The sequence below is a fragment of the Dryas octopetala genome, chromosome 3 (genome assembly GCF_963921425.1).
Source record: "Dryas octopetala chromosome 3, drDryOcto1.1, whole genome shotgun sequence".
NCBI classification, from domain to species: domain Eukaryota; kingdom Viridiplantae; phylum Streptophyta; class Magnoliopsida; order Rosales; family Rosaceae; genus Dryas; species Dryas octopetala.
Genome location: NC_141368.1, coordinates 18,637,846 through 18,776,916, shown reverse-complemented (window position 1 = coordinate 18,776,916; position 139,071 = coordinate 18,637,846). Strand labels below are relative to the sequence as shown.

Below are 139,071 nucleotides of genomic sequence, written 5' to 3'. Positions count from 1 at the left end.
TCACTTCCGAGCCGAGCTCAGATTCTCGGCCCCTCCCCGCCGAGGCTTGGGAGGAAGTGCCGATCTCGGCCGAGACACCGGATCGGCTCGTCCGAGTGGGGACTCAGACCAGCCCCGAGCAGCGCTCCGCCATAATTGACTTCCTCCGTGCCAACGCGGAAGTGTTCGCCTGGTCTTACGATGACATGCCAGGCATATCGTCTGACGTGATCACCCACAGGCTGAACACGGACCCGGGATGCAAACCGGTCCGTCAGAAGAGGAGGTCATACGACCCGGTTCGATACGCCGCCATGGCTGAAGAGGTAACCAAGTTGCAAAACAACGGGTTCATCCGGGAGGTCAACTACCCCGACTGGCTCGCCAACGTGGTCATGGTGAAAAAGAACAATGGGAAGTGGAGGATGTGCGTGGACTTCACCGATCTGAACAGGGCTTGTCCCAAGGATAGTTTTCCCTTGCCCAGAATAGATCAGCTCGTCGATGCAACAGCAGGACATCAGCTCCTCAGTTTCATGGACGCCTACTCTGGATACAACCAGATCCTGATGCACAAGTCCGACCAGGAAGGCACATCTTTCATAACTGATCACGGCATGTACTGCTACAAGGTCATGCCCTTCGGCCTCAAAAACGCCGGAGCCACCTATCAAAGGCTGGTCAACCACATGTTCAGATCTTCCATCGGCAAATCCGTAGAGGTTTACGTGGATGACATGCTGGTCAAGAGCATCAAGGCGGACGATCACGTCAAGGACCTCTCAGACATGTTCGGAGTCCTGAAGGAGTATCAGATGCGGCTGAACCCAGCCAAATGTATCTTTGGGGTTCGGTCAGGAAAGTTCCTGGGCTACCTGGTCAGCCAACGGGGGATTGAAGCCAATCCGGAGAAGATCCAGGCTTTGATCAACATGAAGTCCCCAAGGACACGCAAGGAAATCCAGAGTCTGACTGGAAGAGTTGCCGCCCTGAACCGGTTCATCTCGAAATCTACTGACCGGTGCCTCCCTTTCTTCAAAGCCTTAAGGGGAGCAGGGAAGAGCATAGAATGGACCCCCCAATGCGAGCAGGCCTTTCAAGATCTGAAAAGGCACATGGGGGAACCTCCCATCTTATCCAAACCAGAGGAAGGTGAAGAACTTTTCCTCTACCTTTCTGTTTCAGACTCGGCTCTCAGCTCGGTCCTGGTGAGGGAGGTCGGCGGTGTACAACACCCCGTCTTCTACACGAGCCGAGCCCTCGCCGATGCCGAGACCAGGTATCCAAAATTCGAGAAGATGGCTCTCGCCCTGGTCAGCTCGGCTAGGAAACTGAGACCATACTTCCAGGCTCATTCTATCGTTGTCTTGACGGATCAGCCGCTCAGACAAATCCTAGCAAAACCTGAGACTTCAGGTCGGCTCATCAAGTGGTCAATCGAGCTCGGCGAGTTTGACATCATCTACCGTCCCAGGACGGCCATCAAAGGTCAGGCCATGTCAGACTTCATCTGCGAGTCGACCACCTCGATGGAGGATCCACCGCGCGCCGACGCTATGCCAGCATCAGCCGATCCGAACACAATCTGCGAACGCGACCAGGTTGATCTCATTACCTGGACCCTCTATGTGGACGGATCTTCCAACGCCATGGGAAGCGGGGCCGGGCTTGTTCTGATCTCTCCAGAACAAGTTGTGATGGAGTATGCTCTTCGTTTCAGATTTCAAGCATCCAACAATGAAGCAGAGTATGAGGCACTCATCGCCGGGCTCAGATTGGCAAAAGAGCTCGGCGCGATCAAACTAAACATCTTCAGCGACTCCCAGCTAATCGTCAATCAGATTTTGGGAGAGTATGAGACTCGAGAGCCTAGCATGACTGCTTACCTCGAGAAGACTCGTCTGCTACTTGGAAACTTCCACGAATACAGAATATCCCAAATCCCGAGGGCAGAGAACTGCAGGGCCGACGCCTTGGCGCGCCTGGCTTCGGCCACAGACACCGGATCCGCCAGGCATGTTCCAGTCGAAATCCTGGACAGACCTAGCACCGCCGAAACCGAGGCCACGGTTATGCAAACCGAGGCCGAGCCGAACTGGATGACGCCGATCATCACCTACTTGGTCTCCGGGATCCTCCCCCCAGAGAGGGATAAAGCACGTCTCATCAAAACGAGGTCGGCTCGGTTCAGCATGATCGATGGTCAGCTCTACAAGAGGAGTTTCTCCCTACCTTACTTGCGGTGTGTCACTCCCCAAGAAGGTCAGGATGTGCTGAGAGAAATCCACGAGGGGATATGCGGAAACCACTCGGGAGGAAGAACCCTCGCCTACAAGACGATCAGACAGGGTTACTTCTGGCCAACGCTGAACAAGGACGCAGATCATCTGTCTCGCGCTTGTATCAAGTGCCAGCAATTTGCCGCGGTTCCCCATCAACCTCCCCAATTGCTGACTTCCATATCCAGCCCCTGGCCGTTCGCGCAGTGGGGACTCGATCTGATCGGTCCTATGCCGAAAGCTAAAGGGCAAGTCACCATGGCGGTGGTAGCAGTCGACTACTTCACCAAATGGGCCGAGGCCGAGCCCCTGGCCACAACCACAGCCGAACGGATGGAGACCTTCGTCTGGAAGAACATCATTTGCCGGTTCGGCATGCCGCACACCATCATTGCGGACAATGGCAAGCAGTTCGACTGCAAGAAGTTCAGGAGTTTTTGTTCACGTCTGAACATCAACTTGCGCTTCACCGCGCCATACCATCCGCAGTCGAACGGACAGGTCGAGGCCATCAACAAGATCATCAAGAAAACCCTCAAGACTAAACTAGATAAGGCTAAGGGAAATTGGCCTGAACTCCTGCCAGAGGTACTTTGGTCCTACCGAACTTCCTATCGCAACTCCACGAAGGAAACTCCCTATGCGTTGGCGTTCGGAACTGACGCCGTCGTCCCGGTCGAAATGGGGACTCCTTCATTCCGGACCGGCACGTACAATCCCGAGACCAATGACGCCGGACTTCGGCTCGGCCTGGACATGATCGAGGAGAGACGAACCGACGCCGATCTCTGCCGAGCCGCCTACCAACAAAGGGTAGCCAAATATTACAATCAAAGGGTCAGACCCAGAAGCTTCGGATTGGGCAATCTCGTCATGAAAAAGAATCCCCTTGCTATCAAAGAGAGCTCATTCGATCCGAACTGGACCGGACCATATAGAATCACGGGCATAGTCAAGCCCGGCACTTACAACTTGGCCACTCTGGCTGGGAAGCCTCTCAAGCATAGCTGGAACGCTGAACACTTGAAGACTTATTACCAGTAAAAATGTAGTTAGGATCGGGGACTGTCCGACCTAACACCCATTCCAATCAATGAAAAGATGAACATTTTTTCTACTCATTTTTTTTTTTTCGAAGCAAACACTGGGGACTCTACTCCTATACACTTCTAACAAAGAGGAAAGATCTAAGTGTTTCCTTCGAAAAAATTGTACACCCATGTGCCGAGCCGAAGCGCCATTTCCGGCCCGATGCTCGGCATATTACAGACTCATCAGGTCTATAAACTCATGTGTCGAGCGGGCGCGCCATTTCCGGCCCGATGCTCGGCATGTTACAGACTCATCAGGTCTATAAACTCATGTGTCGAGCGGGCGCGCCATTTCCGGCCCGATGCTCGGCATATTACAGACTCATCAGGTCTATAAACTCATGTGTCGAGCGGGCGCGCCATTTCCGGCCCGATGCTCGGCATATTACAGACTCATCAGGTCTATAAACTCCCGTGCCGAACTAGCGCGCCACTTTCGGCCCAATGCTCGGCATGGTACAGACTTATCAGGTCTATAAAAATCCCTGTCTGAGCCGAAGCGACTTCCTACAGTCCTAACGTTCAACAGGATATTTCTAAAAGAAAAATATACACTCCAACCAAAACTTTCATCGTGCATGCCGAGCCGATCTGAAAGTAGGTTTGAATATTTTTCTCAAAAAACTGCATTCCTAAAATATCTCAATGGGTATGCCGAGCCCATCCTAAAATATTTTTACTTATCCTGGTTATGCTTATCAAGCTGATCCGAAGACAAGTTCTAATTTATCATCACCATTCATTTTCATTTTAATCGGCATGCCGAGCCGATCTCAAAATGTCTTTGTTCTTATTATGTTTTCACTTTTATCATTTTCTTTTCCATGTGTTATTAGTTTTGTCTTTTAGCTTAATTCCCGAAGCCGAACTGACAGCAACTTGTATCATAAAAAGAAATACTGATAAATAAGTAACATAAAACCAAATACAATCTGTTCCAAAATTAGTCAAACCCGAGCCACACCTCGGCTCGGGAAGAAATATAAAAACATAAACATTACAATTAAGCAAAATCAGCTATCATGCAGACCGCTCGGCAGGGCTCTCCTGGACCGGCTCGGTAGACTCCTCAGGCGTCTCCTCGCCAAGCTGCACCACCTCAACCCCGCCGATCTGCATCTCAGCGTTGGGATCGGATTCGGGGGCCGGGGGGATCGGGGTCGGCTCGTAAGCAGGCAGTGGAGGGTCTTCCGGAGTCGGCTCGGCTTCTGCGGGGACTTGGCGATCAAGAGGAGGAAGCTCATCCTGATGACTCCCCTGGGTATCTTCCCCCTCGTCATCGGACTCGCCGAGGAATGAGACATCCCAGTCCGGCCTCTTCGCTTTGATCGCCTCCAAGAGCTCCTGATACCCATCAAAGTGGGCATCAGCCAGTGCCTGGGCGCTTGGAAGCCCAGCTCGACGCCGAGACTCGGCCGCCCTTCGTTCAGCCTCATCAACATCCCGCTGGAGCTGGTCAGCAAGTTGCCCCAGGTCAGCCACCTTTTGCTCTGAAGAGGCAAGCTCCTTACTGAGCCGAGCGACCTCCTCCTCCTTCCCGGCCAGCCTGGACCGCAAACCCTCCGACCGTTCACGCTCGGCATCGACCGTCCGCTCGGCCTCGGCTAGCTTCTCTTTTAGCTCCAGGATTCGTGCCCGAAACCTCTCCAGTTTCGCCTCGGCATCGACGGCGGCTTTGGCAGCTTCGAACTGCCTCATGGCGAGCTGCAAGAAAAAGAGAGGCAAATTCGTTACTAATCCGAACCGAGCGAATGGACAAAGTCCGAAGTAAAAGAGACTTACCAACATGGCCTGGCGGGATGCGATCAGAGCCTGGTGGCTGAAGCCCGGCTCGCCATGATCGGCCCACAGCCCCTCCTGCGCCCTCGCGGTCATCACGCGCTTAAGGCCCGTGACGAACGGCTCGAGGCCGGGGTCTACCTCCACCGCCTTCAGGGGCGCCGAACCGGACGTCCCGACACCAGAACCGCCGGGCTCGGCCCGAGCCCTCTTCTCCACCGGGGCCTCGGCCTGGGAGGCCTTCCTCTTCTCTGCCTGCCGAACCGGTCTCGGCGCAGGAGATCTAGGCTGAGTTGCCGCTGGGGCAGGAGCCTGGACCGGCTCGGTAGGGGGCCGCCCCGCAGCTCTCCTTTGGACACTCTTCGCCGCCTTCCTCCTGAGCCGAGCCTCAAGATCTGCCGAATTCATACCTCTTTCCGCTCTCGGATTCCACCTGGGTACAAACCAGGAGATCCCACTTAACCTGATCTGAGTCGGTCCGAGCAGGAACTTGGTGGACAGGTATTCGGTCGGCGAATCTCTGATCACGGCGATCTGATCCTTCAGCTCGCCTCGGAGTTTATATTTGCCCCAGCTGACTGCAAGGATGAAACCAAAAGAAGTTAGCCACAAAATACACATACAATCACTACAAAATATATATAAATTGCCCTCGGATCAGCCCCAGTCTTCCGTTGCCCACCTGGGATCCTAAAAGCTCTCGGAACCCGAGCCGTGGTGGGTCTGCTCGGATCGGAGAATTCCCAATCCCCGGAGACGAAGAAATATCTCCTCTTCCAGGTCTTCTGAGAGGAGGGGTTGCCCGAGAACAACGGCCCCGAGTAGGCCTGCAGGTTGTAGAAGCCGAGCTCAGTGTTCTTCGACCTCAGCGCGTAAGAGCAGAACAGGACATCCTTGTGTGGCACACACTTGTGCACTTTGTGCCACAAGATGTGCATGGACAGGATGATCCTGTACACGTTCGGGTTCAACTGGTGTGGCGCCGCGCCGATCGTCGCAAGCCAGTCCTGCAGGAAGGTGTGCAGGGGAAGCCGAACCCCATTCTCAAACATCTCCGGGTACATGGTCACCCATCCTATCGGGGGTCGGCTCGGCTTCTCCCCCTCGCTCGGCAACCTCATCAGCACGGAGTCGGGGACTGAGTATCTATTCCTCAAATCCCTGAGATGGTACTCGGTCATCTCATTGGGGATCTGATCGGCCTTCCACGCCAGTTCCTCGTAGAAGTCCGGGTCGATCGGATTCCCCGTCACCCCCTGAGCCGAGGTCGACGCCTCGTGACCCCTATCCCTTCCATCCGAGCCTGAAGTAAGAGTGCTCGGGATAGTGGCGATCGGCTCGACGTCGAGAGGTTCTTCATCACCTCCTTCGGCCGTGCCTTGTTCCCAGTCGGAACTCAATATCTCGGGGTTTTCCTGATCCCCTCGGGCTCGGCGCTCTCCACCCGGATTGCGATTCAATGCCGAGCCGGCCTCGTCCAACTCTTCGGACAACCCGTCCCAACTCGCCTCACCCGCAGGTGGGCTTCGGCTCGGCTCGGCCTCACCCGCAGATGGGCTTCGGCTCACCTCAGCCTCACTATCTCCCTCGAAGGCTTCCCCAGAGCCGAGCCGACCACTTGAATCAGTCTCGGACATTACAAACACCTTCTCACCTTTCTCTCTCTTGCTTTTTGAATCAAAAAGTTCTTTTTCTCAAGAACACCAAGAACACACCCAGAAAAACCCGAAAAACACAAAAACTCAAGAATGGACAGAATCACTTACTGGTTTTTGTCCGGCCAATCCCTCCACCCCTCACACACTCGGAATGGCTTCGTCTATGATTACGCTTGCCCGAAACCGTGACCGAACTGCTGCACTAACGACGGAGGTAGGAGGAAATTCACGGCGGAGGAGGGAAGAGTTTGCAGAGAGAGAGTGGGAGTTTCTGAAAAAGTTGGAAAGTGAGAGGGAAGAGAGAGAAAGGCATGATTTATACCCCCATGCAAACCGATCTCAGCCCTTCATTTCTGGCGCTTCAAATGCCAGATCTTGACACCTGTCAAGCATTCAAAAAATACCCATAATGAGGTGACCCTTACGTTCCCCCATGCAGAAATCAAACGTCCCTTCACCTGTCCCAGAGATTTTCTGACCAATCACAAGTCGTCATGTGCTCGGATCTTCGGGAACATGGGCTTGTAGGGTTCGGCTCGGACCAAGCGAACACGCCATCCTTGGGATTACACTTCAACTTCCAATCCACCACTGCCCGCTCGGATCGGAAGCTGGGGGACTCCTGTTTGTGGGAAAACCCACATCGACCCGAACAGCCAATCACAGCTCGACACGTGGCTGGTCAAACATCCACCTCGGAGTTGATTCTCAGTGGTCAAACTTTGACTTCCACGTCATCACTGATCAGCACTTCCTCTACCAGCTCAGACCGGATCTCCACACCGCCCCTCCTTGTTCGGTCCGAGCCGAACCGATGATCTTCCTTGGGATCGAGTGTCCATCTTCCCACGATCATCCCGGCTCGGCTCGGCTCGGCACACGAGATGGCTTCCTTCCGAGTTCTGGCGTCGACCAGTTAGGGCTCGGAAAGACTCCAATCTATGGACCGGCTCGGCTTGGAGTCCCATGCCCGATCCGACCACATATGGACTTCGTGTCTTCGCATGGGAACATATGTTCGTATCGGCTCGGCTCGGCTCTCCGCCGCCATTCCCAGGAAGATCACGCTGGGACGAACCGCCACACTTAAATGCACCTGACACATTCTTCTGACAGATAGAATATCAGGCCTGCATTCATGAATGTTGGAGCAGTCTACCTGAACCTTCCAACCTTGCATTTAATGGAGCATTCAATGCAGCATTCAATGCTGAGGAAGCAAGCAGCTGAGCATGCAACTAGGTCTAACCAGGTGCGTGGGTCTCTGGCAACCATTCATTCACAGGCAGGTAACTTAATCATTAAGTCTTCCTTTGCCTATATAAGACACCACATATGCACAAAATGAAGCACCTAGCAATCCACCAATATACACGCAAAAACACTTGCATTCCCTTCTACAAAAAAAGCCTACCCAACTTGCTGAGAATAACCCAGAACATTTGCCTTGTTCTTCCCATTCTCCCAAGTTCTTCCTTTGTTCTTCCTCACCCACCATCAAACATCATCACTGATTTCATCATCGGAGTGTGTTTGGCTGGTACCACACCGGTCCATCTCCTTTGATCTTGTTTTGTCTACAGGAAGATCTCAACCAGCATCCACTTCATCATCCAACAAAGCACCTGATCAGCCAGGTCAACTTATCTAAGTTGTTGCATCTACCTTACGAGAATTTGCATCAACAGATCATTTGCCCACGATCATGACCACCTAAAAGAGGAGTCCCAAGTGAGGGAAGTGTTGAGGGTTAATCTCGCATTGGATGAGTTAAGCTTCTAATATGGCAATATATACTCATTTAAGTCTCTCCACCTAATAGTTTAAACTTTTAGGATGTAGAGAAATTGGTGCTTTCAACCCAAAATTAATTGGGAATTGTTAGAGAGACCTAGGACATTATATACTGAAGATAAGGCTTCATATTCCCAAGGTGGTTAGGAAATCTCTCAAGGCCAAAGAGGTTTGGGATATCACGGTGTTTGAGTGAAATGATGAGCTTTATTCCTCAGAGGCCCCTGTTAGGTGGTTGATAATGTTGATGAGTTCATAGCAGCACATACACCAGATAGAACTGCTCTACGTGCCTGATATCAAAGCTCAATGGGAACGCCAACCAGCTCGGTGGTTCACGTTGAACACCGACGGTGCTGCTGGGGAGGAAGGAAGTCTTGGAGGAGTTGGGCAGTTGCAAGAAATGAGAAGGGTATGAGAGGAACTTCCAAACAGTTTAGTGGTTCTTTTGGTCTGGCTGTAAGCAATTGGCTTGAATTCCATGGGGGAGTATTTATGTTGCTCATCTCGTGCCAGTATCGGCCCTGTTTAGCCCCATTGTAATCTCGTTGCACATGCTATTGCTAAATGTGTTCTATCACCATGTTCTGATTTTATCGTCGTGCACACTTGTTATTCGTCGACTCAAAAGTTTCATATGAACACGAGATTCAGTAAGGGGATTCTTCTCTAAACACATGCTCTGCAGAATCCATCATTATTTGACTGAACTTCTGAAAGATGTTGCTAAATCTACATCTAAGAAGCAGTATATGAGTACTAGAGAGTAGGAAAACATATATTCTACCTTGAATATTTAAAACAGGAAATCTGCAGTTCCATTTTGAATAGAAATTCTAGAGAAAATCGACATGAATGGATACATATCAAAACACAGATACAGATTTAACATATTTTCCCAAATAGGGGAAGAATACTAAGATAGGAGCTGGGGCAGACAAATGTAAAAATTTAAAACCACCAACCAACCAAATTCCATTGCATCTGATCGAATGTTCCAAGTTTGAAATGCATAGTTATTCTACAATCATAGCAAAAGCCTCCATGAAATTGTATACCTCATATGGTTCTGTTTAGGCATACATGCATTGCACTGTTTGGAAAATAAAACCAAGTGAAAACCACAAACAAAAAACAACCATGACTCATGCTTAACAGACCACAAGCTGACCGTTCTCTGACCAGGACGCACCTAGGACTCACTTCCCACAGTTAACAAATCATCAACATGAATTAGGTGACAAAAGTTCTCAAGTTCATACAATGGACAGAGCAGTTTCTCAAGGAAGATCGGACATTTGACAGACAGCAGGCATGTTGTTCCACGGACAAGCACCGAGACCCCATCCTTGATTTGATGTAAAAGTTCCAGAAGCCATGTGTTTGTAGTCAGTGGCCAAATCCTCACCGAGAAGTGTGGCAATAGTATCAGTCGTGATGGATTGGTCTTTAAACCCAATACTCTGCTCAATCCAATCTGAAGCAAGTAAAGCATCAGGACGAGTATAATCCCACTGATCAGTGGTTTCTTTTTCTTTATCTGGTGTCCAAGCTTGGTCAACTGGCTCTGGTTTCACATTGCATCCTGGAAGAACAATCAAAAGCAACATAAGTCATAATAAGAGACAGCAAAGGATTTATCCTGCACATTAGAATAGGAGTTGAAACTTAATATTCAGAGGGAAAAAAAAAAAAAAAGGAATTTATTCTCACCATGAGAAATGTGATCATATTACAAACGGAGAAAAGAGAAGTGTTTGCTATCGTTCGTTAATAATTTGAAATGTTTCGAAGAAATTTGAAGGGATGAAAAGTATTTTAAAATGAGTAATACAAAATGGGAGTAATAGAAGATATATACGGGTCTGAACTGCTAACATAAAAATTGTTGCTATATTAAGAATATCCAGAATAATTCAAGAATCTCTTTTCAATGTTTATCATCAACCTCATTTGTCTCCAGGTCACAGATTAAGATACTCACCGGTAAAGGTCTCGGCAGGATGTGGTTCATCCAATGAACTCCCACTGGCACTGATAGGTGTACACTCACTGAACAGGGAAGTAGCAGAGTGACCCAATGGAGAAATCGGATCACCATATTCTTCCCAATCTTTCTGGCAAATGTTCAAAGTGGAACTGTCAGCCACATCCTCAGGAGTAACACTAGATGAATTTGAACTCTTTTCAGATGAATGATTCTTCGCACTATTGAGAGTCTTTGCCTGGTGGAGTAAAGCATCTAGCAAGCCACTGTTATGTGGAGAAGCACAATCTGACTCAAATGCTCCAACTGGCGGGGGAGACTGGATAAAAGCATCAACTGATTCAAGTAAGGGTGGCGGAGGAGAAATGCTCCAGTTGCCTAAATCAGTTTCTGGATATTGGAGTGAAGGGAGCTCCAGCTTCACAGCCCCAGAAGTGGGCTTAGAAGCCGAAGAATTGCCATTTGAAAGGGAATGGCTACCCTGAATTACACCAAAAGACAGTGGACTCTTAATGGTAGGATCAGGATCATGAGGAAAAGACAACCCAAATGATCGAGCAACTTTATCACAAGTATCATTTTGAAATTGGTCAAACTGGGGGAAACTTTTAAAACTACCACCAGAAGTAGGGAATAAAGCTGTTGATTCTCGAAGACGCTTTTGGCGGTGCATTGTTGGTGGCATGAAACCACAGTATGGAGAAGAACCAAGGCCTTTAATCAGCATGCTACTTGCAGCGATATCAGGAAGTTCAGGAACATAAGGTAAGACACAACCGTTTCCTTTTAAACCGTCAAACTCAACATCAGGTATCTCATAACTGTTAGTTTGCAGAGAATCATGATGCACTCTGTCCATACCATTAATTCCACCACTGGACTGACCTTGTTGACTCTCCTGCAATGCTTGCAAACACACCTCGGGAGGATAAAGTGGTAAGCCAGCCCGCTGACGTCGCTTAATTCTGGTATTCCAGTAGTTCTTTATCTCATTATCCGTACGGCCAGGTAACTAAGAAGAGAAAATGAGACTGTTAATCATCCCAAAACAATGGTAGACACTTTGAGAAGAAAAATCAAGATTCTAATCATGCTGACAATAATTCATATTTTATTTTATTTATAAATTTCAGACTAGAGGGAAGGAACGAAAAAAGAAACAATGTACGGAGCCATTATATAAAATCATTAAAAGTTACTAATAGCTTTGGAAGAAATTTTAAGTGAGAGATGTGTGAATATGGTGAATATGCTACAAAATGTATTATGCACAACAGTGAACTTTAGCTTGTCATAATAATTTCCAAAAATATATACACTTCAATAATGTCCATTTTACGAGTTTACACATTGCCATATATTATTGTCAAATTCGTAAAACATGTAGGTGATAGAAAACCAGAACAAACTTTAGCACTTTAAGACACACATGTTTTTACTTTACATATATACGAATACCACATAGACTACCTAAAGGTAGGGAAATGCTTAACATAACCCTGAAAATCTTGTTTGATTTGTCTCATGCTCAAACCCACACAATAAAATCTGAAAGATCCCACAACCAAGTTCTCATTCACTTCTATCTGAGAAGTTGTCAAGAAACAAAAGCTACAGCATTTCTGTAAGGTTTTACCCAAATGAGAAGCTATGTCAATTAAAATCTCTATGACACTAGGGCATTTTAATGTTGGGATCTCTACAGGCTTTAGAACTGAGGGAAATGTAATCTTTCCAAACACTGTGTACTGCTGTTTTTTATGATTTTATTTTTTAGATCTTAAATAGATAAGACGCCAAGGGCCTTATTTGTGCTAGTGGAAGTGCTTCAATCTGCTAGTTTTAATTTCTTTTTTTTTCTAGAAGCTCAGCAGATACAATGACAAGTAATTGAGAAGTTTGGGGAAAAATAAGGGACAACTTGAGAAACTGCCAATATTTGTTTCATGCAAAAAATAAATGCTATTACAGAAAATTGCAAATCACAGTTAAAACTTTGAGAACAAATCCCAAAGAATACTAATGAGCTTCTCCATTATTTCTCTTTTCTTTTTTTCCTTTTTTGCTTTTTGTTTTTGTCTTTGTTTTTTTTTATGAGAAACACAGATTTTATTAGAATAATAATAAAATTACAAGCATAGAATACTTTTTTAATGAAACACAGAATATTTCCCTCTTATACCTAAGAGCCCCCATATTAATGTAGCAAGCTCTTCCTATGTTATATGTCTGAATCTATTATCAAATATGAGGCAGAAGACAAGGAACCAGAGCTTGGTATGAACCAGATCTAGACAAAGATACATGAATTATGTACTTACATGTGCGGCCATGCGTGCCCATTTGTTTCCCATCTTGGCATGGAGTTCAACAATCAAGCGTTCTTCTTCAGGAGTAAATGCCCCTTTCTTCAGGTTCGGTCGTAGGTGATTTGCCCATCGCAGCCGGCAGCTTTTGCCACAACGGAACAGGCCTGAGTGCTTCTGAACGGCATTCCAGTTTCCCTCTCCATGCTTCTTAACATACTCCACCAAAATTGCATCTTCAGCCGATGTCCATGGCCCTTTCTTTAGAGCAACACCACCATTTCCACTTCCCCCGTTACTCTCATCAATGAAGGGTGACTCGATCTGATCTTTGCACAGCACTCCATCTTCACTCTCATTCGTTGTCCGACTCATCTCTCAACTTTCTATGAAATCCCCTACCAAGACCCAAGACCATGCAAAGAGTAGGTTGACAACCTGGAATAAATAGGGAGAGGAAAAGTAAATAAATAATATGAGCAGAACCGTAGCGCTTTTAATCATCCACTTGTTATACATGCACTGCACCTCGGCACACTAATTATATATTTATGGAGCACAAAAAACAACAAACAAATTGCCAGTGCTTCACAAGAAAAATCACTCCATATCATAAATACAAACGACACAAGACTCCAAACGTGCACACGGATAATTGAATCCATCAACAGAGAAAATATTAAGGAAAATTATAAAAGCAATTCCGGAGATGGAACATAGATAAAAGGGTAAAGATGGCAAAAAAGTACTAACTGATACACATAGTCAATATTCAACAACAATTAGTGGCAAACAAATTGCCAGTGCTTCACACAAAAATCACTCCATATGATAAATACAAACGACACAAGACTCCAAACGCGCACAAGGATATTTGAATCCATCAACAGAAAGAAAATATAAAGGAAAATTATAAAAGCAAGCAATTCCGGAGATGGAACATAGATAAAGGGGTAAAGATGGCATAAAAGGACTAACTTATGCACAGTCATTATTCAACAACAATTAGTGGCGAACAAATTGCCAGTGCTTCACACAAAAAATCACTTCATATCATAAATACAAACAACAAAAGCCTCCAAGCGCACACAAGGATAATTAAATCCATAAAGAGAAAGAAAATAATAAGGAAAATTATAAAAGCAGTTCCGGAGATGGAATATGGATAAAGTGGTAAAGATGGCATAAACTTACATACTTATGCACATAGTCATTATTCAACAACAATTATAAGTTATTAGCACTCAGATGCAAATTAATGATATGTTCTAAAATGTAATAAAGTGCAGATCTTCAAAACCCACAAAAGGATAAGCAGTGAGTAATATTCCAATGTCGAATTAAATCGTTTTTACCCCACTCAGAAGCAAATAAACCAAGGAAGAGGGTCATTATAATCTGATACAAAGACAAACCCACATCCAAAATCATAAAATGTGATTAAACTCGTGACCATACAGAATGCACTGCAGGGGTTACATCCAAGTCTATAATGTATATGGCAAGGTAGCCACGACCACGGTTTATTACAACATACACAACAAAGATTGAAACTCTCAGCTGAAGTAATTCAAATTTATAATAATAAATTTGCATACCCGGAGAATTTTAAATAAATGATAAATTAATAAAACCAATGAAGGAGTAGTGAAATACCTGAATCAGAGGAAGATGGAGCGGATGCAAAAATCCAAAGATTGAAGCTGCGAATCAAAAAAAGATAGGCCCTTTTGCGCGCAATAAAAAATTTCCAAAATTGGAAACTGAAATTGAAATCAAAATCGGAAGCTCAAGCGTAGCGACGAAATGAGCTAAGAGCTGAGCAAATAGTAATAATGGAACACCTGAAAACGACAAAACAGAAATTCAAAAAAACTCAGATAAAATAATATATATGGCATTTAAAGCACTCACTTATGCCCAATTGTATAAGAAACCAGCTCAGAAAGTGAAATTCACGCATAACCAAAGCCTAATTTTCGCGAATGGAATCAAATTCAATTTTTCATTTCTGATTTTATAGATCCGGAAAAAGAAACAAAAATAGAAACCCTAGCTCAAGAAAAACGAAAACGGGGATTGGAAATTGGAGAAGAAGAAGAAGAAGAAGAAGAAGAAGAAGAAATCAAAACCATGGAGGGCAAGCACGGTCCTAACCGCAATTTCTGAAATAGGAGGGAGACGATCCGAGCGTAGAGAGAGCAATTTCTGAACTGAGATTGCGATTCAAACACACACACACACACTCAGTGCCACACACACACACACAAATACAGAGAGAGAAATGAAAAAAATTGAAGAAATGAGAATTAGAAGAATTGGGGATTTGAGAAGCGAAATGGCAGCAGCCGAGCGAAGTTAGGCTGAGATAAAGGAGGTGACTGTGGACTCCCTACCACCTCACTCTCTCTCTCTCAAACTCCCTCTCTTTCTTTCTCCTTTTCTTTTCTTTTCTTTTTCTATTTTTTCTTTCTATTCTCAATTATTCATTTTTGTATAATTATTATATTTTTGTTTGGTTGATCGATGGATTGATTAATTGATTAATCCACCATTTCTGCTAAGGGTGAGCAATTTTGAGTTGGGACTCATATCCATTATATGAATCAAGACTACTCTTCCAAATGAGAGCTTAATGTGAACCCTTTTTCTTGGTTTGTATATTTTTCTTTTTTCTTTTCCATTTTTCTTATAACCCTATTTCTTTAACCTTCGTTGATATTAAAAAGAACTTGATAGATGAAGTTTTGAATATTACGTTTTACGTTTTGTAATAAAGTCACACATAATTTAGTTGCTTTTGCTTTGAATTGTGAAAGGGCATGGCTACTTAAATTTTACCAATTAATTTTTTTCTGTAGCTCTTATTATTGTATCAGAAAAATCAATTAACTCACTTTACAAGTGTTTTCATCTAAAGATGTTTTGCAAATAAAAGAAGATAATTTTGAAGCTCCAAAAATAACTTCTTAACACTTCTTTATATACTAACATATAAAAGTGCCGTGAGCCTTAATCTAATTCAATATTTTCTTATAAACATAAAAGAAAAAACATATATAAAAGTGCATGAAGTTGTTTTTGGAGTGTCAACATTATTTCATACAAAAAAAAATTCAGTAAATATTTATGAGGTAGACGTCAAAAATAGGTAGATTTATAATTTTATTACAAAAAGGATATATTTAAAAATAAAAAGCTGCAAAAGAAAAAGTATTATTGTATTCTCCAAGACTCCAACACGCTTTTGACAAAACAAATATCGGCATATTAAATTGAATAATTAATTCAAGTAAAAAAAATAATATTTTGTGAACTTGGACCCACTAGAAATTGCACATGGAAAAGCTGTACTTATGGTTGTAGACTTGTAGGTATTGGGGCGTGTAGACCACGCGGCCTACGTAAAAAAGACTTTGCCTTATACTTGCAGTCGGTCTTGCAGTTGTACATATATTTTGTTCTGTAAATTGTACCGTGCATCTAAGTATGGCGAGATTGTTCTTTCTCTGCCAAAAGGTTTCAACACTAAAAACTATGTGGCACTGATGTAAAAAAATTTGATAGGCACTCCAAAAGTGATGTGCCATTTGAATGTGTCAATCTACATTGCCAATATATAATATATATATTATATATATTTCTTATTGGAGATGCTCTTCTATTATACTTTGGCCGTATTTATGTAGTTTTTAGTAGTGTTTTGTTTTTTTTTTAAATTAGAAGTAAGAATGTTTAAATATTTGTTTTGGTTTGTTTTATTATTATAAATGTTATTCATTTGTTTTCAACATGTTATAAAATAAAAATCTAAATAGAAGGTCACAAATGTTCATAACGACGAGATATGTACATAGTTAGAAAATATTTCATCAATGATACTCGAATAAAAACTTCATGTTGAGGCATGTGATAACTGATAACATTGCCTTTAAAAGTATATGCGCCCATCAAAGATAATCTTGATGTAGCAAGTTATGGCACCCTATCTTCATGATACAACCACTTTGATCCTTGTAAGTGTACACTCGTTATACTCATATTGTTGAACAACTTGAAATTTTTCTTTTAGTATGGAAGAGATTAGGGCACTTAAGAAGGGAGGATGGAAAATTGAGTTTTCTTGTTTGAAGAAAAGATGGGTTTATATAGAAGATTGTCAATTCAAATGTGACATTGGAGGATTAAAAAAATTGAAACGCTAGATTGTAACGTTATAATATACACTCAACTCAACTGGCTCAATATTTCAATTAATAAATATATTTGAATGTTGAATATTGAATATTGAATATATCAATACTCAACATTATAAGTCTCACAAAACTGACTATTGGAATAATAAAGTAGATATGGCTGTAATAAAAAACGGTTACCAAAACAATGTTTTTAACGTTCAATTCAACACATATTTAGAGCATTCAAGAGGAAAAGCAAACAACCAAAATAATTGAAGAAAGCAAAACGACTCATGTTGATATCCATATTGATCAACCAGAACTACATATCGTAGAAAGGGAAACGACAAGGCATGGATGAATTTTGGATCGTTGTTTGCTTAGACTTAGGCTAAGAGAAAGGCCTAAGCAACTAGAAACGCTTCCATTGTGTAACAACCCAGATTTTTCAATCCTATCTTGTGTTAACACGTGTTTTTCAAAAACTTTTTTGTACTTAGAAGCTTAAGGTTTCTTAAAGGAAATAGAGTTTCCTTTGTTTTGTGTAACTAACTTGTACCATTAGTGGTTTAGAGTTGAGCTCTAGTGTCATTGTACACAAATTTGGTGATTATCAAATTGGAATTAATTTTTGGGAATTAAATTAATTGGAGTTGAATTTTCCTTAATTTTTCTGGGAAACAAATTATTGTTTTGGATTAACACCTCATCCTAGTGTGAACTAATTAGAAGTCATACACTACTTGTGTGGTAGGCAAAAGGCACTTGGATTAACACCTTTATTGGCTTCCAATTAAGAGAACAAAGTATGAATCCTTCCAATCAGGCACTCCCATTCTCCAGTAAGTTTATCCATCCACCTCCTCCTAGTGTGGACTAATTAGAGGTCATACACTTGTGTGGCCGACGGAAGGCACTTGGATTAACACATTCATTGGCTTCCAATCTTCTAACAAGGTATGAATCCTCCATGGTTATTTATATTTTATTGTATCATATATCAATTCAAAGCATGATCATATGAATTTTAAGCTTTGCATTTGTATGATCATTTTCTAACGGTGATATCATAGCCTACTTCGGTAAATTGATATATCTACAAATTGTTAATTATAAACCTGAAAGCTGACAAGCCGGCCCACATTATAAACCTGGAAGGTTTCTTTTTTCTTTACTGTCGATTTTGCCCATTTTGCACTTCACGCTCACTTTGTTCTCTCTCTCTCTCTCTCTCTCTCTCTCTCTCTCTCTCTCTCTCTCTCTCTTTGTGAGAAAGTTGCAAAATTGGTATGAATTCTGATATATTCATATTGAAATTTGTACATTAGTTGTATACAAAAAGTAAGTAATTTAGATCCTACAAGTTTGTCTAGACTAACTAAATTACATGGTTAACAAAGGAAGGAAATAAATACAGTTGACTATATATACAATTAATAAGAATCTCCTCAATATATGCTATTTAACTTTACTTTCCTTAACACTCCCCTCAAGTTGGAGTGGATATTGATGACACCCAACTTGATAAGTAAAGTCTGGAACTGTGTAAGACTCAATGCCTTTGTGAAGAGATCAGTTGGCTGAGCATGTGTTGATATGTGAGAAGTCTTGATCAAGCCTTCTTGTATTTTCTCACGAACTAAATGGCAATATATTTCAATGTGTTTAGTTCGTTCATGAAAAACCGGGTTGGAGGCAATGTGAAGTGCTGCTTGATTATCACAAAATAATTAACAGGATATGCATGTCCTATGCGCAAATCATTTAGAATATACCTCAACCAAGTAACTTCACAACATGTTGCAATAAATTTAGTACCTTAGGATTGTGTATATCCATCTAATTTAAGAGCTTAAGAGAGCTTGAGAAACCATTGTCGGCTTGCTTGCTTAAGCCATATAAAGATTTATAAAGTTTGCACATTCTTGTCTCCCCTTTCGTCCGAACCCAAGGGGCAAAGACATGTAGATATCCTCATCAAGATCACTGTGAAGGAAGGCATTGTTGACATCTAATTGATGGAGATGCAAATTTTGAGTAGCTGCCACTGCAAGAAGGAGACGAACAGTCACCAATTTTGTAACCGATGCAAACGTTTCTCAATAGTCAAGCCCTTCAATTTGACTATAGCCTTTTGCCACTAACTGGCTTTGTATCTCTCAATGGTACCATCAGGTTTGAGCTTGATTTTATAAACTCAATTACAATTGATGAGTTTTTTACCGGGAGGCAAAGATTGAAGAGACCAAGTATGATTTGCCTCAAGAGCAACGAGCTCATTTTGCATGGCGAGACGCCATTTAGGATCTGTGTTAGCCTAAGAATATGAATGTGGTTCTAGAGTGAGGAGATGAAAGCATGGTGAAAAAAAAGACAATTTATCATAAGAAAGAAATTTGGACAAAGGATGAGAAGTATCTGTGTGTCTAACCAAAACCGAGGTTGATGAGGAGGGTTGACCACGTGAAGGAAAAGGGCTTGTAACCTGGAAGTTTCGAAAGTGCACAGGAACTTGGGTGACACGTGAGAGTTGCCGTTATAGTGGTGCCACTGTAGGAAAAGTATTAGGTAGTGGTGATACTAGTGGTGAAGGAATAGGTAGCTCATCAGATGATTGTGTATCAGATAGTGGTGGTGTATCAGCCAGGGGTGAAGAGATGATCGCATCATCATGCATAGCGGATGAAGTAGTGAAGTTTGGAATGACTGGATGAGTGTTAGCAATAGAAGTAATGGAATACAGAAATATCTTTTCATAGAAGAGCACATTACGAGAAGTAAAGATTTTGTTTTGAGAAATATCGTACAAGCGATAAGCCTTTTGACCATATGGATAGCCAATAAAGACACGTCAGGTTGCTCGAGCATCAAATTTGGAAGGTTACTTATCATGCGTGGAAGCAAAACATAAGCAACCAAAAACCTTCAAATGGGTATATGTGGGCTGTACGTGGAAAAAAAGTTCATAGGGTGATTTACCTTGTAAAAGTGGTGAAGGCATTCGATTGATGAGGTAGGTGGCAGTGAGAATGGTTTCGCCCCAAAACCGCTTAGGAAGGTTAGCATGGAAAAGCAGAGCTCGTGCAACATTTAAGAGATGCCGGTGTTTTCACTCAGTCACTCCATTTTGTTGGGGAGTGGCGACACAACTTGTTTGATGAACAATGCCTTTAGTGGAATAAAAATTGGAAAGAGTAAACTCAAGACCATTATCACTTCGAACAATTTTAAACTTAAAAGAGAATTGTGTTTCAAAAAGGTTAATAAAGGAAGTAAGAAAACGTTGTGTGTTTGATTTATGATGCATAAGATATACCCAAGTGCATTGAGTATAGTCATCGACAATAGTGAGGAAATATTGGGCTCTAGAAATAGATTTAACATGATAACCACCTCATATGTCCACATGAGTTAATTCAAAAGTTTGAGTACTAGTGATGGAACTTAAAGGAAACTTGGAATGAGTTTGCTTTGCTATGGGACATATTAAACAGTTAACATCGTAATATTCAATGTTTTTGACAGAAGTTGAAAGGAGTTGCAAAACTTTATTAGAGAGATGCCCTAGATGTTAATTGCAAAGATGAAAAGAAGAATCATTGACTGTAGCAGCAGAGTGACAAGCAACTCCCTTTGAGACATCAACGTAATACAAGTCTCCCCGTTCAATGCCCATCTCAATCATCTTCCTCGAGTGTTGGTCTTGAATCACACAAGTATTATAAATGAAAGTGGCTAGGTAATGAGAATTAGAAACAAGCTTACTGATGGAGATGAGATTTAAGTGAAACGAGAGAACACAAAGTACATGAGTTAAGATCAAATGAAAAGAGAATGCAACACTGCCAATGTGTGTAACAATGGCATGAGTTCCATTAGGTAGTTGTACTGTACGATTTTTGACAGGAGAAGATTTAGTTAAAAGGCTGGGAGAACAAACCATGTGATTGGTTGCCCCATTATCAATGATCCAAGTGGTGTTCTTGCCAATGACAGAAAAAAAAAGCGACGTTACTTGATAGATCACTAATGGCAGCAGAGTTACCAACATGATTAGCCATAGAGGTACTCTTATTGGTGTGTAAAAAGCTAAAAAATTGTTGATACTCTACTGGAGTGAGAGCGACTGAACTTGTTTGAGGGGGCTAACATTTCCTTTTGATCAACACACTGTGAATTTGTGTGGTTTGCATTTGAAGAAAAATTGCGGCATTCTTGATGTAGCTTGCGACAGGTGTCAATAGTGTGTCCATTCCATCCACAATATTTACATTTCAGATATGATTGGCATACATCTGCACTATGGCCAATTTTATCACAAACCTCACATTTTATATTTGAGTTTCTTTTACCTGCACCAGACCCTTTGTGTGTCCCTTGATTGGCATACATCTGCACTATGGCCTACATCTGCACTATGGCCAATTTTATCACAAACCTCACATTTTATATTTGAGTTTCTTTTACCTGCACCAGACCCTTTGTGTGTCCCCTGAAGTTGTCTCTTACAGCAAGAGCAGCAGCGTTTGAAATGATGGGCTTCCTATATGCTATTTCTCGGTGCCTCTCATGTTGGAAGATAAGAAAATAAGTACAATTCTCAGTAAGAAAGGGGTCCATTAGGAGAATCTGTCATTGCACAGCAGCATAGGATTCATTGAGGTGTTTTGGCGTCATATTGATTGAATTGTATTATAAACTTGACTATGTTACTGTTTGATAGTAACTATTTTGAACTGTAGGTTTTGAATTGTTTTTGTTTCTTTTATTTTGTGTTCGCACGACTCATGGAATTAAGTTTCATATTGAATTGTATTTAAACTAAATATGTGCTACTGTTTCTTTTTGTCACTGTTTGACAGTGACTATATGAATTTGCATATTAGGGGTTGTAGATTTTGTTATAATTTTGTGCTCTTTAGGTCTTATGGTTTTCGGTAATTGTGTTAGTTTAGGTCTAGTTTGATTCTTAGACATTTTTGACGGGGACTATGTGTTCTTTAATTATACTTATTGTCTGACAGTGACTGTGTAATTATGTTTTTTTTTTTATATATGTTTTCAATTAATTCAAATGACATTCGTTCTCATTTTTGAGTTCGGGAACATGATATTTATCTATTTTCATGGGTTTAAGGTGTAATTTTATGCACAATATAAGTTTGTAGCTTTATGGAAGAAAACCTGAGGCTTACACCTTAAATAATAAAGTAGATATATGCTTTGGATGAATTAGAAGATATGCATCAACTAATATGCATTCAGAATTTTATTTCATCTATATCATAATCATTAAAGTCATACCACACACTTTCAAAACATGTGCATATGTCTTATTATAATTAGAAGAGTTAACAAAAATTACTCTCAAATTTAATGTGTCTCTTATGCTAGCTTATTTCTAATGAAGAAGTAAATACAATGGTGAATTTCATACTAATAAAATATTGAATGATGTATACTCTAGAGAGAAAATATTGATGTCAATGCTTGATTTATAATTGAAAATGTAAGTGAGGCTCTGGTTGTTGCTATTTGTCAGTAACAACTTGTTATTGTTACTGTTTGATACTAACAATCTTTTATTGTGATTTTTATGTTTCTATAGGCTATGAAATCTCACTTATTTTGATTTTTTTTTTTTTAATGTTGAATGGTTGAAGGTGTAAGGCTTGCTATCAATTCTTGACTTAGAATTGGAAATGTAAGCAAGGCTCTAGTTGTTACTGTTTGTCAATAACAACTTGTTTTGCTACTGTTTGACAGTAACAACGTTTTACTATGATTTTTATGTTCTTAGAGTATGAAATCTCACTTATTTTGATTTTTTTCATGTTGAGTAGTTGAATATGTATGGTTTGTTGTCAATTATTCACTTAATTTGAAAATACAAGTGAGGTTCTGGTTGTTACTGTTTGTCAGTAAGAACTTGTCATTCTTACTGTTTGAAAGTAATAACCTTATACTATGATTTTTATGTTCCTGTATGGTATGAAATCTCATTTATTTAGATTTTTTCATACTAAGTAGTTGAATATGTAAGGATTGATGTCAGTTAATACCTATGAATTAAAAAAGTAAATGGTGATGTGGTGGTATCTTTATTTATTTAAGGAGCGTTTAATTTATTTATTTTGTTAGAAAATGCTAAGAGATCCAAATGTAGACAAAGCCCAAAGAAAGAGCCAGTAGAAATATAACATGTTAAAGAGAGGGGTAGAGTTATTGTTCATGATGATACTCGAGCGTCAATGACTATTTTATCTTATCCCCTCTATGGATGCTTTTCTATGCAGGTGATAGAATTGTTGCAACTTTTCTATGTGGAGAGCTTTATTGTAGATGAAGTAAAAGATTTGTGGCCCACAACTTGTGGGTGCCTTCGGCCTTCCTGGAAGTTGAAGGGAAATAGTTGTTGTTATTAGTTATCACTGTTTGATAGTGCAATCTATCCAATATGCAAGAAAAATAATAAGGGAGTTATGCAAAATATAACACAGTGGCAATCTATTAATTTCAATGTTTGTTTAAATTTTCAATTTTTTCGCAATGAGAATAAAACATAATTTTGAAATTTTATGTGATTTCTATGTGAAAACAATGGACAAATAAAGACAAAACAAAGAGCCCAAGAAAGCAGACAAATACAATAGACAAAATACGTTAAATTGGAGTGTGGTGGTGTAACACCCTAGATTTTTCCAATCCTATTGTGTGTTGATTCAAATTTCTTTTGTACTTAGAAGCTTAAGGTTTCTTAAAGGAAATAGAGTTTCCTTTGTCTTTTGAGTAACTAATATTAGAGGTTTAAAGTTAAGCACTAGTACCCTTAAGTGTGATTTGGTGATTATCAAGTTGGAATTAATTTTTAAGAATTAAATTCTTTGTAGTTAAATTTTTTGTAGAGAACAATTTGTTGTTTTTACATTACGAGAAATTATGATTAATTACTACGAGTCGGTAGGAATTTTCAGGGAATTATTTGGAGTCCCGAGCTATTTTTGGTGAATTTACGAAGTTTGGAAAAATTAGAAAAATAGGAAAAAGAAAAGAAAAACAAAAATTGCTGACTGGGTCGACAACATGCCACGTGGCGTGCTGCGACTGGCCCAGCGTCGCTGATGAGGCAACATACAGGTGCAGAGGGTGAGCTCACGGGAGCTTTCGTGCGTGTGTCACACTAAATCCAGCTCGTTTTTTTCGTAGTCGTCCGATATCATTAAAGGAGGATGATCTTGACCATTGATTTGGTGAGGGACTGGTTCCAAGCCAAAGTGGGTCGCACAAGCTGCGTGTCTTCAAATGGGTCAACCCGCAGGTTTTTTGTGAGTGCAAACCGGTTTTTCGATGGGTATTTTTGACCCAGTTCGGATTTTAAGCCTCCTTTGTGCATTTTTAGTGCAATTTTTCACACATTGGAGATTCACAACTTCTTCCAACCCTCTAGTGCCTATAAATAGATATCATTGTCCCTTATTTTCACTTACACCACCAAGTGAAGTTAGAGTTACTCACTTCTTGGTTTTTTGGGAGTCTCTCTAAGTAAAGACATTACCAAAAAGGAATAAACTTCACATAGTTTAAAGTTTTGGGAGTGCAATGAGGAGTCCTGGGAGTGGAGTCTAGCTTTAGAGGTCTACAACCGGGTAAATATTTTATTATTTATTTTTAGGCTTTAATTTTAGGATGCATACTTAGATTAATTAAGTAGAATTTTTTTATTAATTAAGCATTCTTAGCTTTATTTTGGAGACTTAATTGTTTAATTAAAGGTAATTAGCATGCTAGGATTAGCAATTTTCAATTGTAGAGATTAAGTTTGATTAATCTAATTTATTTGAGGATCTTCTTTGAGTTAAAGCAACTAGTCAATTGGTTTGACTTTAAAATAAAACTTGAAACTTGTGAACCCTTAAGTAAACTTTAAAGAGAAGAGTTAAGTCCACTTAAGACTAAGAACTAGCGACATGTGACTAAAGGAAAGGTCATACCGTCTTCCCTTATTGTTAATCGTCCCTATTTTAGAATTTGTTTTCTTTTATCGATTTTGTTTCTATCGGATTACCCAGTTACCAAGTTATTAAGAGATTAAGGTTGTCGTATTGTCGAGTTATGGAGCATTTGCCAAGATAGAACCGTATGCGAACATGAGAGGCTTGTGGAAGAGACTTGAAGATCATTGGATTTCAAGTAGGGGAATTTATCCTACATTCCTGACTATGAGACTTTGTGCGTGTTTGTGTTTTTAAATTATTATAACATGCTTGTGTTTGGTCTGAGAGTTCGGGAAACGTTGTAAAACGTGACCTTGGGTTCAAATCCCTAAACCTTCTAGAAGGATTTGATCTGGATATTGTGTGAAGCCGAGCCAAGCCTATAAGTGGACACGTGTGCTTGTGTAAGATGGGGGTGCACGATTGATCAAGGTGGCAGTGGTATAAATTCTCGATTCCGAGTACTTATTCTTGTTTACCAGGGTACCCTCGTTATGGACGCTATTTCTTTGTTTATAGTTAACCATAATCGTACCTAATATGTATCGACTATCTGAATTATTATTATTATTTATGGTTTTATGCATATTTATCATATAATGCTGTAGCTGAGGTGTTAAAATCGATTTTGTGTAAATGTTTTGGGATTTTGAAAATCAATCTTTCATAAGGAACTGTTTTTAAAGGTTTTCAAACCTAGAAAGGTCCCCTGAGGGAATCTATGATCGTATGAGATGTTTACCCCTTACTTTCTTTGTTTTGCTTTGTTTCTTTTCTATTACTTTTGCAGATTTGCCTCTTGAAGACGATCTTGACTGAGAGGTACGCAGCTTGGATTCTCTTATCGGGTGTCTCAAGGTCTCTATATTTATGTATTTTTGCTATTGCAGCGGTTTTTGCTTACCCATGGGTGTTTCTCCATTGGGAACCTATTTTGAATAATGTTATTTTATTTTAATCATTTTGTAAACTTATGTGGGTTTTACTTAAATTTTGGTAATTCCCTTTTCTGGGTGTTGATTTAACTACTCCACCCTAACAGGTTGGCTATTTTATATTTACATATTTATTTTGATCATATTATTTCCTTAAAAGATCATGTTGTGTAATGAGTACTCTGGTTTTCAATCAAAAGGCTCAACCTTTCCTGAGCGTCTTGGAAAATTAACGTCATTTTGTTGGTATTAATATCTTGAGATACTCAGAGAATGTGCCTCTGTCGTATACCCGGGATTCGGGGTGTGGTGGGTGGCACTACTGTAATAAAAGACACTTCTAAGTCTTTTTTAAGCGTGTCTTACTCCACATTTAAAAAGTGGGTTGCTTTGTAACTTGGTATTTTCGCATGGACCTATTTGTCTAGGTGGGGTGTGATTTGGAGTTAAAAAAAAAAAAAAAACCCCTAAATATTAAGCTTGTGAAGAAAAGAAATATTAAGAATATTCTTTTCTATGCTTTCCATCATTATAAACAACAAAGTTACTTGACTATTTAATTGGCTGCAGATACGTGAAATTAAATTTTACGAGTAACCTAGTTGTTTATTTTACATAAAATGTGTAAGGTCTAAACTCTTTATAGGTCTTTAGTATTATGTGGGGCCCATATATATCGCCTACACCTATAGGAATGATGGGTCAAGTTTAACTAAGTTAATAAGCTTTTAACTATTTTGTGCAGCCCATTTGAACTTAGAGGCTAGTTATGATCAGGACAATATATTGTTACTGCTTGTCAGTAATAATATGTAAGTGAGGCTATGGTTGTTATTGCTTGTCAGTAACAATATGTAAGTGAGGCTATGACTGTTACTGCAGTACCAATATGGAAGTGAGACTATGGTTGTTATTAATAACAATATGTAAGTAGGGCTATGATTTGTATAAGTTGCCTTGTTTCTGGGTTTTTTTGCATAGTGAAAAATTGAAAATAGCTACTGTTTGACAGTGGCAATAAATAATAACTAATAATTGCCACTGTTAGTTTTTTTTTTTTCATAAAGATGTGGGAAAAAAAACTGTAGCACTGGGTTTTTAAAAGTGGGCCGCTACAGTAGTTCACTGTAGCGGGTGGGCTGGATGAATAGTGCATTTTAAAAAATAGATTTTTAAAAAAAACCCAAACTAATTTACCAAGTCAATATCTCAATTATCTATTTATAATTAATATTTTTAAATATAAATATCTAATATATTTTATTATTTGGACTTTACAAAAAATGCATCTAGCTTGGGCCTAAATGAATGTGATCCAATATTAATCACATATAATTAGAAATAAATTCAATTTTGGAGGGTCATTTAGACTAAAACCATATAAGAATTTAGATTTGTACTTAAATTCAATTTTTTAGGCTAAGGTCCAAAAAATGAATTTTTTTTATAATTTTGACTCATATTATCTCTTAAAATTAAGATAATTAATATGCATTAATTTTAAAAAATATAAAAGATAATATCTGTTAGGACATTTTTAATCAAAACATTCAAGATTATCTAGTTTTTATGTTTTATAATTTAAAATAATAAAAGATAATATCCGTTTAAATTATACAAATATAAAAAAAATTCATTAAACCACAAAATAGAAAATAATTAAAAAGTAAGAAAAAAAGTATATATAGGTACATTTCAATTGTACCAATACCTGGGTTGGTATATATATATATATATATACATATTCGATCAGGTGCGCACTAACGAACATGCGCACATGATCCGAACGCTCGGTTCCCGTCGCCGATCGCTCAGCCATGCTGCTTCCTTCTTTGAGTTTTGAGGGTAAATCCTCATCTTTTCACCTCATCCCCTCCTAAGATATAGAATAGGTTTGGTGGAGGCGTTATGATAGGATTTAACTCATAGATTTTGGACTCATAACATAAATGCCGACAAATCATTGATCGATTGGTACAATTGAAATATACCCATAAAGAATTTATTTTCCTTGTTTGATTATTTTATATTTTGTGGCCTGATGCATTTTTATTAGATTTATAATTTAAATCCCACAATTAATTTTAGAATAATATGATAATATTAGGATAATATAATATTATAATTTTATAATTTTATAATTTTAAGATAATATAAAACTAGGATAATATTAAGATTTAAATATCATTAACTTAAGGATATTATTAGACATTTTTTAAATTAAAAACATCTAGATAATAGTTTTGGACCTCAGTCAAAAATAAAAAAACATTAAGATATTAGTCTAAGAGAGGAGAGAAAATTAGATCGGCCTGTGAAGCACCCTATTAATTATAAGACATAGCGCAAATATAATTTGGACGCAATTGATTATTCTAAATAATTAATTCTCGCTCTATAATTAATTAATATGAGTCATTATTTATTCCTTCAATCTAATAATCTTTTTCTTGGTCAATTATTCTTATATATAGTGTGACTTCTTAGTTCTAATTAAACTGACAATGGAACTTAATTTCATAAATTAATTTTTTACAATAGAAACCCATTTTTAAAATAAGAATAACCAATAAATAATATTTATTAATTAGTTCGTATTCCACAAGTCATGAGTGACACATAGCAGCATGTCATGACTACCCAGAATAATCAAAATGATGGTGAATCGATTTTATTATAAATATTTTGTAATGCATCATTTTGTCATACAATAACTCAAATGTAAACAATAGGGCATGAAACCTCTTTGTCAATCCACGTAAATGCTCATATGTCCAGATATTTTCTAATAGATGTCCCGATCTTATAATTTAGAAACGAACATAAGTTCTCAAATTATAATCTATTGCTCTAGCCAGAGTTTCCAAGACAACTATCATAGAATTTTGCATAGGTTATTTGTCTTCTCTAAGTGACAAATTCATTGTTGTACTACTATGACCCTTCGTACATGACTCACCAGACCTAAGCCATGCATACGTGCAACAAGTCCCTTCCTTAGGTATGAGTACATTGTATAATCAAAGTCTAGTCACGCATGGATAAGGTGACTCATAGTGCCTCAAGCAAAGGATTATTTACATTATTATAATTAAAGATTCTTGTTTGATATGTAGTAAACCTCCACACAAGAATTCCTTTTAACGGTCTCGTTCAGTGAACTTAATTCCTAATAATTAAGCACCTACTTGTTCAGCATAGTGCCAGTCTACACAAATGATCTGAGACCAATCATCCACCCTCATGGTGCTGATATTACATGTGTCCAATATGTGATTCATTAATCAGAAACATCTTTAGGAAATAAAAATTCATTAAAGGTCTCTTGATTATAATATTCTTTAGAATGGTTTCTCCTTATCTTAATTTTCATGCACATTTTATGTATCAATTCGTATATCACACATATACTAATATACTGACTCATAAAATAGACATTGCCTTTTTATTTATTTCCTAAAATTCAATAACTAATTGGTTTTTAGGATATGAATCTAATGATCTACACTTTTTTAAAGTTGGGATACTGACTTGAAATTGGAATATGATTGAGATGCTAACATTTAATTTGCTCAACTATTAATTAACGAAATTAACTTCTAATCCAACTCTTTTAAAAATTAATCTTGTTTTCCAATTCTCCTGTATGAAGTGAGTCTCACGTGGAGTTTACATTATTATAGTAGGTATCATTCTATTTTATAAGATAGATAAGATATAACTATATAAGTTAGGAAAAGAGTTAAAGAATTTATTGAAAGTTATTAAGGTATGGACAAATGAGAGTATTTAGATAGTTGACGTTTTACACATGAATTCATTTATTTTAATTATTTTCAATAAACTTTGTATTCTCATTTTGGTCCTTTTTTTCTAATTTTTTTTTTTCCATCTTCGTATCCACATGTGATGCTGTCGAGATCTCAATCACTAAATCATCTAAGAAGCTTTAATTTTTTAATTTTAATTTTATTATTTTAAATTTCTTTTGTAGTTTTGTTTAATGTTTTTTTTGTCGGAGCTGAAGTCTGAACATGAAAAAATGAGAAACAAACCGCCTATGATAGCTTGCGGGCCAGGAAGAAAAAGAAGCATGTGGGCCATATAACATTACATCATTTTGATGCCGATATTCTTTTTCTTTTTATCTTTTCCAATATTTTGATGGCAGTGTTGCTAGAAAAGAGTGTTGCTATTTGGATTACAATTATTGATAATTTTAGGGGCCATTTTGGTTAGCCATGGATTTGGAATTTGAAATTGAATATCAAATTTTATTCTCATATTTGGTAAGTAGACTTTTAATGAAAATCTCACCTCTATTTAGAGAGGTAAACAATGAATTTAGATTCTCTATTTATCTTGTTTTTACTTATTCCATTCCTAACAATGTAATATAAATTTAAAAGGTTTATGCAATTCCAATCATATATAAAAAGGGCTACGAATTCATTTCATCTTTTACTCCTTACTCTTAGATAATAAATACTTTATTAAAATTAAAAGTACGTCAAGCAAAAATAAATAGAGGATCCAAATTTGTAATGAACAAATATAATATAAATAGTTTTATTTAGAAGTATTTAAACCACCTTATAGACTATATCTCTAATAAAATGAGACATGCTTGTTGACTCACAATTCTATTAAGAGATAATTAGGCTTAGGTTGTTTTAAAAAACAATTTTTAGATAGAGACCAGAGGTGTTTTAAAATTTATAAAAAAATTCTTTTAATTCATAATAAAGTCCTTTTAATTTATAAGAACATTCTTTTAATTCATAATAAAGTTTTTCCCCGATTTGAAGGGCATTTCCCCTCCTAGGGTGTAGAGTGGGCTTTGTAGAGGCTGCATGTTAGGTTTTAACTTCAAGATTTTGGGTTTTAATTCATAATAAAGTCATTCCCCGATTTGAAGAGTATTTACCCCTATTTGAAGGGTATTTCACCTCCTAGGGTGTAGAGTGAGCTTTATAAAAGAAGAAAAATAAAAGAACTTAATTAAAAACCCTAAATAATTACCGGTCTTAGTCTAAAAAAAGCTTATAAAATGAACTGGACTCTAAGTCTCCCTTCTATTAATGATGTGATTTACAACGCATGTTATGTTTATTTATAAGACCAACTATACTTATTCTTAACTGAAGCATAATAAAATTGTACCTTTATAAGGTTTATTACCCCAGGGCTAAAAAACTTCTTAAATTACTCAAAGTGACACAAGTTTAATTTGTTATTCAAAAAGACAATCTGCTTGCATCTGGCGCGTCTGTCAGCATACCTTAGATCATTGAGCACTCGATACTTCCTACCAAGCGCTCAACAGCTGCATCTGTATCTACGGTTTGCCTATCGATTTTTTTCTTGATTTTATACTTGAGTCTTAATATTTTTGGGGTTGATTAGGGTATTTTATGTGTGTTTTAGTATGTTTTAAGAGATTTATTGGTTGAAGATTTAAAGTTAGTTTTTTTTCTTAAGGATATATAGTGTAGCTACAATGTTGAATTACTATAGATGCAGGGTAATTGCAGTGTGTGTAATTGTAAATGCAAATGTAATGTCGAGTACTCAACAATATTTTTGTCCTGAAACATAATAACACAAATAATTGTCCTTTTAGATAAATAAATTATTGGTCTATTTTTATTTTTCTTTAAATAGGTCTATATATCCTTAATGATTTGTCTATTAAATTTTTTAGTTGGCCATTCGGGTGCTTGGACTAGGCATTCGATCCCTAATACGTGCATTTTACATGTGCACGCATTTGGATGGTTATCTATATAGGTTCCTTTTGTAAAAAATTAGGCTTTAAGTAAAAACTAGAGTTCTTTATTAATAAGCCACAACATACAACCTTTTTTAGTCATAAACTCAAATTTCTAATTTATTTATTTTTACGCCACAAAAAATATTTCTAAGCCACAATTAAAAAAAAATCAAGTATATGGAGAATTCAATAATATTCAAACTCAAGCATACCCAATTAAGTAAGGTATTCAAGCATACCCAAGTTTCAGTTAAAATTTTTTTTTTAATTCTTTTGAGAGTTTAGGTTTATCGTATAGTCTTTAGAATTTAGGGCTAATTTCGTAAAATTACACTTTGTTGAATGATGTAGTATTGTTTTAAGGTTTAGGTTTTATAACTTTATAAAGTGTAACTCTTTATATATTGTATCATAATAAAATAAAGTGTAATTCTGTGAGTGACAACGTCAGAAAAAAAAAATTTAGTGTTAAGTCGATCACTCCTTGTGACTTAGAAATAAATTTATCTTTTACATGGGTTTATGAGTGAAACTTACAATTTTTTATACTATTTTTCTAATTTACTTTAAAAAGTAATCAATCACTTTATTATTCTTCATATGGAGATATTTATAAGCATACAAGCCTTTTTAAACAAGCAATACACAATGAATGGAAAGTAAGGAAAAATGGTAATTACAAATACAATAAGAATCCTAGACATAATAGGAGTTACTCAATACTTTCTTAAGACACATCATTTTGATAAGAAACAAAAGAGATTGCATTGTTAGGGCTATCTTGCAATGTGGTCAAACGATTTGAGTCATCTAATTTTTAGATTTATATTTATGAATCATCCATGCTAAAAATCAACGAAATCAAAAATCATTTGACTATTTGATCGATTATCATAATCATTACATCAATGTTTATTAGAAACACTAGCTACACTCATTTATTTATATTGTCATAAGTTAGATGACTAAGACCCCGTTTGGGATTGTTGTGGATGACTCAAAAACTGCTGTGGATGACAATTCTCAATTATCCACAGCAGTTTTAGTGTTTGGTAAAAAAATGAAAAAGTGCTTTGCCCCACAATTCTCAACTTCTCACAGCAAAAATAGAAAGCAAGTTTGTAGGTGCTTTTGAAAGCTGCAGTGAATCACAGCAACAATGAAAATTTTATTTTACCCATAATACCCTCATTTTAGTAATTATAAATAGCCACAGCAGTTTTACATTACAATTTACCAAACACCTTCATACTGTTTTTTGTACTCACAGCACTTTTGAAAATATAGTTTACCAAACACTCAATTGTTTTACTTCACAGCTGTTTTTTCTCACAGCAATCTCAAACTAAGCCTAAATGGTTTATCATTTAGTTGATTTTTAATAAGGGTGATTCTTAAATAAAGACCTCAAAAGTAACCTCGAATTATTGGATTACATTGAGAGTTGAGCTTACATATGATCCTATTTTGTTTAGTTTTGTTCTTTTTTTTTTTTTTTTCAAAATGAATTCCTCTTTAATTTGAAGTTATATATATATATATATATGTGTGTGTGTGTGTGTGTGTGTGTGTACACAGAGGCCTTCCAATTAGAGATGAGGGATCCATGTATATGTAATTATATGTATATATATAATTTATTTTGAAAATTCTCTACAACTAATTAACTTCAGCCATTAATTTGCGTCAGCAATTATATACATGTGCATAAGAACAATGAATGAAACATATATGATGTATAGTATGCATGAACGTACAATAGTTTCTCTTGGATTTTTCCAACTGTTTGATAACTCAAAAGACATGGATATAATATGGGGAGGTCATCATAATGAATATGAAGGCAATCAGGAAAAAAGTGAGAGTTAGAGTAGTGAATGCCGATGATTTCACATGGCAAAGCAATAGCATATATATATATATATATATATATATATATATATGCATATATAAGAAGCTAGCATGCATGCAGCATGTTGCATGCATATATCTTCAGAAAGAAAGAGGTAGATTCTTAATTTCTAGCAAGCTTCTCGTGATGATCAAATCCCATACGTCTCATTTTTTTTCCTTCTTTCCAAAATTGCAACCCAAGTTGCGAACCAATGATGCCACATTTGTCAGAAATATATATGTGCATATCCTCTCTTTATACAAGGTTTCTTGGCTAAGATGACAAAGCCATAATTCATTGATTGAAAGGAATAATTTGATGTATGGCGTATGCATGAATTTATTTGGTTTTCTACTCAATCTCTCTTGTTTTCTTTTGGGTACGTATGTCTGTCAGAACAGGATAGAGGCTTATCTTCAAAAATAGGCAGGCTCATATAATATCTTCAAAAATAAGGTCCGTAAAAAGCGAGAAAGAAAGGAAATTAGATGCATGGAAGGCACAGCCTAAAATCAACAAGAGGACCAATTAGTGGATCATAGAAATACCATTGGTAGGTAGGTGCGGCTTTACCAATTAAGCAAAAAGTAACAAAACCATTTGTTCTCACTACTCAACATTTACAAAAAGAAATAATTGAAAAAGTAAACAATCAATTTTTGTTTTTTCTTTAAATTTATTAAATACTACTTTCTTTATGAGATTTGAAGTCAGGACTTCCTCACATAGAGGAAAGATGGGATGCTACTAAACCAAATAGTCTTTGACAATAAACAAAATTACTTATCAACTAAAGTTTTTTTTTTTTGTTGGCAAAATTAGGTTCTCATCTTTTATCAACCTAAGTTTTTGATTGAAAGTTTATGATATTTTCAATTGTGGGTCTAATTCTTCAGCTAGTTTCCTCGTTGTGTGTACCCCAAACTATTGAAGGAAGAATAAGTACAAATAGGGTAATAAGTTAGAATTAAGAAAAGTTCAGAATTAGATTTCTTCTAATATAACAAATTGGACCTTGTGAGGTGCTTGAATCTATCATTCAAATTTCTTCTTTTGAACCTATGCGGCCTGGCCCAAAGACTACAAATTTTTTTTTTGCAAAAAACGATGTCACATCATATCCTACTACATGCATGCATAATTTTTCGGTTCAAACAAGTTCAGTCCCCTCCCTCAATGGGCATGGTGAACCTCAACATACCTATGAATGATTGGCCAAGAGGCCCAAGACCAACTGGTGGACTGGTGGAGCTTAAGGGAGACGAAGTTTTAGGAAGCCAGAGTTTTGTGGAGTAGGCTAGATGCAGTTGCCAAGTAGATTTGGTGGGACTTTCAGCAATAAAGGAAAGCAAGACTAATGTCAAGAAATATGTTAGGCCCAAGTCTAAGTATTTACAGCCATTAGAGGGAGATGAGATCAACTCCATAGAACCATGGGCCTTACAGCCCAAAAGGGGTTTTTGGCAGAACCCAACACATTCGAGTTATGAAGGCCAAAAGTAATAAGAGAAATGCTACTTGCCTTCTCTTTTTTTTTTTTTTTTTTTTTTTGTTCATTCAATAATGTATTCTTATGATCGGAACTACTCTTTTTTTAGATCATTATTAAAAATCATCGTTGCAAAAGATTGTCCAAATTGGAATTCGTTTAGTCTTCTAATTGTTACTAGACGATTTATGATTTTAGTTAATTTTTTTATAAGGATGATATTTAAAGAGTAATCTAGAAAATGAACAGTCTCAATTATAAGACTACACTACATAATAGGCAGGACAAGAGAGAAGGCAAAAAGAGACGGCACGTAGAATTCCTTAAGTAAAAATATCTCTTGCCTTGTTTTGGTGCCACATTTAGAGGTGTACAATGGGTCTTGTTTTGATCCATTTAAAGTCGATTTGACCCAGTCCATATCAACAGGTCGGGTTGGGTCAAAGTTTTCTAGCTCGTTGGTCCGAACATGTGAAGGGTTTTGGCCAGCCCGTACCGGATTCAGGTCAAACCAGCCTATTTACATAAATTTTTTTCAGATTTTAAAAATTAGTTGCAACCTCTAAAAATGAATATATTCAAAATAAAGTATTTCCCAAAAAATAAATATAACATTTTGTATATTCTATTCCCAAGGTTATTAATTATTATTAATAAAGGTTTTTAAACCTAAGAAACTTAAATATATTTTATGCTTACAATTTTTCTTTAATTTGTTACTGAATATAAGGAATTTAAAAAAGATCGACCTTAGTCAATCTAGGTACCTGACTGATGTTTCAGATTTATATATGTCAGTGTGTCAAAATATTGAGTATTTACACTTGTAGAGTTATCTTACCTCTTATCATCCTGGACACCCATCAGCTCTTGATAGGCCTGTTTCTTCTATAAATAAGGCCTCTCCCGATCAATATTCATCTCTCACTTCAGCCCAACTGGAATTATAGGCTCTCTCTATGTGATGCCTCGAGACTGGAGACTGGACAAGTATAATAATCAATTTTCGAGCATTATAGTCTCAAGCTCTTTAAAACAAGTTAAAACATTTTTTTTTTTAAATCAGGTTGGATCAGAATGTTAACTAACATCACAAAAATTATTAAAACATTCTAATAAACATCAGCATGTTTTATAAATAATATCAACTTTTCAGGGTCAAAGGTTAGTGAATTTAACCCTAAGGAACATACATATGCCAAAGTCATGATGTTCAAAAGTCAAACTAGCGGCTGAGTCCAATGTTCTTTTTTTTTTTTTCTTTTCTGGGTAACATCAGGAATCCACACAGAGAAACAATATTAAGCCTTTTGATTTCATCTTTCCACCAAACAGATAAAGTAGAAGTGAATGGGTTGTTTTCAGAAAATGAATGGGATTTTCTTTTGTTCTTCTCATGCCGTGAGCTAAAGGAAAAAAGACGATGGTGGTTCTATATAAAGATTAGACTATTACAGAGAGAGGGATAGGCACAAGGGATATTATTTGCAATATGAAAAGCACTACAAGAGAAAGAAGAAACCATAACAATGCAGCATGTGGTCTAGCAACCCCAATCAAGGTGAAGTTTAAGCCACACGTACGAAGGAGTATCCATAATAGATAAAGGTGAAGGTTAAGCAAAACATAGAGTCCAAGCACAAGCTTGCCCATCTGTGTCACCAAGGCAGTCGTGTGTGACATGAAATCATGCCATGCAATGTGGACTCAACCCACGTTGAGGCCATTTATATACTCAAACGTAAAAATATCAAGTGGGTTTTTAAATTGGGGAATTCTATACATACCCTACAATTTTTTTTTTATCCAACAAAAAATGTGAACATGAACTAACCATTTTATCCCATCATGAATTGACCATTTTGCCCACGTGCCCAGCTACTCTCTCTCTTCCTTCCCCTCCGACCCACCATGCCCACTACCCAGCACCACCATCTTCTTCTCATGCCACACCAACAACACCACCACCATCTTCTTTGCACGCCACCCGTCACCTTAGACCTCCACAAGCAACACCACCTTCTCTCTCTCTCTCTCTCTCTCTCTCTCTCTCTCTCTCTCTCTCTCTCTCTCTCTCTCTCTCTCTCTTATCCGAAAACCACCCTCTCTCTCCCTCTCTCCTTCCCCTCCGACCCACCTCGTACTCAGCTTCTCTCTCTTCCTTCCCCTCCGATCGAACACACACTTAAAAAAAATAATATAGGTTCAGCAGACCAGTGCCGAATATGAATTCTTTCTTTGGCAGCTATTCTCTGAATATAAGAGGCTTGTTTGGCGGGTATCTACCGGAGAAAATATTTACCATTTTTTTTAGTTGGTTTTTCGAGGTGGGTCGGAGGGGCTTGTTCAGCGGGCATATGCCGAACAGAAGAAGCTTGTTCGGCAGGTAGCGGCCAAAGAAAACATTCAGGTTCGGCACTAGTCCGCCGAACCTGCATTTTTCTTTTAAGTGCGTGTTCGACCGTAGGGGAAGGAGAGAGAGAGAGAGAGAGAGAGAGAGAGAGAGAGAGAGAGAGAGAGAGAGAGAGAGAGAGAGAGAAGATGGTGGTGCTGTACGTTGGTGGCATGCAAAGAAGCATGAGGAGAGAGATGGTGGTAATGAATAGTTGGAGTGGGTAAGGGTAGGATAGTAAGTTGGGTTGGGTAAAATAAGAAAATAAGAATTTCAAAAAGTGAGAGATTGGGTAAATTAAGAAATTGGGTAAAAAAAGAAAATTGTAGGGTATGTATAGAATTTTCCTTTTAAATTCAATTGTAAGATAGTGATATTCTATACATCATCTATATATATATATATATATAGATTTATTCTACATGCCCCTTCAAGTGTGGGATCCCACATTTAAGCTTATTTTTGAGATGGGGAAAATGGACTCACTACATGTAGTTTTTCAACAATCCGAACCGTCTATTTTTTAGGCATTTATTCATAGATCATCCTTGCAAAAAATTAGTCAAATCGAAAATCATTTTCCTATCTAAGTTTGCAAACAAATGGACAGTTTTGTCAAAAATATTTGGTTCATCTATTTTGTTTGATCAAATTTAGATAGACAAATGATTTCCGATTTGGCTAATTTTTTGCAAGAATGATGTTTGAATAGTGATCCAAAGAATAGACGGTTCGGATCGTTGAATTATTATATGAATTGAGTCCTATGAAAGATCTCACAAATAAAATTATTTATGGGATCCCACACTTGAAGGGGCTTGATCTATTCTATATTTATTTATATTTATATACCAAAAAATATATATATAATACCAAAAAATGCCTATTAAAATGTCAATCTAAACAAATATTATCAATAGAGGGTAAAATGGTAAAACAAACAACTAAATAAAAATTGAAAAACTAAAAAGAAAGGAAAAGATAAATTCTATTCATACCCAACAATCTTCTCATTTTATCCAATTTCTCAATTTACTCAACCATCACATTTTTGAAATTAATATTTTCTCATTTGAACCAACCCAAATTACTATCATACCCTTATTAATAATACTTAACCCACTCTTTTGTATTTTCTTTCCTTACCCAACTGATTCACATAGCCAACCTCATCCCATTCCATTCTCCATTGCACGAGCCCTTCTCATCGAAACAGAAAGGGACGTACGACAAGCTCTCGCTAGACCACCTATCGCCGCCTGCCCTCGCGAACACGACCCATGTTAGGTATATTTTCTATGATTTTTTTGTCTTCTTGGTCGATTTCGATCATGATAGTGTATCAATCCTAATTAAGCGAATAATTTCATATTTAGTAGTTTGAATTAGGTTTTGAAATGTTTCTTAGTTTTTTGAGTTTCTAACTTTGTTCGGACTTGAACTGCCAAATACGATGAGAGTATTCGGTACCCAACCATCGAATAAGTTTGACATATTTGGAACTCACCACCGAATGATTAAAAAAAATGTACATTAGGCTGCCAAATGCTATTTGGTGCGAGGTTCCGAATATGTGCCAGTTTTTCGGCATGGGATTTCCGAATAGTTGTGATATATTTGGTGGCTCCCTGCCGAATAAGTCTGGATGTTTTGGTGACTCCCTGCCAAATTTTTCTGTATTGTTCATATGTCAATTATTTGAATAAGTTTGTTAATTTTGTATACATGATTGTTTCCCCTAAAAATCACGGTAAAGATGGTCGGATCCTTAGAAAAGAACCACTGTTAGCCCTTTTAATGATTTGCAGGCGTGCCACTGCTTCTCGGCCAAGATACCGTTGGCAGAAAAGAGAATGAATTTGAATGCTTGAATTTGTGATTTGCGCCAAAATAATCTAATTCTAATCAAACAATTGCACGACAATACAAGGAACAAGAATCCCGCCTAAGTCTGAATTGCCTTGATCCTCAAGGACTTTAATGATCGTTGGTTTTCATGACTCTATGTTCGATTTCGTATGTGAGAATGATTGTGGCTTGTGTGATTGAGTGAATTGCAAAGTAGTGAATTTTAATGAAAAAAGTATGAATGATTTGATTGTTACGAAATTGAGTAACGATACGAGTCCTAACAACAAAATTCATGAAGAAAATAACATGAAAAGAAGACAATAATCAAAAGAAATCAATACTAAGTAAACAAGGTCTTAGCAGAGCTAAAAACAAAGGAACTAGGTCTATGATCCGAAAAGAAACTGAAGAACACGTTGTGATTATCGAGAATTTTGGAAAGATTGTTGAGAAGCTTGTGCTTGTTTTTTGTGAGATGCGTTGAGAGAGATTTCTGAATATTGTTGCTCCTTTATATAGTGATCAGTTCTTTAGGGTTAGAAATCTCTTTCCTTGTTGTATTTTGACTCCTCTTCCCTTTCTTTTCGCTCAAGAATTACCTTTCTTGGAAATCCTACTCTACTAAGGAAAATTCGGTGAAGAAGAACTTTCCTTACTGAATCTGGAGTTTCAGCAACATGGGCTTACCTGTTTCTAAAAATTGCCGTAGGCTTGAAATTTAACTTTGAGTGGACCTGGTGCATTCTTGGGCTCTGTTTATTATTTTTGGGCTTGGCCGTGAGATCTGGCCCAAAACCAAAATAGTGTAAACAATGATACACTGACTTTCCACTATCGCCATGGATGATGACTAGCTAGGTTTTGTGGAGACCTTGATGTATTTTTGGATGACTTATTGAAATATGTGGATGACTTATTTGATTTTGTGGATCACTTGGACTCATGTGATAATTTTAGGCATTTATGCACTTTTGAATCATGTAATCTTGTTGTACATGATCTTTTATGTAATTGTCTTTGAATTTGCCCAGAATTGTCTTTGATTTTATGCACTTGGATTATGCCCATATTCTGCTCACAAATCATTTGGTGGGCACTTGCCGAATATCTTGACCATATTCGGTGAGCACATGCCGAATATCCTGACTATATTCGATTATCGCCCAATAATGTCATCGTGTTCGGTGGTCGAACCCCGAACACTGCGCGAGCACTCAGATTCATTCATGGCGTTCAAAAACACGAAAAAAATTTGCACACAACCCTCATTTGAAGGATCCCAAACAACGATTTAACTCTCTATTCGTCAAAACAACCTTGATTGGATGATATGGGGACAAAAATTAGTTTAGGGTTTAGAGTTTAGTTATGAGACTGAGGTTGAATGTAAGTTTGGGAGGGAGGGAGATTGATGAAATGAGATGTTGGGTATAGAGAGAAAATTGAGTTTTTTTTTTTTTAATATAATTTGTCCTTAATAGTAATTTCATGGTGGGACATAATAGTCCATTCATGTTCAAAATTTATGTTGGATAAGAAAATAAGATTGTTGGGTAGAATAGAATTTCCCAAAAGAAAATAAGAACATATATGCTCCTAAAAAAGAGGAACCATGAACTACATGTTTTTTTTTTTATAATTATGTATTAACATTTATTAATTATCTTTATATATTTTTATTTTATTAGAGGTTTTTTGCACATTTACCACCTAGACTTTGCATCATGTGCGCAAATATCACCCATAAAATTTTTTTGGTCATTTGCCACCCATACTTTGTAAATGGTGCTAATGTACGTAGCACTAGCTTGATGTTACATTTTTTGGATGGAATGTAATGGCGGGTGCTACATTATGTAATACCCTAGATTTTTGCAATCCTGTCGTGTTTTGACACGTGTTTTCAAATTTCTTTTCTACTTAGAAACAAAATTTGATTTCTTAGAGGAAAGAGGTTTCCTTTGTCGTTTAAGTAACTAACTTGTACCATTAGAGGTTTAGAGTTGAGCTCTAGTACCCTTGAGTGTGATTTTGGTGATTATAAAGTTGGAATTAATTTTTGAGAATTAAATTCATTAAAGTTGAATTTTTTGTAATTTTTCTGAAGATCAATTTATTGTTTTAAGGTTATAGGAAATTATGATTAATCACTACGAGTTCGTAGGATTTTTCGGGAAATTATTAGAGTCCCGAGCTATTTTTGGTGATTTTATGAAATTTGGAGAAAACAGAAAAAATAGGAATTGTAAATAAATTCAAAATGGCTGACTGAGTAGACAAGCATGCCACGCGGTGCACACTGGTTGGCTACGTGCGTTGGCCGGGCGCATGGCAATGAGCTCACACAAGCTACTGTGAGCTGCGTCATATTGAATCCTAGCTCGTGTTTTAATCTGAGCCGTCCCGACTCATTAAAAGGAAGAAGATTTGGGTCGTTGGTTCCTTAAGAACTGGTCACTGTTCACGCTAGGTTAGCTTGACCCGCGTGTCCTCTATTGGGTCGTCCCGCGACTATTTTGTGAGTGTAAACGGGTTTTTGAATGGGTTTTTCAATAGGTTTTCTTGACCCAGTTCGGATTTTAAGCCTTTTTTGAGCATTTTAGTGCAATTTGTCCCACATTAAAGATTTACAACTTCTTCCAACCCTCTAGTGCCTATAAATAGAGACCTTTGTCCCTCATTTTCACTTGCACCACCAAGTGAAGTTAGAGTTACTCATTATTTGGAACTTTAGAAGTCTCTCTAAGAAGAGACATATCAAAAGAGAATAAACTTCTCATATTTTAAAGTTTTGGAAGTGTAAAGAGGAGTCCCTAGGAGTAGAGTACGTCTAGCTTTAGAGGTCTACAACAGGGTAAATATTTTATTATTTATACTTTATTTATTTATTTTTAGGCTTTAATTTTAGATTAATTAAGTATGATTTATTTATTAATTAAGTATGTCTAGTCTTATTTGTTTATTTTAAAGGTAATTAGCACGCTAGGATTATCAAATTTCAATTGTAGAGATTAAGTTGGATTAATCTAATTTATTTTGAGGATTTGCTTTGAGCTAAAGCAACTAGTCAATTGGTTTGACTTTAAGATAAAAGTTGAAACTTGTGAACCCTTAAGTACACTTTAAAGAAAAGAGTTTAGTCCACTTAGGACTAGAAACGAGTGACGTGTGATTCAAGAAAAGGTCATATCGTCTTCCCTTATTATTAATCGTCTATAACTTAAAATTTGTTTTCTTTTGTCGATTTTGTTTCTACCGGATTACACAGTTGCCTAGTTATTAAGAGATTAAGATTGTCGTATTGTCTAATTACTACTGATTTGCCAATATAGGACTGCGCGCGAACGTGGAAGAGAATATTTGAAGAGCATTGGATTTCAAGTAGAAGGATTTATCCTACATTCCTGACTATGGACTTTGTGTGTGTATGTGTAGTTTTCAAACTATTATAACATGCTATTATGCTTATTGTATTTGGTCTGAGAGTAAGGGTAGTCTCGTCGGTGACCTTGAGTTCAAAACCCTAAACCTTCTAGAAGAATTGATCACTAACGTTATGGGGTGCTTAGCCATGTTGTCACGTGTATCGTGTAATTGTGCGAATCCAGTGCTCATAACTGATCCGGTGACAGTTGATACGATTTCTCAATTGCGAGTTCATCTCTGTTTACCAGGGCACTCTTGCTATATATGATTGTTGTTTTTCGCAGCTGACATCATAGTTGTACCTAATGTGCATGTATCGACCATCTTATTTACTATTATTTATGGTTTTTTATGCATGTTTACCATATATATACTGCTGCAGCTGAGGTGTTAAATGGATTTTGTGGAAATGTTTTGGGATTTTGGAAATCAATCTTTCACAGGGAAATGTTTTAAAAGGTTTTCAAACCTAGCAGGGTCCCCTGAGGAAAGCTATGATCGTATGAGATGCTTACCCCTTACTTTCTTTGTTTGTTTGTTTCTACTCTATTACTTATGCAAATTTTCCTCTTGGAGAAGATCTTGATTGAAAGGGTGCACAACTTGGAATTCTCTTATCGGGTGTCTCAAGGTCTCTGTTGTCATGTCTTTTGCTATCGTAATGGTTCTTGTTTTCCCATGTGAATTTATATTGAGAACCCATTTTGAACAATGTTATTTTGTTTTAATCATTTTGTAATTTATGTGAGTTTTACTTATACTTTGGTAATTCCCTTTTTGGGGTGTTGATTTAACTATTCTACTCTAGCGGGTTAGTTAATCTTTATTTTAATTACTATTTATTTTGATCTTATTATTTCCTTAAATATCCTATTGTGTAATGAGTACTCTGATCCAACTTAATCTATTTAAATACAAAGGCTCAACCTCTCTTGAGTGTTTTGGGGGATTAACGTCGTTCCTGTTGGCATTAACCTCTTGGGATACTCAGGAGAGGGGTGGTATTTGCGCACAAAATTTAAAGTTTTGGTGGTAAATGGGTATAATAGCCAATTTTTTTCCTAAACTTTTCATTTTGTCCTTAAATAGAATTTCAAAAACTTTTTTTTTTTGTATGAAGTTTTATGTTTTTAGAAAATTGAAAATGTATTTCTAAATAATTTTTGGAATGAAAACATATATTTTGCACTTAAATATAAAATAGAAAACATTAATCAAACAAAATGGGTGTGCCGAACATGACGGCTGTGGTGGCTGTGAAGTGTGTCGGTGGTGGTGGGTGGCAATTGACCAATTTTTTTTTTAGGATACGTGGTATTTATGCACCGAGTGTATAGTTTGGGTGCTAAATGTGCAAAAGAGCCAAAAGACTTTATTTAACAAAAAATTGGATGTTATGTAACGACAGGTGCCAGATTAGCACCATTTGCAAAGTATGGGTGTTAACTGGCCAAATTATTATTTTTAGGGTAGCATTTGCACACATAGTGTAAAGTCTGGGTGGTAAAAGGGGCTAGTATATATAAAGCAAACTCCCCCCCTTAGGTGAAATTTTCATAAACTCCAAACATACCCTCATACTAAAAAAAATGCTACAATAAAATCATGGTCACATGATACTTTTAATCTCTGTACTTTCATGAAATTCTTACTTTGGTCTTGTTCTTTTAATTTTTAGCAATTGTAATCATGTACTTCTAATATGATAACAATTAAGTTCAAATCGTTAACCTCGTTTAATTGATGATGAAAAATTCCTACAAAGATTTGTACTTGAGTGGTATTTTTTGTAGTGTTTATATATCTATTTAGTATTTTTTTTCATGTAGTATCTTCTCTACCAAAGAAAACATGAAAGTTGTGTGAGTGCGTGAAATGATAAAGCACATGACCTGATCAGATTGATTCAATGAATGAACCAGTTCATGTGCTGTGCACATGCATGTTTAGAAAATAGGAAATGAGATTTAAATGGAATGTGATTTAAGAAACAAATCACGAAATGACCCACTGAAGTGACACAATCATTTAAGTGTTAAAACTATATGTGAAGAAAATTGTTCTTATTATCAGTGAGTGACTAGTCAAATAGATACAAAACTGTTTTTCGTGAAATGCATGAAGTATCTTATACCTTAGGGCCTTTTTCCTTTTAGCTTCAGACTTGATTTCTTCAACACAAGTAATCTTGATCATTAATTCTAACCTAGAGCTTGTGAGTGAATAATTAAGAAATAAATACAATGATTTTGATAAGGAACAGCCAATACAAAATCCTATAAACTAACAAAACGCAATCAAATTTGAAGAATGTGAGGCATCCTACTTCTTCTTCTTTGAATTCTTTCTGCTCTAGATTCAACTTCTTATATGATAATTTCTTTTATTTTTCATTTCTCAACATTGAAGTCGTAAGAAAGTTTTTTAAAATGATTTTGAAAATTGGGGTTTGCCTACTGCAGAGACTTCCAAGAGAGAAAGCACTTTGGTCCCCCTACTATTCTACCTCTTCAGTCTCCACACAAATTTTCTCTCCACAAATGGTGTGATCTCATGGTCTTTTTTGTTCCACTTTGATTGGAGAAACTCTAAAATTTCCATGTAAGTGTCTTTCTATATTTTTTTATTACATTTGATGAATTTCTATTTTTCATTTAAGCTGTTTGAGCATTTTAATGTTTTTTTTTTTTGGTGAAGAGGTAGAGACTTCTAAGGCTTCTTGCTTCATCATTCAAAAAAAAAAAAATTTTTTGGGGGTCAGTTGGTCTCTTTACTCAATAAGGCATATCATGCAAATTTAGAAAAGAAAACTATTGTCGACCTATGTATTTTGGGATTTTGGTTCTTTTGGTTATATGAAATCCTAGGGCAATCTTTTTTATGGTATTCTTCTTTTGAAATAATTGATACAGAAGATGTGCATGTCGGGTGATATTATTTGAAATGAATTATACAACTTAAATCAACTATATCAAACCGGTATGTGTTTAAAAATCAGTATAAAACTTTGTATGTGTTTCTTTGAGTACAAAATTTAATTGTGTTCTTCGAGTGTCAATCTATGGATGAGTTAATTTTGACTGTTCCCTCAGGCATTCTGATAGTAAATTGCATAAGAACAAAGAGGTCACATTGATTTAAAGCACTGTGTTCTTCCTTTTTTCTTTTATGTTAAATGTTTATATTTAGAGTTAATGAAAAATTGTTGAAAAAGAAAAGTAATCTATTGAAGGCTCAGTGGAAGACTTAACGAATGAGATTGAAGGATATATATGTTGTAATAACCTTGTTTTTAGGACCAAATTATATTTGTGTTTAATAACGTTGTTTATATAGCAAACTACATTTTTTTTTTTGCCACTATATAGCAAATTACATTTAAATCAATAAAATATTTCAATATTACATAATGATCAATGTAAATTTTCTTTTCTCATAAAGATCAATGAGTTTTGAAATTATTTTTCATTTTAATCACTAAACCCAATCAACTTGATGATGTTATGTATTTTGGTGCATGGAACATACCAATTTGCCCATCCATTTTTTCCATTACTTATGGACGTAAAATTATGACATAGGTTGCCTTAATTTAGTCTATGGGTATAAAAATGGGGTGCAATGTATATAAATGGGGTTTAGGGGTTTAGAAATGGGGTTTAGGGTTCTAGAGCTTATCACTTATGTCTCTGCCCAAAACCCGAGACCTAAACTCTAAGCTATTTTGCTACGTAGCATTCAAACACAAACTTAATACAAATCTAAATTTGAATCGTAATGTATGTTTATTAATCTATTGTAATTTATCTTTTTCATTTTGGTCAGTGACTAAAATGAAATTATGAAAAAAATGCATTAATTGATTAAAATGTAATTGTGAAAAAGTTTTATTGATTTAATTGTAATTAGCCCTTTTTATATTTGTATATTTTGTATTTATATTTCCTTGTACCTAGAATTACTTATTATTATATTTATTTATATTTATGTATAAATAAAAAATGTTCTAGAGCTAACCAATTAGTAAGATAATACGGTACGTGCTAACCACCACTACACAATGTAATCTCATGATCTAAACCGTTCATATTTTAGGTTTCTATTCAAAGACTAACATTAGTGAAGCGATGGAGTGTGTGTGTGGTGTATGTGTTATAAGGTTGAGCTGGGTTTGAAAACAAAACTAAGGACAACAGCTCAACTTAGACCAAACCGAAAACAAAGAGAAAGAAAAGAAGAAGAAGAAAGAAAGAGAAACCGAGAGGGAGAGAGAGAGAGAGAGAGAGAGAGAGAGAGAGAGAGAGAGAGAGGAAGAAAGGAGAGGAAGAAGAAGGTAAATTTCCAGCTTCCTTGTATGCTCTCTTGTTGTTAGAATTTAAAGTTAGTTTTGATTACTAGATTTGGTGAGGTTTATATAATGGTTAGAGAGGTTTATAGGATCACAAAAACTATAGAAATTGAAGGAGAATTAAAAGAGAATTACTTTGGATGGGATGTCCTTAATAAATTTTGAGGTTTGTGTTTTTGATTTAAATTTTGATTTCTAGGTTGGTTTGAGGTTGAGTGATGGATTGGGAGGCTTTAAACACGTTTTCAGAAGCTTAAGAAACTGATTTATGATGTTGAATTCGAAGGAAATTGAACTTGGTTTGAATTTTAAAAATCTACATTTTTCTGGAAAATTGGCAATTTCGGGTAGCCCACTTTGAGGCCAATTATGTTGAGTTTTATAGCTCCGTTTTGGATACTCTTTATATGGTTGTAAAGAAGAGATTCGTAGATTCAAAACGAGTATAATATTGTGAGATTTGGTAGAGATTTTATGGGTCAAAAGTCGGGCCAAAATTGATATAAAAATATAAAAACTGGAAAAAACAGGAGCAAGAGGTTGAAGATGATGAACTACTTCCAGCCAACCCCCACTCGCACCGCCGGTGTGTAGCGGCTCCGATCGCTAGGAAAAGTCCATCTCCATTGTATTTTTTATTTTGAGTCTAATGTTGACCTCTGTTTTGCGATTTGAGGCCTCTAATTTAGCGATTTCACTACAAACGCTACGGTTGTAGAGTGAGCGACTTTTTATTCATTATTTAATTGTGGGTTTTTGTTACTTTCTTGTTCGGGATAGGCTCGGAGAATGACCGGAAGGTACGAGACAACTTCTAGCAGTGAATTAAGCACAATTTTGAGGTTGAGGATCTGGGGGACCTTTGATTGAAAATTTAATTTTATTAACTCTTTGTTGAAAAATGTGATATGCATGCTAATACGTGAATTATATGGATTATCTTAATTACCTGAACATATAGTTAGGAGTGGGCACGGTGCGGTTTAGCTCAGTTCACCTTGAAAACCATGCATCGCACTAGAAGTGTTCTCTGAGTACGGTTCGGTGTTGTGAACTGGACAAAGTGGAAAAAAACCAAACCAAACCAAACCATTGCAGAGACGGTTTGATTCGGTGCAAGATGCACGGTTTGGGGCCTAAAGGTTTAGGCCTAAGCCCAACTATTTTGTTGGTACTCACATTTGGTTTTTGAACTTTTTGGCCATACAATTGAGTTTTTAAACTTACCATTCTACAAATTAAACAAATACAAATACAAATTTGAACTTTGCTTAACCTTCTTAGTACTTAAAATTTTAAAATAAATACAACCTGCTTAAGTTATAAGTTATAACTATATATAAGATTATATATAACTACTATAGAGTAATGAGTATAATGTATATATATATATAACTATATACTAGTATACTACTATAACTATATATTACTTATATAGTTATATATAACTAATGTAGTATGTATACAACTATATACTAAGTTACTAACTATATAGTTATATACTAAGTTTATATATAACTCTATATACATAAAACATTAATATATAGACTATAGACTATAGAATATATAGAAATAGAATATAAAAATTTTATTATATAAGATATAACTAAAATTATATACTAAAACATTATTATATATATAGAATATTAAACTCATAGGGTTATATAAAATATATTTTAGGGTCTAAAATCAAAATGTATGAAATGTATATTAAAATGTATAAAATGTGTACAAAAATGTATAAAATGTGCATAAAAATATATAATTATATTTTTAAAAAATTACACAGTGCGGTTTGGGTTGGCTTGGGCAAAGTGAGCATGAAACCGGAACCGGAACCGTCCATATACGGTTTGGTTCGGTTTTTTCTTTACGGTGTTGACTTTTTTGGTCAACTCGGTGTATTTTCGGTTTTTATTCGGTTGGTTTGGTTTGGTGTTTCGGTGCACCAGTTATTATGCCCACCCCTACATATAGTGCATTGTTTGAGGAATCTGAAATTAGTTAATTATTTTATACTAATTAGTAATGCATTTATCTGAATGTGCATTTATTTAAACCTGAAGCATGATTCATTGAGATATATATGGAGGTTACGGTGGTGATAAGAGATTGAGAGTTAAATTTAAATTTCATAGTGTGCGTGGGAGAGAAGCCCCTTCAGTTGCGTACTAGTAAAACGATTTATTTTCCCAAGGCGCATTGGGAACTTCGGTTGCGATCAAAGTTAGGATGTCATGCACTTCAATTGCGATTGAAGTGAAGATGTGTTGCAATTTACTTTTCAAGGGATTGAAGTGAGGAAGTTTAGCATAACATTCATGCATTAGTTTAGTATTATTATATAATATCTTATATGTTACATGTTGTTTGTTTTCACTAAGCTTCAATTATGTATGATAAAGTCGTACGTCCCTATTGAGTGGTTGGTGCTCACCCCCTTATAGACTTTGCAGGTACAAAAACCGATGATCCGATCCCGTAAGAGGACTAGAGAGACGTGTTTTTGTAAATAAGTGTGAACCAAGTTTGAAGTTTAGTTTAACTTTTGAAGCTTTGTAGAACCTAAGGTATTGAGGCAAGATGTATGATGTAAATTAAGTTTGAATCAGGTTTTGTTGTGTAATGGAATCAATGAGTTTATTTCTATTTATATTTATATTTATTTTCCTTTGTCACATTCTGGTTATAGGAGTTAATTCTATAATTAAAATGTGATTCACACCTTAATTCGAGATTTATTTTTAATCCCGGATTGGGGCGTGACATATGTATATTTACATTTTTTTTTTGGAATGCTATCCACCTTCTCCACCGACCTTCTCTTTTATTATTCTCATTTCGCAGTGTAAATTCATGATCAGAACCGTTCATTTTGTAGATTTAATTATGAAGATCATTTCTGCACAAATCAACCAAATCGAAAATTGTTTAGTTATGTAACTGTGATCAAATAAACAGACGATTTTAGTAACAATTTGATTCACCATTTGTTTATTTGATAACAATTACATGACCAAATGATTTTCGATTTAGTTGATTTTTTTGCATAGATGATCTTCAAATAATTACATAAAAATGAACGGTATACTGTGAAATGAGAGTAATAAAGGAGAAAGTTGGTGGAGAAAGTGGATAGCATTCCCTTTTTTTTTTTAAGAGAAAGTATATGATTAATAAGATGAGAAAAGCAATAAGAGTTGAATCCAAGATTTCAAGAAAGTAATAAATTGAAATGGAGCTTTGTATTTAAATTTTCTTTGCATAATTTGGTAGATGGGGAATATCAACCAAGATGTTGTGGAGGTTGATCCTAAAGGTAGTGTTATTTTCATAATTTTTTTTGTTCCTTTTTTTTTTTACTTTTTTTTTTTTGGTTAAGCATATACTCTACGAACACTTGATCAATGACATCAAAGAAGATGATAATGAGGTTGATCCTAATGGTAATTTTTAAACCATACTTCCACCAATTTTAATTACTTCATTTAAAGGCATTGGTTTATCAGGTTGTATCAAGCCTTTGAATTGCTCTTGTTTTTTAACAAAATTTGCTTGGAATCTCAATAGGATAGGTTTTATTTTGGTTATCATTATAACTCTCTTTTTCTAAACTAGAATCAATTATTTTCTAGAATCAATATTAAGCTCATAGAACCGCCTACCTTAAAAAGGGAAAAAACACAGTGATAAATAGGCCTGTCCAATTTAATAAGCCAAGCTCTCAATGCTTTTTTTTTTTTGTGTTTCACTATACATGTCTTGTTGGATAATAACAAACATATAAAAAGATCTCATAAAAAGAACCTCCTCTTCTCCTTTCTTTTTACATAAACATGTAAAATCCTAATAAACGAAGTTTTTTACTTCAATTGGAAAGTGGGTCAGTTGTGATACTTCTCAAATAGTGATGTTGTTGTTGTTGTTTTTTTTTTTTTTTAGATTCCACAATAGATTTATAGAGTAGCCATGAAAAGGAACAAAAAAGTCAAAAACTAATTAAAGCCAACGAAATACACAACAAAGATGAAAAAGATTAACAAATAGGTCTTTTTATAACATATCTTTTGAAGTCTATCATTCAAGAAGTTCTACTAAAGCCCGCAACAAAGAGCATTATCATGTGCAAATGTGCATGCAAGACTTGGCATGACCTAATTTCGAACTTTGAATTTCCTAAGCTTCACTTTGCACAGGTAGAGGCATTTACTTTGTTTTGACTTTGGGGTCCAACTCGTCTGTCAAGAACCTTTGACATGGTTAAGCCTGAAGATAGCTGATCTGGTTTTGATTTGAAGGACGGTGGAACATCAAAGGTTAACGAGCGTCACCTTGCCATGAATATTTCCAAATGTAAAATCCCATTGCGCAATGCTAAGGAGGCAAGTAACTACCACAATAAAGGAAATGTGGCACTAAAAGGAAACCTTGCATCAAGATAGATCCATACAATCACAAGTACACATCGGTGAATTCATGTAATGGCATGCTTTGCTTGTCTGAACCATTATTCGAAGACCTTCTTGTAGTGTGCAATCCAATAACTGGTGAGTTTATAAACCTTCCCATGGTTTCAAAGGGGATATAATCATTGTGGATTTGGTTTCAGTTAGAAGACTAACCAATATAAGGTGATTAGAATCTCACCTCATCCCATTATACACACACACTTGGGACAAGTTCATGGACATGTCTTAGCCCTAAAAAGCATGTATGCCAGCATAATCTAGATTATATAGCCCCATAATCTGGTAAATCATTGATCCGATTGAACACGAATGCCATATGTCTCAATATGTATATTCATAATTTCAAATAAGACTTCTCATGATTGTTTTCAAAAAGCCTTCCGAGATTGCTGCGTCCAGAAAATAAGTAGAAAAATTAGTAGAAAAAATGAGTAGATCAGAAAAAAAAAAAAAAAAAAAACCATTCTGAGATCCTGACAAGTTCGTTTTTATCCTAATTAAATTTCCAATATAATTCTTACATCAATTTGGGGATTCTTGATAACTACAATAACATAGATTTCACATTAAATCCATTTAGCTATGTAGTACACAAAATATGATCATAAAATTCTATGTGACATTATGTGGAAGTACTTGAGAATGTATATAAAACATTGTATATAAAAAAAACGTAAGTCTTATAAAACTAGAGAAATATAAAATAAGCTAGTGAGATTGAGAGTGCAAATGAAATAGATAAAACAAACTTTATAGAAATGATCTTACAATAGAAACATATCATGGAATTGTAGAAACTGCACAACACACAAAGAAAGTCTAATGGTGGTCTCAATTCTCTCTTGTCTAAGAGTGGCTGATTGTTATAAGTTGATTATTTTCTAATGCATGACAAAGCATACTATTCGAATCATTTATAGTGAATTCTGGAGAGAGTTGCGGTAACATTATTGAAATGTAATTAATAATCGTATCCACTAAGATATTTTCAAATCTCATTTATAACTTTTATATAATAGGTTGATACGATTTCATGATTTGGAACATTAAGTCAATCATCAATGTTTAAAAATCTATGTATTTTTAAAAAATCCAAATATTAAAAAAAAAATCCATTACTGATACCATTTCGGCCCAGCAGAACTACACGTTGAAGAAATGAAAATGACAAAACTTGGATGATATTTGGGTCATTTTTTGCCTAGACATAGGCTAAAGAAAAAGTCTCGGCCAATAGAGTAGAAAAGTATCGATACGCCCGAAGGGTTTAATGGATGGGGTGAGGCCTAACTGTGGCTTGACAACCATTGGGCCAAGGTTGGGGAAGATTGGTGACCAAGAGAGGCGAGACTTGGTTAGCCTTGGTTTGGACACGAGTGGTAGCTTGTGCTGGACCATGAGTTAAGCACTCATAGGTATGAGCCTGCGTGATAGCTCGATACCATAGAGATACAAGACCCAAGTAGGCCTCGATGCATGGAAAGTGTGAGGCTAAGGATAGCTTAGCCTTGACATTAGTAAAAGGCCCAGGCCCAAGGATCCAGGGCTTCAGGCTTTGTCATAAGGGAACTTCAAAGCCTACACTCGGAGTATGCTCTTGGAGGGAAAGTGCTTTGAATGTGACCCGGAACCAGCCCAAGATTGCACTTAGGACCCAGGTAAGCGGGTCCCAAGAGGTAAGGTCCATAAGAGACTAGGGTGGAATGAATGAACTTCTTGGTTAAAGAGCTTGACCTGCGAGAGAGTCGGTCTAGTAAAAGACGTGTTCTACTTATGTAGTAAGCTATCTAGAACCCTAGTTCGATAAGAACTAGGAGACCCTCGACGATAATTACTATGAATAGGGGTTGTTAACCCTTATATAAGGGATACGACTCATAGCTCTCTATACTACTTGAAAATAAGGTGTGATACTAACTTGGCCGGGTGTCGAGGGTCTTAGCCAATACCACACTGGTGCCCCCTTACTCTTAGTGTTCATCACTTTGATGTGCAGGGTAGAATGAGAGTGATGTGGAACTTGATATGGATGTTAAAGGTTAGGTTGACTATGTGACAAATTTTACGCATAACATCCATGTATTTCACCAACAAACAAAAGTCAAATGCTATGGGGGATTTGTGGGGACTTGTACGTACGTTGCTCCAGCGTAGGGAGCATTTATCCCTATACTAAGGCCAAAGTTTGAATCTCACCTCCCCACCCTAGACCTTAGGTCTCATTTGTACCAAACAACTAAGTAAATTGATGAAACACCTTAGAAGTAATCATTTTATATAAAAGCACCAATGCCTTTTTTCCATAAAGTACGAGAGGAACTTACCTATTCCTTGTTGTATATAACATGTGAGACACATCACATGACTATGTTTGTGTCTCACATGTTATATGCAATAATGGATAGGTAAGTTTTAGCCATAAAGTACTGGTCTATGCCTATATTCCCTATGTGTATTTTTACTATAACAGTTTAATTTTCTGAATCAATCATGCTTCTTGTTTTTTCAGGTCTTTTTTCACTCTCTCTTATCCTATAATAGCATGGAACTTCTACAAAATTTATGTCAGGATGGAAGGCTGCTCAAACAACTCCCAAACTTGCAATCAGAATATCATTATGCGTTTTTATCATGTTGAAGCAATCACCAGAAAACCTAACTCTGTGTGTGTGTGTGTGAATGAATGAGAGAGAGAGAGAGAGATCAACATGAATGAAAAGTTCATTATTAATTATTTTATATTATAAAGAAACATCTAACAATATATGTAATCAATAGTGAAAAACAATAAAGCAACATAAGTCTTGAATAATTGTATAAGTATAGAATTGGCTTGGCCCTTGCGTTAGTTCTCCACCTCATGTTCATATTATTTACATACATATATAGTACAAATTGTAAACCATATTGCAAACGGGTAGTAAAGATAACCGTAGAAAGGATTAATAGTATACTAAGAGCAAATCCTCGTGCTGATAACATGTTGAAATTGATGATATTATAGAGGGATGAAAGTTGTAAGTGATAAGAAAGATAGTGAGAGGAGAAAAGAGAGACAAGTGAGAAAAAAGAAAATTTCTTCAAATGAAGGTTGTCTATTGATCTCCATGACTTGCCTATTTATAGGCAAATATATGCTAGTAATCAAATATAATTACTTGGAGGTTACTTCTATAACTTGGGGGCTACTCCAAGTTGATTACTTGGGGACTACTTTCAAGTCTCCTTAATTACATTAGAAGGATTCCTAATAAATAGAAATAGAAGAGTAACTCAAAATTGGACATCCGTATAAATTACATTAATTTACAACAATAAATAATTTTTTATTTTTTTTTATTTTTCCTTACATGGCCATTGGTGTCTGACTTTTTAAGATCCCAAATCTCTGCTAAGAATGGGCAGCTAAACCATCTAATTGCATGAGTTGTTTACAAACAGTAAAAAAGTACAACTTCCATGGTTCATAAGAAAGCTTTTCTCAATTATCATGTGCGACCAAAGTAGTCTTTTCATGTGTCTATACTTTCATCATTTTTGATTTCTTACTAATTTAAATGATTTTTACAAGACAAAGAAAATATGTTGTTATAGATTTTACCAAAGCCACATTAATTTACAGTTTATATGTATATGTAGCTTTGAACTCTTCTCAACATAGTTTTTTTTTTCAATAACAAAAACACACTATAAAAATTGAATATTATCAATAAACCAAAGAGGTTATACTAGGAGCATCATTAGCAAAGTGAACATCAAGAGAGCTCGAAGCTCACCCTGCAGAACTTATCATGTACAATAGTTGGCTGTAAAGCCAGTGATCCAATTACCATGGCAATCCCTCAAAGCTTCACCAAGCTAGGCAAGGGCGCTCCCAAGCTAAAAAGGGTTGAGCTCTACAGGTTTATTGTTACAAATATGATTAGCCTTAAACCAATCACCAACAAAACATAGAATGCAAAGATCTGTATTTTGGAGCACACTATCATCTCCCAAAGAACCAACAAGCCACAACAAAGCCCAGATTCATGCTACCAAAATTCACATACCTCAAGTTATGAGGTTGCTTAAGAGAATTCTAGATTTGGAGAGCAACCTGACAATCAGAGAGAACATGAGATTGGCGCGCTTTCAATAGCACCACCACAGTTCTAGAAAGAAGATAAAAGGTAATGTCTTCTACGCCTTTGAGCATTAGTGAAAAGTTTATCATGATGCAAGATCCACAAAAAAGTTCTGAATAGGGAGATCTTGATGTTTCAGATACAAGGCCAAGAATAATTATCATGAAACTTTCACAGATAGGTAAATTTCGCACTGAAATTCCTAGAAGAACTATTTGAATTTCGAGATAATAGTATCTGGAACTCCTGAAGACAAACTAACAAGTATGAAGAGAATTTGTTGAATGATTTTAAGGAACACAAGCAAATTTAGTTTATATTCACATCCGAACTAGCCCCAACGAGAAACTCAATCACTTGACAGTTCTTATCCATATGTGACAAAGGAATTAGGGCCTTTCCAACAAAGGATTCATTACCAACCCAATTATCATAATAGAAATTAGTAATTTAGTAGAGCCATCATTCCCAATTCTCCATTTAAGACCTTTGCTCAAAATATCAGCACCATCAACCACACTATTCCAAGTTGGTGAGGCACAAGACAAATCATTGTCTTGGATTCACCATTTTTTAGATGTTGGTTGCTGCACACTAAAGCCCAGAGACCTTCATCCCTTTTAGTAAGCATCCAACCTACTTCTTTAGCCAGTAAAGCATTATTCATGAACTTGGAACACTTGATCTGCAACCCACCTTTTAGCTTAGGAGTTAGGACAAATTGACTTTATTCCAACTCAGTAAATCAGGCCTGGATCTGTTCTCAACATTACCCCACAAAAAAGAGCTGTTAATTTTATCCGAATATTCACAAATGCTACTAGGTAAACTAACATTTTTCATTGTGTAGATTGGAAAGGCAGTAGTCACAGATTGAATGAGAGTGGTTCTATCTACATCCCATTGAAAGCAGCTAATTAGTCCCAGTTATAACTTTTCCAGGCAGTGAGCTTATCTTGTACATTTTGAACTGCTTACTAGTAAGTAGCCTTATTAATCTCTCATGAATAAGATTGTACATTATGAACAATATACTGGTAAGTAGCCATATTAACTCTCCCATGAATATGAGGAACCCATAAATACTTTTTATAGTAAATCACTCCCAAGGACAAAAATGAAAATTCAGTAGAGTAGAAGTAGAACCAACAGAGAGTATCACATTCATATATTAAACTTCATTGATTACACAACCGGAGACTATATGAGTATTCTAACAACTGAATTACAAATACAAATGAAGATACCAACATGCCATCCACATTACATCAACCATCACCAACATACCCACAATACAAAAAAGAGTTTCTAAACCAACTTCACAATGCGAAATCTATTAAAAAACATAACACTTCAATGTCAACAAAACTTATTTAAAAATATCAAGATCATGAGCTTATATACTAGCTAAAGCTTTCATAGTCTTTTGAATGCCACGTGTGATTAAAACATGGTTTGCTCTAGCTGCAACCACCTGAAAAATTTAACTCAATTAACAAAAGTGGTTTGGACATAATCACCCTAGTTATAAAGATGAGGGTACAACAAATGTGCAAACAAAGACCTTGTACAAGAACAATAGATGTTGTTGTGCCTTCACCAGCTAAATCATTAGTCTTGGAAGCTGCCTGTCTCACTAACACACTGCAAACATGGTGCAAATTACATTACATGAGCTCCAAAGTTAGACAATTCAACCAAGCCAACACTTGGTATGTTCAGGACATCAAAAAGCACTTGATAACTAAAATTAAATAACATAAACTGATGTTTCATATTGTTTGCCACATAATATTATTACATAAAACATCTCCAGATAGAACTACCTCACTAAAGAGTTTGTGCTTGTCTTTAGTTGAAATTGTAAAAACACCTCAATTTTCTTTCTTCATAGGTAAAAACATTCTCAAAAATTCAAAAGCTGATTGAAATTTATTAAACCCTTGTTTTGGCAATATCACTTTTGAATTCAAAAGATCAAGCCTACTACTGTGAATGGTTCAATAAGTGGTAAAATAAGAATAAAAATTTGAAAGAATTGGAGGAAAAATCTCTCAATCATTAAGAAAGCGTTTCAAACTTGTTTACCTTTGACTAGCATTTGCAGTGTCATTCCCATGTTGAATGTGTAATTGTTGGGCTTCAAGTGCAAGTTCAAGGTCCGATGACAAACCAAAAGCTGGTGGTGGATGACTGCAATGATACCATTAGAAAGCTCACACCGAGAGAAGGAAAACTCGACCAACATCGCCATTATCCGCCATCAGAGTCGCTGGAGATTGGTAAACGAAGGTCAGGAGTGTTTGGGCTTCGAATCGCCATCTATTTTGGTTGTCATAATGATTTAAAAACACTAATCATCTCAAAGTAGAGAGGAAATAAAGATGGAGGTCATACGCCTCACTGCTGCCAGATAGTGAAATCGCCAGAGACGATGGCGATTCTGTTTAGTTTCGATCTAGGTTCATGGCTGGGTTTTTGGGAAGATGAAGATCAAAGGGAGAGAGAAGAGGAGACGAAGAGTTTTGTGGTAGTCTCATTGGAATTCTCCACCGGACGATGGTGGTCCGAACAGAGACAGAGAGATGATAGAGAATAGAGGGTGCGGCTGGGGCTGGTTTGGGGTTTGGAGAAATTGAAGAATGAATTTCTGGAGTTAGGCTTTTATCCTCCATCAACCCTAAGTAGCAAAATTATATATTTACCCCTTCAACGCTCATGATCCTAGCAGCATACCAACAACACAGACGTACCTAGTGGCTGAAGGCGTTGCAAAACAAAATAATGGGGTTTTGTGCGCTTAAGAAGTGAAACAAATTTCTCACCCTTCCAATTTTCTCTTGTAATTGTGGTGGAAATGTCTTCTACAACCATAACACCCAAACCCAAACCCAAAAACCATTTTGGGTATCAAATAGTGTCCAAAATTTGGGTTTGGGTATTAGCAACACCAATGGTGCTGAAATCCAAAATGAGATTTACTATTTTTCACGCATTTAATTTATGTATAAATTTGATTAAGTGTCCGTTAAATTAAAGTTTATAATTTTTTTTTATTATGAATGTTATATCATTGCTAATATTTAGTTCTATTTTCGATATTATAAACTCATCAAAAGCTATATTTGGTAGGTTGTTACATCACTTTTTTTATTAAAGCGATATGTAATATATTTAGAACACATCGAAATTTGTAATTAAAACCGATATATATGTACACATTAGATATTGTTTGTTCGTTGTTTCTGATATTATAAGTCTCTTACACATCAGGTTTGAGTTACAATGTGATATAAAATAACATTAGATATCGAAGTTATTTGTTATTTCGATGTATATACTTGTATAAATATCAGATTTAATAGACATTAGATATCAGTGGTTAGCTTATATTGTAAATGTTTTTAAATTAAAAAAGAATTGAAATAAAATGGGTTGTTAAATATCAGTTTTTCCTGCCAAATATTTGATAAAAGTTCCAACATGCAACATCTAATTTGTGCAATTTAAATGCTTCCATAAATTTCATCCAACATTCTCATACATTTCCAACATCCAATTTCAAAAGGTATTTAAGTTAACAAAAATGAATTACAAATCCCTCTAAAAGTAGGAATAACCTTAATCCATATATAACCCCCTAAGTACTTCAAAAATCTGCACAAAATATAAGGCATGGCTAGTTCTAAATTCTGCCTTTCCTTTATAAAAGATTGGAATGGCAGCACTAATACCATATCTACAAAATGTACATCAAAGCAGCATACCAACATGTCTAAAAATAATTCTCGGTGACATAGTCTCCCCATTCAACTCGGACTTCATCAATCTGGACTTGGGTGTAACCAGTCTGCTTGTTATTCGTCTCAGACCACTGAAAACATTAAAGACAAGTACATGATTAGCCACCAAAAGATATGCAATTATATATTCAAATGATAAAAGTTATGTTCTTTATGTAATCCCAAAATCTATTCATGGCAGAGTGCAAATAATATAAAGCTAGATACATGCTATCACAGCTACCTAGATATGCAATTATTCAAATAAATAAGGCAGTTGATAGCAATCCCAAAATCCAGACGGAAGAGTTGCATGTGATGGTCCAGTAACAAGCTTAAGTACATGTGATGGTCCAGCAAACTTTAAAGTTCAATTTACCATATTTACAACAACCAAAACCATATCCAAGTTTCCTATAAATTAAGATGCATATCCATGAAATAAAAAAAGTCATTGCATGCAGTTGAAAATTCTAAAGACAGGGGGCAGTTCCAAGTTCAACATGCAAAGTTGCAAACATTCATGCAGTACAAGCCAATTGAACACCATTTCCAAAGGCAGTACATGCCTATATATATAACTTTAAAATCTCCAAAATAACAGATTGATGACATAACCAAAACAAAATTATATCAGAAAATAATTTAAGTATACTGAAATAGTCAAAAGGATTATGACCATGGTCTCAAAGGCAAGGTTTGTGTCCTCAATGATCTCTTTCATGTACCTCATCAGATAATATGCACATTCAACAGCACCTGATTGTTTAGGACACTATATACTAGCAAAAGACAGCACACACAGAGTTATATATAACAATGAAATCCTTAGTCCAAATCAGAATGACATAAGTAGCTTAAAAAACTCAAGTATAATACATAGATGCTTACAGCGAGATTCTTCCATTGTGGTGTTTTTCGGCCTTGCCTTCCTGTAACACCATTGAATATTTTAATGGCACTTGATCACAAAAATTTAAATTCAAGTTATACTCCATTATCAAAGAACTATGCATATTAGGTAAATTTAGGAGAGAATAGAAACTTATGTATTTACCACTTTTACCCAGTCTTGGTTACGAGTCAGTTTTGGAAGAGGATCCATAATGTGAACCACGTCTTTTTCCTCGCTAATAATAGTCAAAATCCAATGTGAGCTACCAAATTGAACGATTATTACCATGGCATGTATGAGAAACATATATACAAATAGCATTACAAATGACTAACATTCGGGTTCATCAAATAAATATCCTTACCTAGCATTGAACGCCACTAAAAAGACACGGTCACATTTTCCTTACTAGAACCTGTCTGCTAGGTACTTTGATCTATTATCTAACTTTCCAATTCCCACAGAGACGCGTGCCAGGTCCACAAAACCAACCATTTAAGCCATGTTGGATTCGATAAGCTTAATTATCGTACAGGTACTTAACAATTTTTTACGATCCATTTGTATCACAACAGTTTATGAGGGAAAAAAATAGTGTAGATGAATCAAAGAGTACATTGACCTCATGTACACAACTATGCAGGTTGCTAAAAGTTCCTCCATACTCAATACTGCAGCTATCTCCTCGTACAAGATATAAAGTTTTTGGACAGCCCCAAAGACTTGTTCCTTTATGTCAACTGTGATGACCTTTTCACTAGTGACATCTTTTGTAATGCTAAGTGATACAGCAACTTGCATTGCTTCAGGATATTCTTTTCAGGTGAATCCTTCTTGAATAGCTCATTCGCCATGTTGGGAACCTACTTCATTTGTTTCTAGGCTATCGAAAAAAAAAGTTTAAAAAATGTTAATTTTTTTTTTACATGTGATGAAAAGACGAAAATGCATTTGCCACGTCAACAAATAACGTTTTTATTAATAGAAAATCTAAGAGGTACTTTTTTGCAAGTTTTCAAAGTTGGGGTACTAACTTGAAACAACATGTAAAGTTGAGGTACTAAATTATAATTTACTAAAAAAAAATTAATTTAGAAGCTAGATCACCAACACGAGTTGAGTATTAAAACCATATATTTTACTTTTTTGAAATAAAATTGTCCTAACGGTAAAAGAGATCGTTATATTTAGTTAAGATGGATACGTCCACAAGTTTCAGAATAACATAATAGCACATGCAGTAAGAAACACACAATCATAAAATCAAAGAGTAGCCTAGCCCATTAGAAAAAATGGTAATAACATTATCTAAATTTAGTAACAACACACAAAAAAAATCTAATTTAGAAAGTATATCACTATACACTAATCTTATTTTAAACATGTATTTCCATTTTAGACAAAAAACATATTTCCATATTTTTAAAATCCAAAAAATGTATTTAAATTTAAATCCAACACCAAACATCCCTTAACAATTTATTGCATATCCACAATTTTTTTCCTCATATAAATATATGCATATATGCAATTTGATTGGTTAATCGATCAATAAACTGGTTTTTGATGAGAACAAAATAAAATAAAATAGTTTTTATTTAAATTAATTGGGTAAAAAATGGAATTTCGATTTTCTCTAAGTAAAACCGAGGGTTAATTATAATTATATACCTCAACTATACACCACATTTCAACTTGGTACCTCTGGTTCAAAAACTTTCATTTGAATACCTCAACTTCAATATTTCGTCAACTTAGTACTTTTGTTACTTTGACCGTTAATTGCCTACGTGACACTGACGTGGCAATGAGTATTTTTGTCTTTTCACCACATGTAAAAAAATTAATATTTTTTTAAAACCTTTAAATAAATTTAAAAAAAAAAAAGTTTTTTCCTCTCCCTTCCATCCCCCACTCTAGCACCCCCACCCAAAACCACCATCTTCTTCATTGCTGACTGGAGAGAGGGAGGAGAGATGTGGTTTTTTGGAGAGGGAGGAGAGGCAGAGAGAAAGAGAGGAAAGAGGGGGTGGGTCAAGCATGGGTGAAGGGAGGGGAGGGGGTAGGTCAAGTCGAGGCTGGGTTGGGTTGGGGGTACGAGGGCGCAGAGGGGGAGAGGGGGCGGGGGTGTGGGAGATGGGGCGCTGGGGTGGTGTTGCGAGGAGAAGGGGCGCCGGGGGAAGGGGTGTTGCGAGGAGAATGGGCGCCGGGGGAGGGGGTGTTGCGAGGAGATGGAGCGCAGGGGGGGTGTTGCAAAGAGATGAGGTGTCTCTCGTCGTCTCCTTCTTGCCCATAAAACTAGTGTCTTTGTGGCTTTGATCCTCTCGCTTCGGGTGGTCGGCTGGGCAATCTAAACCTACCACTATGTTCGCTATGACAAGGAGAAGGAGACCCGGGTGGTCTGGCCTCCCAACTTTGCTGGAAATGGCGAGAAGCTGCCGAAGACCCGCCGACGTTGACTCGGGTTCTAGGTTTCCTCGGCAAGTGACAGGTATGGAGAGAGAGAGGATGAAGAGAAAAAGAGAATGAGACCGTTCCCATGGCCATCCCCCCACCAGACAATGCTGCTATCGCTAGAGGAAACACCACGAGAAAGAAGGAGACTCATGGTTTTCTAGGCAAGAATGAGACATCGACAGAGATGGGTGGGGGTTGGGCATGGGTGAAGGGAGGGGAAGGGATGGGTCAGGTTAGGGTTGGGTTGGGGGTGCTCGGGTGGAGGATGGAAGGGAGAGGAATAAGCTTTTTATTTTATTTTTTTATTAAAAGGTTTTTGAAAAATATTTATTTTTTTACATGTGGTGAAAAAACAAAAACACTTTCTGCCACGTCAGCACTATGTAGACAGTTAACGGCCTTCCTAACGGTCAAAGTAACAAAGGTACTAAGTTGACAAAATATTGAAACTTAGGTATCCAAATGAAAGTTTTTGAATAAGAGGAATCAAGTTGAAACATGTTGTATAGTTGAGGTATATAATTATAATTAATCTATACAAAAATGCTCTAAAACTAACTGGTTAGTAAATTAATACAAAGCTAACCACCTTATTGGGCCCACTGCATAATGTAAACTCAAAATCTAAACCGTCTATTTTTTAGGCCCTACTTCAAAGATTATCCCTGTAAAAAATCTCTAAAATCGGAAGCCATTTAGCCATTTGATTATAACAACAACTATTTATATGCTTTTATCAAAAATACTAATCGTCTATTTATTTGATCTTAATTAGATAACTAAATGATTTTCGATTTAGTTGATTTTTTATAATGATGATCTTTGAAGTATGACCTAAATAATTGATGGTTCGGATTATGAAAATAGTTATATGATGGGCTCAAAAGCATGGTTAGCTTCGTATTAACTTGCTAACTGGTTAGCTTTAGAGCACTCCTCTTAATCCATAAACTGATATACATATATATATTTGTGGTGTGGCGTGTCAAATTTTAACGGGTCAGTTTCTTAAAAAAAACAAAGAAGAAAACTTACATTTGTGCTCACTCGCCATTGTAGACTCCTCCACAAGGCACAGGGTGTATAAAGAAAATCCAAAACGCCAAGACCAAAAGAATCCCAATATCTTTGTGCGGTCGAAAATTCCCATTTTTAATGTCAGATTAAAACCTCTGAGCGCTAGGGTTTCGATCTCAGATCCACCACCAAAGGTACAACCGCCCCTTCTGCAACTTCAGTGGCGATTTTGATCATCATTTCCATGGATTCTACATTGCATTCGTTTGCACTCTTGCAGATTCAGAACTGTGTTTTTGTTTTTTTTATCCATTTCTTTTTGTTTAATTTGAAATTAGTTGCAAATTGTTTCGTTGGCTGACTTTTGTGCTCTGTTTGGTTCCTGAGAAAACCTATGATTGTTTGTTTGGCATTTGAACTGTTCATTTCCTGTGAACGGATTCAGTTTAACTCACAGGAACAAGAAATTGGTCGAAATGAAACGATTTACTGTAAATATGTGTTTTGGGTGATCATTTTTTGTGCAAAGAATCTGAAGCTACTACTATGGTTTTGATGGTAGGACTTTTGTGGCGATGGAGGGGTTAAGACAACTAGAGGCGTTGTGTGAGAGGTTGTACAATTCACAGGACTCAGTCGAACGAGCCCACGCGGAGAACACTCTCAAATGCTTTTCTGTGAACATCGAATACATTTCCCAGTGCCAATACATCCTTGACAATGCCGTGACTCCGTATGCGTTGATGCTAGCTAGTTCTAGTTTGTTGAAGCAAGTTACTGAGCATAGCCTTGCTTTGCAGCTTCGTCTTGATATCCGTAATTTCCTTTACATTTATCTGTTGTCTGGTTTGCTTATTGTTTGCATCTTCATTGTATGGAATTGACCATTGTGGAAATTGGTTGTAGGGAGCTACCTTATTAACTATTTGGCCACTAGAGGACCCGAGTTACAGCCGTTTGTGACTGCGTCCTTAATTCAACTGTTATGTCGACTCACCAAGTTTGGATGGTTTGATGATGACCGGTTCCGGGATGTGGTGAAAGAGTCAATGAACTTCTTGAACCAGGTGAGATGACTTTCTTTTTCTAATCTAACATATCTACGTTGTAACTTCCTCAAGTTTTCTGCTATCCATGTTGTATTTTGTGTTCCACTGTACTCATCTTTGTATTTATATATGCATGTTTAGCTTGCATATATTTCCATCTTTAACTTCTCTTCTTCATTTCATATTCATATATTTATGGTTTTATGGCAATGCTGTAGCACAGAGAAGACACTGAACAAGCCGTCCACTGAATACTTTTTTTTTTTTTTCCCTTTTTTTGAGAGGCTGCTTAAGAAAACATTAAACAAACACTACCAACCAGAAAACAGACAACCAAATTACATTACATCAAACCTAAGCTAAACGAAATCTTAAGTGACAATATCCTGCCAATTCACATAAGTAAAGAAAAATGGTACATCCCAAAACACAAAGGAAACCAAAGCCCATAAAGAGGTCCAAAATCGAACTTTATCTCACAAAAGCCCTAGATTATTTTGTTTGTCCTTATAGTTGGGACTTTGGGTCAGAAGAAACTTGAAGGCGATGGAGGTGGATGAATTCTCTGCACTGATGCTGCTTCTAGAGGATGTATGTTTGTTTCCAGCTAGAGTGGATGCTAGGAAATGGAGAGTCGAGGTCTCGGGTCATTCTCATGTAAATAGTGTAGCAGTTATATGTGTGACCAGCCAGGTTTTCCCCTGTTTCAGCCTAAGGCAGGGTTCCCCTAATGTCAAGTTCTTGGCATGGCGTGTGGCTCATGGGCGGGTAAACACATGTGATTTAGTCCAAAGAAAGGCCTTAATTGTGTTTTTGTCCACAGTGGTGCATATTGTGTAAAGAAGGGGAAGAGAGCATGGATCGTGGTTTTCTTCACTCTTCACTTGCTTTAAAGCTGTGGTGGAGGCTGTTTAAGGAGGCTAATGGAAGTTTGGGTTATCCCTGGGGCATGTTATGCTTTGCTTTGTGAGCGACATAAGGTATTGGGAAGAGGCAAGAAATAAAAAACTTTATGGGGTGCATGGTGATAACAGTTTTTTGGGTTATTTGGATGAAATGGAATAGGAGGATATTCAAGGACTATAAAGGGAGGGAGTAGAGGAACTTTGGGAGAGAATCAGATTTTTGTGGGCTTCAGTAGCTTCAGAATTAAGGGGGGACTTCTTTTACTGCTATTACAATTGATTGTAAAGCTGCTGTATGTTAGTGTTTTGGTTACGGGCTTTTCTTGTTTCTGTTTTAGGGGGTGGCGTAACACTTTGGATGTTATATGTACTGCCAATGTGGACACCTTGTCCACAAATTGCACGTTGATTTTCAATAATAAAATTTCCATTTCTTTTTTGAAGAAAATAGAACTAGTATTCTGCATTAGGCCCTTTATTGCACATAGCCAACCTTCAACTGAGAAAGTTGAACTTCTCATCTTTCCATTTTCTTTACTTTAACTTTTCATATTGAAATAGTAATAAGAATGAGAAGTGCTCAGCCTTTTTTTTTTTTTTTTCCATCATCGAGCTATTTTCTCAGGTCCTCTACAGTATTGTGACCACAATTGACTACTAGAGTGCCACCTCAAGCTTATGAATGTGTTAATTTCTTATCTTATATTTTCTTATGTTGCTCCATATCCATCTTATTTTCTCAGGTCCTCTACAGTATTGTGACCACAATTGACTACTAGAGTGCCACCTCAAGCTTATGAATGTGTTAATTTCTTATCTTATATTTTCTTATGTTGCTCCATATCCATCTTTACATATATATATATTTTTTATGATAGGAGACAAAACGATTATAGTAAATAAAATAGGTAAGTACAATGAAAGTGGACCAGAAGTCCACACAAGTTACAATCCCAAACTACAATAACCAGAATCACAAGAACACAGCAGTCAAAAAACATCAACCAACCTTCCAAAGAATAACAACAAGCAGAGAAGAAAACAAGGAACAATCTGATCACAGCACTCCTCCCAATCAAGACGAATAATACTAAAACTAACTCTCTAAAGCTTCCAAAGAATAACAACATGCAGAGAAGAAAACAAGGAACAATCTGATCACAGCACTCCTCCCAATCAAGACGAATAATACTAAAACTAACTCTCTAAAGTGTTTAGAAAACGATGCCCAATAGAAGGGTAAAAACTTAGTATATCTCAAAAGTAAATCCACTTCCTCTTCTTTGTCCTCAAAACATCTTTTGTTCTGCTAAAACTAAACAGTCTACATCCTAACATCTTGAATCTCATGTGCTCCATATGTATGTAATGTTGTTCTCTTAGAACTGTGGAATTATTTTCACAATATGTATAGTGAGTACATCTAAGTGCTACTACTGAGAGATTTTAAAGTGGCTGTGTCTACCTATTATATATTTTTCTCTATTCAGTACATCTTGCAGATAATTGTAACTCACAATCAATTTGTTTACCAGGCAACATCTGATCACTATGCCATTGGTTTGAAGATATTGAACCAACTTGTGTCTGAGATGAATCAGGTTAGTCTTCAATTTTTCCCCAGTTTGGCATCATTAATGTGAGGGATTACTATTTAATCACATAAGTTTCCACTTATTTTTTGTAGTCTTGCTTTTGTCTCACTCCAATGAATAAGTTCCATCTTACAGTCATATTACAAATGTTATCAGCCTGCAACTATGTATTCACTGACCTTGGCTGGTAGTTGATAAGATTGAAATTCCATTTTACAATCTTTTACTGATTTTATACTGCTGGAGATTCGTCTTTATTATGGCACATGCTAAAAGGCTGTAGTTCCCATGCTACCTGTTTTCATATAATTATGAAATTTTCATTAACAATGTTATCATGCCCAACAGTAAATATAAGGGAACAGGCTGGTGATGATGCTGATAGTTGACTGAGTTATGCCATCTAAAATTGAAACTTATGAACTGTCTTAATTTTCTTCTACCTATGGATGGTGTTTATCTTATTTGAAATTTTGGGATAAAAGACACTTGTTGTTATAAGGACTAGTAAGGAAAAACATCAAAGGATGGTAATGTCAGCACCAGTGGATAAATTGGTAGTTTGGAGAGGAGTGTTGGATATGCAGTGATGGGCTTGGGTGTTGGTTGGTGTGGGTTTGGATTTGTTTAGCACAAACGAATCATCAGAGGTTTTTTTCTCTGGTTTTTTGCTTCCCTTTGTGACTAGCCAAGGGTGTTTTAATGGCTGCCCTGATTCAGTGACAAGTAAGATTAAGATGAGTTGCGTTGGATGGATGTGTATATTGCTAGTGAAGGATATTTTGGTTAGAATAGAAAAAATATTGGTTAGTTTTAAGTTTTTATTTTTCATTATCCTGAGGTATTTTAGGCTATTTCAATCGAAAAAACTTAGAAATTTCTAGACTTGTTTGATTCTTCCTTCCTTTTCACCTCTTTAAGTATGCTTCTGATTTATGTTTATACTTTAAAGTATCTTTCTTCCAAGAGATTTTGGATGAGAAGATTGAGCCTAAAGTATGCTGAATTCACATTTATAGTTGTGTGATACCCTGATAATTGGTTATGGTGGATTCAACTGACAGCTCTTTATTATTTATTTTAAAAAATGTACAAATGGAAAAATAATTCTCTTCTTAATTTTCTTGACACAATTTCTCCAATTGGAATAGGCTTCCATTGTTTGATCCGTACAATTTTCTTGAGTGTTATTGTTTCTGAGAATTTACACATCAAATAAATTTCTTTAGTGATACTTTTGATGCAGTCATAGTTAAAGAAGCACCATTGCATGTTAATGCATGGTGTGTGCATGACTTCCACAACTGCTCTATCAACCTTTCTCTAGTCAGAGTTTTGGCTTGGTTAGTAGCTCTTGGAAAGATAAATACTTGTGATATTCTACAAAAAAGAATGCCAAATTGATGCAGGAGCATCTCCTAGGGTTCCAAGACTTATTATTATTTTTTAATAGCTTTTTTGATTTTTATTTCCTAGCTGGATGTCTTACATCACAAATGTTTGTTTATCTCCAAGCTGGTGTGTTATGTGTAAGGTCCAAGGGGAGAGTGTTGATCATATTTTCCTTCAGTGCTCTGTGGCAGCAAAGCTGTCTGTGGTCAAATTTATTCAAAGATGCAGGGGTAATGTGGGTAATGCCAGAAGGGTGCTATTCTTTGTTGAGTGAAAAGTTCTTTGGTTTTGGTGGGGTTAAGAAGGCCAAGGTGTTTTGGAATTGCAGAATGATGGCCATTTTTTGGGTTATTTGGATGGAGAGGAATCGAAGAATTTTTGAGGATTATAGAGGAGCAGATGTTGAAGAATTGTGGGATCGAGTAGTTTTTTGGTCTTCCCTTTGGGCATCTGTTACTAGTGATTTCAGGGGTGTATATTTATCCGATATAATTCTAGATTGGAGGGCAGCACTTATATAATTGGATTCTGCTCTATGAGGCCTAACTCTATGTTGTTCTCTTTGATCTTTTCTCTTAAATAATGGACATCTTGTCCATTGCGTGTATTGCTTTGAGTTTTGATCAATAAAAAGTTTCTTTACCTTTCTCTAGGAACATAATCCGTGCTACAAACAACTAATAAAATATCTAGCTTGCAATCCTTATATATTTGATTTTGGGAAGAAATCGACTTAAAATGACTGAAAAAATCAGAAAGTCATGCTCTTCAGGCAATTGTAGTTTTATTTTTTTTTGGTTCTTTATTTCCCCCTTTTTTTTTTTTTTGGGGATGAGAAACATGATTTCATTAAATGAAAATAAAGGAGTACATAGTACAATACAGTGGACAAGATGTCCACCTTCTTAAAAGTTTCTAGATAACAAGCTCTAGGGTATTAAAGTCCAAACAAACAGATAACAACAGTATAGTACCACAGCCCTAGAAAACACATAAGCTGTAGACCCTAGTAAAACATCAATAATGAAGCCCTAACACAAAACAGCCTCCCAATTATAACTAGTAGTCCTGAATGCTGGAGTGATTGACACCTATAATGAAGCCCAAAAACGAACTCTCTTCCACAAATTATCCATCTCTTCCCCCCTAACAATATTGAAAAACCTTCTATTTCTCTCCAACCAGATTACCCTCAAAACAGCCATCACTGCACACCTTCCCAACACCATACCCCTCTTCTTCCCCTCAAAGAACTTCAATCTCTCTGCCAGCAAAGCAGCACAAGAATCCAGAGTCTCCTACCTCAATCCACCCTCCCTGAACAGCCTCTGCCATATGATAGGACAACGTAGAAATAAATGAGTCACACTTTCTGCATCCCTTCTGCACGTCACACCATTGAGGAGATAAACATCAATTAGGTCTCCTCCTTTGCACCATGTCACAAGTATTCACATTCCCTTGAGCAATGGCCCAAGCTAAAACCTTTACCTTAGGTGGTACTTTACCCTTCCAAATTGTTTGAGACGGATAAAAAAAGGAAAGAGAATCGTCTTCCAATAACTGCCATAAATAAGACTTGCAAGAGAATATTCCTGATGGCTACAATTTCCAAATCCCTTTATCCTTCCTAAATGGAACCAATACCATTTTCTAAAACGACTAGAAGTTCAGACAACTCCCTTGCCTCTTGATCATTCAGGTTTCTTCAAAAGCCAAAATCCCAAGATAAAGGAATATAAGTGGGAAAAGATTGATTCATACACAAACTAGAATTCAAAGCATTATGAGATTGCGATAATCTGTCTAATGTAGGAAATAGAGAAGAAAATTTTGTTTTCCCTACCCAACTCTCTTCCCAAAACCTCATCCTCTCCCCATTGCCCACCCCAAATTGCAGAATGATTGAAAATGAATCAGGCCTTGAGAGTTGTCTTTCCAAGGGCATTGACTTAAACCTCTAATCACAATGTTAGAATCCCAGTCATTATCATGAAGCCCATATTTCCCAATTGAAGTTTTACCTATATGAATTTAGAATGTTAAATATCCAATTATTTACCTGAAAAATTAAGGACCAATTGCAAATATCATCCTGAAGTTTATTCAGGCATCCTTACATGGTTAGATGATAGTCTATATTTTGAATATTTATTTATTTTCTTTTTGATATGGTGCTACAATCTTTCACCCTCTTGTTAGGGAACAGTGATGGAGCTTAGTTCAAATGCTCAAAGTTTTCCCTTGGTCAAACTTGTTCAAGCATATGGTTATTTGATTTAGTTTCAATATTGATCCAGAATCATTTATTACTTTTAAATTTTGCGTATAAGCATGTATACTTTTATTTTCTTTCCTTTATATGGACTTTCTTTTTAAAATTATTCAATTTTTTAGATATATTGTCTAACATTTGGTCGTATGCTGCTAAACTCTCAGCCTAATCCTGGGTTGCCTTCAACACATCATCGAAGGGTTGCCTGCTCCTTCAGGGACCAGTCTCTTTTTCAAATATTCCAAATATCTTTAACTTCATTGCGTCAACTGGAAAATAATGGTAATATGCCTGGCATTCATTCTTAAGTTGTTTGCATTCCTCCCTTTCCACTACTTTCTAAATATTTTACTTTTTGTTTTACTGTTATTAATGGTGTTGCATTCATGTGATCCACAGTTGCTAGTCGATTACAAGAGTTGGCTCTTTCGCTTTCGCTTAAATGTTTATCTTTTGATTTCGTTGGGACATCAATTGATGAAAGTTCAGAAGAATTTGGTACTGTTCAGGTATTTTCCTCTTTTGGTTTGGATTGTTAAACATTTGAAGGCTCATCATTCGTCAATGAGTCCCATCTGCAATGGATCATGAAATAATAATGTAAATGATCTTACAGATACCATCTTCTTGGAGGTCAGTTTTGGAGGATCCTTCAACTCTTCAAATATTCTTTGATTACTATGGCATTACAAAGTCTCCTCTTTCAAAGGAGGTTAGTATATGTAACTTTATTTTTTAACTAATTGTTGATGATTTCTAGGACATTCTCCCATCAAAATTTTAATGAATTGGATGATTGAGGGTACAATACCTTTTTCCAGCACTTATCTAAAAAATTATCTAGTAAATTAACCTACAATTACTTTGACATGATGCTCTGTCCTTCCATGTTTGGCATATTTGGGTTCTTATGATAGAACTAACCTAAATTATTTAGGCAATCTTCAGGTTATGGGGATGTCATGCAGGTTTTTATTGTTTTTTTTATTATTTTTTATTTTTTTATAGGAAACAAACTTTTATTGATATGAACAAAGTGGTACAATACAGTGGATAAGATATTCGTTAGGCTTAAAAAAAAAAATTGTTTGTTATTAGGGGAAAGATACTACGGTTAAAACTAAAACTTACAGCAGAAAACTATAAAAGCTACATAGCAAAAACAGCAAAGAAGGTACATAAAATATCAAAAACCACAATAACTAGACCCTAAAACGCCATTTGAGTAAAAAGATTCTTCTCCCACAATTTGAGTAAAAAGATTCTTCTCCCACCATTTGAATGCTAAAGTTTTGATTGCCCGTGTGTTTTCAACTGTTAAACGGCTTTCTTTCTTTCTCTTTTGGTTTTCACTATTGTTCTTTCTAGGCATTGGAGTGCTTGGTGCGACTAGCTTCTGTTAGACGTTCTTTGTTTACAAATGATGCTGCCCGTTCTAAGTTCTTGGCTCATTTAATGACAGGAACCAAAGAAATCCTACAAACAGGGCAAGGTGTTGTTGGCTTGTCCCTTTTTTCTTTGTTTTTCATGTACCTTGTAATCCAATAATGCTAAATGATAATAATTTGTTCTTCGTGCATGAATGTGTGAGTGGGTGCAGTTCTGTGTATTTTTGGTTGTTATTAATTTCCTAGGTATGATTTTTATTTCTCCTTTTTATTTTTCTCCATCTAGCATGAAAAAACTATGGACAGTTTTGTATCTATACTTTTTCTAAGTTGTAGCTCTTATCATTTATTGATTGGGCCTAGGCTAATTCTTTATTTGTATCAATACTTACTCTACTACTCCACATCTTTATAAAAAAAAAAAAAATTCTATATTTATTCTACTCCAGGAGGCTACTTTTTTATTTTTTAATCTTGTCACTCACTGTGCTATCACTGTAAAACCATCCATAAATTTATTGGTTAAGTTATGATTTACCATAATATATTTTCTTAGTTCTGTTGGCTTTTTGTTCATAATGATTTCTTTGGACTGGAAATCAGGTCTTGCTGATCATGATAATTACCATGAGTATTGTCGTCTACTTGGACGTTTCCGAGTGAATTATCAGGTGATTCTTTTTCTTTTTGATAATTTTGTCAAAAGGTTTTTTACTTTTGGCCAATGATACCAAATAGTCATTTTTGGTATCTTCGGCCAATAGTTTAAATGAAGATATTGAGGAACTTACTCATAGAATTATAGCTGGTTTAGACGAAATAACGAACCTTTTTGGGACGAGGTGATTATTTTGACAGAATTAGATACCTAGCCTCGCTATAGGCTGCAGAGGTTTTTTCATGTGTTTTTTATTATGGGTGCATTCTAGAGACTGTTAATCCTTTTTGGCGGAGGATGTTGCAGGGGTTAATACAAATAAGAAGGCTAGCACCTTGTGGGTTTATGCAGTTTTGGCCATTTTTTGGACTTCTTGGGACTGTTTACAGTAGGGTTTTTTAAGATAAGAGGGAGGAGGTGGATTTCCGGTGGGGGAGGTGCAGATTTTTTTGGCTTCTTGTGGCTTGTAAATTCATTTTAGGAACATTCCCATTAGTTTGGTCTATCTTGATTTGGAGAGGAGGGGGGGGGGGGGGGGTTGTGATGTATTGCTTGAACAGTGTAATTTTAGTTTTGATGCGAGAGTGTGCAGATAGTTTTAAATTTGTAATTTCTTATGGTGGTTGGTGTCCATGAATTTTATATTCTGGTATGCAAATCTTGCTTTGAATTGGTCAAGTTTACTGCTTATGTTTATTGAATTTCTAATATCTTGTGCAGTTGTCAGAGCTTGTGAATGTTGAAGGCTATAGTGACTGGATTCGTTTAGTAGCAGAGTTCACGTTAAAGTCTCTGCAATCCTGGAAGGTTGACTGACTTTTGTCACTCTTTTTTAAGCATTACCAAAAGAATGTTGCATATTAAGCTGTTAAATGGAAACACTTTCACCATAAATCATCATCATCATTGTCTTTGTCCCATGTGTATGGCGTTGGTCACTGATCGTTCATTCTTTTATATTATATTCTCTATCCGCTGAATCTAACGTTTATAGATCCTTTTGTTTTACTTCATCCCATGTGAGTGCTGGTCGGCCTTTTAATCTTTTACCTTCTATTTGGATTAGTCTTGCTTTGGTTAGGTGCATCTAGTATATGTCCATATCATCTGACTCTAGTTTCTCTTATCTTATCCAGAATAGTTGTTAGTCCCAATGTTTGTCTAATAGGCAGATTTGGTTTTTTTTTCCTGTCATTTCTAGTCACTTTTAGCACTATCTTAACACTATCATATGTGCAACATGGATGCGTTGATCTTGCCTTTTCTATATGGTCCAGCATTCCATCCCATAATGAATAGTTTTCCTAATGACCGTTACTGCCCTAGGTAGCTTTTAACTGTTGTCTCATTTCCTAACAGCTCAAGCTTTTAGGGTCTTGTGGTTGTGTAACATGGTATCAAAACCTTGGTTGCAGGAGGTCTTGGTGCAGGGTGAGGCTGCACCTATATGTCTCTCTCTGTCTACATTTCTTAGTCTTTCCATATGCAGGATAGCGTTGCATGTAAGGGATGTTAGCTTGATATACAAGTTGACTCATTCCCTAACAGTTTAATCTTTTGGGGTGTAGTGGTTGCCTAAAATGAACATCATTATTTATGGTGCCGGGGCTTGAACTAATTATTTTGATTCATTTTGACTTGAATTACTGACAAACCTTTTCTTCTTGCCAGTGGGCCAGCAGCAGTGTATACTACCTTTTAGGACTGTGGTCTAGATTAGTGACATCTGTACCATACTTGAAAGGCGATGCACCCAGCTTGCTTGATGAATTTGTGCCTAAAATTACCGAAGGTTTCATCACTTCAAGATTTAACTCCGTGCAGGTATAGCATCAAATGCTTTTCTGGGCCATTACTGTAACTTTGGAAGTTATATAAGTTCTCTCTATTTCTTCTATTACTTTTTTACAGGATGGATCACCAGATGATCTTTCTGAGAACCCATTAGACAATGTTGAACTTCTTCAGGATCAGTTGGATTGCTTCCCTTACCTCTGCAGATTCCAGGTTTAGTATCTACAAATGATGCGTGCTAGTTTTTTGTTTTCCCAGTCTGAAGAAATTATGGTTTTGCAATTCATTAATGACTACTTTGTATGCATTTAAATGCATATCATGACTGACTCGTGTAGCTGATTTTACTGTGTAAGTTGTCTTTGTGACCTTCTTTCTTTGGGTTGCAGTATGAAAGCAGTAGTTTGTATATAATAAACATAGTGGAACCTATTCTGCAAATATACACGGTATGGTCATTTACAATGAATGATGCTTCCCTATTTGGAAATTGAAAGAAAAATGTGGACTTTATGTTTTGATCAATTCTTCCTATTGACATGAATAGGAAAGAGCTCGATTGCAGACAAGTGATAACAATGACCTCTCTGTTATTGAAGCCAAACTTGCTTGGATTATTCATATTGTTGCTGCTATTCTGAAGATTAAACAATGTACTGGCTGTAGGTAAGAAACCTAATGTACTTTATCTATTTATTTTTTCATTTTTCTTTTCCCATTCAAATCAGTGTACCGTTGCATTGTTACTGTGGCAAGTTTTTATTGTGTTACATTTCTCCTGTGCAGTGTTGAGTCACAAGAAGTACTTGATGCAGAACTTTCGGCTCGTATCTTGCAATTAATAAATGTCACTGATAATGGGGTACACAGCCAGGTAAAGCAACAGGACTGACCTCCTTTAATTTTGGATTTAAATATTTACTTTCTAATGCCAGATTATGCTTTTCTCTCTCTACCTAATTTTGGTGTGTTTTTGTATCATGGTTTGATATAAAATGGAAGTGAGGTCCTGTCTTTAAAACTCTGCTGCATTGGGCGTCAAGGACTTTGCTTTATATATTCAACCATATAACTTGGTGTTAGTGTGATGTTGAACTTTATAGATTGCCTAGTTATTTTTTAATTTGTTCATTCGGATCTGACATTATTGGAGTCATTCTTTATTGCTGATCACTTGTGCATACGGGGTTTAATTTTTTTAAAGTATGGCTTTGTATACCCTGTAAGGATGTAACATTAGCAAAACTTGACCACTTCTTTTTATTAAAAAAATAATAATAATAATTAAAACCTTTGGTTACTGAGGACTGAGGTCCAAGTTTTAGTTGGGTTTGAGTTTAGCACCTTTGTTTTTGTTAATTCTGAATTAATTTCCACCATCCTTCTGGACATTTTTGTGTCATAGTTTGCACTATTGAGTTAATCTCCTTGGCATTTGGCAGAGATATGGTGAAGTAAGCAAGCAAAGACTTGATCGTGCAATTCTGACCTTTTTTCAACATTTTCGGAAGTCTTATGTAGGCGATCAGGCCATGCATTCTTCAAAGGTAATTAAGCTCTCTTTGTATTCTTCTAAAGTTATATTATCGACATTGCTCTTGAAGCTTCTCCATTTGTTGCAGCAGTTATATGCCCGCCTTTCTGAGCTTCTTGGACTTCATGATCATCTTTTAATGTTAAATGTGATTGTCAGCAAGATTGCTACAAACCTGAAATGTTACACTGAGGTGAAACCATTTTCATGCTTTATTCATATTAGATATTTTGGGATTTTATTTCGCATTTTAATTCTTGCTTATTTCAGAGTGAGGAGGTCATTGATCACACCCTGAGTTTGTTCTTTGAGCTGGCTTCTGGGTTAGTTTTGTTACTTCAGTATTTGGTTCAGAGCATTGGAGCTGCTTGTTGCTTTAACAAAGTCTCATGTACCTTGATCATATTTGCTTAATGCACCACTTCAATTCTTTTGGCAGATACATGACTGGCAAGCTGCTTTTGAAGTTGGATACTGTTAAATTCATAGTTGCCAATCATACTGTAAATCCAACTCTGAAAATCTATCTTTTGCTTTTTGACGTTTTATGTGACTATCTTTAAAGCATGTTGTGTCTCTTTTCTAAAAAATTCTTTTCTTGAATTTCTCTTTTCAGAGGGAGCACTTTCCTTTTCTAGAAGAATACAGATGTTCTCGCAGCAGAACAACTTTCTATTACACAATTGGTTGGTTAATATTCATGGAAGATAGCCCTGTGAAATTTAAATCTTCAATGGATCCACTTTTGCAAGTACTCTCTCTCTCTCTCTCTCTCTCTCTCTCAATAATTTTGCATATGTGTGCTTCAGAATCTCAACACACATTCCTATCCTGTTCTTGAAAATGCATTACTGTACTTCAGACTTGACACTGTCAAGTGTGGTATAATAATGCATGGTTTTCTTTCTCCTAATAGGAGAAAAGTTGGAAACCTGTATTATGGTCTTCCGAATAATATTTTGTCTGGCTCTTTTATGCTCTTGTTACTTATCATTATCTATAGTCTCATGTTTATTAATTCAAATATAGTAAACATAATGAATTTATTAATGAAAGTGAAAACCAGTAAAATGAAGGTGAGAAAGCAGTTCACTTGTCAATAAAATATAAAATTAACAGCTTTAATTGAAAATTTCCAATCTGTATAGATAAAGAAAAATAGTATTTTCAAGCCAGCAGAAAATGAAAGCCACAAGGATGTCCAAAAACGAACTTCATCCCACAGAAAATCTACTTCCTCCTTGCATTTCATTTCATTTCTACAAAAGCTTCCTAGTCCTTAGTAATTATTTTTCTATGGATTTTCATTTTAGTTACTGATGTACCATATATGTTATTTTAGGTTTTTATCAGTTTGGAATCTACTCCTGATTCAATGTTTCGTACCGATGCTGTAAAGTATGCATTAATTGGGCTGATGAGGGACCTTAGAGGAATTGCTATGGCCACAAATAGGTAAGTACTTGTGCATTTTCTGAATCAAATTTCCAAGGCCTAACATATATATATATATATATTTTTTTTTCTTATGCTCTTCTCTTTGAATATCTTCAGTCGCAGAACTTATGGGCTTCTGTTTGATTGGTTGTATCCTGCACACATGCCACTTCTTTTGAAAGGCATCTTGCATTGGTCCGACACACCAGAGGTAAAGGATAATGCTAACTTCTTCTTTTATCAAGAAATTCAGAGAGTTCCCATGTATTCATGTAATAAGTGGTTAAGCCATCAAAGGATTTGACAAACTCTTTCACTTTGGAAATTGAACTTTATGAACTAGTTAAAGATTTATACTTTTTCCAGAAGCTTCCTTTTTTAAAAAAAAAATAAATTTGTTTCGCAGCAAAAAGACTTTGTTTCTTGTTCAGCACCCTCTGTGCATTACATTTTATTACTTGTTAGGCAGAATTAATTCCTTGAAGCAGATTAAAATACAATGGAAACTGGGAGCAACTCTCTCTCTCTCTCTCTCTCTCTCTCTCTCTCTCTCTCTCTCTCTCTCTCTCTCTCTCTCTCTCTCTCTCTCTCTCTCTCTCTCTCTCGCTCTCGTGTGTGCACGCACACACGCAGTTTTGCTCTTTTTCCAATCTTCTCTCTTTTCTGTGTTCTCTCTAAATATATATATTTTTTATCTATGTGTATGTCCTGCTAAATTCGGGTCCATTCTTATTTCTTGCAAAGTTATGGGTGTTTTCTTATTCTCTATTTGTCCATGCTTAATGCTGCAGGTTACCACTCCTTTATTGAAATTCATGGCTGAGTTTGTGCTGAACAAAGCCCAACGTTTGACTTTTGACTCATCTTCTCCTAATGGCATACTTCTTTTCCGAGAAGTCAGTAAATTGATTGTTGCTTATGGGTCAAGGATTTTGTCTCTTCCAAATGTTGCTGATGTATATGCCTTCAAATACAAGGGAATATGGATTTCTTTAACTATTCTATCAAGAGGTGAGAACATGAACCTCTTGTTTCTTGTAACTGTAAGGGAAAATTTTTAATTGTCCTTAAAATTTGACCACTATATCAATGTGCCCCCTCAACTTTAGTTTTGAAGTCAATCTGCCCCTTTGGACAGCTCAGTTAAATATTCCGTCCAGAAGTGATCACATGTCATGCACGTGATCACTTTTCCAGGGCTAAACAAATCAAACACAAATTAAATTCAATTCAATTTTAAGGGTTAGATTAAAGAAATTGAATTTAATCTAAATTAATTTTTCTGGGTTAAATTAAATTAAATTAAATTAAATTAAATTAAATTAAAAAACTGAATTTAATTAAAATGCTTTTCCAGACAAACCCAAACCCCTTCCCCCCCACCCACCACCCTCCCCTCTCAGCGCCTCCCCACCTCCCTCGCTCATCGGCGACCACTCATCTCCTCTCTCACTGGTTGGCAATCACTCATCTCCTCTCTCTCTCTCTCACCCTCTCTCTCACCCTCTCTCTTCCCTTCTCTCCCAACCCACCTGGAGCAAACACCCAGATTTGGAAAAAAAAAAAAATAGAGCAGCTTGAATCCGACGACGCCACCGTGCGTCACCGAAAAAGTGGGGAAGGGTTTGGGTTTTTTTATGTTAATTTTATTTTGTTATTTTCAATTTTTAAATTTAATGTGTTTTGACTTCTTTTAGTGCTGAAAAAGTGATCACATGCATGACACATGATCACTTTTGGACGGAATATGTAACTGAGCTGACCAAAGGGGCAAATTAGCTACAAAACTAAAGTTGAGGGGGCACATTGACCCAACCCAACCCAGCATGTGCATGATTATTTACTAGGCATACTTGTTTTTGTTTTTGTTTTTTTTTTTCAATTTCTGAATAATAGGCTATTTTTCTGAGAATGTCTTATGATCATTGCATGACAACTATTGCTCTGTTTATTTTGCACGTCTTACATATAATCTTCAACATTTGACCCGTGCATTATTTCTGTCGGTTCCCTTGAATATAATCTTTCTTCTGAAGCTTCTCTCAAACAGTGTAATTCTGCAGTCTGCAATAGTTAGAATCATATTTCTGGGTGCAGGATAGGCAGTAAAAACAACCTAGAGAAAAGTCAAGGTCTGTTGAGGGCATGATTAAATATCTTAATTTCGTAGTTGGCTAGTTGGTAATATTTAAATTGCATACAGACTTTGTGTTGCAAACTTGTTCAATCTGAAGTTGTGATTGAGGTGTGTACCTTTAATGAACTAAGATTAATATTTGGTTTACTGGTTTAAAATGGTGGTCGGTATGACTAGCAGCTAGCAAGAAATATGAAGATGCTTATTTTTGAAATATGGAATGCTTCTTTATGAGTTGATTTTAGTGAGTTGTTTCTAAATGACAGCTCTTGCTGGAAACTATGTCAACTTTGGGGTGTTTGAGCTATATGGTGATAGAGCACTTGCTGATGCACTTGATATTGCTCTAAAGATGACATTATCAATTCCTTTGGCTGATATATTGGCATTCCGGAAGGTACGTGGTTGGATTTTTTCATGTAGAACCATATGATTTCCAGTGACTGCTTGTTTGTGTGCAATCTCCTTTTTGTTAATTTGATTTTTAGTGAGAGTACTAGGCTTTTGATTTGCAGCAGCTATGCCAATGAAGGACCAGGGGCAGGTCTGCCCCTCTTCAATTTTTTTATTCTTTTTTGAAATTGTTTTTATATTTGTAGCAAATCTTGCAAAAATGCCATTGAATCTCCAAATGGCCTCCTCTCCTCTCCCTCTCTTACTCCCAATCTTTCATCTTTTGTGGCTCTCCCACTCAGCCAGAGGTATGAAATGTCTCTATCTGATCTGGTTATTGTCAAAAAAAAATCCCTGGAAAATGGTTAGCAGCAAAGACAGCTACCCTACCACAATCATTTAAATTTATTCTAAAACCCAATTTCCAGCTTACTAGAAATCTGAATTTTCTGCAAAACTATCAATTGGAGCCTCTTGAAAATTTGATAAGTTATAAAACCTTGGGAACATAGTTTGCTAGGGTTGACCATTGTTTGTGGAACATACTATAAATATTAAAAGCTTAGAACGGTTCACCCCCTAAGAATCTTCTGAACTGTCCTGAGAAAAAATGGGGAAAAATTATCCTTTTAAAAGCATGGTTCTGAATACTGGCAGCAATTATTAAGATTGAAATCATTGTATTACCCTTTCTTTAGTTAGTCCTTGCTGAAAATTCTATCGTGTCAATGCTGTTTGATGCTTTAAACTTCTTGTTTGTTTACTTGATTGCAGTAAATTGCATACATATCAGGCCTTATTTTTTCTCTTTGTTTTAAGTTTTTTTCTCACTTCAAATTTAAAGAGATCTTTATTTAGACTTCTCACTATGTGCAGCTGACAAGAGCCTACTTTGCGTTCTTAGAGGTTTTATTCAACAGCCATATAGTTTACATACTGAATCTGGATACCAGTACTTTTATGCATATAGTTGGATCCCTTGAATCTGGGCTTAAAGGTCTAGATTCAAGTATCTCATCACAGGTATGTGTTTTGCCAACTGTATTTATTAATGAAAGGACTCTTCTATTATCATGTATATGTCTCAAATTTTAGGCTCCAATTGTTTGCCAAAAAAAACCTATAGGTGAACATTTTTTCTTGTGTTTAGTTCAGAACTAGAGGATCAGTCAAAGAAAAATGCTATCCAAGCATAAAGAAACTAAGCCTAAAATTTAGAATCTAACTTGCATTTGTCAAGGGCACAAGCCATGTTCTGGAATGAACTTAAACCTTCCCTTGATCCTATTTCTCACCCAAGCTTCTCGAGTCTGATAACTCTCAACTGATTACTAGCCATTCAGTGGCAATATCCCAAATGGTAAATGGCTGGTCACTGCCAATTGCTAATTTCTGACTCCCAACCAGCAAATATTGTATTAGTAGATGACCATCATTTACCAGTCAGTTACTGGAATTTAAAAAAAAATAATAGTACTTTTTTGTGGAAGAAAAAACAAATGTCAAGTCATTTCCATTGAATAAGTTTTTTGGTGAAAATATGTTCTGCCAAGAAATTTTTTCTGAAAACCAAATGGAGTCTGAGGTAGAAATGTTTTAAGCATTTTACACGATATGGTGATACCAACTGACCTGTTACTTGTCTGGATCTGCTACCATATTTTTCCATTTTTTCATCATTGAAGTCCAAACTTCACTTTTTGCTTCAGTGTGCATCTGCTGTTGATAATTTGGGTGCTTACTATTTCAACAACATCACCATGGGTGAGACTCCTACATCACCTACTGCAGTCAATCTTGCTTGTCACATAGCTGACTGCCCCAATTTGTTTCCAGAAGTAAGTAAGGAATTGTATGTTGTAATTCTAATTTCTTGGTTATATTATGCTCTTTTTTTCCTTTTTTTCTGTCTTTTAGTTAAGAGGATGTGCATTTCTTTTGGTTGAGTAATTTCTCATTTTTGTTACATAGTGATCAGAAAGTATGTAAAATTGCATTTCTGTTAAATATTAACATGGTACTCTGTTTTTTTTCCTTGGATTGTGACACTATGCCTTACGGTCATCTGTATTATGTTGTTTTACTGTTATTCCTTTGTAAGACTCAGCCGAAAATCTTTTACTATGTCTATCATCTCTGAAATTTAAATAACTTCATTAGTATTTATACTCTTTTTTAAGTCATCCATGTTTGGTGACACTTGGGAATTCTTGCGAGTGATTATCAATAAGTAACTAAATTGAAATTATGAGAAGTTGTGTGTGATATTATTAATTTTAACGGAGCTTTGAACTCCTATACTTAAGTGTTTTCCTTTTTTCATCCAAATGCAAATTTATCTTATATAATAACTTGATAGAAAAATCATAAGCCCGACTAACTGTAAATAAGAGCTATGCATTGTTTTAGTTCAAGTAGTTCCATTTGCTTGTGCCTCACCCTTTGGAGGAGGTGTAGATGTATATATGCTCTTGTGGACTTTGTGCTTGGTTTTTTTTTTGGAGATAAGTAAATCTATTGGTTTGTCAATTGTGATATAGAACCTAATCAGTTTATTTGGGAATGAGGTGATTATATGTTTGGTAAAATATATAAAATTATCGTTTATTGTAACAAGCTGAAGAGAATCTTCAAACTTGAAACTCTCTTGATTAAAGCTTGTTTGGCAGTGCTTTTAGAAGGCTTAAAAGCACTTTCAAATAGTCAAAAGCGCTTTGCTTATGTTTGGCAAAAAAAAAAAAAAAAAAGTGCTTCCGGTTGAAGCACCTACCAGGTGCTTCCTTAGGAAGCGCTTCCAAGTATATTAACAAGAAGCACTTGAATTTTTTTCAAAAAAATTTATGAATTTGTAACAAAAGCGCTTCTAGTGAAAGCGGTACTGAGCAAAAGCGCTTCCTACAGAAGCACTCCCAAACAAGCCCTAACAATATTGAAAGAGTTTCATATTGAAAATAACTTGTAAATAGTGTGCTGTCAATCATCACTATTATTTTTTCTTCTTTTCGCGTCAAACATATGCATAGAAGGTGAATTTGATTACACGTTCTTTATGTTGTCAAACTTTGATAACCTTTTGGGGTTCTTTTTCATAATTATTCAATGTTTTAGGTTATATGAATAATCTGAATTCTTTTATATGTGAAGATACTGAAGACTCTATTTGAGATTGTTTTATTCGAGGACTGTGCCAACCAGTGGAGTCTTAGCAGACCAATGCTGAGCTTGATACTTATTAGTGAGCAGGTGATACTTTTATTTGAGTGTATGTATGTATGGCTCTTACTTCCATATTTTACCTTGTTCAAAACCTTAGGCACACTCAAAACACGTGTGCATAAAACATGTGTTACGTAAATGCCCCATCTTAATCAGTTCTTCATTCTATCTTCACCTGATACACCATTCAATTTGCTATTTTGTGTGAGACAGCTTCCTGCAGCCATTTTTTTTTTTTTTAAATATCATTTTTACTGCAAGCAATGAAAAGGTCTTTCCAGTACTAATCTTAAATTTTCGATGACAGTTTACACTTTTCTTCTGCCAATTGAAAAGAAATTTTTTCTCTGTCTTTTCAGCTTCTGTTAGAAATTTTCTTGAAAACAGTGCAGATCTCTCTCTCTCTCTCTCTCTCTCTCTCTCTCTCTCTCTCTCTCTCTCTCTCTCTCTCTCTCTCTCTCTCTCTACATTGTTAATCTTGAAGGCTCCATCTATTATATAGAGTAGTCTTTGGGTGTTAGCATTTTATATTGTAACAACACATATTAGAATTTTGCAGATATGCTTTGTTTGTTGGTCTTAAACAGTATTTATGTAGTCTTTTACCTTTCTCTGTTCTCGTGGCCTGCATGACCTGTGAAAGGATGCTGTTCCTTTGTGTTTCAGTAAAGGAGTTGCATCTTTGAATTCCTGTCTTTTTTATGTATCTGTTCAGCTCATTGTGGTGGGCCAACATTGTTAATTCTGTTATCAGCTTGTTCAGATTTCCTAAAAACCCAAATAATTTAGGGTTTGTTTGATAACATTTTTTTATTTTTTATTTTAACTAGAGAGAGAGAGAGAGAATAGATAGAGTAAAAACAAAATGTTTGTATTGTCGTCTAAACCTTTTAACATCTGATGTCCTTTGTTACTTTATATCTTACTGAAAGACAGCCTGTACCTCGCAGATATTCTCTGATTTGAAAGTTCGGATCTTGGCTTCACAGGTTAGTTACCTTCCACTCTTTCTTCTTGTTTGAGTTATATAAGGGAAGAATAAAGATTAAGCTAATTGGTTGGGTCAAACTTGAACTTTTGAGTCAGAGCAACATTGAATTTTAAATTGAAAGATGCTAAATCCGTGCTGCCAAATCATAATATTAAGTCTTATATACCCAGAAGTGTTATGCTTCTTTGGAAGCAGCCATTTTCCCTTGGTTTCTTCTGAAGGGTTATTTCTTTAGCATGCCATGTGTATTTGCATTGCTTTCCATTTGGCATTTAAAAAAGAAAAAGGGATTGGTTTGGAGATATTGAAAAAAATTAAAATATAAGGAAGAAGCATGAACAGAATAAAGAACTATGGGTTCATAAATATGTTCATATGTTTTATGTATAATTTTGTGATATGAAATCTTGCTCATCTGTTTTCAAGTTTTTATATATTGACACTGTTTGCATTGACCTGCAGCCAGCAGATCAACATCAGCGGCTTTCACTGTGTTTTGACAAACTTATGGCAGATGTTACTAGAAGCTTGGATTCAAAGAACAGAGACAAGTTTACCCAAAACCTGACTGTATTCAGGAATGAATTTCGCGTGAAATAACTCTAGTATTCAAGAATATGAATTGTACCTGCAGAAAATGTTAGAAGAATATTTTGCTGCATACTTCGCTAACATGGAATCTCTGGTATTGAGAGAGAGGCTTCTTTTGTGTAAACATGGGATCTCTGATACTGAGATAAAGGGAAGGTGATTTTTTGAAGTTAATGGGCTTTTGGAACTGGAAGGTGTGTTACGAATTTTTTGTGGTGGTCGTATAGTTTTCACTGTACTTGAAGAGGGAGGATACTACTAAGGTTTTCCGTAGTGGTGGTTTGTAGAAGATCAATAGTGGTGGGTTTGACGTGTAGTTGAAAATAGCCCGTTCTAATATTAGTAAAAATCAATTCTTTTAGAAGAAAGGTGTACATCTCCCCAAGTTTGTGTTTAGGGATGGATTAGTTGTAAGGTGATCTCCTGTACATTATTAACCTATACATATTCTTTGTATTTGTTGATAATAGGAAAAAGAAATTAAATGATTGTTCTTTGCTCTTGGCCTTTTGTTTTCTTGGTTCTCTGTCTTTTGTTTCATATGTAATTCCTACTTACAAAGGGTTACTAGGTATTTCAATTTTTGAATCCTTTTTTGACACAAGGGTGAATATCCGGTGCCATAAGTGTGCCTAATGTCTGTGCCTGGACTACACAGACTAATGTAGACCATGCATCAAGCACATTCAACAATTTTATTTGAACCCATAGTTTAATTTGTTTTAAACTTTCACAGGTTCATTTTCTCTTGTTTTTCTTTTATATTGCAAGGGAAGAGCTAGACTCAAACCTAGTGTGGGGTAAGTACTCTATTACTAGAGCTTTAAGCCTCTACAATTTGGTTTGTTTAACTTATTTATGTTGACTTGATCGAATGGTAGTTCTTTGGATCTCAACCCCGTTGGTTTGGTATTCAATAGATTCGAGATTCTCTACAATTTGTCTACTAGGCTTACAGTGGAGTTGGCAATTATATTCATGATTGTCAACATATCATCCAACAAGCATAAATTGAACATCCGGAAAGAATGAGAATCATACAGTGAGTTGTCCAATTTTACTTGTATGATAATAGGGATTAAAGAAAATGTGAGGATCCTTGTAGGGACTTCGGGACTGGGTCATTCTATCAAGAATAAGCGTCATTTTACCTTTAATATGTTTTTTGGTCAGAATGACCTTTAAAATGTTCATTGACAACCGTTTCATATAATTTAAATTTGCAATTTGACAAATGCAGTTCTCTCAGCTTATTCAATATTGGGTTTTTCTAGGAAATGCTAGCCTGGAGGGTGCTGTCAATTGGGTGGTTGAACATGAGAATGAGCATTTCTTGGTCTTGTTTATTACTTTTTTTTTTTTTTTCTCGGGTGGTTTTGTCTATATAATCTCTTAGTCCAACATGCATAGAGATAATGAAGTAGAGGAAGAAAAAAATGGGAAAAGAAAAAGAAATTATTAGAATCAATGATATTATTAGAAGTCGTTGAAAGTTTATTAATGTCTATGAAAGTTTTTTAATAAAAATCCATGAAAGTTTATCACTTAAAAAAAGTCATTAAAAGTTTGGATTGAGTACTATCACTTAAAAAAAGTCATTAAAAATTTAGATTAAGTACACCCCTTAATTTGAGACAACTACATAAAGAACTCCGCTAAAAAAATGAGAGAACTCCGCCTAAAAAAAAAGGCTAATTACATATACCACTTTCAAACTATGCTCTTTTTGACACTTTTTTTCCCAACTAAAACTTTTGATACTTTCCCCTCCAAACTCAATTTTGTTGAACAATTTCTTTGTCACTTTTGCAAACGTGGGGCCACATGGTGACGTGGCCTTCTGCTTGAGGGCATTCTCGTCTTATCATTTTTTGCTTCAATTTACGACACAATAATACATTCATACATAAGTTTATTGACACTAGCAAAACTAATGGAAAAATTAATTTTTTAACAGTTTTCGACTAAAGTGTTGTACTAAGTTGATTTTGAGGGGTAAAGTGTTTAAAATTTTTAGTCTATAAGGCAAAGTGTCAAATAGGATATAGTTTGGCGGGAGGTATCTCAAATTAAACCTTAAAAATAATCATTTATATATATTTTTTACATGTTACTTTTGGAATAGTAATACATCATTGCAAGAATCACGCAGCCAGTTTATCATGGTTAAAAAATTGGGTGGACCTTTTTAACATCCAACACTTTAAGTAAGTTATTTTATCATGAGGGACTCCAAAGTGAACATTTTATCATTTACTTTAAACTAAAATGTAAATTTGTCACAGATCAGGTTTTAAATCATAAATCAAGTAAAATGTGACTCTGAAGGAGTTATAGTTTTGGTTAAATTAACTTTGGGATACCTTTTAGTGCTTAAGGTTAAAGTTTCATCTCTAAGATTTAGAGCTAAGCCCTAAATCATAAATTGTAAACTGTAATTTCTAAAGACCCAAACACTATAACAAATACTACACCAATTCAATAAGGTGTAACATAACTCTATGAAATAAAGTGTAATGCAAAGAAAGTTACACTTTTTGTTAAATTGATTTTCGAATTCCTTTTAGAGCTTAGAGTTTATGGTTTACTCTCTAAGATTTAGAGCTAAAGCCGTAGATCATAAATTCTGCAAATCCTAGAGGCCTAAACCCTAAAACATACAAAGCCATATTCAAATAAATACCAATATAACTTTGTAAGGATTATATTTATTTCACTCAATGAGTTTGGTTTTAATTTTGATTTTGCATTTCGTTGGTCGCTTAGGGTTTAGTTCTCAATTTTGGTTTAGCTCTCAGGTTTTGGGTGCCCTACAACCGAGAGATAAATCCTAAGCTCTAGCTAAAACAATACTCAGCCCTTCCATAATAATCCCATAAATCCCTATAAACCCTATAATAACTCATATTCAACTCCAATAACTAAGAAAAAAAAATACTTGCACGTTTGAACAACATGACGTCAAGAAAAGTTAAAAAATAAAAAAAATAAAAAGGTTTTAAGCCCTTCGTAGAGCCTAAAAATAAGTGGGGAAAAAAATGATTTTGGTCCCAATGGTTTCAAAACTCTGCATTTGATTTCCGTGTTTTATATTGTTTGCAATCTTAAAACATTTTGCACCAAACATTAAAAAATTTTTAAAATTGAAAGTAATAACTTGTTTAAACTCACAAGTTTTCCTTAAGAATGAACGAAAATCATATATGTAACCTTGAATTTGATTTTCAACCAAAAATTCAAAGAATTGCCAAACTTAAAGTTCAAACAAAAAAAAGTTTGCGAGCCTCAATTCCTTTAACAAATAAATACAGAAATGAAAATTGAAATAAGTTCTAGAAATGGCCCATAACATGGTCTTTCAATTCCTCAACAAAGTTTTTCTTAAAAACAAATGGATAATTTGTCCCCAAATTGAAAATTTTGAATTTTGTTAAAATTATTCGAAGATTGCAAACAACATAAAACACAAAAACTAAATATGTTTTTGGAGTATAAAATAAAACACAGGGATCAAAACTGTTTTTTGATGCTATTTTTTCAATAAATGAAAAAGATACTTATTTTATCTGACCAAAAAAAAAAGATACTATTTTTGGGTGTTTTGGCTTTTTTTTTTTTTTTTTTTGACCAGTGGTGTTTTTGCTAATTTAACACACTAACGATGTCCAAAACAAAACACACACTAACGATGTCAATTGTTTTGACTATATAAACGTCCAGGGTTCAAAGTTGAAACACTGAAACATCAACTTGCTCAACCGTGAAGAAGAAACAAGACGATGAATGAAATAAATGGAAGTTATTCAAAGTCAATTACTCCCCAAGTAATTGGTTCGACGAAACACAAATGAAAATCATAAACTTCATCTCCTCCAGCAGGCAGAGCCGCAGAGGCAGCAGACTAGCAGTAGATACAACAACAAATGCACCCAACCAATCTTCGCATCCCAAACACCGCAAAGGCGTTACTGGTAAGCTTTCTTTCTTCTCCCTCTTCTTTAAATTCAACTCAACAGCAAAACCCAAGACCATGTCGTTGCTCATAATCTCATCTTGTGGTCATTTTATGCAAGGCCTCATCATCTATTCGATGAAATGCCTCAAAGGGATTTTGCTCCAAATGCCTACCAATAAATAATGTACTTCAATTTGTGGATTGTGAGGTTGAAGAAACCAACACCCAAAAAAAAAAATCATAAAATGGCTACTCTTTAACATTTAAAGTTTAAAATTTTATTTTGAGTTTGTGTTGCACCATGTTTTTTTTTTTGGTTTAAATCTTTTGCATGCAAAAGTCATGTTAGGAGAAGATGTTCCACACATATGAATGGCTGAATCCCTTGTTTTTTTTTTTTTGGTCATTTAGCCTTTGATGAATATTAGGTTGAAAGCATTCATTTGCTCCGGTCTTTCCTAGCCTGAATTATGTTCCATCATGAAGTTCATGTATGCGTGTGCACGGAAACACACACACTCTCACACTTATATGCATGATTTGTGGAATAACAATTAATTATGTTCTGCCATCATATCTCTATAGTATCCTTATGTTCACCACAATGAATTTGTTTTCTAGAACATACTTTGTGAGAAAAACAGTTGGCAGTGATTCATGGGGGAAATTCCTTATACAACCATTGTATACAATTCCAACCCCCTCTCACAACTGATCATGTGATCAGGTTTGAATGTGAGAGGGGGTTGTGTACTACGGTTGTATACAAGAGTTTCCCATTTTACAGGTTTTTGTTTGTTTTAAATTCATCTTTAATATCTTCCGGAAGGGTATACTACAATTCCCATTGGTAAACATTTTTTGTTTTTATTTTATTTTCCTCTTTTTGCGCTTCCTACAGCTATTTCACTCTTTGAGGTTGTTAATGAAGGGTTTGTCATCAATCATCAATGTGTACGCAACTCATTTGAAGCTGATATTCAGGAGAAGAAATACACTGAAATATTATTCTTCTGGGAATTTAGCACTATCTTCCATATCTCTGTCAGAGGATGAAATCTCAAGGCTTGAAGATACCATTTCTGCTGATAATGGTGTTTATGCAAAATGCATTCCAACTGAATTTAGCAAACAGAATGAACTTTATTTTGGTGGAAAAGATGTTGGTGAGTCTCTTGACACTAGATACTTTTCTTCCAGTAATCAGAGACCAGATGATGATGAAATGAAAAGAATCATGTTAATACTAGCAAAGCGTGGATGGAATCTGGGTTCTCAAGATGGGTATAATATCTATCTGAATCAGTTCAACATAACACAGATTTTGAATGATCTGTTTGAGGAGAGTTTGGATGCTAAACTTGCTCTACACTTCTTCAAGTGGTCAGAATGTTGCTCTGGATCCAAGCATACAATACAGACCATATGTAGAATGATACATATTTTGGTTTCTGGGAACATGAATCATAGAGCGGTGGACCTGATACTGCATCTTGTGAGAAATCATGGTGATGAGGAGTCATGTAATTCATTGCTTGCAGTCCTTTATGAAATCCATAGTGAAAGAAGGGTTTTAGAAACTGTATGTAGCATGCTTGTCAATAATTATATTAAGGAAGGTATGGTGAACATGGCTCTAAAAGTAACATGTCAAATGGAGCACCTAAACATCTTTCCTTCAATTGGGGTTTGTAACACCCTGCTGAGGGCATTATTAGGGTCAAAGCAGTTGGACTTTGCATGGGATTTTCTGGAAGTTATGAGGACAAGAGGAATGGGTTTAAATGCTTCTATAATGAGTTTATTCATTAATCAGTACTGTAGTGAGGGTGACCTAGAAAGTGGTTGGAAGTTGCTCTTGGAAATGAAAAATTATGGGATTCAACCTGATGTTGTTTCATATACAATCATTATTGATTCACTTTGCAAGATGTCTTATTTAAATGAAGCCACTACCTTATTGTTTAAGATGACTCAGTTGGGTATCTCTCCTGATTCAGTTTTAATTACTTCAGTTATTGATGGTCACTGTAAAGTGGGACAGACAGGGATAGCAATTAATATATTGAAGACTTTCAATCGTCCCCTTAATATTTTTCTGTACAATAGCTTTATTTCGAAGTTATGTACGGATGGTAACATGGTTGAAGTTTCTAGTCTGTTTGTTGAGTTGTCTGAGTTGGGCTTGCTACCAGATTGTTTTTGTTACTCTACTATAATTGGTGGATACTGCAAAGTGAAAGACACTGATAGAGCTTTCCAGTATTTTGGAAAAATGCTAAAAAGTGGAATTACACCATCTGTTGCCACATACACGTCGCTGATTGATACTTATTGCAAGTCTGGAAACATGGAAATGGCAGAATATTTGTTTCAAAAAATGATTTCCGATGGTGTGCTACCTGATATTGTTGCGTATAACACCTTAATGGATGGCTTTGGAAGGAAGGGACACGTACAAAAAGTTTTTGGGCTTTTAGATATGATGAATACTTCTAATGTTTCACCTGATGTTGTGACATATAACACTCTCATTCATAGTCTTATAACAAGGGGATTTGTCGATGAGGCAAAAGAAATTTTGTTGGAGCTTATCAAAAGGGGTTTCTCTGTGGATGTAGTCACATTCACCAACATTATAGATGGGTTTTCCAAGAAGGGGAACTTTGAGGAAGCCTTCTTTGTGTGGTTCTACATGAGTGAGCATAATGTGAAACCTGATGTAGTGACATGCAGTGCTCTTCTCAATGGATACTGCAGAGAACGCCGAATAGAAGAAGCCAGTGTTTTATTTCACAAGATGCTTGATATTGGATTACATCCTGACGTGATACTGTACAACACTCTCATTCATGGATTTTGTAGTGTTGGAAACTTGGACGAGGCATGCAACTTGATAAGTATGATGATTGAACATGGTATCGTCCCTAATATGGTTACTCACCATGCACTTGTCCTTGGGTTTGGAAAAAAGCGGGTTAAGAGTCCTGTAGAAGCTGCAGCTCTTAAGTTGCAACAAATACTGCTTAGATTTGGTATTCATGCTGAGGTTGATGAATATTTAACAATGAGAGAGCAACCAGGCAGCTGCAAAGCTGCACCTATTTTGGAGCATCCTTAGCAAATCAATCACCAATCAGAGCGAGTCATGTGGTGCTAGTATAGTCCTGAGGTTCAAGCAGAAGAGCAATTACCAGCTTGACCCTAGCCCTGGATGCTCGGGTTGTTCTCATCATGAGCAAGCACTGACTGAACCAAAGCACTAGCTTGATGCTAGAGGCATTCCTATGACTCCAACCCTGAGCACATGCTTAGGCTCGAGCAGTACCTCAATGCTCGGGATGTTATATCATGTCCCGAACACATGCTTCAACTTTGGAGCTTCAATCACGGACCAAATTAGATTGGAGCAGTTACCTCTAGAATCGCAGGAAAGATCATCAATTAACTCATGTCATGCCTAAGGACCACGAAAGATCTCAATGGGAATTTATGAGAGAGAAGGGGCTATGCCCAGACCACTACAGAGTTGAAGGTGACTAAAGGTGATAATTTTCACTGAAACTGTTCATATTCTCATTGTGACCTGTGCTGACTTGATAAGAATTCTTGTTTTGACTATAGGGAATGCTAGCTGCCTCAAGTGCCTCACTCGAAACATTTTCTTCATCCCAACTCACAAGATGGGTGCAGACAGGACACTTATCAACACCTTTTCACTCCAAAATCATAAATTCTGATCATACGATCAGGAGGAACACCATGGCAATATCGTGATTTTGGGTATGGTTTGTTCTTAAGCTGGCGATAACACCTTGCAAGTCATGGAGATAACACCTTTCTTCTTCTGTCTTCTTCTAAACTTCATCTTTTGATTTTACCCCTTTCTTCTTCTCTAGATCACCACCCCAAAAACCCATAGACCCTTTGGGCATTCCCACCCTGTTCTTAGCTTCCCTCCATTATTTTGTTCTTCAATTGGTTACCCTCACCCAGCTATTTTTTATTCTTTTAATTTCATAATTTAGGGACTAAAATTTTCAATTTCAAATTAAGGGTTTAAAGCTAATTTCTTTAAATCTCAAATTTAGGCTTTAATTGCTGTTGTGACTTGTGTTGAAGAATATAAGTAGAATTTGTTCACTGAAAGAAAAAAGCCACAATTTATACACCATTTTTTTACTAGAAAAAATAAAATAACTTGAAAGTTTAGCCCACCTCAAATTTACATTTTGACTCTGCTGTTGCTCTGTGAAAAAAAAAATTTCTTCCTCTTCCTTCTCTTCCATTTGATGAGCAACATGTGTAGATACCATTTTGCAAGTGGAAGAATTAAACAAGCTCTAAGGCTCTAAGCACAGCATTGACTACAATGATTTGGATAGAAATTTAATATTAAAATAGAAGAGCAAATTATAATTTACACTCTTGAGGTTAGTAGATCAACTTACAATTAACTAATTCCATATTTCTAACTGTCTAAGTATATGTTAATTGATGACTTGAAAGTTGCGGGTTCTACATTTTTGTCAACATGTAAGGCCGAATAACCTCTTTGCATGTGCATTTCCATTACATCAAGTTTGATATGGATTTTGGGAGGTTGATCAAAAACCAAGAATTCATATCAAACTACTTAAGCACTTCTCATGGGGCAATTTGAGAGATCGTTCGACCTTACAAGTCAACAAAATGTGGGACCCGTAATTGTCCATATCATCAATTAACGTCTGATTAGATAGTCAGACAGACGACAGTAATCAATTGTAAGTAAATCAAAACGTTAGATATTAAATTAAAAAAATTAAAACAATAGGATGCAAGTTGTGAAATTCCTCAATAGTGTAAGTTGTAATTTGCCTACAATAGAATGGGATGCACAAGGGCAGTATACAAAAGTTTTGAACTGACCATGCCAGCCACATAATTAACATAAAACTGGCCCATAATACAAGGTCAAATTTACAGAGAAGATAAAAGACTAAATTGGACCGAGGGATCTACCCCTCCCTCCCTCGGATGTCCCAAAACAAATAAAAAATTTGATGCAGTGTTCACTGTCCCAAACAAGCAAAGCTCAAATTTTTTGAGTACTAAGTAAAAAAGTACTGAAACTCTCAAATATGCGCTACAAATTACAATTGTTGAAAATTGAACTATTTGTTATAAGGAGCATATATAATCACATTTACATCTCAAGAATCATATTTTTGCCCACTAAATGCTTAAATGTTATAAACCATAGTGAAGGCAAACACTAAGAACTTACAATAAACAGACTCCCTGAAAACTGTGACATTCAAAAACTCTTTGGCCAAGCTATCTCTTTGGCCATTTGGGGCTGTAACTTGGGGAATAAGGTATAATAGTGTACGATTCAAGTCGTCCATATGTAGGTCACTATTGAGAACCTGTAAACACACAATTCAACCACTATATCATCTCCCACATTAATGCTCCAATATTTTTGAAGAAATAGAGTCAGAAGTCCATCCACCCCGAGTTCCTTGGACGGTGGCATTTGCTAATTAAGAGCTTGCTCAATGTCACCTCCAATATTCATGTCCGCTCAATACAATGCAGCACAAGTTCCAAATTTTGAGCACCTGATAACATTAAAAATCTGTAAAATATGCCAAGAACACCCCTCAAATCATCAAAAATTCCTACCACTCGATTCCCATGTTGCATGTTTAGCAGTTGCATGAAAAAATTCCAGCACCATGTAAGCCTCAACCCTCATTTACTATCTCCGCACACTCTAGGTTCTTGACCCAAAATTCTTCAAAGTGAAATCGGCTAGGACCTTGCCCAAAAACAAATGGCCTGGCCATCTCGAATTAACCCGAACTTCTAAAATAATCAGATAATGATAAAAAATATCCGAAATATTATAGGTTTATTTTACGATTTACCACCCAAAATTATTTTTCCTTCCCAGATTACCACCTAAAAGTTTTTTTTGTCATAGGTTACCACATATAACTTACACCCATGTTTCATTTTACCTTGTTCCGTCAGCACTTCCGTCAAAAATGCAAACGTCACTGTTAATGCTGACGTGGAGCGCTGGATGTGCGCCATGTGTCACATCTTTTCTTTTCTTTTCGGATTTTTTCTATTTTCCTATTTTTATAAACTTTGAAAATTAAATAAAAATAGCTCCGGACTCAGAAAAATACACGAAAAAATTCCTACGAACTTGTCTTGACTAGTACTAATTTACTATGGGGTCAAAATACCAATTTTCCCTCTGAGTGTTTTCATAAAATTTGGAAAGTTCAAATTTATTTCTAGAAAATTAAAATACTCTAGACTCTTTAGAAATTCATAGAATAATCTCCCGAACTCAAAAAAATACGAAGTCTGCATCGTTGGTCTTCTAAAAACTAACAATACCTTTCTCGTGAACTCTTGCTACTCAAAAGACCTCCTGGTCTTAGTGGAAAATAAATTTCTCTCTATAATATAAATTTTAGAATTTTTGTTTAAGTCTCGAAAAAATTCTCTAAAACAAGTTTTTGGTAGTTTCCAAAATATTTTTGAGAATTCGTCCGAGAATTTACGGAAATTCTAGAATTTATTTAATCGATGGAAATTTTGCTTAATTTTCTAGAAATAAATTGAGACTTCTCAAATTTTTTGGAAACACTCAAAGGGACAATTGGTATTTTGACCCCAAAGAAATTAGTACTAGTCAAGACAAGTTCGTAAGAATTTTCTGAGTCCGAGGCTATTTTTAATTAATTTTTAAAGTTTATAAAAATAGAAAAATAGCAAAAATCCAAAAATAAAAGAAAAGATGTGATACGACACACATCCAGCACGCCATATCAGCATTCGGAGGTATTGACGGAACAAGGTAAAATGAGACACATGTGTAAGTTATATGTAATAACCTGAGATAAAAAAACTTTCAAGTAGTAACCTGAGAATGAAAAACGCTTGGAAAAGCTAGAACCACTCAAAGAAAGACTAAGAGGCAAACTTAGGGTGCTCCAACTTGCCTTCAATGTGACCGCCAACAAACTGACCATTCCATTATGTATAATCAAAACCTGTATAAGCATTGTCAAACAAAGAAGTATATATCAGTGATAACACTAAAGTTTTAGATATTTCTTGTATTATATTTTTAAGTTTTTATACTGTTGTTTATACCATAAATTGGTTTTGGGTCAAGAGTACGGGCAGACCCATGTTTTATTAATAAAGCCCAACCTTTTTTTTGTAAAAGCGAGCCTAAGAGTCAAGGCCCAAGTCAAAGTTAATTAAAAGGAAAGTCCAGATGCCGCCGAGAGTCCTTGGCAAACTAGGATTTTTAGATCAGATAAGGCAAGGATAAGTTGCTTTGGCGTGAAGAAAGGAGGAGAAGGAGTCCAAAATCAATAAGGAAAAGGGTTTTCCCAACCCTAGGAGGCCGATCACTATATAAAGGAAGCATCAACATTCAGAAATCTCTCTTAACACATCTCACAAATCAAGCATAAGCTTTTCAACAACTCAAGTTCCAGATTTCTTGTAGATTCAGTTTTCAATCTTGTTCTAGTTCTTTAGACCTAGTTATTTGTTTTTGGCTTTGCTAAGATTTTCTCTTAGTATTGATTTCTTTTAGTTGGTTATTTTCTTTCATGAGATTTGTCATAAGAACTCGTATTGTTACTAAGTTTAGAGATAATCATATCGTTCATACATTTTTCATTGAGATTCATTATTTTGCAATTCATCCTTTTACTCAAGCTACAATTTTACGTACTTACGAATTCGAATATCGAGTTATTGAAACAATTAAGTGATTAAAGTTCTTGAAGATCAAGGCGAGTAGGACCTTAGCGAGCTTTTGTTCCTTACTCGATTGCAATTGTTTTGATTAGAAGTTAGTAGGCTCGGCCCAAAATAGCAATTCACATCTTTCTATTACGGTTTTTCAGTCGAGAATAGTGACACGTCCAAATCATTAAACTAGGATTGCGGTATTTCTAACTAAAGTCTCGGCAATCCCTGCCTTGTTTTTTAGAGGTAACAACTATTATCAAAACTAGTTTTTTATTTTATAATAGTTAAATGACTAAATTATTTTTTATTTGATTGATTTTTTACAGAGATGATTATTTAGAAGATAATTTTAAAAAAGAACTATTCTGATCATGAAACTAATTAATGAAAAAAGAGTATGGAGTGGAGAGAGAGAATGGAGAAAGGAATATGTAGCTAACTATTCTTCTAATGTGAAAAGCAAATTGATGTGATAGGACTTTTGACATTTGTAGAAAGAGGAAATTGCACTATTAGTCAATTTATTTTTTACTTAGTTTTATATTGGTCCATGTTTTTTTTTTCCTTATTAGTCCATTAACTTTGTGATGTGTTCCATTGTGGTCCACTAACTTTGTGACGTGTTTCATTGTGGTCCAAACCGTCAAATTAGTATAAACGACGATTTATTTTTGTCATGTGCCGCGCATGTGGGGCGTTGTTGTGGACTAATATTAAACTAAATATAGAATTAGTGGACCAATATAGAACTAAGTAAAAAATTAATAAACCACAATGGTGCCTCACATGCACAACACATTAATAAAATATACGGTCATTTGTATTAAGTTGACGGTTTTGGATCATAATGAGAAACCTCACAAAGTTAATGGATCAATATAGAACGGAAAAAAAATCATAAACCAATATAAAATTAAAAAACAAAAAAACAAAAAAAAGTGGACCTATTGTGCCAAAGTCTAGGGGACAAATTTTCATCTCCATAGAAAAATATAGAAGAAAACAAAAAGTCTAGAGAGTAAGAAAACAAAGAAAGAAAAAACCTAAAAACCCAGGGCCCTTTGTGGAAATAAAAAAATGGTAAAATGGATTGAACAGAATTACAGAAATATCAGGATAAACTATTAAACTGGGCAGAGGGCTGAGGCCAGAGGATAATCACCAACCGTAGAAATATCAGAATCCGCAATTCCAAGAAGATCGAGCAAGACTGCAAAGAGGAACCGAAACGTGGTCGTATCTTGAGCAAGGCTCAGCAATCGAAAGAGAAGCAACAGGAAACTGATAGGAAGAAAAAGAAGAAGAAGAAGAAGAAGATGAGACCGGTGTGCCCATTCGTGAAAGCCGCTCGACCAGCAGAGCCGAGCAAGAAAGAGTTCTCAGCTGATCACACCGCCACAGTTTCCCCAAAATGCCCCTTGGGTTACGATTCTCAGACATTCAAGCTTGGTCCTCTCAGCTGCATGATATGCCACGCCCTTTTGTTCGACTCCGCCAAATGCGTCCCTTGTTCTCATTCCTTTTGCAGGCAAACCATACCATACTCTGAATTTTCATTGTTCCTTTATTAGGTTTCTTTTATTTTTCTTAAATTTCATTGTTTTTGTATTGGGTTTCTTTTCTTTTCTTGATTACTTGTTTATTTTGTTCTTTTTTTTCGAATTGGGTTTCTTTTCTTTTCTAAATTGCTCGTTTGTGTTGAATTGGGTTTGTTGTTTTAGAGTTTGTATTTCAAAATTCAAGGACTGTCCATTGTGTGGAGCTGACATTCAAAAGATCGAGGCGGACTCCAATCTTCAGGGTTTGGTGGATCGCTTCATCGAAGGTCATGCCAGAATCAAGAGGGCTCATAATGCAGAGGATAAACAAGATTCAGCGAATGACAGCAACAATGATAATAACAAGAGAGTTATATATGAAGACGTGTCTTTGGAGAGAGGTGCTTTTTTGGTGCAACAAGCCATGAGGGTCAGTATTGTATTGTATGGCCTTTGATTTGAGTTCCTGGTATTGCATTCCTTTTTCTTGCTTTGCTGGGTTAACTTTTTGGTGCTGTCATTTATTGTATGCTGTGTAGGCATTCCGAGCCCAGAACATAGAAAGTGCGAAATCAAGACTCAGTCTATGTGCAGAAGACATCAGAGATCAGTTAGAAACGATGGGTAACACGCCAGAGTTGTGCTCTCAGCTTGGAGCTGTTCTTGGAATGCTTGGCGACTGCTGGTCTGTCCCCTCTCTCTCCCTCCGTTCTCTTTATATACTCATATATATATATATATGTATGTATGTATTTTATAAATTACACTGATTTACTTTTCATGGTATGCATTTGGACGGTTAATCATTTTAGTGATTGGTTCTGTATCTTAGCCTTTGTGTGAATGGTTTACCTGCAATGGTGTTCGTACATGAATATAGAATAAACAAGAGGTATGTCAGATAGTTACTAGCACCAGCTAAGCATGTCAGTTTTTATCAATCTATTTGTTTGGTTCTAACTTCTAAGTATACCAAAAAGATGGAGAAAGCCTTACAGGATTGGAATTTGGAACTGAGACCTAGAAGGCTAGAATGCTTCTGGAATTTTTGTTTTTCTTTCCATACTGTTTCTCTGAAGTCAACAAGTTTTCTGGTCTCTCTCTTCCTGTCACCGCCAAAAAAAAGTTCTAAGTTCATTAGTATATCTGTGTAGGTTGTGATAAAGCATGAAAACTGACATTTGTATACAGGGAGAAGAGAACTGATTGATTTCATCAAAATTTGCCAACCAAACACACAAATCTTCCCCTGTCTTCCATTGTAAACCTTGCTTTACTCTATTTCCAAATAGATCATTCCCAAAAATTAAGAAAGGGCAAATTACATATACATCCCCTGCCGTAAGACCCAAAACACAGAATTTATTTGTGCTTTATTTTTGTGACACTTAGACTACTGTGGTTTCTTCTGTCACAAGAAATGGTTAGTTTTGATAGAAAATAGGGCATATGTGTGCTACGTGATGTTTTCTCGATTCTTAAAAAAATACTTGGTGAAAAGACCAGAAAACCCTCTTTACTCCATTCTTGCTGATACTTTCAGTTATTTTCAAGGTGCATTGAGTAGCTTAACTTAATTTTTTTTAATAAGAAACATTAAATTTATTAAAAAACAAGAGTACTAAACAGTAGTCCATCATATGCTATTGATACGAAGAAAACAATACAACACATCAAAGAAAAAAGAACTCAGTCCTAAACAACACATCATATGTTATGGTTTACTGAAAGTTGTGGGTGGTGACCTTTTGTATTTGTTGAAATGTTGGTCATTTACATGTGTTAGCAAACCACATGGAGTATAGTGTCACGAAATAAACCTGTGTTTTGGGCCTAACTGTAGGGTCTCTCTCTCTCTCTCTCTCTCTATCTATCTCTCTCAGTGTGTTTGGCAATTTTAGTTAGGAGGGAAGGAGAAAAGAAACAGGTATGAGAGAAAAGAAGAGAAGTGGAGAAGAGAGAAGATTCTTAATTTTTTTTTTTTTTTAATTCTTGTTTTGATGGGTAGGAAAGAAATGGAAGAAAGTCTTTAATTGAGACTATTTTGAAGTATTTGAAGTCAAATAACGCAAATCTCATTTCTCTGGAGATATCTCCACTTCTATATCAGACTGAACTGGTTTTGTTTTGGTCAATTTCAGATAGAATTGAGCTGAACTGGACTAGTTTTGGTATGAATCATGATTGGTCAAAATAGGCTAATACCAGGTTTGATTAGAACTCAAAACGAAACAATGAAATCTAGTTAGAACCAGTCTGTTTTGACATGAACTTAAAAAACATGGACTGGTTCAAATTGGACTAGGCTTGTGAGACCAACGATAGCTAGGGCTTAGGTAGCATGTGTGGGCACGTGGGACAACTGTTGTTGACAAAAGCTGCACCACAGGGAAGATTGGTGACTTCTGACATCAAGGATGGTTTTGGTTGACAGAAAAGAGGAGTGGTTTGTTAGCATCAGTGATTGACGGTGAGGCCGATGTAGTTTGTGGGAGAGTGTATCGGCGGTTTTGAACTATTTTTGCACCAACATGTAGATCGCTTGTTCTGATGTCTTTGATACCTTTTGTAAAAAACTTTGCTTGGTGTTGCTGGTGGCGCATGCAAACAAAGATGGTGGTTGGCACTGGTGTCTGCTTGGTTTTTGTGGAGGTCGACAGCAAGGTTAGTGGCTGGAGTTTCACTAGTTAATGACAACTAAGACAGTTGCAGTGGCAGCAACTTTTTGGTGACAGCATGTGGGTTGCATGCTTGATGCATCCAAGGTAGTTGGTGGTTGGGTTCTATGGAATGGGTGATGATTTTAATGATTTTGGTGATGGTGGATCAAAATTTGATTCTAATATTAATTTAGGATCAATAAAATGTGTTTTTTTTAAAAAAAGACATTACTAATTTAGGACACAGGAAGAAATAAAAGAAGAGAGAAAAAGAGATGAAGAGGAGAGATATAGAAAAATGTTGGGGAAGAAGAAACAAAGAATTAGGGTTAACTTCAATATCTAAACTGTCAATCAATTTGCCAAAGTATCCAACTTTATTACAACAGGGCCTTTTATAATTTATATACGCAATCCCATAATTATAAAAGTTCTAAGATACCCTAATAAAATACTCAAAATAAGTAATAATTAAACCCGAATAATAAAAACCCTACATTACTATGATCATAGCTAGCCAAAGAATTCATTTCTAAATTCTACATGTATAAATAAAATAGATCGAATCTCTAAGTTCGCCTATACATTAAACACATACAACTCCCTCCCCAATCAGTCACCAACAAGGTAAATTATTGTTTGAACACTATATAGCCTATGGTTGTCCCTGCACTGACAGTCTGAACTGAGGGAATAGTGGATTATCAAGTCTGCATGCACATTAAGTAATCACCGCACTGTTGTTTAAATGTATGGATATTATCTATTTGAGGATAGCTTTCTAAGATTGCTCAAAAGAACTTTGAGATTAATTCTGATGCACATGATCTGAGCTTTAGGGCCATCTCAACATTAAGTAATCACTGCAGTGCTTAATGTATTTTCTGGGTATGCATATTCTAGACTGTTTCTGCCTTCATGACAAATTTGACAATGATTCCTGATGTGTTTTCTTGAGTGGACTTTTAACTTATCATATAATTTTTTTTCAGTCGAGCAACGGGAGATGCTGGTTCTGCAGTCAATTATTTTGAGGAGAGTGTTGAATTTCTTTCAAAACTGCCAAGAAATGATCAGGAGGTTATTGCATCCAACCTTTACTGTAATATCCACATTATGTACGACCTGTGCTTGCCCTGATATTGTGGTTTTCTTTAAATTCTTTTACAGATAACCCATACACTTTCTATTTCACTTAATAAAATTGGAGATCTTAAATACTATGATGGAGACCTGCAAGCTGCAAGATCTTGCTACTTCCGGTCATTGAATGTTCGACGTGATGCTGTCAAGCATGATCCAAATGTTCCATCCCAGGTCAGCAACAATTTTTTGATCGTCACCCCCCTTGTTGTCATCATTAGGTTTCTTTTCTTTAAATTATTTTATGAATATGACTAGTTACACTCTGTTTTTTATATTTAATGTCATTTAAATACATTTGAGACATATTGATACCACTTTAGCTCATTGTGGTCTGGCATCAGATGTGTTGGTTTGTATATTCATATTCAAGCATAATAATTTTTTTAAAAAATTTTTGTATCTTGCTTGTTAATCTGAATATACATCTAAGTCAAGAATCACAAGTGGAAAGGGTCCATTGTATTGAATTAGGATCAATTTTTTGAGCAAATATTACTGCTATTAGGCTGTAGTATGCCTCAATGTGAAAAAAACTTGTTGGTAGGAACACTGAAAATGCAAAGTTTATGTAGCATGGATTTAAATAAGTTAGGTTAGGCGATTCTCATACTATCTATGTTGAAATTGCACAAATTTCAGCCATCCATGTATGTGGGGTCCAAATCAGACCTATACATGCAGGATGTTAAGATTTCTGTATTGTATAATGTGTTGGCTCCAACTTTGTGATGGATATGGTCCTGGGAGAGTAAGTGAGACTGACCTAAGTTTCTGTAGGAATTTCTTGCTGTTTTGTCAGCACACTTTATGTATATATGATATTCGTATGATGGAGCACTGGCCAATGGTAAAAAACGTTGAGCTCTGACTGATATCATGATCAGAATTAGCTATATTTTAAGTCTGAGGAAGAGCATGGATAAGAGAATAATAACATTATTTTGATTTCGAGTCTTGTTAGTTTATTTAATTTTATGGAAAAAGAAAGGCGTTGAGAATATAAAGTCCCACTTCATACATTCTATGCCTTGCAGTATAATATTTAATACTGTAAGCCTCCACATCTATTGTCAATCGGTTTTGAGTTGTATGCTCTAACTTTTACATGTCAGAGTGGACAATTCATATATGCGTTAGGCCCAATTTGACCACAGACATTCTTCGTCATCAATTCTTCCATACAAGAGGAGGCGTGTTAAGAATATAAAGTCTCACATTAGACATTCTAATTGCCAGTTGATTTTGTGTTAAATACTCTTAACTTTAACCGAAGGTTCATTGAAGAACTTTAGAGAAGCTTATTTTGTTTTCAGATGTCTAGCTATAGCTTTTTAAATGTGGACGTCTAACCCCTATCTTTTCTCCCTCTCTGGATCCCTTTGCCTTGATCAACCAAAAGAAATGAGATCATAGCAATTTTTTGGTTGATTACAACCATGGAACTTTCTGTTATTTATAAATTGTGGCCCAGATTAATTACTGAAACTCATCTACCATTAGAGTCATTTAATGTTTTAATTTAAAAGATCATTTTTATTAATTTTTTTATACCAAATGCATTGTGGTTCCTAACTTTGGCTTTGTGCATTTCTTCTTATGACTACAGATTCTGGATCTAGCTGTTTCATTAGCAAAAGTTGCAGATGTTGACAGGGGTCTGGGGGACGAGGATGTGGCAATTAATGGGTTTGAAGAAGGCATAAAATTGTTGGAATCTTTGAAATTAAAATCTGAAGACACTGGTCTTGAGCAAAGGGTAAGATTTCCCTGCTTGACTTCCATTTGATAAGTGGTTTGGATTCGAAGAAATTGATTTAACATTTTATTTGAAATGCAGCGGCTTTCAGTGGTGGAGTTCCTTAAAAGTCAAATTGCGGAGAAACAAACCTAATTCAATATCTGACTTCAGGTGTCCCCCCAAAAAGAGAGAACCAGAGAGATATCTAGTTAAATAAATTAGCTGTGCTTCTATATCCAAATGAGCTTTTGCTAGGTAAGTAATAAGCTCAGTTAGCATGGTCAATCTGAGGAAGATAGAGTGCTGTCAGTAGCATTTATGGAGAACGAAGTGCTGGTTGCTATTGCACCATATTTTTTCAGAATTTGATGCCTCATAGTCATCCCACACAGTTGTATATAAAAAGTTTCATCCACTATATAATTTGCAACATAATCTTTTTTTTTTTTTTTTTTTTTTTTTTTTTTTTTTTTTTTTTTTTTTTATCTCTTCTCCCCCTTCCCCCCTCCGTCCTCGTTTCTGCATTTATTCTCAATGCTGAAGTGCGTAATGCACTTTCTTCCATGGTCATAAGATGATGGCAATACGTTGTATTCATATAATCTGATTCTGTTTTCCTTTTCCTCTCCTTATACGGATATTTACTGGCATATTCAATACTATATTGTGATGGACCAAGTTGTGACTTTGTATAAGTTCAATCTGTTAAACTGAAATGAGAATCTCCATATACTGAGTATTTTTTTTGTTGAAGCTCTTTTGGGAAAGCTGAACGTGCATGTGTTAGGATATCAACCTGCACAATTTGCAACTTAATGTTGCCAGTGATTGCATGTTTTGTCCTCTATTGTTAATGTTGATGCTTCGATGTCATGGTAGTGGTGGTGGTCTAAACTAATGCACATTAGATTTAGTCCTACTTTTAACAAAAGTGTAGAGAATGATGGTGTTCAATATTGGTTTGAGTCGCAAAACGGCAAAAGCATACAATAAAGGGGCAAAATTGAAAGTAGATGAAGTGGTACACCTCAGATTAGCTATCCTAGCCTAATCGTGGTTGGGGTTTAGAAGGTGGATGAGTCTAAGAGAGAGTTTCTTCTTGAAATTGTAATGCACTTAATTCTCAAAAAATAAAAAAAGCTTTAGTATCAGACTATCAGTCTACTGCTGAGTTGTTCGCATGCACTTTCCTTGAAATAAACTTTCCTATTCATAACTAGCTATAAAAATTAAATTATTAAATTCCAAACTCAGATTTGTTGATCTAATAGTAGCTATTACTTATATACACAGTTTGGCTCATATGAAATTAAATTCGGAATGTAAACTCTTAGAGTCTTAGGTTACAATATATAATGTAATGTATTGGGACATCTCAACCAATTTTCAACTGGGAAATTTTATTTATACCCAATAATTTGCGCTCTTTATCTTACATTTTCACTACACCTTACATTTACTTTAAATAATTGTCATATGAGACCACCTCTCATGAGCACTCAAGTCGTCAGGGCTTAGTCAAGACTTGAATACCATATGATGATACATGATGACAATCCTATACCAAAATGTTGGCATACGGCAATATAAAATATTCATCCTATATGACAACGTCTTCATGCATATATAAAATGAGCACCAGGTATTGCTCTATAGGGACATAAGATAGGTATCATATATCGCCGTATAGTATTCAGGTCCATACGACCTCACTAAATAAGATAAGAGTATTTGGTGACCACCGAATGAGCTACCACAATTCGAAACCCCTCTATTGAACAGTTTCAACATATTTTGCTGAATACATCCATTCGAAAAGAGGGTACTAAATCTCTGTAAGGTATTCGGTAGTTACCAACCGAATACCATTGTGTTGTTCGGTTAGTGGCCACTGAATGGTCCTTGCATAATGTACAAAGAGTAAATTGATTTTTGTTTTTTCTTTTCAAAATATCATTTGTGCTTAATGCTCAATTCATATTGAGTATATATACTTGTCTATTCATGGTCAATTCATATTGACTTTAAGCATCTCCACATTGTTTTAATTTGATTTTGGATTGTATACTCTAAACTTGTAGATTTATGCACCCAAACATTATTATGGTCATAGTGATCACTGATCAGTCCCTACATACTCTACTCATTTGCATGTATAATGCTTAAAGTCATAAGATGCTGCTTCCTACTGCATGGATTAAAAATTAAGTTGTCATAAAGCAGATAATTAATGGTGCTTGCACTTGCAAGGCTGTACTACACTTTTTTTTCTTCCAAACTCATTCATCATATAGCTAGCCCAAGACAAAAGAGAAAACCAAGAATAATTAAAGAGGATATATCTTATAAATTATACTGAGAAATGCGTAAAGGAGACAATAATGGAAAAGGAAATGGAATAAAGGAAAACAGAAAAGAAAACTGCACATGCCCAATTAATATTCATGCATGTGAATGATTTTCTCCCTCTGTTCTCTCTTTTGCAGGAAAAGAGACATTGCTTACTTGCATTTCAAGTTTATAATCTGCTTTTTCCATGACTACTCAAAATTAATAAAAAAAAAAAGAGGGTTGGAATCGGTAGTTGAAGACTTGAAGTGAGCTAGATATATAATATATTATTTTGTTTACTTTTTCTATACAGTTTCTAATTATGTGGAGAAGTAATTATTATAAGTAGTAGCTAGTAATGCCATGATCCTGTGTTGACTCTATTAGTCATGAGGATATTCATAGTTTGTCAGCAAGGATACAGGGAACAGTAGAGAAGTAGAGATACAATATTAATATTGCTTAAGAACCAAAAAAAATTCACAAAGTGCGTTGAGACTTGAGACTTTATAGTTTTATTTTTATTTTTATATTTGTTTATCTATTAAAAAACCTCATGGTGAAATGATTTTAAAGAAGGGTGAAATTTTTTAACAATGGTAAACATCAATTAATAGGCCAATTCCGATATGCTTAAAAAACGTGTTGGGTAGTTCGAAGTTTTGAAACAACTATCTTGTACTATATTTACTGATCACATTATTGATTGTATCTTTCACATTTCATTTCACGCCAATTTTCTTTTAACTTTTAAAGATAACAATAAAACTAATTCCAAAACTTAGGGTGACATAACATTTTCCCATAAGTATGGTTGTATTTGTATAAGTTGGAGCTCTTGCAGGGTAGCTTTGTCAAGCCTAGTTCTGGTTTTTGTTTTTTGTTTTTTTTTTTGTTTTTTTTTTTTTTTAATAAAGCAATAACATTGCATTAAAACAGTTCTGGTATGTCCTTTGCGAGGCGAATAAGCATTAGCCAATAGAGCCTCGCTTCTGATACTTGTGTGTTGGTCCATTCATTTCGGTGTCGTAGGGATGTTAGGAGTTTAGGCTGCTTGCCACAAAGAGAGACTAATAAAGATTAAGAAATATCATCCTCTATTGATTTTTTTCACTAATTTTGTAAAACAAAATTACGATGTTTTAAATTTAAAGATTAGAGAGAATTATAGCAATGATCTTAAAACTTTATCTCGAGTATCACTTTGGTGCACAAACTTGTTAATTTTTTGAATTCTTAAGCTTTGGATTGAATGCTCTAAACATCTAACTTTAATACAGTATTATTATTATAGGAATTGCAAAAACTTAATGATATAACAATCTATAGCTAATAAATAAGAAAAGAATGGAAATTTTTATTTTATTTTTAAAATTATAAATGCTTTTGATAGATGCATTTAAGGACCACAAAAGTATGAAAGATGCTTTGCTCATGGTTCAAGCTTCTTGATGAGTTGATTAAAAAGCTTTCATTACTTCAAACTGTGCCTACAAATGTGTGGTTCTCTGCCTTGTGAAAACTCCTAACAGCTCCATTGGCCTTGCTAACCCAATTCCATTTACTGAAGCACTCCACTCATCTAATGACTCCCCTTCTGCTGTTACTCCCTTTTCTCTCTCTACCCTTCTTTCTCCTCTCTGGTGCCACTACTTCAACTCAGATTCCCAAGGTAAGTCTGAAATGGGTTTAAACCCAATCTACATCCCAATTTAATTTTTGTTTGGTTGCTGAGTAAAATGGACATTGAATTGTATTAAGATATTGGATTTTAATTTGCTCACTAGCAATTCAACCCATAAGGAAATGACATTCCAAAATTTTCTTCATGTTCTTCCATTTTCTCTCTGCAAGCAAAGAAGATATATACAAGTTCTTGTCCATCTTGTCATTATTGTAAATGAGAATCTTACTGTGAAATGTTGTTATATATCATTGGCAGCATCATGTGGTTTATATGGGAAGTTCATTATCAAATGGAAATGGAAGAGATCATGCTGAAGCTGCAGAATCAGCTTACTTGCAAATGTTGTCATCCATTGTTCCAAGGTTATACATATCATCATCATCATCATCATAAGCATCAACATCACCTTTTTTTTTGGTCTGATCATCAACATCACCTTCTTGTTGGGTTTTTTTATATTATAATGTTTCTCTGCCAGGCATGAGAGAGATAGAATATCTATAATCCACAAGTATAACCATGCTTTTAGAGGATTCTCTGCTATGCTTACAGACAGTGAAGCTTCTATTTTATCTGGTAATTTCCTCTGTCTGTTCTTTCTCTTTTATTTTATATATATATACAGTCCATAATGTTTTTAACTTCCAATAATTTGATTCATTATTTCTGTTTCAAAAGTTTTTCCTCCAATTTCTCAATGACCATGAGATGGCTTCTTAGATTGTATTTATAGCTAGCTAGTCCTGTTTTCTTCATACCAAGGCTTTGCTTGTGATTTGGTAGAAGGCTGTATATTAATATACATATGACGTACTCTCTCTCTCTCTCTCCTTCAATTATAATTACTTTAATTAACTAAATCAATCCATTCTAGAGCAAGAATGATTATAGGCCAGCACGAATTAATTAAACCAACTACCCCACACCAAAATGTAAAAGGATATATAAAAATAATTGAATCCCCGGCAGAAACAGCTAGCCTTTGTATAATATCATATACAAAGCCAGCTGATTTATCTCACTCAATTATTTAAAAAGCAAATTACATTTTAGTATTTTAACTATAACTCGTTTTTCAATTTAATATATCAATTTTAAAAAGTTGTATTATCATACCGGCTTAAATTTTCATTTCGTGTCAATTTTATACCTCTGTTACATTTTCCGTTAACAATGCCGTTATCTATTAATGTGGCATACGCGGACCCCACCTTTAGGCATTGACATGGCTTCCAATAATAGCCACATGGATTTTTAAAAGATTTTATTTGATTTTTAATTACTTTTTAAAAGATTTTGTTGAATTTTTAATTAATTTATTTCCTTTAAAAATATTTTATTGGTTTTTTTTATTATTTTTCATCTATGTGGCTATTTTTAGAAGTTACGTTGATGTTTAGTAGTGGGGTCCGCATATGCCACATTATTGCTACATCAACAGATAACGGCATTTCTAATGAAAATTGAACAAAGATATAAAACTGACACAAAATAAAAATTGAAGTATAATAATGTAACTTTTTAAAATTAAAGTACTAAGTTAAAAAATGAAGTATAATTGAAATACTAAAATGTAATTTACTCTTATTTAAACAAATCGATCAAACTACTCTTCACACCAAAAACACTTGGCCACATGTAATGCTGCCGAGAGTCCAATGGACCTGTGTCATTCTTTGGGTGAAGTAGTTCAGATAAAATTTCGATCTGTAGCCCAAGCAAGGTAAACATTATTGGGCCAGGTGCCTCATCTTCATTTTAGACTGTATGCTCAGCCTTTCTCTTATCGGCCGCGTGCTTGGCCTACGAACCTTTGGTCTTGTAAGATTATGATTCAAACAACTACAAAAATACATTGACAAGAAAAAACATAATATAACTACAAATACAATTTCAGGCTTTTGAGTAGATTAAAAACATGATGTTTTTTATTATGATTATCATGTGAACATTAAATGAGTTAGTTGACACGATTATTAAATGGATTGACATAAATACGGTACGACCGGTTTGACACTTTTAATATGTATACATGTGAAAAAAAAAAAAGGTGTGCTATTTGATATTTTGAACTCATTCTTTACTCACATACCCATCCTACTCTCGTCACCCCCTCTTTCATTTTAAAATTTAAAAAACACTCACTACACCCAATCCATTTTCCAAACATACATCCCAATGTGTTGGGTTCGTGTCGGCCCATTTAACAATCGTGTTGTGCTCGTACCGACCAAAATAGCTAAAACCTAGGCATGGCACAACCATGATCCATTCGTGTCATGCCTTAAACGGGATAGCATGAGCCTTTTTTATTTTTGTTTTTTAAAACCAAAAAACTTATCTTATGATATTTTTCATTTTTCACTGGAAAAATTGAATTTTCTTATTGAAAAGTAATTTAAAAAAGAAAAAATAATAATATTAAACTAGTCGTAGCTAGTTCAGGCTAATTTTATGTTTGTGTCGTGCCTAATAAGTTAAAAAGTTCAGCTCGCATTAGTGTCGGCCCACCCATTTGACACATCTAATACATATAGAACACACAGTAACTAGAACAAAATACAGCTCACAGCACTTTTAAAAGCACACAATTAAAAATCCCATCATTTGAAATTGGAGTATCTTCAAAAATCAATTGGCAATAGACAAAGAGGCCCAACACCTCATAAACCATTAAGCAAGGCCATATTTTTCCATTGTAGGATATTTCTCTCAACGCATGGCATCACTTAAGCAAAACAAGTGAACAATTTGGGTGATGTGGGAGCACGTGTGGCCATGTGTATATTGTGATTCTAATAAATTAGAGCATTCAATCCAAAACTCATAAATTGGAGCATTTAATTCAAAACTAATTGACAATAGGTGGACATGCCCAATACTTATAAATTGGCCATATTTTTTCAATGTGAAATCTTTTTCAAAACACACAACACAACACTTTTTCAGCAATTTATTCCCTGGTGTAGACTGTAGAGTAGGGTGTAGACCCGTTGGTAAGTAAGATTTATGCATTTCAAAACTTCGAGAAAATTGTATATTATTTCACAACATGCATTGCAGGCCATGATGATATCGTTTCCATCTTCCCCGACTCAATACTTGAACTGCATACAACACGTTCCTGGGATTTCTTAGAGGGGAAATCAGGCAGGCTTTCAAGCAATAATTATCTGCCCCAAAAATCAAGTGATGTTATAATTGGAATGATAGACACAGGTAGGTAGCTCCTCATCTCTCTTTGTTCTTATTCATTTCACACTAACTTATGGTTTTGTTTCTCCTTTCTTTTTCTATATTTGTTTTCTTTTTTAGACACTTTAAATTAATAATGCATTTAAAGGAAAATAGTTGTACCACAGCTAGCTATAGCTTGTGGGGTAAGGGAAAGAAAGGAAGAAAATCTTTGATTTCACAAACAGGAAGAATGAATTGGAAGAACATTAGATTGATATTCAGGGGACAATCAATTATAAACTCTGTCTTCTTTTTTGTCTTTTCCTAAAAGTCCTTCAATATTTGGGAAATGGAAGTAATTAATTTGTTTATGTAAATCCCTCTGGCCCTGCATCAAGATGTCCTTAAGCCCATCTGTTAGGGGTTATGAATAGGGTTTATGGGCTACCCAAGATGATGCAACTTGAAAAAGAAAATGCTGCACTCTTGAAAATCATAATATGGTTTTTGCTCTACTTTGAAAAAAAAAAATAATAATCAAGTACGTTTTGTAGTATGTGTATATAAAGATCAAAATAAAAATATAAAAAACAAAAAATATCTACATGAATGTAAAAGGAAAAAAGGGAAAACATACTTGATTAAACTGGTAGTGCAATAAATGGTCTTTGTTAACCTTGGGAACGCTTGGTATGTTTTTGTTTTCGTTCAACAAAATAAAAAAGTAATAATGATGGCTACTCCACATTTTATATGGCTTACAACTTACGAAAATTAGCATGACCAAGAAATCTTTAAGTTAACATTGAATTTAATAGCCAGCTCTAAAGTTCCAAATTTCCTATATTCTCTGTGCAACCAGCTGAAGTAATTATAATACATTATGTTACTAACGAATTCAATTATTTAGAAACCTCATTATGTAGTTTAATTTTTCATTTAATGTATTGAAGGAATATGGCCTGAGTCTCCTAGTTTCAATGATGAGGGAATTGGGGCAGTGCCTTCAAGATGGAAAGGTGTTTGTATGGAGGGTTCAGGCTTCAAGAAATCTAATTGCAATAGGTAATTATGTTGTCTCGCTTTCCATTGATAAGGTGTTAATCTCAAAGCTGTTTGACAAAGCTTCTAAATAAAAAATTAAAGAGAGAAAGGATGGATTCAAATCAATATATATTTCAAATCTATTTTAAAGATTTCTCATTGTATTACATCTTGATTCATTACATTATATTGTCACAGAAAGTTGATAGGTGCAAGATACTACAATGTCCAACCAACAACAAATGGTAGCCAGAGCTATTTATCCAGAATTGAGGGCTCACCAAGAGATTCTGTTGGCCATGGGACTCACACTACATCTATAGCAGCTGGTGTGCAAGTTCCCAATGCTAGTTACTATGGCTTAGCACGAGGTACAGCAAAGGGAGGCTTGCCTTCAGCTAGGATTGCATGCTACAAGGCATGCTCAGATGTTGGTTGCTCTGGTGCCACCATATTGAAGGCAATAGATGATGCAATTAGAGATGGAGTAGACATAATATCTATTTCCATTGGGATGAGCTCGCTATTTCAACCCGATTACTTAAATGATCCCATAGCCATTGGAGCATTTCATGCTGCACAAATGGGAGTCATGGTCGTTTGCTCCGGAGGAAATGATGGCCCCGATCCTTACACTGTCGTTAATTCAGCGCCATGGATCTTCACTGTTGCAGCTTCTAACATTGATAGGGATTTTCAATCTACTGTTGTTCTTGGAAATGGGATAACTTTCACAGTAAGATATTTAATCAAAGTTATACTAAACATTTCATTATTTTGTTTATGCAAAGTTTTCTCATATCTTGGTGTTAATAGGGTTCAGCCATAAATTTCTCGAATCTCACTCGCTCAAGGACATATCCTCTTGTATTTGGAAAGGATGCTGCTGCTAATTATACACCTATATCAGAAGCAAGGTGATCATAATTCATAATCTGCTGGCTCTTTTTTTTTTTTTTTTGGGTCCTTTGGAAATCTGTATTCATGATCGGTGTCACATTTTGGTAAAATTTTTGGTTTTAAACAATTCCAAAGGCAAAAAAGGAAAATCATCATTTGGCTTTGCACCTATTGAATGGAATTTCTTTTTACACTAAATTGCAGGAATTGCTATCCAGGATCATTTGATCAGAAGAAAGTAGTTGGAAAAATTGTTGTTTGCGTTAATGATGACCCGACTGTTTCAAGGAAAATCAAGAAATTAGTTGTAGACGATGCTAAAGCCAAAGGGTTGATTTTGATTGATGACGTTGACAAGAGTATGCCTTTTGATTCAGGCATTTTCCCCTTTGCTGAAGTTGGCGATATTGCAGGGTTTCAGATTCTCAAGTACATTAATTCTACCAAGTAAGCATTGCAAATTTATCCTGTCCACTTACATTGACAGATTTATGTGTTCACTTTATTGCTGTCCATGATACTCAATTTCTATTCTTATTCCTTGTACTGTTGCTCATTTAGGGATCATGTCTACCAACTCTGTTTGTTTGGCTTATCACAAGTTTTGGTCTTGTGCTACATTGTCCTATATGATGTGCATCATTTCTAGCCATCACCTGGCCATCTATTGTCACTATAAAGTGTGCTTTATTTGGCTAAAATGCTTCTTTTCATATGGAAATTAAATCAATCTCATTCTAATGTTCTAGCTGCTAAATATGTGATCAATTCTGGTCAGACCTATGTGATAGGATGATACCTTGCTAAAGAATATGGTAATTGAATTCAGTGATGCCTTAGTTCAAGTCAACTTTCAATGAGATCCAGAAATCGTTAGGTCCCTCACATCTAAATATGCAAATGATGATTGTGCAGCATGTGTTAGCTTGAACTTCTATGTTCTCTAGGTGCAATTTCAAGGGCACTCTTTCAGTTGAAGATATTATATTGCATGACTTTCTTAAAATGCATCAGTTCTTTACAACTGTGTTAGGCACACTGACTTTTCTATGCCTTCACAACAGAAACCCAACAGCAACGATCCTCCCAACAGTTGAAGTTCCAAGGTATAGACCTGCACCAGCTGTTGCATATTTTTCGTCAAGAGGTCCTGCAGAACTTACAGAAAACATTCTCAAGGTTATTTTCTTTCACTTGCACCTTAAAACTACAAATATTCAAACATATTGAGCTTGATGTATGCTCACAAGTGAAATTTTTGCAAATATTTATTAAGTGAGAAATAGGCTTTGTAAGTCATGATTAAGTCAGATTGGCACATGAATGTAAACATGCACTAATGTGTAATAGAATAGTGCATCTGTATTTGAGTGCAACATTAATTTACCGGAGTTTACACTTGACATGCTGTTCAGCCTGATATAATGGCTCCGGGAGTGGCAATTTTAGCTGGCATAAGTCCCAAGAATGAAGCAGGGAGCATCCCAAATGGGAAGAAGCCATCCCAATTTTCCATTAAATCTGGAACGTCAATGGCTTGTCCACACGTAACAGGGGCTGCTGCATTCATCAAGTCAGTGCATCGTAGATGGACTTCTTCCATGATCAAATCAGCACTTATGACAACAGGTATGTTTTACATGAGGTTGCATACTAACAATCTCTTTTGTATTTATCATACTTTGATGATATTGTGTGCGCGCATCACTCCTTTCACTTGATTTCATTATAAAAAGTTTAGGGAGATTTTTTGTGCATGCCAAAGGAAGCTAGCAATCATATTGCAAGACAATTACATGATTCTCCATGCATGGCTATAAAGCTGTTAAGTGCTTCAATTTTGAAACTTTACCTAGATTATATTTATTGAGTTGGTCTTAATCTTAGAGTACCAGCACATAGAGGAGATACTTATACCGATATCTGTTCCTTTTTCAGCAACCATGTACAACAACATGAAAAAACCTTTGACAAACAGCTCCAACAACTTTGCAAATCCACATGAGGTGGGGGTTGGAGAAATAAACCCAATTAAAGCTCTTAACCCAGGACTTGTCTTTGAAACCACAACAGAAAATTATCTTGAATTCCTTTGTTATTATGGCTACCCAGAGAAGAATATAAGATCTATGTCAAATACAAAGTTCATCTGCCCCAAAATCTCCATTGAAGAACTCATTTCTGATATCAACTACCCATCAATCTCTATTAGCAAACTCAACCGACACCAACCTGCAAAGATAGTTAGAAGAATTGTAACCAATGTTGGACCCCTGAATTCTACATACACTGCAAAGGTGCAAGCTCCGGTAGGCTTAATAGTCAAGGTTCTTCCGGAGAAGTTAGTTTTTGCTGAGGGTGTGAGGAGGGTGCCTTTCCAAGTCTCATTTTATGGAAAGGAGGCTCCTAGTGGCTACAATTTTGGGTCAATAACATGGTTTGATGGTCGGCATTCAGTTCGTACTGTGTTTAGTGTGAATGTTGAGTGAATTGGAATTCAAAAGTGTTTCTGCTTGGAGTCAACTAGAAGATAAAAGAGAATCGTTAACATGAGGAGGGGAAACATGTGAAAGAAAAAGGAATGAAAAAGTACCATACACATATATACCTTCATTTTAGATTCCTAATTTGATTTCTCAAGTCTTTATAATTGATCTGTATGTTATCACAACCCTTCTCAATATACATAAAGAAAAAGAGCCAGGTTGAGCTGAAGGCTCGTACGTGTTGCATAATTCGACGAGATCGAAGGCATTGTTTGGCCAGTTTAATTCATTTACACATTCTCCAACCCTCTCCTCATCCCCTTGACCCTGTCTCAGTCATTGGCTTTCCATCGTCCCATCCATACTTTGGTCAACGTATTTTTACTATTGTAACTAAGAAATCATACTCTATCTGATTGCATTATCATTTTTATTTGGACAATGTATTTTACCTTTTTTGTTAACAGCTTTTAAATTCATGAGAGGCCATGCCATTTCTAACATTACTAGCCTTCAGGAATAACTTTGAGGTTAAGGTAAACCATTTCAAACACTTGGTGCAAGTATTATATAATTTTGCAGGTTGGTTATTAATCTATAATATAGGAGTTAAACGGGAGTGGAGAAACATATATTTATACAGTTATGTTACAAATCTGAGACTTGGATTTTTCTGAATGAATGACAGCATTTTATTCAACAAAAAAGAATTAAGTAGCAAAGCTGCATAAAACATCAAACAGAACAACATGATACTAAAAACAAAAAGTAACCAAATTCTGCCGTATGCTAACATTGAAAAGAAAAATGGGGAAGGTGGGGTTGTATACTTGTATATGCCCTTTATTGTCTTTGTCAAATATATATGAAGCCTGCGCTAACACACACACACACACACACAGGTGCAGACGACAAAGATTATGGTGTTGGTAAATTAATCTCTCATTTTTGAGTGGTGAGGCCAGCCTTGATCTTCTTAACGGGGTCAACATCTGTCTTGAATGACTTGGCGAGGATCACGTCGTCAATGCCAGTGGTAAACAGAGTGGATGGCACTGAAACTGTTCCAGCACTTGCACTTCCAAACGCGGAAATGGCAATGGCTGGAAAGTCAGCTGCTGAGTTATACTGGTAATGGACTAATCCCTTGGGAAACACAAATATGTCTCCAACTTGAAGCTTTTGAGCATAGAGAACGTTTTTTGTGTCAACAAACCCTACTTCCAAGGAACCAGCAACAAGGAACAGAAGTTCAGCTGAGTGAGGGTGGGTGTGAGGTGGGTTTAGTCCACCGTTTGCTGGAAATTGAAGCACTGAGTATGACACACTCTGCCCGTTAAGAGCAGGGAACTCAGCCAAGCTAACTTTTGCTGCCTTAAAGGTTTCGGGGACTTTATCGAATGCTCCACGCAATCCAGTGTAAGTGAAAAATGTTCCATCAACGTTTGTGGTGTTTGGTGAGACTATGAAGTCGGAAATGATGTCCGGATCACCTGCCAGGACCCCTTTGGAGGTGGCCAGGGCAAGTACTAATAATATCAGTAATTGAAAAAATCTCAAGGCCATTGTGAAAAAAAATGGTTAGATCTTAAAACTGGACTATATTTTTTACTTGAGATATTAGTGGTGCTGGTAATCACTGTCTTGCTAGTCTGGTATTTATATACTTTTGTAGGAGCTGATCTGTTTCTTGTTGCTAGTTGCTGTTGAAATTTACTATGTCATTTGTCTGTTTTCTTCTTCTTAGCCTGATTGAAAAGCCACAAGCCGGCATGAGAGCTGTAAACACCTATGTAAAAGATCAGCTTGAATAAAATTCTTTAGATGTTTGAGAATGAGAGGAGTTTCAATTTGCTATAAGTAAGTTTGTAAATGTCTTGTTTTTGTCTACCAACAATTGGGCAGGCTGGGTCAGAGCTGGGCTTATAGAATGGATATATACTTGTATTCTTTTGGTTTGGTTTAACAGGAGCAATATATGGATTGGGGTGTATTCGGTTATAGCAGAGTTGAGTTGGGTGGAATTTCATGCCAGAAAAACTGTGAAAAGTAATTTTCAATGCCAGCTGGAAAAAGCATTGAATGCTATACAAGGAGACATATATGGGGTAGCATGAAATAGGCATATACTTGTATCATGTGTATGGACAATTGTAAACCAACCTGCAAAGATAATTATGACAACTGTATGCAATGTTGGAGCCCTGAATTCTAGCTAGGTACAATGCGAATATAGTTTTGGCTGAGGGTGAGTGAGGAGGGTACATGACCAAACGATTTCTGATTTAATTGATTTTTTGTATAGATGATCTTCAAAGAATTATCTAAGAAATGAATGATTCCAATCATAGAAATACACTGTAGAATGAGAATAATAAAGGAGAATGTAGATTGAAGAAGGTGGATAGCATTCCCCACTTGTGTTTACAAAAATATTAAGGTTTCAAAAAAATAGAGTTATTGATGGAAATACTGACAAAATTAATATCGATATTGGTAAAAATTAAAAAAAAAATTAAGAAAACTTATATGATTGTTTGTAGATAAATTCACCGAGAGAATATAGACTAATCACATACCTGCATGTGACATGTTGACTTTTCAAAATTGACTTGGTCAACACATCAGGTCTACGTACTCATGACTTGACCAATTGTGGTATTATCTCTATCAACACCACTATTGCGCCTCGCCCCTCAATCGACTACGAGGGTTAACAAAATATCAGTTCAGTCAAGAACATCAACTACCGAGCCGAGTACGACCCAAAAACTTATTACGTCGGCATCACGAGGTAACTCTTATGGTCGGGTTGGTCAGTAAAGACCAATCGCGAGAAGCACATACCCGACTAGACCGTGTGAAACTTGATATCATTACGAATTGATGACCTAAAGTGTAATGCTTGGTTCGGCTCGGATAAGCAATGGGAGCCGAGCCATGTAAGCCGCCATTCCAAGACATTGGGATAGTATTCAAACTACACTTAAGTGTTCATGACATGGCACCTTACACCATCTGACAGATTCAACTTCAGATGGGACATTTAGCTCCACCAATTCCCACAGAGGCATGCTTACATTAAATGCCATTTCTTTGGGTGGTTGTGCATGTTACTATTCTGAGCTGGTGACGTGTCCTCATCTCCACCTCTCATCAACATGCAAGTATATATACTTTGCCTATAAATTGAACCCTCTCAACACATTGCAAGGGTTCACAACCTATTTTCACACACACAAACTCTTAGAGAAAATACCTAGAAACACTTGTCTAACTTAACCATCGGAGTACAGTTGGCTACTACCATACTGGTGCTACTTCTGGTGACTTCTTGTTCATGCAGATTGCTTTAATTGAAGCTCTCAACAAGTTAGCTCATCCAAAACCCTTGAGATAATCCATAGAGAAGACCAAACATAAGACTTGATCCACTGTTTGAAGTTGTTGCATTGACTCACCAATTTTTGCATCAACAATGACTAACATGGAAATTTTTAATGAAACTTGAGAAAATATTTCTGTGATCAAAATGTATTATTTTGACTAAAAAAATTAACAAAATGTATTATTTTTACCAAATCTCTTATGCGATTCAAGTGTACCAGTAAATCATGGTATGCTACAATCAAAAGTCTCAACTTCATAGTCAAACACCTTTCCAACAATCATGGATTTCATGCTTGTTTCAGCCGAACCATATCTTCCAGTTTTATGGTGATTATCAACTCATTTGTTATCCTTCAATTTAGTAGCTCTCATCACCCGTAAACTGATGGACAAACAGAGGTGGTAAATCGATTGCTTGGAAATCTCTTAAGAAGCTTGGATGGGGAAGAAAAACCTAATTGGCACTTCACCTTATCACAAGCTGGATTTATATATAACAGATCCAAAAATAGCTCAACTTCTGGGAAGTGTCCCTTTGAGATTATTTATGGCCCAATTCCAAATAGTCCACTCGATTTACTACCTCTACTAGTTGTTTAAAAGATTCAGTGGGGATGCTGATGATATGTCAACACACATCAAAGAACTATATTCCTAAGTTAGGAAAATGCTGGAGAAAAAAAAAAAGCAACAAGAGGTATAAAATAGCAGACAAGCATCAAAAACACATGAAGTTTAAAGAGGGAGAGTTGGTATGGATTCATTTTCGCAAAGAAAGGTTCCCGAAGGGGAGGTGTGGAAAACTTCAGGACAGAGCTGATGGACCATTTCGAGTACTGAAGTGCCTTGGTGAGAATGCTTATCAAATAGAACTGCCTCCAGACATGGAGGTGTCAGAAACTTTCAATGAGGCTGATTTCTAGCCATACTACGAAGATATCCATGAACAGGGCTTTGTGACGCAGCGTGGCAAAAAGTCAAAGACATTAGAGAAAACCAGCGTTAACCCTAAGAAAGAATCTGGAGTTCACTAGAGAAATGAGAGAAATTTCAAGGTTTTCTGATTAAAATGACAATAATAATCATACAAGCATCCAAAAAAGTTGTTTAAATACTTTCACAACCCTAGACGTTCGGAATTCAAAATAGAAATAAAATGGAAATAAAGTGCAATTTAGAAAACTTATTCAAAAACACTAGTCGTTCCCTTCGAATCGGTATATCAAGGACCCATTTCTGACACTGGGTCGGGCTAAAACTTGTTCTTTTTCTTGGCTTTTTGGCGGTTGAATTCAGCGAAACAAAAACACTGGGTCGGGCTGAAGCTTGTTTCTTTCCTTTTCTTTTGTTTGTTACTCAATTATAGTATTAGTGTCATAGAGTGACAATAGCATTCAATTCAGCGAAACAAAAACAAAAGAAACAAATGTTTGAAATGCCCGCTTTCCGAATGCCCATTCTAAAAATGGACCAAATGAAAGGAAAAGGAGCGTTTGGAATTTTCAAACAAAAAAAGCAGCTCAAGGTTGTTTGAATACTTTTCTACAAATTTATTTTTTGTGGGGTAGCAATTAAATAGTATTGAGAAATTTTGGGTGTTAATATCAGATGTAGTAAAGGACATGTGCAAAAATGGAGCATTTTACTGGGTCATTACTTATTTTCCTTCCAGCTAGGGGACTTTGGCATACTGATGAAAGTTACCAACATTCTTTGAAACAAAATAAGCTCTAATGAATGAATTCTGGAAGAGAAATTTTATTTAATAACCCTTTTAAATATCCCTTAAAACTTTTTTGACCCCCTAGCACCAAAATTAATAATTATAACCCTTTATAACTTAAAATATCCATATTCCCTTCCATATAAAACTTTTTTTTTCCTCTTCCCCAGCCAACCATTGCCTTTCCCTCCCTCCCTCCCTAGCCAACCAATGCTCCCCTCGCCGCCGCACCCCTCGTCGCCCCAACCACCGGCGCCCCCATCCCTCGCCGCTGTAACAAACCCAACAGATGCAACAACAAACCCAGCAAAATCCAATGAAAAAAAAAACCCACGTTACCCAGCAAAACCTATAAAAAAAAAAAAAAAAAAACCCTCGTCTCCCCTCTCATCGCCCAGCAAAAATCCACAAAAAAAAAACCCAGAAAATGGTTGATTCTTTGAGAGATCAGACTCATCAACCCAACAATGGAGAAGAAGAAGATGCAAAATTTTCATATCTAGTCAAATTTTGGCGACAAATTCGACCATGTGTCGACTATAAATTCGACCATGTGTCGACCACAAATTCGACCATGTGTCGACCACAATTCGATGGAATTTCTAGTTGCCACACAGTCAATTTTTTGTCGACATGCGACCACAAATTCGACAATCTTTTCTCCTCTTTTGACTATAGCGCATTTCTCCTCTCTGGCTATAGTGCATTCCACCATATATGGGTTTTCGAATTTTTTTTGTTTTTTGTTTTTGTCAAATTTGAGTTAGGAGAGAAGGAGAGAGAGATAGAGAGAGAAGATGATGGGTCGTTGGCCGGTGCCCACCACCATCCTCCACCTCCCCCACCCTCTCTCTCTCTCTCTCTCTCTCTCTCTCTCTCTCTCTCTCTCTCCCAACCCATTTAGAGAAAACACCTAGATTTGGGTTTTCAAATTTTTTTTGTTTTTTTTTTTTTTTTTTAGATTTGGGTTGAGAAAAAAAGGGGAGAGAGATAGAAAGAGATGATAGGTCGTTGGCTGGTGAGGGAGGTCACTCTCCATGGCTGTTGCAGGAAGAAGGTGCAACAAGTTGAATTTTGTGTCGAATTTTTATATGAAAGGATATTTTGGTCTGAAAAAATGTAAAATGGTCATTATTGTTAGTTTTTGGGCTAAGGTGTCAAAAAAGTTTAAGGATTATTGAATAAAATTTCTCATTTTGGAAATACGAAAAACAAATTAACCATGCTACTCACAGTTTCCCTATTAAGGAATTGCAAATTCTAATACTCATCTTAAAATACTATGAAACATTGTTTAACGCATAGCTAGAATTCATAACAGTCCAATTTTGCATATATATTGCATACATTGCACATCTTTGCCATACTAGTGATATAATTTTTCAGCACTAATAACCCAACTCCCTTTCCATATTTGTCTCAGTAAACCTTTCTTCTGCCTCTGCCAAGTCTCCTTTTGATACCTCATGCTCTACCTCTGCAACAGCTAGCCTAGCCCTTAACCCCTTCATTTCAATCTCCAAAGCATCCACATCCTCATTCAGCTTTTTCACTTGTCCTGCCCTTACAACAAACTTCTTCATACCCAAGGCGGATTGAACATGGGGCTCCAGCCAAGCCAAATCAAACTTAAATGCATCAAGCTCCTCCCATAAAAGTTTAAGCTGCTCACAGGCATCCTCGGTCATATCCTTAACCTTTGTAGTCTTCAAAAAATGTAGGAGTCGACCCAAAGCTGTGAATGCCCATTCAGAAAACATACGACTTCTTTTCTGTTGGCACTCAATCAATGAAGGATGCAATGAACAGACTTCCTCGAGCAGTGGAACAAAAGCTTTATCTATTTTCCCTAAACCCCTGAAATCCACGAGCTCACCAACCGGGGCGGGGGGCAATTCCTCATGTTCCTTGACCATGGAAGGGTAAACAGGGACATCAGTAAACTGGCTGCAAACTTGTTCGGAATTTGGTGAATCCTGGTATCCAAGGACTGGTTCAAGATGACGTGTCGTAAGTGGTATTGGAGGTAGTAAAGAATCCACATTTGAAAGTCTCTGCAGCCTTTCATGTTCTAAAAGCTTAATGTCAGCCTTACTGATTGCAACCTCGGCTTCCACGATACATGTATCATTAACAAGAAACCCATTTGTGTGGTCACAAAGCTCACTTAGAGGCATGAATGATGTGAATCCCCAATCACTTTTACTTTCACTGAACACATGTTGAGTGTCTGTAAAATCAAAATATGAAGGATCACAAAAACATTATTAAAAAATGCATAGCTCATCAAGAGCTAAAAAACTAATAAGGAAGGAAACTCATTGCAATGTTACTTCTATATATAAAGTAATGTTCTCTTCCCATATAGTGTGGGATGTTTGGACCACACATATTTCACCTGCTCATTGATCTAATTAAACATGAACACATGCAGATTGAGGAATTTTGTTTATCTAAAATTAATTTTCCACTAGTTAACAACTTATTTTAGGCCAGACATTGTTAGATTAAGTTGCTTATTTCAAAACTAATTTCTGAGCACAACCATTTTCATTAACATATAGTGAGAAGCAAGTAAACTTCCACGAAACAACGGTATTACTAAATTAAGAATGGTAAACAACTAAACAAATCTTTGAATTTAAACTTTTCACTTTCAGTCAAAGATAATAGAAGAAAATAAATAGTGCTCTAATATTTCTTGGTTTGGTTATGTAGAGAAAATGAAGGGACAATAAGGAATAGAGAACAGAATGTTATTTGCCTTGAGAGAAAATACCATCGGTTGAGTACTTCCTAGAAGGATGAAATGAAACAAGAAAAATAATATATACATTGAACAATAAGAAACTCTCTCCAAATTCAATTATTTTCTTCTACAGAAACCTGCCTTGTTTTGGAATGAAAAAGTTACCATTCTTCTTCCTCTCTAAATTGTCATTAATGGTTTGTCCTCATTTCCAAAGAATTGTTAAAAGTTTTTACTGCAACAGAAAATTGTTAGGTAGCAAATTAAGGTTTATTGTAAAAAGATAAAACGTGCAAGAGGGCAATCAGGCATTGAGTTGCAATCTAAAGTATTATAATCTATTAACAGAATAAAATCTCAGATCAGAAACTCTAAGCGTTACACCACAATATATAATGTATTACACCTCCATCTCCATACATTATGAATTGGTTTTGGATTAGATACTCTAATTCTACACAATCATTCTATTAGAGGAAGTGTGAGAAAGAATCAAAGCAAAACTTCCATAAGAGGATGCAAGAATCACAAGTTCCATTTAATATATAAATAAATGAGCCTTGCCATAAAATAACTAGACAGTACGGACAGAAAGAAAACATGTACAAATGTGAAATAAATTAACAAGATGAAGAAGAGTAAAGGAATTAAATACCTATTCTATTAGAGGAAGTGTGAAAAAGAATCAAAGCAAAACTTCCATAAGAGGATGCAAAAATCACAAGTTCCATTTAATGTATATATAAATGAGCCTTGCCAAAAAATAACTAGACAGTACGGACAGAAAGAAAACATGTACAAATGTGAAATAAATTAACAAGATGAAGAGTAAAGGAATTAAATACCTATTGTTATGGACTTATTGCTGTAAAGTTGATTAACCACAGTCAAGGTGAATTGGGCATATCTACTCCACCCAGATGGCAATTTTGAAGTATCTGCAACATCCAAATATATCGACAAGTAGTGCTTTCCATTGCTTCCCTTTGGGTATATCACAATCTGCCTGATCATCAAGTAACCAAATATATATAGTCCAAATATATACCATTTGAAATACCAGTCAAGAAAAAAATATAAAAATCAAAATTAAGAATGTGAAACATACCATTTAAAATCACCGACGAAGAAAATCTCAGAGAAGTGCTTGTGGGTTTTCAACTTAGAGAAGTTGTCAAGGTTCCATGTGAATCTCATAGCTACAAGCTCCTCCATTTATTCTTCTAATAACTCAAACGAGCACATAAACAGCAAACAAAAAATTAATCAGCACAGATATATAACACCCAATATCACACAACAGAAACAAGTTTAAAAGAAGACCCATTAACTCAAACATACCTTCCAATCGACCAACCCAAGTTTGCTAGAGAGAGAGAGAGAGAGAGAGAGAGAGAGAGAGAGAGAAAGGGTCAGGCTAGCTGTACAGAAGCAGAGGAAGGTGGAGGCCAATGACTTTGTGGATAAGATATTTTGGTTGGCTCTTATCACTCAGACACGGGAGCAGTTGCTTACCCATAAAGTCAAAACATTTTTTCAATTATTTTTTTGCTTTGTTTTATTTTACTTTTTATTTTATTTTCTTGTTGTTGTTGTTGTTGTTTCCAGATCTCAATGGGGAAAAACCAATAGAAGACATGTAAAAGCGATAGCTGCATGATGAAGAACAGGAGAAAAGGAATCTTTACTGTGAGGGATGGCTGTACAGGGGTGTATTCAGGACTCACATATGGACTGAAGGTCCTGCAGCAGATCAATTTTTGGGTCAACATATCAAATACATCCAAATTACAATTTATACCCCAAACTATTGGGGGTTCGCATTTTGCCCCTAAATTAATTTTTCTGACACCCCATATTGTGTTTCATCAACCATACGACCCCCGACCTATTAAATACGGTGCTTTAAATAAAAACTTAAAATGAGAAAGAAAGATAACTCATAATCCACTCAGCCCAAAACTTAAGTGGTAAGACAAAAATCTTACTTAGTGTTCAACGGTTCTTGCGGAGCACTCGGCAGCTGCAAACCTAAAACTTGCATCTGTAATCTAAAATATTTATCTACAACTTAAAATATGTAATATACAATCTAAAAAGATAGATCTGCAACTTAAAAATTTGCAGATGCAGATGATGGATGCATCTGCATCCGCCGAGCTCTCTCCAGACGCGCGCATGCAAATAGATTAAGCTTCAGCTTTATTTTATTTTAGGTTGATTTCTAGTTATTATTAAAAATGTAGTCTTCTTTGACAGTTTTGCACATGTAGTACTTAGAGAGAAGACTATGTATACAAAAATAATGGCTCGTTTGATTTTTTTTTTACGAAATGGGATTATGTGTTGGATGGAACATAATTTAGAATAGACTATATGATACTTTTGGTCCATATAGTATTTTCACCAAATTTTCACTTTGATTCTGTACTTTATTTTTGATGATTTTGGTCGTGTACTTTTTATATGATAGTAATTAAATCTAAATAGTTAATATCGTTTATATTATTGACTGAAAATCCGACATGGAAGCGCATGATTCGCACATGAGTGACATTTCCAATACTTTAGTCAGCCTAAATGCATATTTAAACATATACCTGTCATTTAACATATTTAGTTTAACGTTAAAAATTCTAATTTTTCCGAACTAATTGTTTTTAATGATGGCCTTACATAGATATCTAAGTAAGTAGTAAAATGTCTGAAATGCCTCTCATGTGTAAAGACATTGAATTTTTTATCATCTATTTAAACGAGGTTAAAGATTTGAAATTAATTACTATTGTATTAATATTACAAAACAAAATTTGTCAAAATTAAAAAAACATGATCAAATTGAAAATTTTATAAAAATATAGCGACCGTATTATTTAGCATTTAGAATAAAATGTCAAAAAAAATTTAGTTCTTGAGATAAAAGTATGAGGTGCCCAATAATTTAGAGAATAAAATGTAATGAACCCTTGGATGATTGGCCAACTTGCTTCATTATTTATAGCAAATGAAAAATGATTTGATGGAGATGGTACAGCAAGACAATGAATCAAATCAAAAGGAAACAAAATATGATGGCATTGCCGTCCTTTTCACGTGGCCTACTAGGCTACTACTCTTTTGATTTTCAATTTTTTTGGACTGAAATAGCATTGTGCTGGATCGGAGAGTCTCGAATTGGATTTTTTTTTTTTTTGGTCTTTCCCAAGGCCATGTTTTTGCATTTAAAAGATGGCATTGTTTCTGTTGGCGGACTTCTCTGTTTGTCAATGTGTTTTAGGTAATTTAATTAAATAGCCCCTTTTAATTAATGCTAAATTTTTTTGATCCTCCCAAAATTTGTTTTTATAGTTTTTTTGTATTTTTTGTGATCAAAATACTCTTCTATATATATACTTTATAGATCGAGAATTCCACCAAGACTAGAAAGTCCGCATCTCCCTCCCTCCCTCCCTCCCTCCCTCCCACATCTGATCGAAGACTACATCAAATTTTCAAATGAAATTTGACTGCAAAAATTGACAGCAAAAAAAATGTATTAGTTGTGATTTATGAAGCTAATCCAAATGAAAACCTATAGCTTGCATCTGAAACCCACTTGGGTTTCTAGATAATCGCGCCGCCCATTTTATCCGACATCTCTCTCTTTTCTTTAGTTGTTTAATTACATCACCAACACCACTTTCTTTCTTATCTTTTTTTTTATTCTTTCTTTCTCTTTCTTATTTCCTTTCTTTTTCTTTCTTCCTGCGCCACTTTCTCTTCTTTTCTTTTTATTCCTTTCTTTCTTCTTTTCTTTTTTTTGGCCAAGCGGCCCAAGCCTTTCTTTCTTCTTTTCAATCCACTTGCCGCACCTCTCCAATTTCTTTCTTCTGAAGTTCTAATAAAAATTATGACAGGTTTATTGTAATTAATATATATATATACATATTTATATCAATAATTACAAATTTTTTGTCTACTACAAAGAATCTCCAGTTATTACACCATTAAATCTGCAAGTGGCGAACAAGCCCACCATCACCTGCCTCAAATCTGAATGGGAAAAATTTTCAAACAGGACACGTACTTTGGGGTCAATCTTAGTTTAGGACACCAGTTTGGGTTTGTGCTAGTTTAGGACACATATTTAGGATTTGTATTAATGTGGGACAATCCGTCACCTCCGTCAAAAATTCCGTTAAAAAATAGACATGTGCCATGCACATGACCTATTTTCAAGGGACAAAATGGACAATTCACCATAATATATTAAAATAATTAAAAATAAAACTAAAACAAAAAAGAAAGAAGAACAAGATGGCAGCGCACCCCTTCTCCACCCAGCCCCAACTCACCTCCGGTGGCCATACTTGCCGGCAGTGACCCCACCATCCCCCCTCTCTATCTCACTCTCTCTCTCCCTCCATTTCTCTATTCCTCTCTTTGTCTCTTTTTCTCTGCAGATCGCACCCTCCTTTTTCTCTCTCTATTTCTCTGCACATCGCCCCAACCACCTCTAGCGGTGGCCTTACCCACCGGCGACGACCCACCCTCCCCCCTCTCTCTCTTTCTCTCTTCATCTCCGCACCTCTCTTCATTATGTTCTTCTCAAACCTCTCCACCTTCCTATCAGCCAAACGCCTCGATGTTGTCTGCAAAAACCCAATACACATATACAAGAAATTTATTCTCTTCTTTTGCCAAATTGAAATTGCTCATCTAGTCAGGCAAAAAAAAGAACAAAAAAAAAGCGAAGTGCTTTAATTATTTTCGAGATGAAACTTGCACTCAGATCCACACTTAACCAAACAAAGGTTACAAAACCCAATACATCAATAAGAATCCAAAAAAAAAAAAAAATATATCAGTAAGATCTCAATATAAACCCAGATGAGAAGAGGAGAGATTCAATCATTCAAAGATAACCCAAAACCAAATCTTTTCACAAAAATAGCCTACCATAATAGTCAACATAAAACCCCAAACTATGAAAAACCAAAGACTTCATAAGCCCAAAAAGACAACCAAAAAAAAATGTGGTCGGCGAGGTGGTCGGCGTCAGGTGGCTGGGCCATGTGCGCTTGCAGGGGGCGCGAAGGAGAGAGAGAACAGAGGAGAGAGAGAGCGGCGGGCTGGCAAAGGGGACTGGTCTGGGGGGGTTGGCGCCGGCGAGAACAGCTCGCCGATGATCTTGGGTTGTCGGGGAAAGTGGCCGGAGGGGCTGGACTTGGGTGGAGCTGGGTGTGTGCAGGGAGTGCTGCCCGAGAGAGAGAGAAGTGAGAATAAGAGAGAGAGAGAGAGAGAGAGAGAGAGAGAGAGAGAGAGAGAGAAGAGAGGGTGGGTCGTCGCCGGCAGTAAAGCCACCGCCGGAGGTGGTTGGGGCTGAGTGAAAACGGGGGGGGGGGGGGGGTGAGATCTGCATCTCCCTCTTCAATCCTTTTTTTTTTTTCTGTGTTTTTTGTGTTTATAGTTTTAAACTTTTTTAATATATTTTTAGTTTTAATCTTGTTTATTTTTAATTATTTTAATATATTATGGTGAATTGTCCATTTTGTCCCTTGAAAATAGGTCATGTGCATGGCACATGTCTATTTTTAACGGAATTCTTGACGGAAGTGACGGATTGTCCCACATTAATACAAATCCTAAATATGTGTCCTAAACTAGCACAAACTCAAACTGGTGTCCTAAACTAAGATTGACCCCAAACTAGGTGTCCTGTTTGAAAATTTTTCCCAATCTGAATTTAATAAAGAAAAAGAAGAAGCAGAAATTACAAATGTAGAATTTTCGGTCTACAGAAGAGGAGAAGAAGATTGTCAACCGAAAATTCCATATTGTCCACCTAAAATTTCACTTCTGCAATTTTTGCATCTTCTTCTTCTCCATTGATTCTAGATCTAGTTTTGAGATACATTGAACACATTGTTTTTTAATAATTTCAACCATAATCAAATAAGATCAAATTACACAATTGTTTCTTCCTCTTATTCTTTACCCAACCCCAGCCACAAAATAAAGAAAATAGAAAAACAAAAAAATCACCAATGCAATGGAGGTGAGTTTTGGTCTGATACAGATCTAGTACCATTATTAGCAGAGAGGGGCTCCTTGACTAAAGAATAGAATGAGAATGTTGAATTCAGAGAACATGGATATATGTCATACAAATTCATGGATATGGTATGCCATTATTTTTGTTCTCAGGGATTTGGTATGCAAAAAAAATGGCAAAAGTAATGTTGAACAAAAACAATGGTTGAATCCATGGATCTGGTACCAAAAAAGTACTGTTGAATACGGATTCTCAGAACAAAAATCCAAAAAGTAATGCATGAATGACTTTAGAAAATAAAAAAGTAATGCTAGATAGACCCAGATCTTAGATAAGGTTCTGTCATGCCCCAATTCAGAATTAAGAGTTAATTTCGGATTAAGGTATGAATTACACTGTAATTTCATTATACAACAAAACCTAATTCAAGCTTAATTTACAAAATAAGTCACAATTCTGTACTTTACACATTCAAAGTCTCAAATCCAAAGCCAACTCCAACTCGGTTCACGCCTAATCACTTTAATTACTCCCGGTCGGTTTCGTAGAACTTCTTGTCTCAAAACCTGCAAAGTCTAAGAGGGGGTGAACTCTTACCAATAGCTTAATAGGGACAATCAATCTTATCATGCAAAATTAATTATACTGAAACTCAGTGAAACATACTACATTGAGCAGATAATATATAATATATAAAAAAATATTATTAATGCATGAATGTTATGATGCACTTCCTCAATTTAAACCTCATAATATGGATAAAGGGTTCATCCATATATTAGAACAATCAGGCCTGGCGTTCCATACAATGCATTTTATCATTGTGGCTCCAAGTGTCTTATTATACGAATTAACACTCGACGCATATTGAAATATAAATTACAATGCATATCTTCACTTTAACCACAGCTAAAGTGCAAGATATCCTAACTTCGGTCTCTGCCGAAGGTCCCTATACGTTTTGGGGAGGTTAGATTTTTATCAGTCTCTGCTGAAGGAGCTTCACTCCCCGCGCAAAATACGAAATTCAAATAACATAATTTAAATTCTCAATCTCTTATCACCACCATAACTTCAATTCTCAATGAATTATGCTTCACATTTAAATAAATGTACGAATAATAATTTATAATAATAAACTAATTCCTATCATGGTCAAATAATTCAAATAATTCATATAAGTCACGTATTAGCACACATATTATATTTTTCAACAAAGATTCCATATAATCAAATTTATAGTTTAAGATTCCCCAGATCCACCTACCTCGAATATGAACTTATTCCGCCGCTAGAAATAGTCTCATGTCTTCGTGTTGTTCTCCGAACCTAATCTCGTACAAGAAAACCACAATTAATTACAAAATAAAAGTCGCTCACTCTCTAATCCTAGTATGTGTAGTGAAAACACTAAATTAGAGGTCTTGGATCTTAAAACGGAAGTCACCATCGGACTCGGAATTGAAAATGCAGTGGGAAGGGACTTTTCCGGGCGACCGGAGCCCCCACACACCCCACACGCACTGGTAGTGTGAGTGGTGGTGTCTGAAGCATTGTTCATCATCTTCTCTAATTTTCTGAAATTTCCAATTTTTTTCTCAACTTTGCCCTAACTTTTGACCTATCAAATCACCACCAAATTGAGCAAACTTATACTCATTTTAAAGCTACAACATCTCTTTACAACCACACAAAGAACACTCAAAACGAAGCTCTACAACTCAAGATATGTGACCTTAAAGTAGGCTACGCGAAACTGTTCAAAAATTGCAGAAAATTTTCAGATTTCTCAAAATTCATCCAACTTCAATTATCTTCAATTCTAACCACCCAAATCGATTCCTAAGGTTAAACAAAGATAAATTATAACTTATAGTTCAATTAAAATCGAGGGAAACACAACCAAAGAATCGAAACTCATAAACCCCAAAAATTACCAAGTACACCCAAAAATGAAATTCAACCTTACCTCTTCAACTTAGATTCTCTCCTCCACGTCCCAGTTTTCTCTCCAACTCTCTCTCTTCCCCAGTTTTTTCCTTTCTCTTCTTCTTCACCTTCTCTTATTTCTCTCTCTCAGGTTTCTTTGGTTTGCTCTGTTTTCCTTTCGATTTAGTCTAATACCAGCAACTGCCTCCTTTTTATTAAAACCCAACCTTATAACATCAACACAACACACACACACACACACACACACACTCCACCGCCTAACACCACCGCCACAAACACACACACACACACTCACTCACTTACTTAAGCCTAGCCAATCACAAGTTTCCCTTCCTAAGGAGGAAAGCTAGCACACACCACAAAATAGACACTTGAAGTTGTTGGACGTGAGTCTAGCAACTTCCTCATTTTTTTAAATATATATATAATATAAACAAAATTATAATGGAAATATAAATATATATTATAACTCTAATTAAAATGTAAAATACAAATATATAAATTATAATAGTAAATATAAAACAAATAAAACAAATAATAAACATAATTTACTTTGTATTAAATCTAGGTTATTACAGGGTAGGGCTAGCAAAGGGAGGGAGGGGGAGGGAGGGAGATCAGATGAGGGAGAGAGAGAAAATAAAAAGCTATAGTCACAAAATTTGGGTTTTTATATAAAGGTCATTATGGACATTTCACACAAAAAAGAGTTAGAAAAGTAAGTTTTTGAGAGAGGGGGTTAAAAAAGCTTAAAGGGTATTAAAAAGGGCTATTTAATTAAATTACCCTTGTTTTTAGCTTTCTCGTTGCTTTCTGTCACGTTGTGCTTTTGGGTTGTTCTCCTTGGCTTGGGCCTTGGGCCTTGAGGCCCTTCTTTGAATGATATTTTTCATGAACAAAAAAAAAATTAATAATAAAAGACACATCATTACAGTAACTTTGGAAAATTTTTGCATAATTTTAAGGTTTTATTATACTTTATCCACTTGAATTTTGACTCATTTTTCACTTCACCACCTAAAAAACAAAATTTGAATCAATGTGGCACTTGTATAAAAAAATTTGCAATGTACAATCTCCGTTCTATTCTGCCAAGATTTCCATCCAAAATTAGTCATATGTGTCGCATGTGATCTCATTTTAAGGGAGTTTTTCGTCTTTTTACATCAAATTGTCCTTAAGACAAATGTGGACAAATAAGATAATGCCATGTGTCTCTTTTTAAACCTCTTAACCCAAATAACTTAACACCACTATTTATTCTTATATTCCCTCTAAATAAAAAATAAAAACCTTTTGCCATAATTAAACACCATTATTTACTATGGCAAAAAAAAAAATCATTATTTATATAATAGGTCCATTGATTTTAACTACTAAATTTCAATAACTTTTTAGTTTAGGTACTAAAATTAAATAGTATTTTAGATTAGGTATTAGTTGAAAAGTTAAACAAAATAATAAAGTAAAAGGTATTATAATTTACAAATATTACATTATATGCAACTAGAATAAAAAAAATAAAAATAATATTACATCACAAATATTACATTAATTTATATTATATTGTTTGAAAAAAAATATATCAATTCAGTCACAACTTATCTGTGACTGTCTTGGTAAATTGAAAGAGACAACTCACACCACTATACTATATATTATTTTGAGTAAAATTATTGTTTTGACCTCTATTTATGGGTTTAGGTAGTATAATTTCTCTAAAAAAAATTTAATTAAGTCACAACTTAACTGTGACTGTCTCACAACTTAGATGTGACTGTCGTTCAGTCACAATTAAATTTGAAGTTGTGAGTATCGTACAATCACAACTAAATGTAAAATTGAGACTACATTAGCCAATTTTCAAGATAATATAAAAGCCTCAAAGCAATTTTGTCAAAACCTTATAAAATTTAACTAACACCCATTATCTGTGGGCCAAAGAACAAAAATGTCAAATGGAAAAGGCTTAAATCAAATGGGCCAACTTGTTTATAACCTAATCTAAAAAACTACATTTCAATTTAGTTGTTCAATTGAAATATTATATGATCTTCATGCTATACCAAAAAATTATTAGGATTTGGTATTTAATCCTAATTTTATATTACATAATTAGGAAAAGTAATTTTAAAATAAAATAAAATAAAAAAAACCTTTTGTCTTATTTTTTCTCTAAATAAAATAATGTTTTTATGAAAAAAAAAAGAAGAAGCCATCATCCCCAACGTGATCTGCAACCCAGATCATCCTCCTCCTTCTTCCATCTTTCTGATGATGACGACAGCGAGGGGACATAGGTGGGTGGCATGGTAGGTGAGGTTAGGGATTTGGCGATTGAAGGAGAAGAGTAGGTTTGGGCAATAAAAGAGGTCTTTCAAAACTGGTCATCGACACAGCAATGAAGGTCCATATATTATTACAAGAAATTTTTGCATACTATAATTATTATCTTCTACTTGTTTGGTTATATAGTCCAAATTTTTTCTTAAAACATTTTTTGAGTTTCTTTTTAGATTTTGCCTTAATATTTCTATTAACTAATTTTGCTTCAGTTGTTCTAACTTTATATTTTCTGATACATTTATAAGTAAATCAATTATACTATTTTCTATATGTTGTTCTTTGCTATGTAAGATATACTTATATTCTTTGTTATGGAAATGACAAATTAAAGTGTTATTATCTAAAGTAAGGGCTTGTTTGGTAGTGCTTTTAAAAACGCTTTTAAATATTCAAAAGTGCGTTTGGCAAAAAAATATAAAAGCGCTTTTGGGTTATAAAAGCACTTGGATTTTTTTTTTTTTTAAATTATGTCTTTGTAACAAAAGCGCTTCTAATGAAAGTGCTACTGAGTAAAAGCGCTTCCTACATAAGCACTCCCAAATAGGCCCTAAGTTTTCTCTTTGAATGCTCACTTATTTCTAAATTAAGGTAATCTATCATAACTTTCCTTTTTCTAGCTTAACTGCTAAGGTATTTTGTAATGTTTATTCAATAGTTTATAAGTTTTCTATTGCTTCGTGATTGATTCTTATAACTTCAAAATAATTGGTTATAATTTGCTCACTAAGGTTTGGTAATTGTAGTACGTACTCTTAAATAGTATATTATCCTAGATTTATGAAACTTAATAGTCTGCTTTATTTTTCTATTCTAGCTTTTATTCTAATAATATAATCTTGCATATAAACTAACAGCTTTATAAATAAAGATTACTTTTTAGTAAGAACACATATAATGACTTCTCAATAATATGTAGAGATAACTGCAATCTTTAAGGTACTTTACTATCTAATATTATTATTATAATGATAAACAAGGCTCTGATACCAAATTTCTAGAGACTGTTGTGTCTCTGAAACTGTTGTGTCTGAACACTGTGTGGGGTATGATACATCAAGTACGAAACACCGCACGTAGCACCTCAGCTATAAATGGCGGCTAGAACTTAGGGACTTGCAGACTCAGAGACCTTTCTTACAGCGGCAAATTTAACATAACAAAGAGACTAATGTCCAGAGAAAAGAAGTACAAGGATCGTGTTTATCAAGATAATAATATGTTATGATAGTGTTTCCCTGTTTTGGAATTGAAGTTAAACTTAAAGAAACAGATAAAGAGAAGTTGATGAAAACTTACTAAATATTATTGTTTGAATGCTTCAGTACATTGGTTGTTTACAAATATGAAAAAGAGTGATGGAAAGCAGTGAGCACGAGAAATTTTTGCTTCTCAAATTTCCGTGCTTGTGACAATGAAGGTTTCATGCATTTATGCATGTTAAAGTATGCTAGGTTACAAAAAAGATCGAATATTGCTGTTGGTGATTTGAAATTTTGCTGTACATGGCTCTACAAACGAAAATTGTTGATAAGGGAATCTACTTTTTCTTTTGGAAAATGTTGCTGATGCATCTGTAAACCAGTAGTGTATCTGTCAGCGTTGTATCTGTGTTTATTGAGTGAAACTTACCTGCCCCCGGGATATCACTAGGTGGTATCCCCATCATCTCTTCTCTCTATCTCTCTCCTCTCTCTTTTTCTTTCTCTCTCCCTTTCTCTCTTTCTCTCTCCCTGGTGACACCACACAGGTGGCATCCCAGGGATAGGTAAGTTTTGTTCGTGTTTATTTGATTGCATCTGTGTCTGTGCAGGTGATGCATGCTCCATCTGTAGGTTGCAGCTGCTTTATTTTTGTACTATGTTTTTATTGCTTCTGTGGGTTTACAGTCTAGCTTTATGCTAAAGTGGGGCTTTACCCTTGCTTGAAATTTGAAAATATTTTACCCTTCAGACCAAGTATGCTTATATAGGGCCTTTATATCTAATGATCCATAAATATAATCGGGCAGGCCGGTTCGGTATTATGCAGTAGAAAGCCCAAATCGAAACCTACCCAATAATTGTTGGGCCAATGGAAATAATGAGCCGGTTTCTTTCATGTTGACGCGAACCCGAGCCAAGCCTACTCGCAACGGTTTGGGCCGCCGGTTTTGCGGGCCGGTTGGTTTTGTGCCTAGGCCTAACACTAAATATAGCGTCAAAGATACAATTTTTCTAAGTATATTCCCCCTGCTATTAATCACATCCCCAATGGTAAGCAGAGGTGTACAATAGCCCAAGTCGGCCCGAATTCGATACGGGCACTTCCTGTTTAAAGTCGGCTTAGCCCGTTATTAAGTGGGCCGGGCTTAGCTGGGCCTGTATTTATGGGTCGTGTTGGGCCAAAGTTTTCCATCTCATTGGGTTGGTTCGACACGAGCCCGTTTTGGGTTGGGCCGGCCCGAACTCGTGACAGTTTTGGGCCAACTCGAGCCATTTATATTAATTTTTCTCAAATTTTTTTTTTTCAAATTTTAAAAACTAATTTTAGTCCCCATAAATAAAAATATTCATTTAAGTTCAAGGATTGCTCAAAAACTAAATACAACATTATATATTATATTCCAAAATTATTAATTATTAATTGCTATTATTTTTAAAAATATTTTATAATTAACGTTTTTCTATAAAGTTGTTATCTTATAAAATTGTTTGTTTATGTGAGAATATTTCAATTGTACTTCTAATCCTTATAAGTGAAAATTTAATTTTTCTCTAATATTATTGAGACAATGTCGGACAACTTTAAAAAATTAATTAATAAGATTAATTAAATAGTTATTAAAACTTAAAAATTTTGAAAATAAATAATCGGGCGGGCCCGGCACGACCTGTACATGGCTCAAAGTACGAATAGACCCATTTTAAACAGGCTATACCGGGCTGGGCTGGGCTATTATACACCTTTACGTAAGCTACACCTCCATGCCAAAAGGCCCAAAACAATTAAATACTCTTCTTTTTACTCATTTTTTATGCAGCAAAAAAAACAAAAAAGGCTTTTTTCCTAATACAAACTAATGTATGCTCACACTAGTTATTAACGCCACATAATTGATTTGTAAATTAAAAATAGGCTTATTCGCTAATTTACACCCTGAAACTAACCTTTTTTTTTTTTTTTTTTTTTCACTTTGCCCTTTTAAAGTTAAATATTCTTACTTTACCGTCCGAATTTTATAAATAAATCTTATTAGACTATTTACGTCTAACTCCATCTATTTTGTCGTTAAAAGAGCTGACGTGGCAAATCAATAGTAGGCGCCACGTCAGCTTTTTTAACGGACTAATAGATAGAGTTGACGAAAATAGTCATTTGTAAAGTTTGGGGGGTAAAGTGATAAAAAAAAGTTAGTTTCAAAGAGCAAATTCGCAAATAAGCCTTAAAAATATTAAAACATATTCAAGTTTAGTCTCATTTTAAAGATCTCGAGATCTTCGAGCAACTTGGTATTCAGCCACCGCCCAATTAGTTCTCAGTATAACATGTGTCTGGCAAAATTACTCATGTTCAATCTCAGCTGAAGAGAGAGTGAGGCTCTCAAAAATTACTATGTATGAGTTAGGCTCTCAAAATTTTGTCCCATTGAAAAGGCCCAACACCCCACAAATCCTCCAATAACAGAGGCCCAAAACCCATGGGGAGGGGAGTCAAAATGGACCTAGGGCCAAAATCATCTAAACTCCAAAAAGAGGGTAAATGTCCCAAAGTCTCTGCTTTTTATACAAAAAGAAAACCCTTTTTATGCAAAAAGTCGCTCTATTTGGCCATTGAAGTCACGGCCGTGGCATCTCTGCAGATTCTTCTTCACCAACTTTGATTCGTCGATTGGAAGGTATGTTTGAGTTCATGGGTCTTCTAAAATTGTTTCTGATGTGTGATATTCGGTGTTCTCTATGCTGATTTGTTGCTCACTGTTTGTGGGTTTAGTGTTAGAATAATGGGGGAGCTTGTATCTGTGGCATTCACTTGGAGAATTGATAACTTCTCTACTAAGTTAAAAAGCCGCAAGTACTACTCTAAGGATTTCGTCATCGGTGATTTCAAATGGTATTTGGAGTATCTCCTACTATTCAAATATAGGCTTTGAAATTTTTGTGCTTTATGTGATTATATGTGTAATTGGTTATGGACTTGCCTTGGTTGTTTGATCAGGAGGATCCTTATATTTCCAAAGGGCAACAACGTAGATCACTTGTCCCTGTATTTGGATGTTGCCGATTCTTCAAGATTGCCATCTGGGTGGACTCGATATGCCGAGTTCAGTTTGACCGTGGTTAATCAGGTTCACAGAAAAGATTCAGTCACAAAGGGTATTTTCTTTACTCTCCATGTTGTTTATTTCGCATTCTATATTTGTGTTTTGGTCTGCTGTACTTTATGGCAAGGGCTAATTTATTAAAGGAAATTGTCATTTGCCTCAACTATTTTTCCCAATTTTTGTTTCCCAAACTTACGTGTCATCAATTTTGAGACAGGGTTTATCTTTTTCTTTCTTATGTTTTATTATTTTTCATTAGTAGAGTCCTAAGTTGGGAAAGAAGATTTTATTAAATGGAATTGTGGTTCTTGCATCCTGTTATGGAGGTTTCTCTTTGATTCAGTCTCACACTTCCTTGTTCCTTCACTAGTTACTCTTTTCCTACTTTCTTAATGTGATTCTTTCATCCTGTTATGGAGGTTTCTTCTTATCCTTGATTTTTTATTTTATAGACACTAAACATCATTTCCGTGCAAGTGAGTGTGACTGGGGCTTCACATCATTTATTCCTCTGAGTGAGCTTTGCGACCCTGGTAGAGGGTTTATTGTGAATGATGTATGTATTATTGAAGCCGAGGTCTCAGTCCGTAAGGTTGACATTAAGATTGTAGAAGGCCGAGGAAGTGTAAATTCTGAACCCCCAGAGCTCTCAGAGCAGGACGGTCAAAGGCAGGAACCTCCAAATGTGGATTCTGAACAGGTGCTTGTCTTGCAAGATGCTCCAAGTTCTGCACAAGTGCAAACAGAGGTGGATTCTGTCGAAGTTCCACACTCTTCAATTGCACTTACAACACCTAGTTCTGAAGAAGTGCTTGCTTTCCAGGATGCACCGAGATCTGAACAAGTTTGCACTGAGCCTACTGATATTCATGTTGACCCTTCCAAAGTC

At 35.8% G+C, this 139,071-nt stretch overlaps 8 protein-coding genes across 14 annotated transcripts in view; 5 read left to right on the top strand and 3 right to left on the bottom strand.

Moving 5' to 3' along the window:
• Positions 1-9,524: 9,524 nt before the first annotated feature.
• Positions 9,525-15,428, bottom strand: MYB33 (myb domain protein 33). Of its 2 annotated transcripts, none has more exons than XM_086237338.1 (5): positions 15,006-15,428; positions 14,530-14,717; positions 12,889-13,311; positions 10,565-11,579; positions 9,525-10,165 (listed from the first exon to the last, which is right to left on the bottom strand). In XM_086237338.1, exons 3-5 carry the CDS (start codon positions 13,246-13,248, stop codon positions 9,861-9,863), a joined length of 1,680 nt encoding a protein of 559 aa, XP_086093464.1. In that variant the 5' UTR covers positions 13,249-13,311; positions 14,530-14,717; positions 15,006-15,428; the 3' UTR covers positions 9,525-9,860. The 2 variants fall into 2 exon arrangements, with proteins under 2 accessions (XP_086093464.1, XP_086093465.1); XM_086237339.1 differs by having other exon boundaries at positions 15,031-15,428.
• A 48,496-nt stretch (positions 15,429-63,924) lies between these two features.
• Positions 63,925-85,979, top strand: LOC147291566 (ARM repeat superfamily protein). Of its 2 annotated transcripts, none has more exons than XM_086236230.1 (29): positions 63,925-64,091; positions 64,460-64,713; positions 64,804-64,964; positions 67,387-67,452; positions 71,278-71,395; positions 71,513-71,622; positions 71,730-71,825; positions 72,482-72,605; positions 73,105-73,172; positions 73,880-73,966; positions 74,831-74,983; positions 75,071-75,166; positions 75,343-75,402; positions 75,501-75,619; positions 75,740-75,827; positions 76,396-76,500; positions 76,579-76,680; positions 76,758-76,810; positions 76,927-76,990; positions 77,104-77,238; positions 77,830-77,942; positions 78,042-78,135; positions 78,716-78,935; positions 80,328-80,458; positions 81,331-81,477; positions 82,164-82,292; positions 83,599-83,697; positions 84,621-84,659; positions 85,124-85,979. In XM_086236230.1, the coding sequence occupies exons 2-29, from the start codon at positions 64,473-64,475 to the stop codon at positions 85,259-85,261; spliced, it is 3,156 nt and encodes a 1,051-aa protein (XP_086092356.1). In that variant the 5' UTR covers positions 63,925-64,091; positions 64,460-64,472; the 3' UTR covers positions 85,262-85,979. The 2 variants fall into 2 exon arrangements, with proteins under 2 accessions (XP_086092356.1, XP_086092355.1); XM_086236229.1 differs by having other exon boundaries at positions 76,576-76,680.
• A 3,028-nt stretch (positions 85,980-89,007) lies between these two features.
• Positions 89,008-93,374, top strand: LOC147291565 (Pentatricopeptide repeat (PPR) superfamily protein). The gene is made up of 3 exons (XM_086237913.1): positions 89,008-89,223; positions 90,109-92,752; positions 92,832-93,374. Exons 1-2 carry the CDS (start codon positions 89,176-89,178, stop codon positions 92,326-92,328), a joined length of 2,268 nt encoding a protein of 755 aa, XP_086094039.1. The 5' UTR covers positions 89,008-89,175; the 3' UTR covers positions 92,329-92,752; positions 92,832-93,374.
• A 4,747-nt stretch (positions 93,375-98,121) lies between these two features.
• Positions 98,122-104,534, top strand: LOC147291564 (zinc ion binding protein). Its single transcript, XM_086236979.1, has 7 exons — positions 98,122-98,511; positions 98,705-98,951; positions 99,061-99,206; positions 102,174-102,261; positions 102,352-102,498; positions 103,934-104,083; positions 104,165-104,534. Exons 1-7 carry the CDS (start codon positions 98,300-98,302, stop codon positions 104,216-104,218), a joined length of 1,044 nt encoding a protein of 347 aa, XP_086093105.1. The 5' UTR covers positions 98,122-98,299; the 3' UTR covers positions 104,219-104,534.
• A 3,399-nt stretch (positions 104,535-107,933) lies between these two features.
• Positions 107,934-116,154, top strand: LOC147291563 (CO(2)-response secreted protease-like). The gene is made up of 11 exons (XM_086235406.1): positions 107,934-108,068; positions 108,339-108,445; positions 108,562-108,659; positions 111,147-111,302; positions 112,214-112,325; positions 112,503-113,040; positions 113,121-113,221; positions 113,409-113,651; positions 114,269-114,383; positions 114,620-114,833; positions 115,143-116,154. Exons 1-11 carry the CDS (start codon positions 107,982-107,984, stop codon positions 115,691-115,693), a joined length of 2,322 nt encoding a protein of 773 aa, XP_086091532.1. The 5' UTR covers positions 107,934-107,981; the 3' UTR covers positions 115,694-116,154.
• A 462-nt stretch (positions 116,155-116,616) lies between these two features.
• Positions 116,617-117,617, bottom strand: LOC147291562 (putative germin-like protein 9-2). The gene has a single exon (XM_086235408.1). It carries the CDS (start codon positions 117,254-117,256, stop codon positions 116,633-116,635), a length of 624 nt encoding a protein of 207 aa, XP_086091534.1. The 5' UTR covers positions 117,257-117,617; the 3' UTR covers positions 116,617-116,632.
• Positions 117,618-122,046: 4,429 nt separating this feature from the next.
• Positions 122,047-125,245, bottom strand: LOC147291561 (MATH domain and coiled-coil domain-containing protein At3g58270-like). 4 transcript variants are annotated; one of them, XM_086237422.1, is made up of 4 exons: positions 124,894-125,245; positions 124,661-124,782; positions 124,398-124,558; positions 122,047-123,033 (listed from the first exon to the last, which is right to left on the bottom strand). In XM_086237422.1, the coding sequence occupies exons 2-4, from the start codon at positions 124,765-124,767 to the stop codon at positions 122,192-122,194; spliced, it is 1,110 nt and encodes a 369-aa protein (XP_086093548.1). In that variant the 5' UTR covers positions 124,768-124,782; positions 124,894-125,245; the 3' UTR covers positions 122,047-122,191. The 4 variants fall into 4 exon arrangements, with proteins under 4 accessions (XP_086093548.1, XP_086093546.1, XP_086093547.1 ...); XM_086237420.1 differs by having other exon boundaries at positions 124,661-124,775; XM_086237421.1 differs by having other exon boundaries at positions 124,661-124,772.
• A 12,389-nt stretch (positions 125,246-137,634) lies between these two features.
• LOC147291560 (uncharacterized) overlaps positions 137,635-139,071 on the top strand; it is a 2,263-nt gene continuing 826 nt past the window's right edge. The window contains exons 1-4 of one of the 2 annotated variants that reach the window (XM_086235664.1): positions 137,635-137,756; positions 137,852-137,971; positions 138,077-138,234; positions 138,635-139,071. The exon at positions 138,635-139,071 is cut by the window's right edge and continues 826 nt beyond it. In XM_086235664.1, coding sequence (XP_086091790.1) covers positions 137,862-137,971; positions 138,077-138,234; positions 138,635-139,071 — 705 coding nt within the window. In that variant the 5' untranslated portion in view covers positions 137,635-137,756; positions 137,852-137,861. The remainder of the gene's footprint in view (positions 137,757-137,851; positions 137,972-138,076; positions 138,235-138,634) is intronic. The other variant, XM_086235665.1, reaches the window with a different exon arrangement.

Coding starts and splice junctions, on each gene's coding strand:
- LOC147291561 (XM_086237422.1), bottom strand. CDS start 124,767: ATGGAGGAGCTTGTAGCTATGAGATTCACATGGAACCTTGACAACTTC. Junction 124,559..124,660: donor TTCGTCGGTGATTTTAAATG/GTATGTTTCACA, acceptor CTTGATGATCAG/GCAGATTGTGATATACCCAA. Junction 123,034..124,397: donor CAATAAGTCCATAACAATAG/GTATTTAATTCC, acceptor TTGATTTTACAG/ACACTCAACATGTGTTCAGT.
- LOC147291564 (XM_086236979.1), top strand. CDS start 98,300: ATGAGACCGGTGTGCCCATTCGTGAAAGCCGCTCGACCAGCAGAGCCG. Junction 98,512..98,704: donor TGTTCTCATTCCTTTTGCAG/GCAAACCATACC, acceptor TTGTTGTTTTAG/AGTTTGTATTTCAAAATTCA. Junction 99,207..102,173: donor GGAATGCTTGGCGACTGCTG/GTCTGTCCCCTC, acceptor ATTTTTTTTCAG/TCGAGCAACGGGAGATGCTG.
- LOC147291565 (XM_086237913.1), top strand. CDS start 89,176: ATGCACCCAACCAATCTTCGCATCCCAAACACCGCAAAGGCGTTACTG. Junction 89,224..90,108: donor ACACCGCAAAGGCGTTACTG/GTAAGCTTTCTT, acceptor CGCTTCCTACAG/CTATTTCACTCTTTGAGGTT.
- MYB33 (XM_086237338.1), bottom strand. CDS start 13,248: ATGAGTCGGACAACGAATGAGAGTGAAGATGGAGTGCTGTGCAAAGAT. Junction 11,580..12,888: donor GGGCACGCATGGCCGCACAT/GTAAGTACATAA, acceptor TTCTCTTCTTAG/TTACCTGGCCGTACGGATAA. Junction 10,166..10,564: donor TCCTGCCGAGACCTTTACCG/GTGAGTATCTTA, acceptor TTGTTCTTCCAG/GATGCAATGTGAAACCAGAG.
- LOC147291566 (XM_086236229.1), top strand. CDS start 64,473: ATGGAGGGGTTAAGACAACTAGAGGCGTTGTGTGAGAGGTTGTACAAT. Junction 72,606..73,104: donor AATCCTACAAACAGGGCAAG/GTGTTGTTGGCT, acceptor ACTGGAAATCAG/GTCTTGCTGATCATGATAAT. Junction 76,501..76,575: donor AGGCCATGCATTCTTCAAAG/GTAATTAAGCTC, acceptor CATTTGTTGCAG/CAGTTATATGCCCGCCTTTC.
- LOC147291562 (XM_086235408.1), bottom strand. CDS start 117,256: ATGGCCTTGAGATTTTTTCAATTACTGATATTATTAGTACTTGCCCTG.
- LOC147291563 (XM_086235406.1), top strand. CDS start 107,982: ATGACTCCCCTTCTGCTGTTACTCCCTTTTCTCTCTCTACCCTTCTTT. Junction 113,041..113,120: donor GAAATGGGATAACTTTCACA/GTAAGATATTTA, acceptor TGGTGTTAATAG/GGTTCAGCCATAAATTTCTC. Junction 113,652..114,268: donor AAGTACATTAATTCTACCAA/GTAAGCATTGCA, acceptor CCTTCACAACAG/AAACCCAACAGCAACGATCC.